General features: G+C 36.8%; 24 protein-coding genes, 1 non-coding gene and 1 pseudogene across 37 annotated transcripts in view; 7 read left to right on the plus strand and 19 right to left on the minus strand.

Annotated features, from left to right (window-relative positions):
• Positions 1-4,471: 4,471 nt before the first annotated feature.
• Positions 4,472-5,820, minus strand: LOC110770680 (large ribosomal subunit protein uL13z). The gene is made up of 4 exons (XM_021974881.2): positions 5,437-5,820; positions 5,233-5,349; positions 5,048-5,135; positions 4,472-4,747 (listed from the first exon to the last, which is right to left on the minus strand). The coding sequence occupies exons 1-4, from the start codon at positions 5,706-5,708 to the stop codon at positions 4,604-4,606; spliced, it is 621 nt and encodes a 206-aa protein (XP_021830573.2). The 5' UTR covers positions 5,709-5,820; the 3' UTR covers positions 4,472-4,603.
• Positions 5,821-6,743: 923 nt separating this feature from the next.
• Positions 6,744-8,688, plus strand: LOC110770697 (cytochrome b5). Of its 2 annotated transcripts, XR_002528775.2 has the most exons (4): positions 6,744-7,049; positions 7,769-7,835; positions 7,937-8,267; positions 8,366-8,688. XR_002528775.2 is itself a non-coding variant. In XM_021974901.2 (3 exons), the coding sequence occupies exons 1-3, from the start codon at positions 6,963-6,965 to the stop codon at positions 8,191-8,193; spliced, it is 411 nt and encodes a 136-aa protein (XP_021830593.1). In that variant the 5' UTR covers positions 6,744-6,962; the 3' UTR covers positions 8,194-8,368. The 2 variants fall into 2 exon arrangements, 1 of the variants encoding a protein (XP_021830593.1); XM_021974901.2 differs by having other exon boundaries at positions 7,937-8,368.
• A 2,310-nt stretch (positions 8,689-10,998) lies between these two features.
• Positions 10,999-14,130, minus strand: LOC110770716 (Phototropic-responsive NPH3 family protein). Its single transcript, XM_021974921.2, has 4 exons — positions 13,714-14,130; positions 13,383-13,449; positions 12,034-13,206; positions 10,999-11,759 (listed from the first exon to the last, which is right to left on the minus strand). Exons 1-4 carry the CDS (start codon positions 13,785-13,787, stop codon positions 11,229-11,231), a joined length of 1,845 nt encoding a protein of 614 aa, XP_021830613.1. The 5' UTR covers positions 13,788-14,130; the 3' UTR covers positions 10,999-11,228.
• Positions 14,131-18,338: 4,208 nt separating this feature from the next.
• Positions 18,339-20,662, plus strand: LOC110770679 (BSD domain-containing protein). Its single transcript, XM_021974880.2, has 4 exons — positions 18,339-18,594; positions 18,833-18,936; positions 19,291-19,388; positions 20,353-20,662. Exons 1-4 carry the CDS (start codon positions 18,408-18,410, stop codon positions 20,489-20,491), a joined length of 528 nt encoding a protein of 175 aa, XP_021830572.2. The 5' UTR covers positions 18,339-18,407; the 3' UTR covers positions 20,492-20,662.
• Positions 20,663-21,746: 1,084 nt separating this feature from the next.
• On the minus strand, positions 21,747-25,208 carry LOC110770711 (cyclin-dependent kinase inhibitor 3). Its single transcript, XM_021974916.2, has 3 exons — positions 24,470-25,208; positions 22,434-22,637; positions 21,747-22,299 (listed from the first exon to the last, which is right to left on the minus strand). The coding sequence occupies exons 1-3, from the start codon at positions 24,991-24,993 to the stop codon at positions 22,230-22,232; spliced, it is 798 nt and encodes a 265-aa protein (XP_021830608.1). The 5' UTR covers positions 24,994-25,208; the 3' UTR covers positions 21,747-22,229.
• A 5,248-nt stretch (positions 25,209-30,456) lies between these two features.
• On the minus strand, positions 30,457-34,764 carry PRT1 (proteolysis 1). The gene is made up of 7 exons (XM_021974878.2): positions 34,400-34,764; positions 34,260-34,288; positions 33,923-34,102; positions 32,523-32,801; positions 32,213-32,416; positions 31,489-31,574; positions 30,457-30,983 (listed from the first exon to the last, which is right to left on the minus strand). Exons 1-7 carry the CDS (start codon positions 34,471-34,473, stop codon positions 30,633-30,635), a joined length of 1,203 nt encoding a protein of 400 aa, XP_021830570.2. The 5' UTR covers positions 34,474-34,764; the 3' UTR covers positions 30,457-30,632.
• Positions 34,765-36,046: 1,282 nt separating this feature from the next.
• On the minus strand, positions 36,047-42,510 carry LOC110770704 (transcriptional corepressor LEUNIG_HOMOLOG). 3 transcript variants are annotated; one of them, XM_021974907.2, is made up of 19 exons: positions 42,377-42,510; positions 42,192-42,261; positions 41,693-41,781; positions 41,440-41,537; positions 41,084-41,193; positions 40,697-40,989; positions 40,516-40,591; positions 40,275-40,386; positions 40,119-40,168; positions 39,769-40,029; positions 39,172-39,243; positions 38,704-38,925; positions 38,166-38,307; positions 37,966-38,075; positions 37,584-37,733; positions 37,227-37,379; positions 37,007-37,123; positions 36,683-36,880; positions 36,047-36,590 (listed from the first exon to the last, which is right to left on the minus strand). In XM_021974907.2, the coding sequence occupies exons 3-19, from the start codon at positions 41,722-41,724 to the stop codon at positions 36,447-36,449; spliced, it is 2,340 nt and encodes a 779-aa protein (XP_021830599.1). In that variant the 5' UTR covers positions 41,725-41,781; positions 42,192-42,261; positions 42,377-42,510; the 3' UTR covers positions 36,047-36,446. The 3 variants fall into 3 exon arrangements, with proteins under 3 accessions (XP_021830599.1, XP_021830600.1, XP_088102058.1); XM_021974908.2 differs by lacking the exon at positions 39,172-39,243 and having other exon boundaries at positions 42,192-42,509; XM_088245932.1 differs by lacking the exons at positions 41,693-41,781; positions 42,192-42,261; positions 42,377-42,510 and having other exon boundaries at positions 41,084-41,207.
• Positions 42,511-43,651: 1,141 nt separating this feature from the next.
• LOC110770691 (PPPDE putative thiol peptidase family protein) lies at positions 43,652-46,172 on the plus strand. 3 transcript variants are annotated; one of them, XM_021974895.2, is made up of 5 exons: positions 43,652-43,756; positions 44,462-44,537; positions 44,640-44,737; positions 44,866-45,182; positions 45,468-46,172. In XM_021974895.2, the coding sequence occupies exons 2-5, from the start codon at positions 44,529-44,531 to the stop codon at positions 45,857-45,859; spliced, it is 816 nt and encodes a 271-aa protein (XP_021830587.1). In that variant the 5' UTR covers positions 43,652-43,756; positions 44,462-44,528; the 3' UTR covers positions 45,860-46,172. The 3 variants fall into 3 exon arrangements, with proteins under 3 accessions (XP_021830587.1, XP_088101775.1, XP_021830588.1); XM_088245649.1 differs by having other exon boundaries at positions 43,717-43,756; positions 44,448-44,537; XM_021974896.2 differs by lacking the exon at positions 43,652-43,756 and adding an exon at positions 43,787-43,848.
• Positions 45,468-49,414, minus strand: LOC110770690 (EamA-like transporter family). Its single transcript, XM_021974894.2, has 4 exons — positions 49,253-49,414; positions 48,272-48,962; positions 47,747-48,170; positions 45,468-46,927 (listed from the first exon to the last, which is right to left on the minus strand). Exons 2-4 carry the CDS (start codon positions 48,812-48,814, stop codon positions 46,611-46,613), a joined length of 1,284 nt encoding a protein of 427 aa, XP_021830586.1. The 5' UTR covers positions 48,815-48,962; positions 49,253-49,414; the 3' UTR covers positions 45,468-46,610.
• Positions 49,415-52,022: 2,608 nt separating this feature from the next.
• LOC110770689 (Protein kinase superfamily protein) lies at positions 52,023-54,348 on the minus strand. Its single transcript, XM_021974893.2, has 5 exons — positions 53,927-54,348; positions 53,468-53,724; positions 53,177-53,366; positions 52,575-52,966; positions 52,023-52,476 (listed from the first exon to the last, which is right to left on the minus strand). The coding sequence occupies exons 1-5, from the start codon at positions 54,063-54,065 to the stop codon at positions 52,099-52,101; spliced, it is 1,356 nt and encodes a 451-aa protein (XP_021830585.2). The 5' UTR covers positions 54,066-54,348; the 3' UTR covers positions 52,023-52,098.
• A 494-nt stretch (positions 54,349-54,842) lies between these two features.
• On the minus strand, positions 54,843-55,822 carry LOC148292660 (basic blue protein pseudogene; annotated as a pseudogene).
• Positions 55,823-55,869: 47 nt separating this feature from the next.
• Positions 55,870-62,535, minus strand: EMB1974 (NHL domain-containing protein). Of its 2 annotated transcripts, none has more exons than XM_021974872.2 (17): positions 62,399-62,535; positions 62,101-62,221; positions 61,594-61,682; positions 61,257-61,416; positions 60,944-61,082; positions 60,696-60,789; positions 59,784-59,921; positions 59,511-59,611; positions 58,812-58,925; positions 58,481-58,707; positions 58,139-58,197; positions 57,865-58,050; positions 57,639-57,762; positions 57,434-57,489; positions 56,844-56,989; positions 56,543-56,713; positions 55,870-56,426 (listed from the first exon to the last, which is right to left on the minus strand). In XM_021974872.2, exons 1-17 carry the CDS (start codon positions 62,457-62,459, stop codon positions 56,121-56,123), a joined length of 2,292 nt encoding a protein of 763 aa, XP_021830564.2. In that variant the 5' UTR covers positions 62,460-62,535; the 3' UTR covers positions 55,870-56,120. The 2 variants fall into 2 exon arrangements, with proteins under 2 accessions (XP_021830564.2, XP_021830565.1); XM_021974873.2 differs by having other exon boundaries at positions 61,594-61,692; positions 62,399-62,533.
• A 6,394-nt stretch (positions 62,536-68,929) lies between these two features.
• Positions 68,930-69,937, minus strand: CLE41 (CLAVATA3/ESR-RELATED 41). The gene has a single exon (XM_021974882.2). The coding sequence runs from the start codon at positions 69,767-69,769 to the stop codon at positions 69,350-69,352; it is 420 nt and encodes a 139-aa protein (XP_021830574.1). The 5' UTR covers positions 69,770-69,937; the 3' UTR covers positions 68,930-69,349.
• A 5,243-nt stretch (positions 69,938-75,180) lies between these two features.
• On the minus strand, positions 75,181-79,913 carry LOC110770672 (phosphoglycolate phosphatase). 3 transcript variants are annotated; one of them, XM_088245019.1, is made up of 10 exons: positions 79,678-79,913; positions 79,441-79,530; positions 79,146-79,347; positions 78,404-78,730; positions 77,903-78,125; positions 77,321-77,464; positions 77,105-77,229; positions 76,253-76,457; positions 75,665-75,918; positions 75,181-75,538 (listed from the first exon to the last, which is right to left on the minus strand). In XM_088245019.1, exons 3-10 carry the CDS (start codon positions 79,253-79,255, stop codon positions 75,370-75,372), a joined length of 1,557 nt encoding a protein of 518 aa, XP_088101145.1. In that variant the 5' UTR covers positions 79,256-79,347; positions 79,441-79,530; positions 79,678-79,913; the 3' UTR covers positions 75,181-75,369. The 3 variants fall into 3 exon arrangements, with proteins under 3 accessions (XP_088101145.1, XP_021830563.1, XP_021830562.1); XM_021974871.2 differs by lacking the exon at positions 79,441-79,530 and having other exon boundaries at positions 78,404-78,727; XM_021974870.2 differs by lacking the exon at positions 79,441-79,530.
• A 3,045-nt stretch (positions 79,914-82,958) lies between these two features.
• TRNAM-CAU (transfer RNA methionine (anticodon CAU)) lies at positions 82,959-83,043 on the plus strand. The gene is given in 2 exon segments: positions 82,959-82,996; positions 83,008-83,043. It is a non-coding gene; the product is annotated as a tRNA-Met (tRNA).
• Positions 83,044-83,204: 161 nt separating this feature from the next.
• On the plus strand, positions 83,205-86,922 carry NSN1 (GTP-binding family protein). Its single transcript, XM_021974899.2, has 9 exons — positions 83,205-83,365; positions 83,489-83,730; positions 84,146-84,254; positions 84,383-84,556; positions 84,668-84,885; positions 85,039-85,303; positions 85,517-85,696; positions 85,815-86,026; positions 86,394-86,922. Exons 1-9 carry the CDS (start codon positions 83,347-83,349, stop codon positions 86,730-86,732), a joined length of 1,758 nt encoding a protein of 585 aa, XP_021830591.1. The 5' UTR covers positions 83,205-83,346; the 3' UTR covers positions 86,733-86,922.
• A 616-nt stretch (positions 86,923-87,538) lies between these two features.
• LOC110770668 (uncharacterized protein At4g13200, chloroplastic) lies at positions 87,539-89,358 on the minus strand. The gene is made up of 3 exons (XM_021974864.2): positions 89,071-89,358; positions 88,403-88,557; positions 87,539-87,919 (listed from the first exon to the last, which is right to left on the minus strand). Exons 1-3 carry the CDS (start codon positions 89,291-89,293, stop codon positions 87,644-87,646), a joined length of 654 nt encoding a protein of 217 aa, XP_021830556.2. The 5' UTR covers positions 89,294-89,358; the 3' UTR covers positions 87,539-87,643.
• A 1,645-nt stretch (positions 89,359-91,003) lies between these two features.
• On the plus strand, positions 91,004-93,870 carry LOC110770667 (putative vesicle-associated membrane protein 726). Its single transcript, XM_021974863.2, has 5 exons — positions 91,004-91,370; positions 92,600-92,741; positions 92,837-92,957; positions 93,046-93,108; positions 93,429-93,870. Exons 1-5 carry the CDS (start codon positions 91,181-91,183, stop codon positions 93,570-93,572), a joined length of 660 nt encoding a protein of 219 aa, XP_021830555.1. The 5' UTR covers positions 91,004-91,180; the 3' UTR covers positions 93,573-93,870.
• Positions 93,871-93,935: 65 nt separating this feature from the next.
• Positions 93,936-95,797, minus strand: PANC (pantoate-beta-alanine ligase). Its single transcript, XM_021974862.2, has 4 exons — positions 94,983-95,797; positions 94,620-94,733; positions 94,355-94,486; positions 93,936-94,190 (listed from the first exon to the last, which is right to left on the minus strand). The coding sequence occupies exons 1-4, from the start codon at positions 95,589-95,591 to the stop codon at positions 94,074-94,076; spliced, it is 972 nt and encodes a 323-aa protein (XP_021830554.2). The 5' UTR covers positions 95,592-95,797; the 3' UTR covers positions 93,936-94,073.
• A 335-nt stretch (positions 95,798-96,132) lies between these two features.
• On the minus strand, positions 96,133-99,250 carry ATSDI1 (Tetratricopeptide repeat (TPR)-like superfamily protein). Its single transcript, XM_021974876.2, has 3 exons — positions 99,000-99,250; positions 96,966-97,334; positions 96,133-96,884 (listed from the first exon to the last, which is right to left on the minus strand). The coding sequence occupies exons 1-3, from the start codon at positions 99,111-99,113 to the stop codon at positions 96,483-96,485; spliced, it is 885 nt and encodes a 294-aa protein (XP_021830568.1). The 5' UTR covers positions 99,114-99,250; the 3' UTR covers positions 96,133-96,482.
• A 3,214-nt stretch (positions 99,251-102,464) lies between these two features.
• Positions 102,465-106,419, minus strand: LOC110770684 (Alba DNA/RNA-binding protein). Of its 2 annotated transcripts, XM_088245439.1 has the most exons (9): positions 106,129-106,419; positions 104,579-104,659; positions 104,388-104,476; positions 104,197-104,271; positions 103,930-104,033; positions 103,696-103,839; positions 103,507-103,569; positions 103,199-103,243; positions 102,465-103,156 (listed from the first exon to the last, which is right to left on the minus strand). In XM_088245439.1, exons 1-9 carry the CDS (start codon positions 106,249-106,251, stop codon positions 102,783-102,785), a joined length of 1,098 nt encoding a protein of 365 aa, XP_088101565.1. In that variant the 5' UTR covers positions 106,252-106,419; the 3' UTR covers positions 102,465-102,782. The 2 variants fall into 2 exon arrangements, with proteins under 2 accessions (XP_088101565.1, XP_021830576.2); XM_021974884.2 differs by having other exon boundaries at positions 102,465-103,243.
• Positions 106,420-107,655: 1,236 nt separating this feature from the next.
• Positions 107,656-110,365, minus strand: LOC110770683 (Galactose oxidase/kelch repeat superfamily protein). Its single transcript, XM_021974883.2, has 2 exons — positions 109,077-110,365; positions 107,656-108,026 (listed from the first exon to the last, which is right to left on the minus strand). The coding sequence occupies exon 1, from the start codon at positions 110,251-110,253 to the stop codon at positions 109,099-109,101; it is 1,155 nt and encodes a 384-aa protein (XP_021830575.1). The 5' UTR covers positions 110,254-110,365; the 3' UTR covers positions 107,656-108,026; positions 109,077-109,098.
• A 3,455-nt stretch (positions 110,366-113,820) lies between these two features.
• Positions 113,821-115,781, minus strand: LOC110770705 (uncharacterized). 2 transcript variants are annotated; one of them, XM_021974910.2, is made up of 5 exons: positions 115,549-115,781; positions 115,372-115,456; positions 114,789-115,276; positions 114,187-114,445; positions 113,821-114,064 (listed from the first exon to the last, which is right to left on the minus strand). In XM_021974910.2, exons 1-5 carry the CDS (start codon positions 115,552-115,554, stop codon positions 114,045-114,047), a joined length of 858 nt encoding a protein of 285 aa, XP_021830602.1. In that variant the 5' UTR covers positions 115,555-115,781; the 3' UTR covers positions 113,821-114,044. The 2 variants fall into 2 exon arrangements, with proteins under 2 accessions (XP_021830602.1, XP_021830601.1); XM_021974909.2 differs by having other exon boundaries at positions 115,372-115,459.
• A 1,687-nt stretch (positions 115,782-117,468) lies between these two features.
• On the minus strand, positions 117,469-121,062 carry LOC110770688 (cellulose synthase, putative (DUF1644)). Of its 3 annotated transcripts, none has more exons than XM_021974891.2 (4): positions 120,906-121,062; positions 119,844-120,091; positions 118,053-119,252; positions 117,469-117,951 (listed from the first exon to the last, which is right to left on the minus strand). In XM_021974891.2, exon 3 carries the CDS (start codon positions 119,240-119,242, stop codon positions 118,070-118,072), a length of 1,173 nt encoding a protein of 390 aa, XP_021830583.2. In that variant the 5' UTR covers positions 119,243-119,252; positions 119,844-120,091; positions 120,906-121,062; the 3' UTR covers positions 117,469-117,951; positions 118,053-118,069. The 3 variants fall into 3 exon arrangements, with proteins under 3 accessions (XP_021830583.2, XP_088101809.1, XP_088101808.1); XM_088245683.1 differs by having other exon boundaries at positions 120,784-121,024; XM_088245682.1 differs by having other exon boundaries at positions 118,053-120,091.
• Positions 121,063-123,393: 2,331 nt separating this feature from the next.
• Positions 123,394-126,006, plus strand: SAD1 (Small nuclear ribonucleoprotein family protein). The gene is made up of 4 exons (XM_021974875.2): positions 123,394-123,554; positions 123,647-123,770; positions 125,402-125,474; positions 125,729-126,006. Exons 1-4 carry the CDS (start codon positions 123,521-123,523, stop codon positions 125,759-125,761), a joined length of 264 nt encoding a protein of 87 aa, XP_021830567.1. The 5' UTR covers positions 123,394-123,520; the 3' UTR covers positions 125,762-126,006.
• An 8,370-nt stretch (positions 126,007-134,376) lies between these two features.
• LOC110770712 (uncharacterized) overlaps positions 134,377-134,515 on the minus strand; it is a 920-nt gene continuing 781 nt past the window's right edge. The window contains exon 4 of the mRNA XM_021974917.2: positions 134,377-134,515. This exon is cut by the window's right edge and continues 60 nt beyond it. Within this exon, the coding sequence (XP_021830609.1) occupies positions 134,441-134,515 (75 nt within the window). The 3' untranslated portion in view covers positions 134,377-134,440.

Below are 134,515 nucleotides of genomic sequence, written 5' to 3' on the forward strand. Positions count from 1 at the left end.
ATTATATCTTTTTTGCCCACTCAACTCCAACCAACTCAAATGTTTCCACCCCTTAACAAAAACAATAGCCCACCCCAGCCCACTCAAACTTTCTCATTTAACAAAAACAATAAAAGCAATATCAACTCAAATGCTCCAGCCCAGCCGACATTCTCCACTCCAACCCAATAGGCCATGCCCACTTGTATTATACTTCAAAAAAACAAAAAGAGCAAAGCAAACCCAATTGATTTCAATTGACGGTCCCCACTTCTTCTCCCTTGAGCAAATTGGTTGGCTACATAAAGGATTATGCATATTTGAGGGTAAGGCTCATTATGTCCCCCTGATTAGGTGTATTTTTTTTATTTTTATGCATAAAATTCACTCATACCGTCGAGTTTTTAAGGTAAGTTTCGCCTACTTGGCTTTTGAATCCTGGATCCGCCATTGATTAACACTATCTTGATCATCAAAACTCGACAACAATTTTACCTTCAAATGTTTATGCACGTAAGTTTTCAATATCAACACATCCAAAAGGCCATTATACAACGTAAGAAGATATTCATATTCCTCCTAATACATTCCATGTTATGTTAGGCAATCATATCCGAGCTCCTAACATGATTTATAATAGCAATTGTGGGTTAGCCTATTAGGGTAGTTGGTCAAGGCAGTGTACCCATCCTCTTGCACCCGAGTTCGATCTCCCTTCTAGTACATTATTAGAGAAGTTTAGAATATCGCTTCTTTAAAAAATTGATTTATAAGATGTTAAACTGAAACCAGAGAAAATTAATTAAACTGAGTATAGCCGCCCAACTATACTATTTTAAAAACAAATTAGAAAAAACCAAGTATAGTCGCGCGGCTATATCTATATATATAAAGCAAAAGGTAGAGAATGGTAAAACATTCTGTTCACCCGTTTCTGTTTGTTTCCTATGATGGTAGGGTAAAGTTCCCCATTAATTCGAAGACCATGGTTTGGTCAGCGAATTAACTTTCTTTATGTGTCGAGCGTGCCACTGCTAGCAATTTTTGATTCTAACAGATTTGGGAATAAGAATAGCTTGCGCCCCAAGCTATTGACTTTGATCAAACGATTGTGAATTTGGGTGAGGAATATTTCCCAAGTAAGTTCTTTTCTATGCCCTAGACTGGTAGGGACTTCATACTTTTTCTCAACATAAAACTGGTAGTTCTGGCCAGAATAAATGATAACGATTGAACTGATTTCAGACAGAACTCCTTTTTACAAGACTCAAAAAGGGAAAACTGACTATACAAAGATAAGAAGAGGACTGTGTTTCCATTTCTGTCTGGGTAGTTGCCTTTGTTCTGGGCTGGACTGGGTGTGCGTGTGCTGGACTGGACTTCAAACAACTTCAACTGATGGGTTTTGGCTGCAAATCGATACCAAAGCTTGAGTTTGGCAGAGCTTCAATCTATTTCAAGCCCTGGAAGGCTTTTGGATGGGCAGAACTGGGATTTCTCCAGTCTGAAAGGGGCAGAAGTGGCTGGACTTGAGCTGGGGGTGTGCTGTAGTACCTGTGCTGTTTAGTCAGGGCTCTTCATAAATTTGTTGAGTTTTTCATATTTGAAAATACTCAAACTCTGCTAGTCTTGGCTTTTGCTGAACCAAATTTATAACGAGAGAAATCTCGTTATTGTTGACTTATGAACTGGGATTCAACTCAGAAGTAGTGGTCTAATTGCCTCCGCTGGGAGAAAACAAGATGATTCTGCAAGCTTGTTGGAAAGCTTTTGGAGTACTTCAGACTCTGAGTCTGCTGGAACTTTATTTTGGGATTCTGCGATCAAGTGACCATTTGAGTGTTTGTCCTTTGACTGAATTTTGGGTTGTATTTTGTTGGTTGTTGGGGTCGTTGTTTTTTGCTCTCATCCCTTGTATTTATATGAAATGTTCTTTGAGAGTGGGCGGCAAGTAATCAAAAGATCTTTTTAATTTTTAATTAAACCAAACAGGGGTTCCATCCATTTCCTGGCAAGAAAACACTCAATGATTAGTTTTCTGAGATGACTGCTTCTGCATTTTTGATGGGGTGCCATGCTTGTTCTTCCATTTTACCTGCTTCTGCAAGAATCTGGAATTTTGAGATAGCTAGTTCTCAGCTTTCGAACAGCTCCCTGTTTCCCGCTTATCTCTCTTTTCATAAAAGCAGAGTCTGTTTATCCTTGAAAATGGCGTTCCTAAAAAATATCCAGATTATCTTTAGATAAACTAAGCGGAATTTGATCTCCTGGCAGCAACGCCACTTCTGAGTTGTTCTTCTTTTTGCCTGCTCCTGTTCAAACTTTATCTCGAGCCGATTTCATTGACTTTTCTAAGTCAGGGTCACGTGGGTATGTTTCTTTTTAATCCAAACCGTCAAGCCCATTTCTTCTTTCGGCTGTTTTGGCTTCTATTGCGGCCCAGTTTTCCTAACGTCTTTTGGGCCACGTGATATTGACCTGTTTGCTTTGCTTAATGGACTGGACGTGCTGATGGGCTGAAATCGCTTCAAGCGGCCCAGGAAGTGATGTGGGCTTTTTGCTTTTGGTTTTGGCGTGTCAAATTTGGGCCCAAACACATTCAAAATACCAAAAAATGCCCTTAGTTAATGCAAACATTAAGAATTGAAATTATTAATTAAATAAGGATTATTTTTTTTAAAAAAAAAGCCTCTCGCAGGTGCGAAAGCCCGTGCGGAAAGGCTAGTATCTATATATATAAAGCAAAAGGCAGAGAATGGTGAAACATTCAAAATACCAGAAAATACCCTTGGTTAATGCAAACATTAAGAATTGAAATTATTAATTAAATGAGAATAATATGGTAAATTCACACTTTTTCATATTTAAAAAAATTAAAATTAAAAGAAAAATTGGATAATGGATCCTATTTTTATGGAAAACAACTACCCATTATCTTCTTTAATTCTAAAATAAAATTTAAATTTTTTTATTAAAAAAAAACCTCTCGCAAACGCGGAAGTGCGTGCGGAGAGGCTAGTATATTTTAAAGCAAAAGGTAGAGAATTATGAAACATTCAAAATACCAGAAAATGCCATTGGTTAATTCAAACATAAGCATTGAAATTATTAATTAAATTAGGATAATATGGTAAATTCACATTTTTTTCATATTAAAAAAAATAAAAATAAAAACAAAATCAGATAATAGGTCCTACTTTTATGGAACATAACTACCCATGTTATATTTTTTTCATTATAAAAATAAAATTAAAAAGAAAAAAGAAAACCAATTGGCACATGCGTGGGCTAGTATATATAAAATGACCCTCCTTGCGATTATGTGCCTACGTGTCAAAATAAGTATAGCCGCCAAGCTATACTATTTTTTTAAAATTAAAAAAAAGACGACCTCTTTACAACTTAAAAGTTCGGCCACTATACAATAGTTTAATATATATATTATTTTTATTCAATAATATATGAGAATTATTTGTATAATACGTGAATTTTATGTGTTTTATTCAAAATTTTGTTAAAAATACGTATTATACATTTGCTTTTTAAAAAGCATGAATTTTATAGAGTTTAAAATGTGTACATAACACAGATGTATTATTGAGAAATACGTACATACGTGTATAATAGAGTATTAAACATGAAAGTGCTAAATTCTTTATACGGATAATAACTCTGGAAAAGTAAAAAATGAAAAAGGGACAATAGAGACTCACGTAATGGTCTAATAGTAATGGATAATACTCTAAACTACTCTTATCGATAAACGAAAATTGGGGAAAAAAACTTAAAAGAAAAAAAGGATCCCAATATATATATAAAGAGTGTAGCTGCGTGGCTATACTAGTTTGTATAAATAAAAATAGAAAAAATCGAGTATAGCCTGGCTATACTATTTTTTTTTAAAATTAGAAAAAACCAAGTATAGCCGCGCGGCTATACTATATATACACATTTTCCTATATACTCTAACCCGAAAAATGAATACTAAAACCTAAAATTGAATGAATACTAAACCTAAAATTGAAATGATTATCAAACGGGCTCTAAACTAATCTACTTCTTATTAAGGTTTCTATTAGGGTAAAACCGCTCACATACCTATGTCCTTTTTTTTTTGCCAAGTATATTCATTTCAGATAGAGTAATTCCAAATTTAGGAATTTATTTAACATTGCAAAATTAAATTATTTGTGTAAAATTTTAATTCATGTATGTATATTGGATATTTCTTTTTTAAGAACAAATGCATTTCAAATGATTTCTTGATTATAGTCATTTCAAATTCATCCAAATGTACTTGTTATCAAATCCAAATTCTTCCTTTCAAATTTTCTCCATCCAAATGGAGCCACACACAAAATTTTGTATGGTGTGAAACTAAATTGGGAATTGCAGGACCAGAGCGAGGAATGCAAAAACGATGAAGGATAATTTTATCTTCCCATACTACAAAAACAAAATTGATTTTCATACTCATAGGACTCAAAAGCTCAAAAAAAGTAAACAATTTTCCCATTGAAAACTATCAGAATTAAGGATCCAAAAACGAGAACCCTGACAAGAAATTTCACTAAGATGTACTCCTCCAAAAAAAGAATGTATGACACTTCGCAGTCCCTAGATTTTAATAGGTAACCGAAGCCAGGATTTCGAGCTGGGAACCAAGCTTCTCCTCTGCAGATTTTTCAGCCTTCAACCTAAGTTTGGTTAGCTGCTTCTTCCTCTCATATGCCAACTGAGCCCTTTCTTTTCTCTTCTCTTCTAGAGCCTGTGAACAAGAAATAAAAAAGTGTGTTCAGAATACAATGCGTAGCATTTTACCAACAAATGTCATTTTGCTTAATGGTAAATCCAAGAACATTATGTCATAGAAATATAGGGGTCTTTACAAAGCAAATCAATTGTCAAGCTTGAGTTTAAGAATACATGGAGCAATGCATGAATAAATACATCAAGATCATAAAACCCAATAAGTTAATTTGACTAAAAACTTGAAATGAAAGAGATTTTGACTAACAAATTACGAGAATTATAGAAGCATAAAAAATTTAGTTGAGCTTCATCTTACCTTGATGGTGTCAAAATGGTTCCATCCAACCTCAGACGAAAGCTGACCCAACAAGCAGTACTTGTGGCCCTTCTGAAGCCTCAAGACCCTGATTTCAAATTTCATCCAAAACCCATTTCAGAGAGACAAATCAACAAACACTTGGAAGACAAAAACAAAACTTCCCACCCCAAAACCACACTCACTTGAGAGCGTCAGGAACAACCATCCTCTTCGTCTTGTCATACGGCGGAGGGATGCCCTCGTAAGCCTTCAACCGCGCCAGAGCCTCAGCTCCACGCTTTGTCTTGTGCGGGATCATCCTGCAAAACCCAAAGCAATCGCCATTAAAACGGTGAGCGAGCAAAGAAACAGAGAGAGAAGCGTGCATTGTGTAATTATTGAATTACCCTCGGACAGTGCGCCAGAATATTTTGGCGGGAGAACGGAAGTGGATGGGGCCGTGAGAGGGCTGGGTGTTCATGCGCTTTCGCCGGAACCTCATGTACTTCATCTTCTGCCTGACGGGGCCTCCCGATATGGCGATCTCGTCGCAGCGTACGACGGCTATTCGCTGGCCGTTCAGGAGGTCCTTGGCTACGACCGACGCCAGACGACCGAGCATGTGGTGTCGTCCGTCGACCACCACTCGCTTCGCGCAGATCCCTGAGCCGGACACCATTTTCGCTCGCTCGCTCTCTCTCTCTCTCCGTGCCACTCCGACGACACAGTCTCTATATATAATAGGAGATTCAGAGCTAGGGTTTCCGGGAGCGGCGATGTGTGAGCCCGGACCCTGCATCCGAGTTTGGGCCAGGTATCGGGGATGCCCGATTGTTTTTAAATGGGCTCGTATTGGGCTTTGTATCTTCGAGTTGAAGATTTTAAAGGCCCAATTTCCCATCTGAACGTTCTTTTATGTGTCACCTACCAAAGTCAAATCTTTTTCTCAATACCATTGAATTGAGGTTATTGAATTTGATGGTAGAGCTAACCATATTTCCTCACAATAATTTATTTGGAGTAGTTTGGATATGAAAAGGGAATGTTTACTTATAAATTAATCAAAATATATATATCTCTCTCTGTTTTAACAAACATCTGGTAATATGTGTGTTTCAATTGTGTATAATTGATGTTCCTTGTTTATTAAAATAGAAGGACGATAGTCGAATTCTTGTTCATGAGTGTGAGGGCAAATATTTTACCAATATAACTATAAAACCATCCCTCACACATTATATTTGATTAAATTACTGAAGAAAACAAAATAAAATCATTATTTAGATATTCAATTGTTAATCATTTGTACTGTAAATTTATATATTATTGAGAATCATCTACTAACAAATGGGCATTTGAATTCAAGTAAATTGCATTTTTGTGTCTTGTGAGTACCCTTTTGATATGTACCTGTTGGTTAGGCTAGTTGATTAAGGAAGTGTGCCCGTCTCTTTACACCCAAGTTCAATTTGCCTTTTCCTATATTAGAGTAGTTGCTCATTTCATTCTCTAATTTTGGCCGTTGGATTGTATTCATTGAATGTGTTGGTAGTCTTTTAGATGCAATTCAATAGGCGAAATAAAAAATATATAACTAATCCTTAACTTAAATACTTACCGAAGAATGCACCTCGATTTGATATGATCTTATTTGTTAATACGGTGTAATAGGAATTTCCACAAAGCAATTACGCCATAATTAGAAAACCACCAAACACATGGGAATTCTGTGGTTGGTGACGACTCTGCCCTCTCACCCTTACTTACCCCATATTTACAAGCAATTAAATTTGTGTGCAGCGCCTCACCAACCCACCACTCTCCCTACTTTTCCGATTCAAATCAAATCCTCGAAGTCTCTGTGAATCCAAGCTGCACAAGCTTTGATCAGTTTCAAAGTCTTTGAAGAGAGAAACAGACCATCCTCTTAACAATGGCCGGAGGCAGCAAGGTCTACACTTTAGCTGAGGTCTCTGCTCACAGTGACCGCAAAGACTGCTGGCTCCTTATTGATGGCAAGGTCTGTTATACTTTCTATGCTCCAATTCTCAGTTTAATTTGGTCATGTCATCATATCCAATCATGTGTTGTGTATAAATTGCTTCATTTTCTGTGATTAAACATGTGATTGGTGTCATGCAAGGTTAAGGTTAATTGGGATTGCGCTGATTGGATCTGGGTAGATTATAAATTGTTTGATTGTGGATTTTACTGCAATCCTATTGGTTTATAATTTGATTGCATGTAATGGTTGTGAGATGAGTTTTGCTTGTTTATCCTTGTACATATTCAGCAAGTTGTGATTACTGTTGTCAAATTTCATTAGATAATTAGATCGGGAAGATATGGGATGGGACCTAACAATGTATACTTGAGATTGCTTTAGAAACAGAGGGGAAAAAAAAGTATGGGTGTTTGATCGGATTGGTATGAATCAGATTGGTATGAATCAGTTGATGATACATGTCATGGAACTTATAGAAGCTTCAGCAGCTGGTTTTGATTGAATTTCTTGGTTGAAAAGGTGATAGCTTGTGCTTATACTACACATTGGTGTCTTTCTAATATAGGTGATAGTTCGTGAGGTTGTAAAGAAAGTTCCTATATCTAATATACCTCTTAGGTTATGGTTGTAAAGATAGTTTATGTAAATCATGTGTCACTTTGTGTTTACTGACCAATCCTTTGGACTAGGCAGAATAATTGTAAATTGTAATGTGAGAAAATGTATTGGAACAGGTATATGATGTAACGAAGTTCTTGGAGGACCATCCTGGCGGTGATGAGGTCTTATTGGCAGCCACAGGTTTGAAACAATGGCAATCTCTTTCAAACACAAAATATTTGCGGAAACCTGTTGATGCCCCTGATGTGATTTATGGTCCTAATATGATCCATGATTTGCAGGAAAGGATGCAAGTAATGATTTTGAGGATGTTGGGCACAGCTCCACTGCTAGAGCAATGATGGATGAATTTTATGTTGGAGACATTGATTCAGCATCCATCCCCGCAAAGAGGGTGTACACTCCTCCCAAGCAGCCTTACTACAACCAGGACAAGACAACCGATTTCATCATCAAAATCCTCCAGTTCCTCGTTCCCCTGCTAATTTTGGGTTTGGCTTTTGGTGTCCGCTTCTATACCAAAACTTCAACAGCATAAACGTTGAAGCCAAAAGAGAAGTGAGAAATCTTCCCAATAAATTTATGTTAGCGTTGAAATTGGAAGACCCTTTGGTAATTTTTGTGTTTGGAACTGTTCATGATCATGGGATGTTAGGATATTTGAGTTGTTTCTGGTTTTGAGTTTATGTCTACTTCTTTCTGGTTTGCAGTTAGCATCCGTATACTTTGGTGATCTCAAAAACTTGGACTTCATGAGCTGATCTGCTTTACGTTGTATGGTCCCTTGGCTTAGGGTTCAGCTTGTAAGATCACCACTCTTTTTCACCATTTTTATTTTCATTTGTCACTGAGAATCCGTGGTATGGGCTTAGGTTCCATACCTTGGAGCAGTTGCAATGTGCCCATGTTGTTGGTGGTATAAGTACAACAACAATAATGTGGCCTCGGGTCCAAACTCATTTTTACGACATGTCGTTGGGCTGATAGGATGGCTTGATTCAGAGCTTGCTATTTACACAGGATTTTATCACTACACCCAAACTTGTTTTGCCCTCACGTATTTCTACTTTTTTGTTTTTTTTAAAAAAGGGATTAATATCGGGAGGGGATTCGAACAAAAAATCTCAGTGCAAGAGTAACTGCTCTTAACTATTTGAGCTAAGCCTCATGCCACGCATTTGTACTTTTATCATAACAAAAAAATTGATTAAAAAGAAAAGAAATCATGGTATCCCATGGTCGACCATGGCCTCCATCTCCAAAACGGAGGCTAGTGTTGGCATCCATCTTGATAACAACAAGCCAACCATGACTTCTCCCTCTCTTTTTCTTAAACAATGGGTGAGTTTCAAATTGAAAATAGAGCAAATTTTTGGTGCTTGAGTGTCATGATCAAACTCTTGGATGCATATAGAAACCCTCTTAGGTTTATTAATGATTTATCCATTTTTGGATGATTTCTATTGGGTTTAGGGGCAAATTTTGGATAATCCATTGATAAAATAAGCAGCAGAAGCCAGCACGAAAAACAAGAAAAAGGACAGACAACTTTGATCAAATGGAACTGTGGGAGATGAGAATTGCTCATGAACTTCACAAAAATATTTAAACTAAAATAATAGAGATTACGATGTGCGTGAATCACATTTTCCTCAGTGTCAACGGCCGGGGGAGATCCCAAGGCCTTCCGTTGGCTCATTACAGCTAATATTTTTGTTAATTAATTATGTTTTATGTAACACAGGTGATCCCAATGTTGCCACACACTCTCAAATTCGTCCAATCCAATGCCATTGAGGCTGCTTTACTTATTAAGCACCACACATGCTTAGATATTTTTTTTTAGCACAACAATGTTAGATTCGCCAACTATTTATCCCAATTTGTGTAACTAATGTGACAATTTCTTATTTGACATGGATAAATCTAAAATAGATCTAGACATGAACAAATGAAACACTACCTCATCAATTGAGATCTAAAAAGTTAGTATAATAAGTCGACGCCTCTAGAACTACTCTTTCGAGCACCACCATATAGACGGCCGCATTGTCATATTGCAGACTCAATGAGTATATTGAGTGCCAACATATAGTGTTGTTATTAGATAAGAGCCTACCACCAAGCAAAATACAGTGTGGCAAAACAAACAAAAAATCTACTAAATTGTGATTACAGAGTCTATTTGGACAAAGGAATTCACATTCTTCCAGCCGATCTTTCATGCCATCCAAAGATACTTCATAAGTTTTGCCACCAAACTTTATCATCTAGTGAGTTGAGGAGAGGCCTATAAGAAGAAAACTTGAGCAGCCTGGTAGCTTCTCTTGCTTGAGTTTTTCTCTTAGCCCTGTTTGCTAAGAGAGCATTGAAATCAAATAGTGCCAATGGGAAGCATAACAAGGGAGGAAGGTGTGCTCAAGTTGGTGCGTTCGGGGAGGCGTGTGGAGGTTCACAAGGAACCAATAACAGCTCAAGAGGTGATGAGAAAGTACCCCAGGCACTCCATAACTAGGCCAGACATCTTTGAGTTCCCATGGATTGTGGTTAAGGCTGAAGCAGTTTTGACTCCTGGAAAAGTGTTTTTTATAGTTCCTAACCGCACGATTTATCAGCTGCTTAAAGCCCGAGAGCACGGTGACCAATCTTCTTCTTCTTCTTCCTCACAGCAGAGACAATCTGCTAAAGATCATGGTCACCATCCAGCATCAGAACAACTAACTTCCCCACCAAAGGCATATGCTGGCGTGACACCGAAGCATCAACGGCAGAGACGAAGGCTTAAGCATCAGTTCTTTTCTTGTGCTACTGTATCTGTAAGCCCTAGTGATGAAGAAGTTGACCCGGACAAAGGGCTCCAAACAGATTCCCAGGTTGGAGCTTGGCCAGGGTTGTCTTCTACAAACAAGAAAACTCACGGAAAATCTAAACAGAAGCCACAGATAAATTCAAAAATTAAAACTAGACATGGTAGAGCATATGACTACAGCAAGAAGAATAACATTTCTGCCAAACTTGCTGGTCTTGAGATTACAGATAGTAAACAGGTCACCTTGTTGAAATCTTGTTTAAGAAAACCCGATAGTGCTCGTAAGTCTCTTCGTCTTAAGGTAGCTTTTACCTTGCCAAACAAGGACGAGGAGCGAGTCGAGTGACAGAGCAAGATCACTCATTCTCGGATGCAATATCCAGACTACTCAAGTAGATTTACTCTGACTCTTTAAACTGTGTTTTTGTATGTTGACTGTGCACCAATGTTTTGTTACCTTACTAGATCAGATATATAAATTATACTTTGTTTTGTTTGTTCTAAATATCCAGTATAGAGTCTATAAACTTCATGTCAATCAGAAACCAATATAATGATTTAAAGTTTAAACAAATGTCAAAACTGTACTCACCCAAATTACAATCAAGAAGCTTTCCCTGCTATTGCTAACTCAAAGCACCAAATCTTATTTACAAGGTGGCCAAAAGAGGCATATTGAAGTAAAAAATGTCATAACAATTGAGCATGGCTTGCACTTACTCAACAAAGCATAAAAGTTTAGTTTCCCTGGTAATGTGAATTACCTAATCTGTGCTTGCACACGTTCTCTCAATCACTTTAGAATCAGTTCTATACGACTGCCTCGATGGAGAAGTGGATGCCCTTGAAGAACTATGTCCAAAGAAGCTCAGCTTCCCAATTTTCTTAGAGAAAGAACTCATAAATTTACGAGAATTGGACTTCTCCATGTCCCTCTTCATACAGACATGTTCTCTCTCAAGATCATTTAGTCTCATCCGTAACCGAGCTAGCTCAAGTTTTAGCTCACGGTTTTCTCTCCTCAATGATGCATAGTTGTCTCGTGGAGACATTGCTGCACTGAGTGCACCACTGCTGATCCGCCATGACTGGTGCATTGGCTTGGGTTCATCTTCACCTGAGCAGCCCAAGGAATTTCTGAGCCTTATTTGCTCAAAATAAAGCACTTGTACTATAGACTGCAGAGGGAGGCGCTCATTCTGTGCAGCGTGTGCACCAGCTTCTTGTGAGAGCTTTTGGAAATCAATCATTTTGCACAGCTTCTTCTTGTCTGTATCTGATAAGCCTTGATGGGCCTGTCACAAGCCAATGTTATGACAAGGGAACTAAAATTGTCTTCTTAATGAACTGAGTTATAAACTAGAAAAACAAGAAAATCAAGATTGTTTTTTTCTTGGAAATTGTTCAGATTTTACTTTTCATGTTCATTCTAGCAAGAGAGTGGTCAGGCAAGTGTTTGTTTTTCCCGAAGGGAACCAACAATTATCTACTCTATGCAACAGAAAATGTCTTCATTAACAAGTAAATTAGATTCACACCATTCCAACAGAAAAGATAAGAAAGACATACTTTTAAGTAAATATCAATGGCTCGATATAACCCATCATGAACCGTTCGTGCATGCTCAGGTAAAGCATCAGCAATGACTAGGAATTTAGCAAGCTTGAGGTTTGCATCAGGGGCTATTTCGGCAAGGTAATTGTCCAACAACTTTGAAACTTTAAACAAAGCGGTTTGGGACGGCGAATGAGGACTGTCCGATTCAAAGACAGAGCCATCTTCCATATCTTCTTCACTGTCATCTTGCTGAGAAAAGTTAACTAAAATCCTATGCACTGTATCCACATCAAATAAAGTATCACCTGCGTGCTTGAAAGAAGGGATCAGAAGATCATCAAGAGTGGCAATATCCAACTGGGAGCCAATCCTCCTCTCCAGATCAAGTCTGCAAGCAATTGTGCAATCAAGCATTACAGCACTTCGCAAAAGCCCGAATAGGAAAGTAATCGGAACAACAAGTTTCTCAACGGGCAGAAGGCTGACAATTGTCTCAACCACAAGTTTTTCGTGTCCAGTTGAAACTGGAATTACATCAACTTTTGTCTGGCCAGATGGGTTCCATAAGCTGGACTTCTTTGTCAACTCCTTCTGGGCATAGTTCACAAGAGATGCACCGATACTCTCAGGGCGAACTCCACGACACTTCATGGCTGTTATGACTCGTTGGTACAAGTCGACTCGAAGAACAGAAAGATCTTCTATCCACCAGTCCCCATCACACTTGGCTTGCCTGTTCATGTGAAGCCTCCCTGAGCTGCTATACTCCAACCGCGAGAAGCTTGAAGCAATTTGCTCTACACAAGCCTTTGAGGCTATTGCATCGATGCAGCGGCTAACTATCTTCAGCTCATCAGCCAGAGGGAGTAAACTCTCACATTGCAGCAAAACTTCAACACACATTTCAAGGTTCTTGCAGACAATGCATTCAAGATATTCTTCAGCACGTGAACCAAGATTGTCTTTTGAGAACTCTTCAGTCATTTCAAGGTAATCAGAAGCACAGCAAAGCTGAGCAACATTTCCAGAAGTGATTTCAAAGTTGATACCATAACAGAACTTTGCTGCCAACTCAAATGACTCAGCACCTCCTGGTAGATTAAGAAGCTCCACTCTTGAGATATCAGAATCCCTATGTTCAGCGACTAACTTTCGGATTCGTCCACTTCGAGAAACAAGAGGAAACTGCATTAAAAAACAACATTGTCAAAACTCCATCAAGACAGTCAAAATACAAGTCATGTATAGCATGCTTTGATCACTGCATTAAAAGTTTGTAGAGAGAGTCAGAGAGATCTGTTGGAAGAGCCATTTTTGAAGAATCGAAAAGTAAATGTAAATAGAACAACACAAATAGTTACCTTGTGTAGTGAGAAAGCCCCTCCATTCACCTGTATTGTAATATCACTGGGAACATCCCGGAAAATCCTACAAAATATAAACAGCCACACACTCATACAACAAACCATTGCAGCTATTTGAAAACAAAAAAGTTCTCTTTATAGAATACATATTAACAAAACAATCACCAAAGCTTCCACCTTTTATTTTTCGATAATTAACACAACAAAGCACAAAAAAGATATCAAACACAAAAGTATCACTCAGGCAATACAGTTAGAACAAGATTACAAGTATTCAAGTGAATTACAACATCAAAACAAATCAAAAAACAAAAAGAAACAAACAAACCATTCATTGTTTCGCTGCTGCCGCGAATTCTTAGGCAAGGAGAGCTGCTGTTGCTGCTTGTCACTGCGGTCCATGGAGAGAAAGAAGGCAACCCAAGAGAGAAAATTAATGGAATGTCAAGGCAAAGAAAAAAAAATGGTATTAGTGGGGTTGAGGGAGAGAACTGGGAAGAGAGACGGGAACCCAGTTGGAGATGTTGCTGTTGGTGAACTTCTTTGGCCATTTTTTTTTCTTTTGTCAAACAGGTGGTGTTCAAACACAGATTGCAATTGTCCAAAGCAATGGGCCTCTTTGGTGGGTCATGCTTTTCTGCTTTTTTTTTGGGTTTTAGTAGCACACTCAAAATCTTGCATAATCTCTTCCTGTTTTTGTTGATCTCTGTTGGATTTAATTTGTTTTTTAAATTAAAGGTGGTGCTGTTTTTCTCTGGTATAAATATTGTAGTGCAGCAAGGGAAAGAGGAGCACAGAAAGCAGGGGTTTGTAACTTTGTTCACAAATAAAGTCAAAACCTCTCATCACGAACAGGCAAAAAAGCGGGAAAGAAAAAAAGTAGCTTAGTTTGACAACTTTGACATATTTTACTTTACTTTTTGTCCCCTGTAAAAGTCTGTAAAAACGATAATAAAAAAAAGTGAAAGATTCCTCCTCCTCTGCCAATAGCGGTAAAATGGTGAATTATAGAAAGATGAGTTATGGACTTAAAAATCATATATTTCAATACTAAATCATGCAAAAACACTTAAATTTACTAAATACATGTGACTTACAAATATTTGCATATACTTAGAAGTTTATACCCTTTTACTACTTATAATTTTGTTACAATTAACCACTATGTTATGAATATTTTCTTCTCTATAGCATTGTTCTTTTCTTATCTAAGAGAAAATTATCCTCACTTCAATAATAAAAACTCATGCATAAGGTTGATCTCACTCTGATCGTGAAATCCCGTGTGAATCAGCAAAAACTACCTTGAAAGACTAAATATATGCACAAGTTTAATTTCATCGTTTTGTTTTGTTAGACAAACACAACCAGATTAAAAAAGCATTTAGGTCTAATTTGATGGCTCGACTTGAATTGTTAACAAAGAGAAACTAAAACAAGCAAAACGAGCAAAACGGTGGAAAGTAAAATGAAGCATTCACCTTTTGGAAAAAATTTTGCACCGTCCCCACGTGAGGAAGAGCAAACAAAGAAAAGGTCAAAAAGAGAAAAGGAACAAACAATGATCAAAATATGGATAGGGAGAGAGTGAGGAGTGGTGTGGCCACTTTTGATAATTCTATGATTTATGATAATTACCCACCACCTGCGGTGGGCCAAATATGTTAGGGGTTTTTTAATGTAAGGCAGGTGGCTTCCGACCCCATATTATTGCCTTTGGTATGATATATATATCCTTTGATTTGATATCATATCTTCCACTACCACCACCATTCCTTTGTTGTAGATAGATGCGAACAAAAATAAAAATAAAAACTTTGGTTTTAGTCAAAGTCATTAAACCACGCGTGACATGCATTGTTTGTCACAAGCATAAACAAGCTGCATGACCATGGAGAGCAGGATCCTAAAGTTAAGGATTGGTGGTCGATTTTTTATGAGTGGCATTCTAAGGTTTGAATGCCTTTTTTTGACGTAGAAACAAAATCTTATGTTGTGTCAAACGACAACTCGTATTTTCTTAATTTAGTATCAACTCTGAAAATATCGAGTTCGATTCAAGATTATGCTTTGTTAGTATTAAAATTGAGCTAAGCTGTTTTACTTGATTTAGTTTAGTCTGTTTAAAATGTTGAGGCGGTACTTCGATTCTGACCCTATATATATACACACACGTAGATGCTTATGTTTTGCAGAAGTATTCCCTCAATAATTTGTGCCATACTGGGATACAGTCCATGGATTAAAAGGGTGAAGAATATTGAGGACTGAAGGCGTGCATCTGTTGTTGTGATGGTGAGGAAAAGACAGTCGCATCATTAGTACTTTTGCACGCGAAGTGTTTTTTACCAAGTAATTAGTGATATGCGACATAAACATATAATAAAGGCATCCTCCTATATTAATCAGCTAGTTACAATTTTCGTGTTCTAATTATGCATAATGCATCATCTCACTATATAATACTTTAAATTCGCACTCATTCTATCTATACATGTGAGCGTGACAGTTACTACTGGAGGAGAACGAGTTTCTCACATACACACTACCAATGTGTTATAAGGGTTTGAATTTAAAATCACTGGTTTGTAAGTTAATATCATTTGTACTAAGTTATACCAGTGACACCATGAGGTCAATGGGATCAAATGACCCCATGACAGTAATGGAAATGGACTTCAAAGTCGTCGTTTGCTGGTGGTGCGACCCCTTGAAGTTGCCCACCAACTGCTCGACGGAAGTTCAAAGAAGGATAAGGGTTTTTGTTGGGATCTAATGGACCAAAATCTTTTAGAATTCAGCCTCTTTGTGAGGCCATCATTGAGGATCTGTGCTGGGTGAGGAAAAGGGAGGGGCTGCGGTCTAGGGATGTTTGGGGAAGAGTGGATTTGGGTGGGGTGGGTTGTTTTTCTTTTTCTTTTTAGTTTATTTATTTATTTAATTTATTTAGTAATTGTTAACTCTGAGAACCCTATCTATGTACAATTTATCGAATAGCTATCAAACCTTTTTTTTTTCCATGAATTATGAATGAAGTACTATTTTTGTATTTTTCAGTGTTATTTATTTATTTTTTTTAAATCGTAACCTTTACACTGTGATCCCGTGAGTGAACAATCCTTGATTCGCCACTGAACTAGACCCCTTCGATGTCCTTCTTTTTCTTTTATAAAAAACAAAGCTTATAAAAATAACCATAAATAGTGTTGTGAACGAAAGTTAGCAAAAGTCTCTTCTCTTAAATAAAAGTATAGATACTTATAAAGGACATGCACATTTCACTGAATTGGACACCACTGAGACATGACACTAACCTCTTTGAATTATTGATCTTTTGTTTGATCATAAAAAAAATAATTCAAATGTTGCATCCCAAGTTCTATCAATTTTCGATGCTTCCCATCTCTCAGTTATTGGGGACCACGTTTTTTTAACTAGTCGTGTACCTTGGGCTGGTTGAGACTTGGACGATAGAGTTCATCTTGAGCTTGAGTCTCAACAATTTTCAATCGATCCCGATCGACATCAAGATAAGTTTAGATTGGGAGTTCATACCAACCTTTCAATTCAAATCTCAATTTGATTGACCTAATAATCACAACTCGTTGTTCATTGTTTGAGTAGATCAATCCAAACTCAACCCCGAAATCAATCATAACTCATCATCACCATAATTTAAAGGAAAATTATGAAAAGTAGCCAAATTTCGTTTACCTTTTAAAGCTTATTTGTTTACATTGTTAGAATTTTATCGACCCGTCAGAGTTCGAGCACTTGTTGAATGGTTATTGTTTGTGCAAATAATCTCGCGGGAGAATATTCGCTTCTAGATCCTTCAACCTTCGATCTTCCTTCTCTCTCTTCCTCGATTTCTGTAAAAAAGACTGGAGTAAATAGACCACACCCGGGGGGTGTTGGCCAAAGGCCCTCCGATGCCTAAGTTAGTTCGAGTGTTTGTAGGAAAACAATAGCTAAGCAAAGGGTACGGAGTTGTATGGTGTAAACCGGGTGGCCGGAGCCGTGTGGAGAAAATATGGAGAGTGGAGAGTGGAGAGGGAGAGAGAGCTTCGGGTATTTTCTCGGGTTTTGGAGCTAGGTTTTGAAGTACCTTGAATGATGATTGAAGTCATCTATTTATAGGAGCCTCGGGGCTAGGGTTTCGTAGCCTCGGGGCTAGGGTTTCGTAGAGATTGAGTCGGACTTTGATAATATTTGAATTATCTCGTTAATTATAAGATAATATCCTATAATTAGGATATTATCCCTTTGATAAGATAATAACCAAATTATTAATATTATCTCATTAATTATAAGATAATATCCCTTTATCATGATAATATCCCAATTAATGATATTATCTTTATTAATTATGAGATAATACCATATAATTAAGATATTATCCTGATTAATCAATTATCCCAATAAATGGTTTAATTAATTAATTTAAGGGATAATCTTCTTTTCCACGTGGCGTGCTCTGATTGGAGACGAAAATATTTGCTCCCACAGTTATATTTAGAAATAATTAAAGAAAATTGACGAAATGGAACTTACATTTGTCACATCAACACGAAAAATAAGGTTCATATTCGCCACGTCAGAATTTAACATACCTACTAACGGTTTGTGTAATAGAGCATCTCATTTGTTGAGTTTTCGTAAGTTTGAGTATCAGATTGTAGGGTCTTCAAAGTTCATGTATGACTTTGTAACGACTCGAGGTTTTATGTAGTTGATCCAAAAAATATACATGATAGGGTTTATTTTGAAAAGGGCCTAAAATGCAAAGAAGAAGCCCATCCTTGTTTATCTCTATTTTAAGAGCCCGTTAATAGTCTCATCCAATTCAAGCCCATATCAACGTCATATGTAATCGGGCCGTTGACCCATTTGCCCATTGGCTAGCCCGCAGCAAGTTGTAACTTGTTACGATAAGGCAGAAAGCAGCAGATCAGACGAACCGCAACAACAGTACTAACTCAGTTGTTCGTCTCTCTGTTTTCACCATGCACTCCGTCGCCAATGGATTTGTCTTCGTGGTTCCGACGCAGCCTCTTAAGGAAGAGTGAAAAGACCAAAAACCCAGATCCCTCTGAGCAAACCCTCCTGCCCCGAAGTGAAGAAGAAGAGCAACTGGGAGTCACAGAGGAACTGATCGACCATGTCAAGTCTTTCACTTTAGACACTTTCAAGAATTTCCCTCTCCCAGGTATGTGAAAGGGAAGAGCTTTATGAATTTTTTGCTTGTTTCGGTTAAATTTGATATTGGGTTTTTTTGGGTTCATTTGGTTTTGGGTAAATAATAAAAATCTTAAGCTGGGTTTCTCTGCATACATTTGAATCTGTTCATCAGTGTGCATATATGGACAGTGGACTGTAATGGGTTGGGTTCTTTCTTTTCTTGTTGATGGAATTAAATGTTGTGCATTTAATTGGTTACTGTGCAGATGATGAGGGCGCTGACAATTCTCCTACAACTTCGAGCAACACTCAAAAAGATCTCTCTGAATGGCAGGAAAAACATGCCACTCTTGTGCTCTCAAAAGTGAAGGTTGAATTCTAGCTTCTTGTATTTGATATCAAATTCATAGTTCTAAAGTTGGTTTAACATGTAACTTTGTATATCAACAATTACCCTTTTAGAATCCTGCCCCCTGGCCTTAGAGGAATTTTCTCTAGCAACTAGCAATTTGAAATTACTTTCTAATTGGTTGGTGCCTTTGATTGTGTTAAGTTTTTAGTACGTAAAGGACTGGTTTTAGTCTCAGGAGCTCAGGAAATTGAATTAGACACTAAAAATGGGATTTTCCAGGCACCACAGCTAGATTGCTTATAAGTTATATAACTTGGAGCTGCATCATACAACCCTTTGCGAGCATAATTGCGGATCTTTCTTGTTTTTCAGGAACTTTCCCATCTGAGATATAAACTATGCCCGGGATACTTGAAGGAGCATCAATTTTGGAGAATATACTTTCTGCTTGTAAAGAAACAAGTGGCTGTGTAAGTATTTTATACGTTTCGGATTTTCACGTATTTTGCATCAGTGTTATTTAATAAGAGCACGGTTCTGAATGATTGATTAGTTGTTGAGAGGATTTAGGAGTATTCTTCTAAATGGTTTACTGTCACATAGTATTCTGTATGAGCGACAGGGCAGGAGGCTAGGTGATGAAATTCTACCTGATTTTTACACGAGTGTTTGGTCACCTACAGATTGCTCCTGATGGATCTCTAGCTCTTTTCCTCTTCCTATCATAAGGCCAGAAAAGAGTGATTAGAAAATTAATCAAGCATATATTATCAACTAATCTCAACACTATTGAAAACTCTACATCCAGTTGGCATTGGCTTAGTCAATCACATAGGCTGTGCACCTCCACCATTTGAATCTTCTAAAGAAAAGCAAACTAAGTTGGCGTATCGAAATTTGCTTTGTTGGGAATCAGATAGCACCAAGCTCATGATTTAGTCTGACATCCTAAGGCTTATAATGGATCTTGACTATCTTGGAAGTTTTTTGTTGACAACAGGATGATGTGTATGTAAAGGGTAATTTAAAAAGCATAATATGTTCCTGTCTTCTTTTTGAAAGATAGAGAACATCAATTTACGGATGCAAGCTAGAAATAGAGATGCATAAGAGTCCATGACTACATTTCTCCGGACATGTGTCGTTCTTCTTTTGAACAAGTTCCTCTAGATTATGTTTAGTGTCTGCATATTGGTCAACATGATAATGAGTTATCCCAACAAACATTCATGACTGAGTTTGTACCTTAACAAAAAATTCATTCAAGAATTAACGTGATAAGAAGACTGCTTTGGAATAATGAAAGTTGCTTTCTCGTACAACTATCTTTGGTTTGGACTTTTTTCTTTTCTTTTAATTATCGTTGTTAGCAACTTGGTTATCATTTTAAATTGCACACACTCATTAAACGTGGTTTCCTGATTTGATTATCAGATACGAGCTGCGTGCCATACAACTAGCGAGGCTGAAAGAAATGGCAGTGGAGAATGAGAAGTCTACAAATTCCATTGCATATGAAGTTGAAATGTCAGAGGCAAAGCAGGGAGCAAGCTTAGCCCTTCCAACTCCATAGCTTTATGCATTTCTTTTTAGGAGTAGGAATGTATTGGGTAGTCGACTGACTGATCCACTGAACAGAACGTATTGGAAAAATGTAGAATCGTTTATGCATTCTTTTTCTTTTTCTTTTTTTAATTGTGCAGACGAAATAGTAGTTTCTTAACGGCTTTCTTATTAGAGCTTCTCCAGTAAGGATTTTATGTTGAGATTGGTTAAAGATTTCTAATCTCAGTCATCCATTAGTAATGGGTTACATAATTCACATACATGTGATCCAATGGCTGAGTTTAGAAACTAGTCATCAACATAGTTTTATGTACTACATGCAAAATCATCACTGTCTTTGTTTGACTTTCCAATGGTTGATTCCTTTAAGAATTGTGGAGACCTTCTGAAGATGCGTCAGAGAGGCAATGTTCTTTTTGGATCTGATGAGGATATGTAATGTTTGAAATGGCATTGGGTCGGATTTGATATTATTCAACTATCTATAGATCTTTCGGGAGCTTCTATAAATTGCCCATAATAGCTTTGTAATTGATCAAATGGCTATTAAGGAGTCCCGTATTATAATTCTTGAGTTCACCTTTTTCTCTTTTACTACTTGGCTACCCTTACAAGTGGATTTCAAGTTTTTACTATACTGCCAAATTCACTGGCAAATGGCAACACCACCTTGCTCTCCGAGGCATATATTCTTTCAAGTACAAAACAAAGTGGTGCAAAATCGAAAAACCACGCATCCATTTGGACTCAATAGCAACAGCCAAAAACCTCACAAAATCACAAAATCTTCTACTTGTGATGAATTCACTGCAGAATCGTACCATGTCCCCATGTGAACTTAAAAGGAAAGAAATAAAACTCAACCCCCCACAACTGTCTCTATAGTATAAACATTCATGGCTTCATGCATGCTCAGTTCAGTAAATGCCCACTTGATTGACATACTGTTTAGCTGGGGCAGCTTTGGCACCACAAATTTAGAAGGGAGAAAATCGTTGATTCAACAAACTGAATGCCAAGGGATGTACGATTTGTTTTCTGTAGATTAGAGAAAGAAGAGAACCAATAAAAAATTCTTGGTTTGAATTTAACCAACCAATCCAACTGGCTCCATGGATCACTCCACACAAGAAGTTAAAGTAAGCAAAAGCAGAAAGCAATCTTACATATCTAACAAGGAAACAACCGAATCAGAAAGCTATGTCACATAAGATTCATTCACATACTTGGATGGAAACATCAACATCAAGGGCCATACCAAAGAGTGCAAGGTTATGATCAATTTAATTTAGTCATCAATAGAATGCGAGAAGGAAATGAGTTACATTTATTTCCAAAGAGCACATGCGCTCTTTTGAGTCATCCCTACCTAAATATAGACAAAGGTTAATTTCAGAGAAGAAAAGGTGAAAATCTAGCAATTAGATATACCCCCCCTTAAAAATGACACCGACATAGTCAGAAGTCACATAATCCATTCATGCGAAAGACCATCCACTCGTTTCCCCAATCTCTTCTCAAACGATCCCTTCATTCTTGATCTACGAATGTGGTTTTATACTCTAGGGGCTACTTTCATAGCTCTGTTATTAATCATCAAATGACGGTCATATCAGTTCCCTTGACATGGGCTTAAAAGGTTATTTAGGATGCTGCACCCGTTCATTCCCGGTGCTTCCTTCTAATGCTCAACAAGAAAACAACTGAGAGACTTGGTATCAGAACCTGAATGATATAGACTCTGCTTAGGGAATCACTTGCTCCCATTCATATCTTCCGGGAAGGGGTAAATCACTGGTGATGTCAAAGTTGTATCTGAGAAAATCCAACAAACAAATAAGAGGATTTCATGGTATTCGTGGGTGCATGTAGCCCTAATCTATCTGCACTACAGAATAAAACATAAACCAAAATCAGATAAAGTTAGTGCTGCAGTTTAAGTAACATACTTCTCAAGGAAAATTCTCTGTTGCTCCTGCTCATGTTTGGCAAAGAACTCCTCCATCTCAAGTGTCGTTGGGATATTTCTTTGCATATCATTTCCAACCCTCCGGTGAGTTGCAACAGAACTTGTCCGCCTTGTGGTGGAACCGGGGGTTCCAATAGCGTTTGACTCCCTTATGAAGCTGCATGGTGTGCTTTCTCTGGTGCTCCTGTATAGAAACATGACAAAAATCAATAATAACTCTGCAGCATTGCATCTAAACATTATTCACACATACAAAACACCCTTCATGTAAAATCTTATGCCAGCATTAGACTACACTCCCGACAAAACTATTATTACCCCACCCTCCTCCATCCTTCAGAAAGTATATTTCTTTTGTGTCCTTGATAAAAATATTATTCGCACACTTATAAGCATGACAACTTAAATAGTATCAAAAAGAGAAGAAAAAAAATAAGTGCATTGAATAAAACAAGCTCCATTTTGGCAGCGTATGCAATACAGAAAAAGCACGAGATCTGCAACTCTTTGTCATCTACTACTAACCCCAAAACTGAGTGTAAATCACTGAAACTAGGCCCCGTGAAAATGATATGTTATTGCTAACACAAATGAAGCGGAAGAGCTATTGATGTCAGTACTGCAAAAGATAATTTTATTTTTTCCTTACTTCATCATTATGGGCACGCCTGCTTTTCAGATATGCTATTTTGCAAATTAAACGAGAAATAACCCAGCCGGAGAAAATGGATTTTTACCCCGAATACCAACCAATAATTTTTCCCTCTTCTCGTACTAGTACTAACAGATGCAAACAATGTTTCTAGTTAATTACCAGGTTGATAAGCAACTTTGCAGGAGATCATTGAGGGCCTAAACTAAATTGACAATGGCCTCTAACGACGACCAAATTTCGACTTTGATACTAACTCTACATAGATAATGCACAAATATTAAACAGCAATGAATATGGAAAAGTAGCATTTTTTGTTTTTTTTTGTTTAAATTTTTTATGAGCAAAAGTTTAGGGGGAGGGGATGCTACCCCATCCCAAGGCTATGCATACCAAGGCTTCTTTGAGGACTTACAAAGGGGGTCTTAGCCTCTTTTTTTATTTTTACAAATTACCCACCAAAAAAGATTGTCGGCAGAGGGACTCTAACCTAGGCCTTATAGTGAAGAGAACGATTCTTACTAGCTCAACCAACCCTCATTGGCTATTTTTTGAATTATTCTTTAAAATGGAGCTTGATAGTAACTCTACATAGATAATGCACAAATATTAATTTGCAATTAATATGGAAAAGTAGCCTTTTTGAATAATTCATTGAAGCACCTCACGTGTCACAAACATCACTAGCCTTTTTATGATAGCATTAATGCATCAAATGAAGGTGAAAACACAGAAGTCAATCAAATAGTAGGACACCCCAATGGCCGAGTTCAATTTATATATGTTTGTGGTGGTCTAGTACCTCGAAAAACACACAGAAAACACAAAAATCAGATGACAATGTAAATATCCCATCTTCTTATGTTCTTGCAGTAGCATAGTAGTCTAGCTTAAAAAGAGAAGGGAAATGACAACACATAAAACAACCACTGAAAAATACAAACCACGAAAAGCAAATGACTGTGACTGTGTGACCCAAAAGCCAAAGCAAAAAACGTTTCAAGGGTACACCACAAGGTGTCAAAAACACAACCCGTTTCATGAGAGGGAAGAGGTCAAGGGAAATTCACATTTTCATGTATGAAAAGAAGCCCATATCTTTTCTTTCGTGTTTTTTTTCTTGAAATTTATTATAAAAATAGAACCCAACAATAAAAGTAAACGCAAAAAGTAACCAAAAATTATTATATTGACACAAACTTTTCTTTTCAATTTCGAGAAATGCTGACACAGTTAACCCCACCATCACTAACAATTGCAGAAAATCATATTTCATAAACAAGAGGCAAAAGGAGACAGTGAAAACTACAGAGCCATTCTTCAAAAATGAAAAAACAAACCTCACACAAAGAAGCAAAATTTACCTGTCTCTGGCTTCAAACTCCAAGTTGTTTTCCCCAAACGACGCCTCTACGCCCACATCGCTACCATACTCTGCTTCATTTCCAAAATTACCAAAACACCCTTCCCCCTCCTCCTCCTTTCTCTCAACGAACTCAGCCCAGCCAGAGTCCAACGACGAGCCCACACTCAACCTCGAATTGGGCCTCGAATCCATGGCCCTTCTTCGGCTTTCTCCACAACACCCTCTGGGCTTCTCCAAGGGCTCAGCTTCGCTCTGGCTCTGCATCTTGGCGATGTCGTTTCGCAATGGGGGTTTCTCGAGACGGCGGCTCCTGAGCTGGAGATAGAACAAGGAGGAGGTATCTGGGTCGGGTTCCACAGAGGGCGATTGGTTCTGGTTCTCTTGCTTCTGTTGTTGCTGGAGTTTTTGGAGGGCTAGGGTTTTGGCTCTGGTTCGAACGCCGAGAGAGGACTGCGGGGAAACGGAGACCTCCATCACGGCGACGTCACCTGAGATTTTAGATTTCTTCATGTACTTCCCCATCTCTCTCGGCCTAGGGCCTCTATCTCTCAGTCAAATTTCTTTCTTCCTCTGTTTTTGTTGTTGTTGTTGGGTTTTAAGGTTGGATTGAATGAGAGCGACTGTGAAAGCGGTGACGAAAGAGAAGCGTAGGAGAGAGAGAGAGAGAGAGAGAGAAGGTTTTGGGGGGAGAAGACTGAAATGAGAGGGAAAGAGGGTAGAAAAGTTAGGGTTGGGGTTTAGGGAACAGTGGTACTTTATATCTTCATTCTCGTCGTATTTTCATTATTTACCCCTTCCCTCTTAAATTATTTTTTGTGGACCCATTTCTATTTTCTCTATTTTCTTTTTTATCTTTTATAAATAAATAAAAATGAATTTTTTTATAAAAAGTTTATTAATTAAAAACAAAAATATTATCTTAATAAAATTTCATATAAAGATTTTAGCTTTTTCACTAACAAAAAAACCCTAAAAAACCCAGTTGTTATGGATTTGCATGCAATTTTATTAATTTCATATAGAAATTATGGGTTTTAAAGGGGATATTAAATCTTTTTGTTTTTGTTTTATTTTTTGAGGATCTTTCATATTGAGAGGGTCGATGAAACATAAAAAAATTCAATTGAATATTAAAAAAAAAAATAACAAACAAACAAGGAGGTAATAAGGGTGAGTATTTGAAACCTATATTTTCCTCTCTTTTTTCTCTATTCTATATATTTTCATAAGCTGAAGTTCAATTAATGTTTAATCCAACTAAAATTTCCTTATATTCGATAAGAAAAATAAATGTTACTAATTCAAGGAGACAACTTATTCAAGTGAAAACTAATTCAAAGTCTTCCACTTTGAATTGGACGAAGTTGTACAAAGTCTTTAAAGTCTCTCAAGTCTTCAATTATGGAAGTAGTAAAGGAATTTTCTCCTGCTTAATTAATGGAGATGGGAGTTTAGGATTACATCAATATGCTTTGTTGACTATAAAACTCCAAGCCATTCGCAAATTACATTAACCAGTAATTTGTTAGGATTCAATATCCTATGTTCGAAAACTAGTCTATATCGAAATGGTTTATAAACTACGTGACTCGTTTATTTTTCATAACTCGAGTTTATAAGAGCAAGATCTACTCATGAACTCGTAGCAATTTGGTATCAGCCAAGGCTACGTGAGAGTGTGAGCACCATCCTTGCAAGCAAGTTTTGTAAGTTAAAAAACAAAAACCAAAATTTGTGAAAGCAATATGGAAATTAATTAGACACCAAAACCAAGACATACAAAGTCAAACAGATGGCGGTGAAAAAAATTATATGCCATACAGCATTTTGGCATTTAAGACTATGACTTCTTGCATTGCATTAATCAAGTAAACAGTAATTAGTTGAAAGTTTAACATCCCACTAAGCAAGAGTATTTTTGTATTATTTCATTTTAAAATGGGATAACTCAATGAAAAAGGTTTTTGATCAATGGTTTAAGGTTCGAATCTCTATGACACTTTGTTAATGCATGTGAGAAAATATCGCTTGTGTCAAAATACTCTTATAAATATCCAATTAAGAAACTGAAATAAAAAAAATTTCAATCCTTTTCGTTGTTCATACAAATTTCGAAGAAGAGCCGATGTTTAGAAAGAAGGGTAGGTAAAGGTTGGTGATGTGGACTAATAATTTATGCCTACCTATCTACTTGATTTAAATTCCAATTTAGATAAATATATATATATTTTTCTTAAGCATGTCAAAACTTTGTTTTGGGGGTTAGTCAAATTTCAATCTGAGATTAAGGCAGATTTGATGTGTGAATTTGAAAGAAGTTGGCTTGTTTCCCCAACCTAAAACAAAATCATTACCATTAAATAAAAAAAACAAAACAAAAAACAAAATCATTACAAACTTTCACTTCTGAGAGTTTCTTGAAATGCTCAAAAAAGTATTTAACATGATGATGTTGATTTGGCATTGGCTTTATGCCTTTGATTTAGATTAATATATTAAACTTTTCCCCCGAATTTATGGCTTTTCAGTTTTTAGTACAAAAAATTGTGTGTTTAAGCGCAAACACCAATACCATCAACCTGAATTTAATTCCTTAAAATTGTAGTACCGGCATCGTAATGGAATCTTTTTATTTCCCGCCAAAACGCTGTCATCTTATTGGTGCAATCAGAATGCAGCTACCCGTCCACCTCACAATCAAATGCCAATTTATTTTTTTGACTTACTTTTTTTAAAAAAAAATTTTAAAAAATTTAAGAAGAGAAGCTAATGCAGAATCAAATTATTGAAAGACCCCACCCGCCAACACTTTCATATTGAACACACTTCTTACTTTTATCCACACAAATTTTGGTAGTTATTTGCTTACAAATAAATGATTGTCGATCGTTAATATATGCGAATTCTTTACATAGCAATGATATATAGTCGTTTACATATATATTAGAGCTACGGAAGCAAAGCTCTTGAAATTTGAACTAAGATAACAAAACAAAATGTGGAAAGAGTTGGAGGGTAAAATATGAAAGGTTGTAAATTTTATTTGTATTTTTTTCAACTTGAAAATCCAACGAATGCCATATTTTTAGGTCATTTCAAAGACCAACAATCTATTAGACAATATTATATGAGATCACCTGTTATGTGACATTCGTGAGTGAATTGTAAATGCATATGAATCCTACAATTGCTCTCACATGCATCAACGATTAGAACTAAGTGATGCGCCAACACCCGTTATCGACCCTAAGCATTCCCCTAAGTAGCACACGTGGAAGCTAATGGAATTTAATTGTTCCCCAAGACCCTTTAAACTAGTATTTGTTCAAACTTCCAAGGGGAATCTCCTAAAAACCCCAAACCAGAATAGTCCATGATGACACAAATTTCACAGCGTCCGTTCCCTCTGATTTTTAACCTTTTTTTTCACCGGGCTCTGTTATTCTTGCCCTAGGGGGGCCAACTGCCGTACAGGTGGCCAACGTGTGGACTGCGCTACCCAATCATCACTCCCTCTCTCACTCACATCTCCAAAACTATTTTCAATCGTTTTTTGACGTCCTCCCGCTTCTCTCTCTCTCTCTCTCTCTCTCTCTTCAGGTGCCCATTTTGCCTTTCATTCATCACGGGTGTAAAATATCGCGTGATATGTAACCCAGAAAAGATAAAATAAAAGATCGCGTGATATCACCTCTTGCGTAAATCGCGGTTTCCGAGGAGGCTGGTGGTGACAGTCGGAGGAGCAATCACGCACTGACACTCAGCAACTACAGTGACCCTCCCAGCCAATCAGCGGGCAAGTGGCCCTTCCTTCTCACGGGTCCCTTGTTTCTATCACTGACACGTAATTTCAACGGGCTCCGTCGGTAGATGTTTTGCCCGACCTGTAGCCACTCATTCAACTTAGAGCAAGTCCAGCGAGGGGCTGAGCCCAAGGCTGGGGGGAAGGCAAAAAAACGAAGCTCCAGCAGTTAGCCTAAGCCCGGGCAACCTGGGGGTCCCACCAACTCGGGCTGGCCCGAAGGCTAATTCAGCCTGAGGTCCAACTCGCGGGTTGGGTGACGTCAGTGCTACAGTGATTGTGCTACAGTGCTCACGCTATCGTGCCGTTAAAGTCCACGTGTCGCGCTCTGATCAGATTTTTTACTCCAATCCAATGGCAACCAATTTTTGTGCAATAAAAAAATGAAAAAAAATTGAATTTTTTTAATAAAAAATTACTGATTTTTTTTTCTTCTATAAATGCCAAAATTTTATCCGATTTAGATATGAAATTTATAATAAATATTGACACATACGAACCCGGAAATCTTATCCGAAAATATTATCCAAATTAATTATTGAGGTAAAAAAATTTGTGAAAAAAATAAAAAAAATGAATAGTAATTGCCCTTAGCTATGGCAACGGGTGAAAACACAAAAAATACTATTTGCAAGGGCAACCACTATTCACGTGAATAGTGGCTGCCCTAACCCCCCCCCCTTGCCATGGCAAGAGGCAAATGGGTGGAGTTGCTCTTATGGGCCTTCTCTTCTAGTGCATTTAAAAAAAAATTATGTTAGTAATTCAAGTGATTAAAAACAGTTATTGTAATGGATGATTAGTTCGGAGTGACTCGACCTCGTTTAGTTTGTGTTAAGTAGTTGTGGTGTTAGTTTGGGGTTCTTAACCCCAGCTCATTAAAAAAAACCTATTATCCTTGAAAACTAAATTTGTTTGAAGAGTCGGCCATGATGTCGTGTGTTCGAATCCCTTCCCCAATAACACAAAATTTTGAAACCAATTACTGTCGTTTTTGTTGGACTACAACTACAAATTTCATCTAGTTGCATAAATTTATATACACTTACAAGAAAAATACACTTTCTAAATGCATACATATGAACGAATGTTGTACAGACCAACCAAAGTTCTAAAACTGTACAATCAATCTTCTTGATATGAACCCTAAACCGAAATTTAGGGGGTGTATTTAATTTAGATTTTAAAAGATTTTAAAGAAGTTTAAAAGTTTAGGTGTATTCAATTACGATTTTATAGAAGTCTATTCAATTCTTGGTGTATTCAATTCAGACTTTTTAAACTCCATTCAAATTTGGATGTATTCAATCACAACTTTAAAAGACTTCATAAAAGTTTGGGTGTATTCAAAAACTCTTTGATTTGCGTTGTTCTATAAACCATATCTATCGTGAGCAGAATTTTGCTTCTGATGCTTTGTCTGCTAGGAGCATTGATTTTAGTCCTGGGACTCATCTCTATGAGACGGTTCTGACTTCCTAAAGGATATTTTGTTGCTACTTAGGTGTTGCTGTGCTAGGCTTTTAGCCTCCCTTGTTATCAAAAAAAAAAAAACATTGATTTTAAAGGAAATACGAAAAGTGGTGGATTTCATTTGATAATTGACTAATTTTAGACCATGACAAATATTTGCTTCCCCCCAGAGATTTTGATAAATATATTATTTTTATTTTTAAGATATGATTTCACCACTTCTACTACCACCATCTTATCATGACTATCACCATATTCGCTGCCACCTCCACCACCACCCACCACCGTCGCCACTACCAGCCCCACCATCACCCCCATCGTCACCACCACCACCGCCAGCACCATCACCATCACTGCACCGCCACCACCCTTACCCCCACCTCCACCACCACCCCCACTATCAGCTCCACCATCACCACTGCCAGCATCACCAACATCACTGCCACTTCCACCTCCACCACCACCACCATCACTATCACCCTAACCTCCTCTACCACCTCACTCCCACCGCCACCACCACTACCACCTCCACCTCCTCCACAACTACCTCCCCCACAAACCACCATTGCCACCGTCATCACCATCACCACCACCGCCATCGCTATAAATTCCATTAAAATCAATAATAAAATTCTAACAAACTCAGTTAAAATCTATACACGAATTCAGTCAAAATCTATGTGGAGTTTGTAGAATTCAATCAAACTCAATTAAATTAAACTCCATCAACTTTATAACTCTTTTAAAATCATTTAAAATTTAAATTGAATACACCCTCCTTAATACTTGGGAAGCATAGCATTTTCAACATACATTACTGTATTCCAAAACTCTACATTTAAATACATAACTACTAAGCTGCGGTTTTGCTGGTTTTAATCATTTCTCAATCTGAGGTTAAAGACTCATCTTGTTCATCTCCACTACTAGTGGAGGGAGCATGGGCAGCTGATCTATTCTCGGCATCTTCCTGAGCATCAGGAGAAATGGTTCCTTCTGAACTAATACTAGCGATAATGAGAGCAAGAGAAATATCATCTAAGTCTCCGATCACTAGCTTTAACTGATTACGAATCGAGTCCTTGCGTACAAGCTTAAACCTGTGTTCCGGTGTATGCTGCTGATTAAATCGACCTGGAAGCTTAGAATTGGTGTTATAACAATGGCTGCAAAGGTCGAATCCTTTTTTCTCGAAACAATCTAAGCAATTGTATCTATCCCCAATGATGGGATACATCTGCAGACAAAAACCAAGATGTTACTGAGCTGCGTAAACTTTATATACGGTGACAATGAGCAGGAAAAAACAGAAGAGAAAGACTGATCTAATCAACCTCCCATTTTACGCAAACGTAAAGCAAATATAAATGAAAATGTCTAAGTACTTCCACGAGAATTGAAATGTTATAAGATCAATTTTTTTTTTCCAAGAAATGTTATAAGATCATTGGATCTTATATTTAGCACAATGTCAAAGTTGCAGTCTGCAGTGAGAATATTATGCCCACTCACACGCTTAACATAACAGAAAATGAATTAATACATATTTTAGTCCAAACAGTTTTAGCATGTATCAACATCTCGTCCAAAAGATTGGTTTAATGTTTAAATATCCACATTGCATCGTCACAAACACATGAACAATAAAGAGAAAAAGATGTTTTGAAAATGTATTGAGCAGACATGTCATGCCACTAAATCGAAGCATAAATGTTCAGGGAAAGGGAGGGTTAGAAATTTACCCCACAAGAATCACAACCAAATCTTATGTGAACTGGGTCAGACCATGATGATAACTTCTTTCTTTGCGTATCAGCTTTTGTTGCACCTGCGAGGATACACCAACAATATGACTGGTAAATGTAAGATATGACGAATTCACACCATAGCACTACAGCAGTATAGCAAATAAGCTCAATCATAAGATATATATCAGCAACATCAAACCCAGGTACAATTTTTGTGTATCATTCTACGGTTCATACTAAGGCGAAAGTGACAAAAGCAATTTAGTTTCTGAGGTATTTTATAATTGCAAGCCTTGATTAAACAAGTTGGAAACCTTTTATGCATTATTGCTTGTTGTGCAGTGAAGGTCAAAAATCTTCCATTAATCATATTTATAGGTTTGTAATTTAGCTTTGTTAGTGAAATAACCATCCAAGAAAAGTAGCAACCTATGTAAATTGATGTAATACTTCCAATCGGGTAGCAAATAAGATTTTGAGAGGTTATTCATAAACTACATGCTATCAGTATTATTGATGCAACTCTAAGCCTAGGATGCCAAAGGAATACTAGGGGCAAAGCTTATAAACTCTTCTTCATCTATTTTCAAATGCTATACTAAATTAAATTTAAATTAAACTGCACAAGTACTACGAATCACGTGTAACCGATGCATGATTCTATATCAAATAAACTTAATCATCAGAATCAAATGGAATTGAGCATTATTGGACTTACAGGCATTTGGGTTCTCATGCTGCGAATCAGCTTGTTTAAGCTGTACAGCAGCTCTTCTAAGTGCATATTCTTTTGGAAATTGCTCCTCCAGAAAGTGTCCAAGCACCAAACAAACTTTTGGAAATCCTGATGGATGAGAACTTTGACAATCGTTACATCTAAGCATCTGTTCATCTGGTTTAACAATGCAACTTTCACAATATACTGTACAGTGATAAAAAAAAATGAATATTAGAATAACTGCACACACCAATTCAGAACAGAGGACTGAAACCTGATAACATATAATAAATTTGAGTGTTAAACGTACCGTGGCCACAGTTAAGAACCACAGGATGAAACAACAGTTGCTTGCATGCGGCACATATCACATCAGCAACTGAAATCCAGTCGCCACTCCTGCTATCCGTGTTTAACACGGAATTCTTTTCTTCATCAGTAACATTCCCAATTCCCTCATAATCTCCACCATGGGTTTGCTTAGGACCAGCTGTGTCATTATTCTGAATATGCAAGTCTTGACTAGCTTGTGAGCTGCATCCATGTGCATTTAACTGCGGCGAGAAGCAGCCACTTCTCTTCTCTTCCTCTGCAAATTCAAAGGTAACAATAAACGCAATCAGAATTTTATGAAAACTGAACAAAGTGAAAGCAAATATGATCGTTAGTTAGAACAATTGAAGCCACGAAGAATAAAACAAGATAATAAGAAGAAGTTTAGGGCATGTTTACGTATCAGTAATGGGTATGGGAGGAAAGGGAATGATTTCCATTCCTGCCTTCCCCTGCATTTACTTGCAATCAGGAATGAAAAAATAAGTGGCCTCCACCTCAAAATCCGTAATCACATCCCCTCAAAATTGGGTATCAGATCACCTAGGGGGGAGTAGTCGATACGATTCCCATTCTTGTTTTCTCTTAATAACTTCCAAAAATACTTTTACTACTTTACCATAATTCCAAAACACCCCAAACCCTAAAAAAAATAAAAACTCATGCCAAGAAGTTCCAAGACGCTCCAACTTCTTTTTCACGTTATCGTTGCAAACACAACCTCTCATAAGCAGCAACAATGCCCTGTGCTATGTAAATCATTCTATCTATCTATCTTCTTCTTCTATCTTCTGTCTTCACATTCATCACAAAACATAGTACGGTCATAGATAAAGATTTTTGTGGAGATTATATATCTCTTTTTTTGGTAGTATGAAGATTATGCAAGTCATTATTATTTGATTGTTTACTAGTTATGTACGTGAAAGATATATATTTATTGGAGTTTATTTTTTCGTTTGAAATTGGCTCTTGACAAATGTGTTATTAACATTATCATTGAACTGGCCTCTTGTTCATCTTGTTCAACATATTGATTCCTCATGTTTACACCGCCTTACTAGTTTGCTACCGGATTAGTTTGGTCTCCTTAGCCAATTTGAGAATTATATATGTGCTGTGGTGAAAATGTACAGGGCATTTTAGTAATCAGATTAATTTGGATTCTGATTCATGAAAATTAGTAAACAATAACAATGGGAATCAACCCCATTCCTTTGCTAATTCCATATGTTTAGTAAACAGCTTAATGGGAATGATTCTTCCCATACCGATTCAGTAGTTCCCCGATTCCTAAATTCTCTGATTCCTTACTTTCTCCATTACTGATACGTAAACATGCCCTTAATGGGGATAAAAAGATGAAGCAGAGCATACCAAGAATTTGCAATTCCCTTCTCTTATAGGCAACAGGGTACTTCTTGAGTAGCAAAAAATGAAGCATTTGACAGATGGTTGGAAAATGATTATACTCATGCCTACAAAGCGGACATTGAGATTGGCCTAGACTGCTCATCGATCTATGCACACACCAGAAACACGAAACGTGACCACAAGCTGCAACCCACAATGAAAATACATAAACAAAAACAATCAAATGAACATTTGATGATAAGATATATGTGAGTTTGCGGTAGCCCTAGACTTGGGTGTTTGTGTGTGTTGTTGGTGACTCATGTTCATGAAATTTAAGCAACCAAGTATGCCGACTTACAGATCACTATAGGCTTGTAAAGAAGATCCCTGCACCGTCCAAAAAACAAAATTGCACAGAAATCAGCATAAGCAAACGCAATTGTATTTACACAGCAAATTGCTCAGAATTCAGAGAGTGTATAGATTTGGGATACTTACAAACAAACGCAGCAGATGAAGGAATCGGAGATTTCCTCCTGTTCAACGCCGAGTGAAATTTGATTGTCGTCCATTGAAAGCTTCTGGTCTATATTTGGTGGATAGCGCTGCGAAACCCTAGAGTTGGTAGAGAGAGACAGAGAGACAGAGAGAAGCAGAGGAGGCAATGAAGGTGTGAAGATTCTACACACAGAGATTTGTTAGCTTCCTCTATTAAACGTCACGTCTAAAATATGGCGGTAACTAATTAGTTCGAAGCCGTGTTTGTTGTTGTGGACGTGCTCCGTGTACCCATAAAACGGTGGCTGTTCTTGTCATATACAACTGGTATTCGGGGGATCGAAGATCAGTTGTTTACAACAATTGTATGCAATGCTATTTAGACATGTGTTAAAAAATGCACGCGCATCGAATGCCTAAATTGTTACAAGAGACCATATACTCATATTTGATTGATACACCGTGTCATAGGGAAGGTGATAGCTTGCAATTATTTTTTAGTAAATATCACAAGGTGTCTCCACACCTGAAGGGTGGGATTAATCCCCACTCGGAATTCGGCTTGCTTCTGACCACAAAGTGCTTCAAACGATTTTTGAACCCCTGCCATTAAGGCACTAGGTAGCTCGCCAGTTGAAGAATCCCCACTCGGAATTCGGCTTGCTCCTGATCACAAAATGCTTCAAACGGTTTTTGAACCCCTGCCATTAAGGCACTAGGTAGCTCGCCAGTTGAAGGTGACAGTTTGCCAACTGCACCACACCTTGTGGTTACAGAGGTTGCAATTTTGAATTGGGCTATATTGTCAAAATTCTTGCATACAACTGTTGTGTATAACTTCATTATTGTAAAAAGCATCTAACGGTAAATTAGGGTTAAATGCGTGAAAGGAGTTGTATGTAACAATAGTGTTCAAGGTTATTTTGCCGTGTTAGGCATGCACGTGCACGGAACTCGATTTATTGATGTTATTTGTCCCCATAGTTTTGTGTAAATTTTAGATAAAGATAAGAAATTAAGATGCACGTGCTGTAGAAAAAGTCTTGAGCACGAGGGAATCCGTGTTAAGAAAAATTTAGACAGAGAAGAAAAGTAATTTGAGATTCTTACGTCTAATCTAAGCTATGATTGGTAACAAGAGATAACGGTCTCATTTCAATCGCGATTCGCAACCCCACCACAAAGACATAACATCACCATCGAAGTTGACATGACACCTATCTACGTCGACGTTGTCTTGTTGCCATGTTTTATTTTTTATTATTTAAAAATTTATTTTTCATTTTGTCTGATCTTGTAGCCTCAGACAGAAAGAAAAAAAAAACAGGATCTTGTAGTCATCCTTGCTTTTGTATTCAACCACATTTGAAGGAACATGCATCATTGGATAATCTTACAAACAGTAAAATAAAAATTCGATCCCCTAAACAAAATGACATTCTAGAGATTAGGATACAGCTTGCCTCAATCAATGTAAGGAGATACTCCTCCTTACGAATCACAATTTGACACATAAGCAAAAATAATTCATAAAAAATACAAAAAGAAATACTTATGCACACGTAACACTACTATTAGCAGAGAAGTGTAGGAAGAAATTATTTTCCTAGAGATTATGGTTTTTAATTTGATAGCCGGGCTCGTTAATTCAGTGAGAGATTTATTACACTTTTTGTTATTAAGTTAATTGTTTGACAATTGCAATGATATTGCAAGATTTTTCCTAATAAAGATAAAATACACATAAAAACAGGCACACAAATCATTAACCATAGAAACTAAACTTAAGAAATTACATTAGACAAAAGACCTAACCCGACGGCAACCAAAAATAAAAGAGTTTTTCTACTAGGATCTTAGATATAATTACTATATGATATTAATACTTTAAGAAGCCCTGCCTATAAAACTATTTACTATAATACTATACTTGAAAACACCTGCATATATATGAACTCGAAACATTTGCCACTGAGTTTCCCCCTTCCAGATTTCTGCACCAAAGCCTTTCAAAGGTTATAAGATGTTACCACCATAGTACTTAAATTCACTTCCATAGCTTGACGGAGCTGTCGTGACTTGCAGATGCAACCATTCCAGTGTCGGGTGACTGCGCAAGAGCTGAGATTATATTCTCGTGTGCCGTAATTGTCATTCTCTTGTTCTCAGTCATGTTCCACAGCTCCAAAGACTAGCTCGCAAGCATAAAAGCAACTATTAGCAATAAATCGGCTTTTTACATGATAAGATGGCTCACTCACACAGAAGAGTTTAAGAATTTACCGAGATTCCTCCAATGACCAAGAGAGTTGAATAACTTGGGTGAAAAACACAAGAATGAAACTGGTTGCCGTTAGAGCCAAGCTCCTGAATACACTCGCTTGAAGCTAACGACCAAATCTTCACCAAGTTCTGACTGACAGATGCGAGATAGTCTCCATTTGCATCCCAACAAATGTAGTTTACCATTTCAGAGTGTCCCTGAGAATGAGGATGATGAGTTAAATCATATAACTAATGAGATCTAATTACTTGTTCCTAAAGCAACAAACCAACATTTCCAATCAGAATATAAATTAGTCAACCCCATATTTGCAGGCATCGTACCTGTAATGAGTGTGTTTGCCTGTCAGTTTCGACATCAAAGATGGAAACTATTTTTTCTGATGCTGCTGCCAGCAGTTGTCCAGTTCTTGGTTGAAATCTCACTTGTGCAGTACCTCCCTATCCAAAACAATACAGACAATTTTTCGGGTGATCAATGTAGTTTTCATACAAATAAAAAAAATGTAAATTTAGAAGAATGAGATCAGAAAGATTTACAAACCTTGGAATTACGAGTACAGGAGAATGGGTTGATATTCCAGTAGCGAATTTCATTGTCATGATCACAGAAACAAAATAAATCCTTCTTAGGGTGGAAGTCAAGGGACATGATAGGTGAGTTGTGCCCTGTATATGCTTGTAAACAATAGTTTGGCTGCCACAAAATATAAATATCAGCAATACTAGTATAATGAAAGTGGATACAAATTAAACAAACTACACATCTCATACAACCTAGCATGTAAAACCAGACATCTAAAGGCTAGAACTACGCTACAGAAATATTAATTTCTGTTAGGTACACCCCTATTGTGTCAGCTGAAGCAGACAATGCATAAAAGAGATCAAAGACAATTACATTGGCTGCATCCCATAATCGCACAGATTTGTCAACTGAAGCTGTTGCCAGCTGGGATGAATTTGGTCTAAAACGAACATCTGTTATGACTAACTTGTGCTCTTCGGGAGTACTCTCTGTCTGCAGGGTATCCATGTTCCAGAGGACAACCTGACATATATAACAAATGCTAATTATTCTCATTCTTTTAAGCTCCAAAATCAATTATACCATTTCCTTGCATGCATAAAAATAATTATATCATCAACTGAACCAGCAGTGTCTAACATTTATGTTAGCTTGACCTCTCCATTCCTTTAAACATGTGCAGGCACTACTTGTTTGAAACAGTGTTTTTGACCTTGATAGAAACTAGGCATGCGTTGTTATACTGTGTATATACCTTTTTGTCATGTCCAGCGCTAGCCAGCAGCTTCCCATCTGAAGAAAAGTGACAGCAAGTAACTTTGCTGTTTCTGGTCCGTATGCAACCAACTTCACCAAATGTAAAACCTGAATAGAAGAATGTGGCCACAGATCAAGTAGAATGAAGAAATTTTTTCCAATTCCCCAGAAGGTACAATGTATATAATATCAAGTTACCTTTAGAACACTCTTTATGGTGCCCTGCAGGACTCTGCTTTAGTGTCCCATATAGATCCCTCCTGTTTTCCCCATCATGTGACAAAAATGATTCCACATTATCTTCTAAAGAACCAACATCTCCAAATCGTTCTAAGTCATCCTGCACTAGGAAACAATGCTCTTAGAAGTAGAATCATTCCACCTATCTTCCTCGTTTCCACATCCATAAAATATCAAAAAAAATTGATACTCAAAACTTATTGATAACAATGATTGCTCAACAATCAAACCAAGCGTTTTGCAAAGTTTACTGATTTCAAAGTTTTTTTTTTGGAAAATCTTGACAAAGTTTATACTTAAAATTGATAGCTCAAGTACTATACCCATATTTGGGAAAGAATCAAATATCACAAGTACGAATATGAAAAGCAGCATAGTTCTTTTCATTAAAAAAAGAAGCAGCAGCATATTAGAAACCAACCCAAATATGTGTACTTTCACATATCCCATAAGTAAACTGTATGCCATTCACAGCCATATTTTAAAGTGAGCATACCAGTAAATTGGAAGACGAAGGAAGGCCTCCTGTTCCTTCTGGACCATACATCATCAAGCTTTTTGGTATGCTGTTAACATGCTGCAGACTACTGGCTGTGTTAATCCCATCACCAGGTGTGTGAGTTGATGCGGGAGAACTAGGTGAAGGGCCAACAGTGTTTCCTGTGCCAGTGCTGTTGGCAGGTCCAGAAGAAGAGTGTTGTTTCCTTTTTCTGTTATTCTGCAGGGAAAAAAGGGCAATAGATGCTGATCAGCTTATCTAAATATCAGGTCCTAATTGAAAAGGAATAAGATGGTAGCAGGAATCATATCATCCTTGTCTATAAATTTGGTTCTGTGAAACAGCTCAAGTTTAGTAATAAGCTCAAACTAAAAATAGCAATAATTTTCCATGCCCAAACTTGAATCCGTAACCAAGGGCTTATGGAAAAAGTACAAAGTTTAGTTCTGCATAACTATGCACAACCTGTTGCAGTTGCTGCTGTTGCAATTGTTCATGTTGTTGGGAGGAAGAGTGTTGCATCTGGGCCATTTTTATCTGTTGAAAACCAACAACGCCTAAGATATTTTGAACCTTGCAAAGGATCAATGTTTTTGAAAACATTAAATATAAAAAAATCACAAGAAACAAAGACTGTCAAACCAGTGAAAATGTCATAAAATACCTAAAAGGCAAATTTTGCAGAAAATGGTGCATGAGCATCAAGGACAATAGATTTAACAGTATCCTAAACTCTAAAACCCTAACACTAAAAACTGGTTCAATATGCTCTTTCCGTCTTTTGGGGCTGTTAAACACAAAGAAAGAAATAGTGATTAGTGTACAATCACCTGATTTATATTTTTAAGCCCCTGAAGTTTCATAGTCTGGGGTAATAACGATATAGAATACATAACTTCTTAATCATTATAGGGAAAATACGTCACATACCAAAACCATAAAGGTAACCGACTAACATAAATAATGTAGGATGGTCAAATAACAAAGTTTCTAATCTCTCTGTGTATGCGTACTTTCAATCCTAATCCTCATGAGATGAATCTATGACATTAGAAAGGTTACCTTTGGTGAACTTGATAGCACTGGAGAGCAGATAGATCCATCATTCCTAGCAGCTTGACCATCTTTTGCATTCAAGCTACCCCTGGGCAAAAATCTACGAGGATCCATATCTCCGTAGTTCGTTGAATTTCCAAGGTTACTTTGTGCCTGAGCCTGTGCCAAGATTTGCTGTTGTTGAGATGCCAAAAGGAACTGATTTTGGGTATGAAGATTTGGCTTCTGTACTTGTACACCCAAGTTTGGTCGTAATTGGTCAATTCCCTGTATTATGGAACAGTTATCACAACAAAGAGTTAAACTCACAATAGAAAGAAGAAACAAATAAGAAGGAAAAACCATAAATAACTTACAGTTAGAGGCCAACCCTTCAAAGGAAGACCTGTAATACCTTGACTCAGTCCTGAAGGACGAAAGGAAGATTTCATTTGTAAAATTTCTAAGCACAATTACCATTATTCCCAACATGCGGGGCCATATCTGAGAAAGATAGGGTCAAGTATTGTCACCTGCACCACCCAAGCCAGATTTTGACTGTAAAATTGCTTGTCCATAAATTGATGAAGGATCCATAGGCAAACTTTTCTGAGTTGCACCCAAGTTAACTTCGCTTTTGATGTCCTACAATCTCCACAAGTCCATACATTATATTGCTTAGTATGCTAGAAAAAAAGAGGCAAAGAAACCAGAATATAATAAAGTTGAAAAAAAGAAACATGCATGAAGAGTAAAGGTAGTCTGAGTAGTTACAGTGGTTAAAGGAGTTCGTCCCTGGATTTGCTGCAAAGCAGCTGGCATGTTCCCAGAATTGCTTTGTACCAACTGGCTGAATCAACAAGAACCAAACAGATGAACGACCCATTCTTTCCAGGCAAATGAAATGAAGGGAAAAATAAAGCTCAAATAAATATGAAAACTGAGGACAATTTACCCTTGTGGATTTGCAGCTGATTTGAGTAGGGCCATTCTATTGGCATCAATAAGCGCAGGGGATGTCTCCGAATCCATCGAGTGAGGGTGCTTCATACGCTCTTCATACATTTTCATGGCTAGCACACTGGCTGAGGGTTGCCCCATTACTCCCTCAGAGTTTATAGCATTTATAGAACCACCCAGAGCAGGATTATTGGGATCCCTACGCTGTAACTGAGCATTGCGCTGCTGCAATAGCTGCAGCTGCTGCATCTGTAGCTGTTGTTGCTCCCTTGCCTTAATTTGCTGTGCCTTAATTTCATGAAAACATATTCAGGGGAAAAAAAAGCCCAAACAGTAATTTTTGTTGTTGAGAAAATATGAAAATCTAAATATATGAAGGAACCTCAATGTAAGCTGCAGCAGCCTCTGAATGCTTCTCATTTGTCCTTGCAATGAATATGTCCCAGAAAACAGACCACCATTCAAAGAGGAATCCTCCTGGTGCATCAATTGCTGCACATTCAAATCTAAAACAGGTTTACTCTCTAGAAAATCTCAAGATAGACATTCACACCAAAATCTATTTTTGAAAAGAAAAAAACATATACTATCAAATCATGCCGTCGCAGTGCAAGCATGTGGGCATAAACCATAAACCATGATATAAAATGACGTTCCGCAAATGCATGCTAAGTTGAATCTTCAAAATCACATAATCAGTAAGCTGATTGAGAATGAATTAGAAACTGACAACATTACCTACTGGATCTGTAGCAACCTTCCCTTCAGTCATAAATGCGTTTGCGGAAGCAATCAATTTTCTTTTCAACAGATAATCATGAATATAAACATCAAGCCTGTAGCAGAAAAGCAAATCAATAACTGGTTAAACATCAAACTGATGATCAATTCACAACAGTAAAAGGAAAGGAACAACACCCAGGAACAAATTATCATATAGAAAATTACAAGCAGATAGAAAATCAAAAAAATTGATTCATGCAACACTTACATCTTATCAGCTTCCCAATTGCTCTGTGCCATGATTTACCTTTATTAAATAACTCCAAACAAATGAACCACGAGCAACCACTGTTTGGCCTGCAATTATTTTATATATCACCACCAACAGCTTCAGTATCCCCTCATCAAGGTAAATTCAACCAAAATAACTAAGAAATGATCATTCATTTGTGTAAAACAAAGAAAAAAAAAAGAGAGGAGAAATCTGTTTGGTTCCCAGAAAACCCGAAAAAGAAAATGGAAATTCAACCGTTGTAGTTTATTATTTCACAATTATTAGCTCAATTATGACTCGAACTTCAAATCATCTGTATGACTCCACAGAATTTTTTTAATTAACCAAAAGAAAAAGAAATCATATAATGCGCAACTTCATGAACTTTTCCCTCCATAATCCTCGAGTTTCTGAGCAACCAAACAGAGCAAAACTCAAAAACCAAAACCACAGAATTCCAACAGTTCTCATCGAAATTCAGCTGAAACCATACCGGTGAAACAACGGATCAGCGCCTACAGTACCATTCCACGAGATCTCCACCTCATAAACCCTAACACAAACTTCATCAACCCAAAAAAGAAAACCACAACAACAAAAATCAGCAAAGATTTAGCTGACGACCATTTTCTCCTTAAAATGAATTGAAATTTCGTGACAGTGACAGTGATCTGAAACCTTAAGTACTTAATTCACTTAAAAGAGTGTGAATTTTTTTCTATGATCTTCCTTTTTTTCCGAGAAAATAAATGGACTCTTTCTTGAGTGTAACTGAAGTAGAAGAAGGGCCTTCGAGCTTTTAACAGTGAAAAAGAAAAAGAAAATAGAGAGAGAATAGCGACCAGAGATATTAACGGAGGATGCTTATTAGGTTCGGAGCCGAAGCTGAGGCTTTGGAGTAACATTTGTGTGAATTTGTTATTGTAGGCATGAGGTTCGGAGTTTGGCTCGTACTTAAAGTGATGACGTTTTGGTGCGTTTCGGCGCGTTCTTTGGCTCGGTTGTGGGGCCCGTGATTGAATATTACGTGTAACGAGTTTCCCGTTAAACGACATAAGAACTATTTGATCAACAATTTGATCAAACAATGTGATTAAGTGGTAGTTGAATCTCAATTTGATCAACAATGCGACGAGAGAGATTCTATGACAACATATGTTTGATTGAAAGTGCTTGATGTTCTTAAGAATGTGGTCAAGTGGTAAGATATTTCAAGTTGTTATATTTTTATGTGAGAGAATATTTTTGTGGACCATTTGATGCTTAAAAGAGTATAATTCAGTGGCAAAATTTGTTACGCTACGATATTGGTTTTGGAATATGAATGACTTTAGATTCTCATATAATATATTCTTCTTCAAATTTGTGGTATACAATGAATATTTCTTAATGACTAATGACGTGACTCATGTGTGAAACGTCAAATGCATATTGTATACAAACAATATAAAAGGGCGAGTATTTGCCACATTGTCTCTCGAGATGTTCGGATAAGATATTATTGTTATGATTATTTTATGGTATATAATGAATCTTTTAGTATGATTGGCGAGTGACAGATTACCATGACAAACCTTATTTCTTGAACATTTGTGCATAGCATTATTACCTTGACAAAAAAGAAAAGACACTATCTTCACCTCAAAATATGGTAGAAGCCCAATAACATCAAACATTAGTTATTGGAAAACTAATATTCGAAGGTTTAATTAAAAATACAAAATAAAAAAGTAACTAATATATAATTTTTCAATCTACGCGAATAAAATATATTATAAAAAAAGGTTGATTTGGTCAATTAGTTAGAGTTAAACGAGAGGTCGCGCCAAAAAGTAAACTAAATATTTTCCAGAGAGCGCGTGGGCTTTGAATGAGAATCCACGTGGCGAGAGGTAAGTGGTTAGTAGGTTCTAGAAAGTCATAGAAGTGAACGGGAATCCAAATTCTCGTCCCAAATGGTTGGGGCAAGCAAGTATTTAAAGGGGACCGAACCAAGTTCCTTAATTTGTTTTGCACAAAGCGGAGAAAAGAGAACTTTCTTCGTGTCTTCGCGCTTAGGTACGCTTTCTCTATCTCTATATCTCTCTCTCTCTCTCTCTCTCTCTCTCTCTCTCTCTCAAAGCACAGCTCGAAACCTAATCGATCAGCCTGTGAGTAGTTCAATTTGATTTGCTCTATCTAATGCACTTCTAATGATAAATTTCTGAACTTTGTCGAGAATTGTAGAAATTTTTTAAACAGAGCTTGTTCTTGCGCCGAAAGTTCGGAAATTTTTTGTGTGGAATTTGGGGTTTTGTGTTTGATCTGTGTGATATTTAATGATAAGGTTAATTGTGTGGTATTTTGGAATTTGAACATTGAAAAGGTCTTCTTTGGAGGTAAAGTTCAGGACTTTTGCCGTTGTTTTCAATGATTTGTAAAGTAATTGATCAAATTCGTACAATGTAGCTGCAATTATTTGGTTGTGTTGTTGAATTCTGTATGGAGCCTATTTGAATGCTGCTTAAATCTTAAAAATTGGTAATTTTATTTTGCATAGTTTAGGATTTTCCATTTTTGGACTTGTAAATTTAAGTTTGCATTAGGATTTGGGGCATGTTTTCATCCGTCTTGGGCTTTGAAGTGCCCGATTTGAGAGTCGAGTAGGAAACGTCTTTGTTTGCTTTAGCTGCCCAGAACTGAATGCGTTGTTTACCCCCTCAAATTTCCCCACTTTTTTTTATATATTTTTGTTGGTTATTCTTACCAGCGTTGTTTGCATAGGTGATCTTGATTAATTCAGTACCCTACATCTTCTTCAACTGAGCATTTTGATATTGAACGGCAAGAGATGGCAGAGGTGTGTATTTTTCTTTTTTATTGTATCGTAATGTTGTTTGTTATTTTCCCCATGTTTATTTCTTTTTGGGTTTGCAATTAATATATTAAAACTTGGTTGCAGGAGGGTCACAAGGTCACTTTGAATGTATATGACCTAAGCCAAGGACTAGCTAGGCAGATGTCCATGGCTTTCTTGGGGAAAGCCATCGAGGGCATATGGTAAGTGTTTTTTGTTCATTGGAATACAAGTGTGGAGTGCGTTGATTTGAGGAAGTACTGTTATTTCCAGTTTCCTTAGCAAGGCATTTGCATTGGTTTCAAGTCTTCATTGTTAATTTTTAATACAGGCACACAGGAGTTGTGGTTTATGGTAATGAGTACTATTTTGGGGGAAGCATACAACATGCTCCTGCTGGATCTACACCATATGGGACACCAATACGCGTGGTAGAATTGGGTGTCACACATGTGCCCAAGGATGTTTTTGAGATGTATTTGCAGGAAATCAGTCCCCGGTATACTGTGGAAACCTATAGTTTACTTAATCACAATTGCAACAACTTTAGCAATGAGGTTGCTCAGTTTTTGGTGAGTGCAACCGTTCCAGACTACATTCTGCAGCTCCCTAATGAAGTTATGGGCAGTCCAATGGGTGCTCTTATTTGTAAGTTATATTTATTTTCTGTCTGTTTTTGCCTATCATTAGTTAACACTTCGTTATATGGATTTCCTCTGTTTGAAGTAGCATTTTTTATATTTTAGTGATACAGATAAGTAAACTTAGAATCTTCCATGTTTGGTGTGTTTGGTTTTGGAATTTAGGATTAAAGAGAGAGAATTCAAGATAATGAGTTTTAATGGAAAGGAAGGTTGTGTGGATTGTTAATATGGAACTGTGGTTCAATAATGCAAGCCTTCTCTGAATGACCCCCCCTACTTTCTTTTGCAGTGCCCATGATGCAGAATTTGGAAGCAACACTGAAAAGTGGTGCTGCTCCTCAAGCTCCACAATTCAGGCCCCCTGTGGTTCAACCAACAACGAATGTCGTGAAACCCTTGAGTAGTAGTTCTAACACCGAGAATGGTGCTAAATCGAAATCTGGAGGGCAGCAGCTCACCAAGTCGGAGGAACGGGGAACATCACAGAGTGCTGTCAAACCTGCCAATGGGGTTGTAGATCCTCTTGGGGATGCTCGAAGTAAGGTGCAAGAGGAAATCTCTGCTGAATTTGCTGCAATCATGGCAAGTGGAACATTCCGTGCAAGCGAGGCTGCAGCACTTGCAACAAGAAGAGTGATGCAGAGATATGGTCATGAAAGTTCAACGGTGTCGCAGAGTTAACAGATATAAGGATGCAAGTCTCTCTATTTGTTTCTGGGTTGGTCATTTGGATTTGGCAATTAATTCTAGGAAGCTGCTGTCCAATTTGCTTCTTAACGGGGACTGGGGACTTATTCTCCCACCATTCGAATTTTAATTTTAATTTATCATAAGATATATTGTTATGAAGGAATTTGCTTGGAGAAGCGATCAACAATGGTACTTGTCAAGGTTGAGTCAGTATGGCTCCTCCGGTGGACAATGCAGTGTCTTTGTAATTTTTAGTGTTATTTTTTGGCTTGACAATTTTAAAATTTCAATGATTACTTGGAGACGGGAAAGTTTTTTATACAAGTGACCAAATGACAAAAAATCTAAATAGAAACCAAGACATGAGTCCTGACCTCACCAACGTGCCCCATCACACAAATTAGAGTAATTTAGAATATCACATTTGGTTAAAATTGAACAAAGAAAATCCAACAGAAACATAACTCTCACGGTTTCTTCTATGATCGAATGATAGGATGAGAAAGACGATCCTAACATGAAAGTAAATAGCATTGCAACTAATGCTTCTTTTTATATCAGGCAATCAGTAATGAAGTAATTAGTAACATGAAAGTAAATAGCACTGCAACTAATGCTTCTTTTTATATCAGGCAATCGGTAATGAAGTAATTAACTAACTTTTATCGTAGTTGCATTTACAAAAATTTCTAATAAGAGGTATAGTACAACATATATTTGCATTCGGAGTAACCTGAGCATGCTATGAAGGGGCAGCTGAATCAGGCCTGCCTGATGAATTGTGAGCTTCACCGCTCAGACCAATATTTTCCCTCTCTAATACATGCATAGATTCTTTTGATTTGTTAAAAGCATCAATGGGAATGTTGATGCCGGCGAATCCAATCATGACAGCCACAGCTCCAAGGTAATCAGCAAGATGAGGAGCATGACCAGTCATTGAGTCCACAATTGCCGCCAACGGAACCTGTATCGTTAGACCGGCTGTTGCTACTGTGGTCGTTGTTAGAAGAACAGCTTTGGCCCATAGATAATCGCTCAGAACATTATCCAACAAACCTAAACACCACATGAAATTCCATATGATTTAGTATAGGTTTTATATGAAGTTAGAAACACAACATCGAACTCCACATGACCTATCTGTATGCCTGTGTGTCTCAAGCCAGCTATGCTCATATCTTGCCTAAAATAATGGACTAAAAATCATGCAAAAGAGAAATCGGTATTGGACCACAATGAAATCGGCCTATCATCAATAGGTTATGGGATTCAGTAACTAAAGGTTTATTTCAAACGAGCTACATGTACAAATAAATGACAAACCAATATAAGAACTCAGAGAATGCTTTTCTTTAGACAATTGCTATAACAGTAGTCAAGCAATAAATGCAAGATCTTATCAGATTGCCTTGCCATAAAATCACCCTATAACTAATATATCAGCTTACTAGTTCTGGATGAAATAAAAGTTTTGCCCCTCAAAGGATACTATAAGCTATTCATTCCACCCCCTCCCTCTTCCGGAAGAAAAAAAAAGCATTAAAATTATTTCTTTGCATGTAGAACTGGGCAGACATAAGTATGTTGGTGTGAAGATCAATAATACTAGAAGCACTTGAGTTTCAATTGTCAAAGTTTACTCATCAAATGATAAGGAAGATGCTGCCATGCAATTTTAGTTGTTAAAAATAAATAAGGTTTAGAGTGAGACTAAATAAAACCCTGGGATATGAGTTGGTATCCAAAATTTTAAGATTGGTGTCTTTAGCATTACTCTAAGAATGCATGCAAAGACAAATAGAAAAAAACAAAGGTATATATCAGAACAGGTAACTCCAAGTTACAAAGCATATAATATAACAGTTAAGTACGAACCTTTGCCAACAATGAGACCAACCTGCTCCCAGGTTAGCATATAAAAGGGCTCCAACTTTGAGAAATGAAGTATAAGGGCAACTGGGAGAAATATAAGAATGTTGCAAAGGCCTAGAAAGCCCAGAAACTGGGCCATACTGGCACGGCCACTTTTTTCATCATCCTCATCCGGTAACTTCTTGCGAATTAGGGTAACATACACAGAATACAAGGCTGCCGAGACAAGAGCAAGTATGTCTCCGAGTAGAGGGTTTGAAGCAATTGTACTTAAAGTAGTTTGCGAGTCACCAAGGCTGACAATTATCGTTCCTCCCATGCAAAGAAGAACACTAATAAACTTCACCAAAGTAAATTTCTCACCCAAGAATGCTAGAGAGACCAAAAAGGTGAAAAGGCTGGATGCACTGCTTAAGATGGTATTCGACTGCACGCAACAAGGAGAACAAATCAATCATACCAAATTGATGAAACAAATGAACCAATTTAAGAAGCAAGGTGTGCCATACAATGTTGAAAAATACTTACTGTAACTGTAGTATACTTCAATGACAAATTGAAAGTGAGCTGTGCAAGAAACCAAACTGGGGAAATCAATAGGCTAACTTTTGCCACTCGAGTTCGCGTCCATCGCCCTTTTTCATCCACTTGCTTATCAGCAGTTTTGTTGACATTGTCTCGAGTTGTTGAAGTCCCAACAAGCTCGTATGATACAACTTTTGGTTCTGTTTCTGTACCAAGATTAACTCCTCCATCTTCCGCATCCATTTTCACAATTGCATCACTCTCCTCAAGAAGAGTGGTTTGCTCTGACTCTCCTAATCTTTGCAAGGGGCTACTCTTCTTACTTTTCCAAAACCACAAACCGCCACACGAATCCTCCAAATACCTTCCAATCTCAACTAAGGGAATGTAGATCACAAACAGTGAATTGCATATGTACGTGATGAGAAATGGGGACACACCGGCATCTACAACAGACTGTACTACAAAACTGGCAGCTATCCAGATAGATGCAACAGCAAATATATATATCAAACCTAAAACCCACTTCCAAACTTCACTTTTCATATCTCTCCACTTAATACCAAATCAAATTAGCTCCCAAATCTTGCTTAAAAAATCAGCTCTTGATTTTCAAAAGCCCAAAGAAGCAAACTTCCTGTGCTTTCAGAGGATTATAACCAATGCCCAAGTCACTATTAAACCCAGATATTACCTGAAACCACAAAAAAGCACAAAAAATGAGGGAAATAAAACTTGTAACACTAATTCGTAGCAAGACACAATGGAAAAGATACCAATACGATATGAATTGAATTTGTTTTACACCCAATAAACCCCGTCTTATGTATGTAAACAAATAGGAAATTACCAATACATGAAAGATTTAATCAAATTAAGCTCAATCAGGATTTGAACCCAAAAAAAAAAAATCAATTTGCATTGCATTGCAAAAGTGTATAAACTGTAACAAATATATCGTATTGAAAAAGATGCAAAACGTACCTGGCATGAGAATCACATAGGATTCAGAAGTTCGTTCTTTTCACAGGGGGAGAGAGAGAGAGAGAGAGAGAGAGAGAGAGAGAGAGGAGTTATCGGATTTGTTGTACTAGAGTTGGATTTTGATCTTGGTTACCGGTCGTGATGTCCACCCGCAGAGACGTACAACGTTGGGCAATCAAAGGAAATTGGTGGCGGGTACATGTCAGCCCAGTTATTTAGGCCCAGCTCCTCAAAAAATTATGGTCTTTTTTCTTTTAATGAAAAGAAAATTATGATCATTAGCCCAAACCCAAACCAGTTTGGACTAAAAAAAGAAAAAGAAAAATAGTTTATAGTCTGGTTTAATATTCTTGGTTTTATTTTTTTATTTTTAATATACTTGTCTTTTTATTTTTTATTTTTTTTTAAATCTTTTGTAATCAGAGTGAAAGAGGGAAAAGACATGGAAGAAAGTAGAGACAGAGATGAAAAATCAGAGAGGCTATGAAGAAACTGTTTTTAGTTTGTATTTTATCAAATACTTGATATGTTCTAAACCCTAAAGCTACGATGGATGCGTTATTTTTGCTTAAAGAAAGCCATGAGAAAAGGAATTTGTTTTAATCCTGGTGTCATAATTATAAGTAATTCATCAGTAATTTTTTTTAGAGAAGTAATTTTTCTTTAATCAAAAGGGTTACATTATGGAATTACGAAATTACGAAATTAATATTTGAACCAGCATTGATATTTGAAATTAATGGAATTACGAAATGATCATACACATGCAGTTTTTCCCTCAGCTATTTACGCAATGAAAAACCCTCCGGTACTTAATTACGAACTCAAGTAATGCTACAAATATCACATTTTATGGCTAAATTTGTATTCGTAAATCCTCTCTCTCATAGATGCCGGATCCATCTACAATCTATGCACGTGAACTTTAATAAATGTATTACAAATGGATTTATGGTGATGGCCAATGTCATTGATAGAGTGTGACATATAGGGTTTGTATAAATCCGGGAAGCAATGACAGATGAAATCATAAGTTAAGAAAATTTCTCACATTTGAAATTATTGTTCCTTCACCTTCTCTGTTGGATATATACGACTCCGTACATTGTTACAATCTGACATTGTCTCATACAGAAATTTTTGTTTTCTGTGGAAACAACACTGTGACATATAAGATGTGTATATATAAAGATATACATGCAACTTAGTTTCAAAATGAAGAAGTACTTGCACATTGTGATGCTCCATTGTGCCTTGAGATGTGAGCATTGATATTTGATGAACTAAATAACTCAACTTAAACAAACAGAGCATATTAGCAAACCAAATCACTCCCCACGTGGAATAAACATCAGCAACATAATCTTTTTTTTCTCAATTGGGAGTGCCTTCAGCATGTGAAATTGTTTGTCATTTTCTATAAGCCAAGCACATGCTTTGAGTTGTTCATTTTCACTAAGACCTGGTACTGCTTGTACTTCAGCATATACCTCTGCTGGATCAAGGTTCTTAGTATCAACACGGACTTCAAATGATAAAGCCATTCTAGTAATCGAATCAGCAATGACATCTTTGACAGCAGCTCTTTTCTTTGTAGGAAGAATATCATAAGAATTTGATGCACGATTTCTTCTCTTTTGACCATTTGTTGATGTTGGTGAAATATCATCAATAACATGAATATCTTCTAAATCTTGTGTATCACCATCCAAATCAACATAATCAACTTCATCAGTAGAATTTGATACACAAGGTATTGCTGAATTAATATCATCAATCAGCTTTAATTCAATATTTTCATGTGCAGACACTTCTCTGGTACCTATGTAATTAGAACTAGAAGCAATCAAGACCCCGATACTTCTTTTTCACTTGCCAAAAGACCAATGACTAGAGAAATTAAAAGGGCTTCGATTAAAAAGTTGCAGACAAAAGTATAGGAATAAACGATTAAGATTATGAGGGTAATAATGACTTGTTTTAGATGAAGCTAACAATTACAGAGCAAGGTGATAACACAAAGTGATAAAGCTAGCAAACAACTACAGAGTGATTAATGACTTTTTTTTAATGAAAAGTTTGGCCTTTTTTATTTATTTAAGTTTTGGCTCCATGGAAAATATGAATTCCCGCACTATGGAAATTGTGAAATGACGTCTATTTTGGTGGAAATTAAACTCGGGAATTTGATGCCTCAATTTCCTTGATTTTTTCCGCGTGTCATTTAATAAATTCCGTGCTTAAGTTGCCAAACGCGAATTGTCAATTTCTTCTCTTAAATTCCCGACTTTTAGCTAAATTCCGAATTATTTTCCCGCATCCAAACGGAGGGTAAAGGGAATTACGCAATGATCATACACATGCAGTTTTTCCCTCAGCTATTTACGCAATGAAAAATCCTTTGGTACTTAATTACGAACTCAAGTAATGCTACAAATATCACATTTTATGGTCAAGTAATGCTACAAATATCACATTTTATGGCTAAATTCGTATTCGTAAATCATATCTCTCTCGTAGATGCCGGATCCATCTACCATCTATGCACGTGAACTTTAATAAATGTGGTACAAATGGATTTATGGTGAGGGCCTATGCCATTGATAGAGTGTGACATATAAGGTTTCTATAAATCCGGGAAGCAATGACAGATGAAATCATAAATTGAGAAAATTTCTCACATTTGAAATTATTGTTCCTTCACCTTCTCTGTTGGATATATACAACTCAGTACATTGTTACAATCTGACATTGGCTCATACAGAAATGATTTGTTCTGTGGAAACAACACTGTGACGTATATGATTTATGATGTGTGTATATATATAGATAAATGCAACTTAGTTTCAAAATGAAGAAGTACTTGCACATCGTGATGCTCCATTGTGCCTTGAGCTTGAGCCCCATTCTATGGCTTCTGCCACAGCGCGTTGGCGTTCAATCACACTTTCTTCCTCCTGAGGCTCCTCGGTGATGCTAGACATGGCTTGATCAGGTGATGGAGAGGGCATGCTTATAGGTGAGGTGGCAGTTTCTGGACCTGTCCCAAGGAAACTAAGAGCACTCACCACATCACTCATCAAGGGACGAACCGATGCTTCCTCATGGAGGCACATTGCTGCAACTGCCACAGCTTGATTCAATGCTCTTATTGGAAAGTCTCCTCTGAGAAGTGGATCAGCTAGTTCCGAGTACTGGTTTGGATCCTTAAATACTGGTTCTGCCTGTTAAAGACCCAAAAAAGAAACTTTTGTAAGAAAAAAAACACAGGTGACACTTTGTGAATCAGAAGAAGAAAATGTGAGGGGAAGTTTAAATTTACCCAAGAAACTAGATTTTGCTCCCTGGTTGTTCTTGTGGTGTCAATGACTCTCCTTCCAGTGATCAACTCTAATAAAACAACTCCAAAACTGTACACATCTGACTTGACAGTGAGTTGGCCTGTTCTTTGGTACTCTGGTGCACAATAACCATATGTACCCATTACTCTTGAAGATACATGTGTCTTGTCTCCAACAGGTCCAAGCTTAGCTAGCCCAAAATCGGACAGTTTTGCATTGAAATCGGCGTCTAGTAAGATGTTTGAAGATTTTAAATCGCGGTAGATAACGGGAGGGTTGGCCTTGTCATGCAAATATTCTAGTCCCTTGGCTGCTCCTAGAGCTATTCTCATTCTTTTGAACCAATCTAATGGCTTCTGGTGTGATGGAATATCTGCAAAATAACATTCAATGCATGAGAAGCCAGACAGCAGTATAGTTTTCAAAACTTGGTCACTTTTTGGGATCTTTCTGTGTTTTAAGTGACACTAGGAAGTTTTGTTTTTTTTCTTATTGGCACTATAAAATGTATAATTTCTTTGCTCTTATCATATAAGGGCACAAGATGGGACGAAAAGAAATTTACAAACACATAGTATAGTACCTAATAAATGGTCTTCCAGAGATCCCAATGACATGTACTCATACACCAGAAGCCTCTGATCGCCATCAGCGCAATATCCGATAAGATTGACTAAATTTTCATGGTGTAAGAGGCTCAACATCAGCACCTCGACAAGGAACTCTCTGTTTCCTTGCAAGCCATTCCTGTCAAGTTGCTTCACAGCTACAACCTGAAGTAATTAAGATGAGCCAAAGGGTCACAACTCAATCCTTCAAGTAAGTTTAACACTGAAAACATTGAAGAATCTACAAGGCCCAAGAGCCACTTTACCTGTCCTGTTTTTTCAAGTTTGCCCTTATAAACTCTTCCAAATCCACCCTCTCCTATCAGACATTCTTGCCTGAAGTTCTTTGTTGCTGTTGCCAATTCGCGGAAGGTGAAAGTTTGTGCAGCAATATTATTATTATTATTGTTTACAGCTTCTTTATTGGCATTCTTAGTGTTTGCTGTTTGTGCTGTTTGTGCTGTTTGTGCTGTTTGTGATGTTTGGTTCTCAGCTGGTGGTGTAGGCCTTGGTTTAGGAACTTCTGCTTATATAAAGACAGATAATTATTTCCCACACAAAAGGCATGGATATGAAATACATGAGGAGACTTAAATTAAATGCAACTATATTAAAAACCAATGTTCTAACAATGCTAGGAAGGCTGCCTTGACAATCATTTTCTTCTTGAAAACAATCACAGTGCTTATAACAAACACATTAAGAAAGGCGAAAATGCGACTTACCAGCTGGAGGCCGAGGCTGTGCTGCAACATTGTGTTCCGTTTGAGAAAGAGTGGTAGGCAATTGTCCTGCACTCCTGCTATCCGATCTTTTATTAGATGCTTTCTTTTCATGGGATGAAAAGCAAGAAAAGCAACTCATCTCATGTACTTTATAAATATCTTAAGACTTCCTTGCAATTATCTCAGTTTTTATGATCCTTGCAATGTTTTCAATCCACAGTTTTCAATATGAACTGCAGATGAAGAGTTGATGACAAAGTTTCCCAAAAACCAGAAAAGCAATTTTCACAAGAGGAGGCTCAACAGAAAGGTGTAATGGAATGGATTGATTTGCAATGCATATGGTGTAGAAGAAAGACAAGGGAGGTTATAAACATTGACAGAAAAACAAGATTTTAGTACAACCAACTTTGAATTTCTAGAATAACAACCTGAAAACTGAAACCAAAATGAAACTAAAAGAATCAACAACTTCCAGGCATGGAGGGAAAAAAAACGTTGTTGTCTTTCCCGGGAAAAAAGGGATAGTGTAGGTCAGCAAGAAACCAAAATGGGTTAATGTCTTTTGGTTTTTCCGCAGAGCATGGAAAGGAAAAAAGAAAAGAGGTTGTTAGTGTCTTAATTTAAAGAGAAAAACGTGGGAACCAAATCTGCTTAATTAATTATTAGTTCCAAAAAAAAATTTGCTTAATTATTTTTGGCGGTTGTAGAGTTTTTGGACATAATGGGATCTTTCTTTTATCTTTCTAGCTGCGGTTAAATATAGATACAAGACTGCCCCAAAGCTACACAATGTCACATTGTTTATTCATACAATACAGTCCAATATTCAGTGAAAAATAAATACTCAAACCATCATACATAGAGATAAGCATCCCTTCCCTCCCCTCCCCTTCAACTTATTTTTCCCACTGGTTTAGGAAGCATTAACTGAAATCTTCACTCCATCATTGCAGTGGCCGGGGACGGTGCAGATGAAATAGTTGAGTCCCTTCGATAATTTGACTCGATCTTTGTCGGTGCTGAATGTCTCAGAGTTTGAAGAAGCGCTGCAACTAGTAAATTCATTGGCATAAACAACTGCAACATTGTGGGAGGATGGATCATAGTTGAAAACTACACAAAAATAAAAATAAGTTGGTCACATAAAACGAATCGAAACAATCTTGCTTATAGAAAAAAAGTATGATGCATGTTCTAGCTAGCATTACCAAGTATATCTCCGGCCTTGAACTTCTTTCCATCTGTCCAGTTTTCAACGTTAAAAGTCCACCCGGAATTGCCACCAACTGTGAATGTAGTAGTTTTTTGAGCAGACACAATGATGAGGAAGAGAAAGAGGAATAAAATAGTGGCAGGTTTTGTCGTTTGAGTTGCACTGCATCTTCATCTTGCTGTTATATGATAAAAAAGAGAGGTGTTGGGAAAAGGGTATTCGAATTTAAAACCTCTGAGATGAAGGTAAGTGTCGCATACAAAGTTTGCTTATATAGAGGAAGTGGCTCACATTCTCGACAATGAAAAGTTGCTGTTTCTTTAAAATAAAAATTCACTTTTCTGTTTCTCTCTGTTTCCTTTTCTTCTGTTTGTACTTTGCAGTGATACTTTTCTAATCAAAGAAAAAGAACAAAGGCCTGCTGGTGGTTGCTTAAACCATGAAAGAGAAAACAACCTTAGGAAAATAAAGCTTGAGAATATGCCGGACTGTTTGGATCGATTGAAAAGTGAAGAAGAAAAAACAATTGGGTTTGTGAAATTGTAAGTCCTCATGGCACTTCTTCATAACCTCATGATGCTTTTTGTATGTAGTTCATATTATAATGAACATCATTCCATCACGGACCTTGTAGGAAGCCAATGAGCGTTTTACAGGACATCAAAATAAGGAGATTCCATTGCTCTAAAGCACAAATGGAATGCCCCAAAATAATAATAATAATAATAACAGGGAAAACTTGCTTCCATTTACTACAAATTTAAGGCATAAATCACCTTCTTAATGGTTAAAACTTGTGAATCTTATAGTATCAATAAATATCCACTTACATTATAAAACGTGGACGAATTATTCATGTGGCCATATACCACATCATGATGTATCATTATCCATAACCATGATGAAGTATACAACATTACAAATCAATAAAAAAAATTACAAAGTTACAAAAGAATATGCAGGTAGCAACTCTGAATATTATGAGCTAAGCGATACATTGACCTCAACCTTGGAGTCTCTTAGGATAATATCTTTTGCATTTTCAGCCTTTTCATGATCAAGGCAATCCAATTTTATCCTCACATGTAGAGGTTTCATAAATATGAGATCTCTCAAATCACTGTGTGATTTTAATAAGAATTGGATGCATGAATCTCTTCCTATCTTTCCACTTTTCTCTGGGTGTAAAATATCTGCTATCCTTGCTGCATATATCTCCTGATTATCCTCTAATAATTCTTTCTTTCTTCTAAGTTTTAAATACAGTGCCGCATAAACAATAACCTGCACAATGCCAAGAATGAAGATGTAAGGGCAAAATTGGAACCATGGCCAGAGATTCTGTTGCTTTCAAACGACCCAAAACAAAACAAGTAAAGATATAAACTGAAGGTGCACACCTCACTTGTCCCAGGACTAGTGTTGACAACACAATCGATGCAAACTTTTCCATTTTGAAATCCTACTTCCGAAGTTGTGCTGTTATCTTCCACATTCAACTCTGATTCAGGTGGTGATATCAAAGAGGCAAGATTATCCAATTCATCATACCATTGTTGAGCAACACCAACCTGCGAACTCCAAAGAACTGAAATCTTAAGCTACTAAAAGCATGGAGTATAATATTTTGTACTGTAGGATAATGGAACTTAATCTGGCAAAAAAATGAATAAAAGAAAATAAGCTCTGCCAGATAGGAACCTTCTCTGAAGACCCTCGTACATCCTCTATGCCGGACACTTCGGTAGCGGATCCTCTTGCCTGGTGCCATATACAACCTTCTTGTAACTGTTCTACAAGCTCAGTATCCACAGGGATATCTACATTTAACTGTATGCTAACTCTACCTGTTACACAGACAATAAAACTCTAGGATCAAAAAAGCATTAACTTTTTAAGTTGCATAGATTACCAAAACAGCTTACTCTACATGAGAACTAATGTTGGGAAAGGAATTAGCAACGACTGGCAGACAATTGTTTATCTGCATGTTTGGCAAAATCTTTTTTTTTTCTCTCTGGGTCCAGCATGTTGACTTGATGCCAATAATAAGATGCGAGGAAGCTAAGACAAACTACTAGCACAACATTCCACCAAATTGAAATTTTCTCTAACATCTTCAGGAAACATCGCTCTGTTGCTTAACTTTGAAATAATCATAAATCATGGCAAGGCGAAGCATAGTTGGAAATATCAAGAAAATATAGGCAGACCCAATTCAAATATCACACCAAAGAGTGAAATACAATGTCAAGGAATACCAGAAGCATATTTAAGAGTAAGAAAAATACCTGGTAACAAACTAAAACATTGAAAATGATCAATCTCTCCCTGATGTCCACCAGCACTATTAAATCAGCCAAAAATATGAAGAAAAACATGGAGTTCGTGAGAAAACAATTCAGCAATTCATTGTCACATAATCAGAACCTGGAAAGTATAAAAGAAAATTGGAATTATAAGGAAACTAGCATATTGTTGTCTTTGTAAACATACACAGCATAAACTTTCTCCAAAGAGGAAGACAACCAATAAGGTATTCCAAGGATGCCAAAATTTGAAAACTTGAAGGTTGAACATACTCCAGATTCTTCACTTAGTTTCAAAATCCTCTGTCCAACTTCAAAATTACATGCATTGAAATGAGTAATTGAGTATTATAGACAAAGTACAAAACAAACTCACTTGAAGAGAGAAAAAAATAATCCAGTAAAAATGGTACCCATGTCACAAAGGATTACGTGATTCTGCAAGGTGGTCAACGAAGATAATAGACCAGCATATGGAAGCCTCTCTGGTGAACAGACAGCATTCATCTGCTGTTGCAACCAATCATGTGGCATATGTTTTAACAGGGTTACTTTTTCCATGATCTGCGGTCCACAGACCGCCAAAATCTCCGGGAACCCTTTTAAATTCTGATGTTAGACTCAATGAAATGTAATATAAACAAAGTGGCAAAAGAGTTTATTATTTTATTTTTAAAACAAACAAACCTTTGACTACTTCTTTTATGTCTCCTGAAGCCAAATTTAGAATCCATAGAGTTTCAAAGCTGCAAATTAGATCAATTAATCACATCAATGCCTATATAAAGTTGAAATAAGGCATGGCTTCATTCACCACTCATACTTTGGGTTTCACATGGTAAATTAATTTCAAAATAATCTATCTCTAAGGTACTACTAATAAGCACTAAAAGTTCATTCCTGATAACATGATGAAAGAAAAAATAAGTGAAACACATTTCACTCAAATGGAATACCACTTAAAAGTTAAAGACAAGTGACCACGGATTATTGGTTAGGAAACAATAGCACTTGAAGGGTTTGTTTTACCTTCGGTTTATAATGAAGAGACTATCGTCAATGGATTTGATCAGATGCCAAGGAAACATTAGTGATTGTAAATCAAATTCTTCAGACCTTGTATCAGCATTACTTCTCAAACCTAGACTGAGCATGATCCAAGTCCAAAATTGATTACTCTTCTTATTAGTATCGCCCACTGGATAGAGGGTTTCTAAAACCCGCCTCCCCATATCAGCTTTCCTGATGGCATGATTCTTAGTAGATAGAGACCCACACACGTAAAATGGTAAGTTACAAAACTATGCAAAATAGCCCCAGCATCATAATCAAATATCACAACTTACAAGTCAATGCATACCTCTGAATCAACAAAATATAGGCAATCCTCATCAGCAATATAAAATGAGGCTGCAGGGCGTGCCAACTTGGCAGATTCAAAATTTCCATCCTCGAAACCTGGGGTGGAACCGATCTGACACACAAACAACGGAAGTCCAAACTTGAGCTTGAAATTATTTCTTTAATTTATCTTTCAAAAAGTTCAAGCAAACAGACTATAGGAAGACAGAATACTAGGATTCAATTTAAAATCTACATGGGAACACACTGTCTTAGAAGAACTTGGCAAGGCCAATTCTGTGAAAACCGAAGATGATTCCCTAAGAAGTCCTTTCAATGTGGACAAGCAAAACTACTTTTCTTTTTCTATTGAGAGCTTAGAAACTTATAGTCATGCCTGATTTAAGCACTTCAGTAAATAATGAACATAAATTATGGTTAAGGACTAAAGTGGTAATCAGTATCTAAAAAAGCTAAGTTGTCTTCTTGATGTGTTAATTCAGAATTGATATACATAAAGCACACAAATCAGATATAGAAAATCCTGATAAACATATTTGGACTACAAAATCATCAAATCAGGACTGGATTAGAATGTTGAATGGCCAATAACTGAGTTACTCAAATCTTTTGATCCAGGTAACGTATAACTTGATGCTTAATTATGGAAATTGACAAGAGCAGTCCACATATGATTTAAATAAACTTTCATACATACACAGTCCAGAATCTTTCCGTTTCCATCAAATACAATAATCCGATGATGATTGCTGTCAGAAAGGAAGAGGCGGTTCCCATTTTCATCTGCAGAGATACAGCCTGTAATGGAAAAGAATAAAAGAAACGCTTAAAGATTAGGTTCTTAGCAACTTTAGAAACACTTTCTTTATTATTATATCCTCTAGAAAGGAAGTTACAAAACTCCTATAATGCTCTACAGAGCAGATGAAATTATAATGCAGCAAGTCGGTGATGCATAGGGAGCATATACCTGGGAAGTATAATAGTAAATTCCTCAAAGAACAGAAATATGGCTCCTTGATGATCTCAGATTGCTTCAACCAAGTGATTTTCAAGTTATTGAGTGACTTGATATTCCCATCATCTGGCACATACAACTCCTCAACAGCTGCACAAGGGCATTAACATGTATCGTGGAATAAGTATATGTATTTAAATGTGTACATGCATTTAAATATATGCATATGCCCCACATTAAAACTCATTGAACTCTATATATTCAGTCAACTGACATACTGAAAAACAATTAACAACAATAGAGGGGTAAGGGAAGCTTAACAGGCGAATAGTTTATCATGTTACTAGAGATCATGACCTTTCTCCCACCAAGTGTAACCAAGAAGTAGCAAAAAGGGGGGAGGCAGAACCAACAGAGATATAAGACAACTACTGAAGTTTATGAAAAGAGCAAAGAGTAGTAATTTAGGCAGATTTAAAATCTAACACCATCAAATACCAACCAAAGTATGATGCTTTATCATAAAATAGAGAAGGGAGTTATAAGCATAACTACTAAATTAAACTTTAGGACATCTACCGCCAAAAAAATCAGCATGCTATATAGACACTTAAGCAAACCGTAAGAGGAAGTCTGACTATACAGATCCCTTTGTCTCACAGCCACAGTTTCTGTTGTACATTGTTTCTTCAATATTATTCTTTTTTCTTCTTGCGGAGGGCCAGAGGGAGGAGGGTGGGGTGTTTGATAATATTAAGTCATCAACACTTGATTGTTCAAAATCTCATGATAATATTAAGTCATCAACACTTAGTTGTTGAAAATGCCATGATAATATTAAGTCATCAACACTTATCAGATGAAGAAACGTATTCTTATCTCGAACAAACTTTTAACAAATATATAGAGGGATAACATGTGTACCTTTTTTAAGAACTTCGAGGTCCATGTCCTTCTCATGGTAAACCACTGGACTCATAAAATCTTTAAACAAGATGTAGCATGCCCCATTCTCCATCTATATTATCACATCAACTATTAATAATTGTGAGAAAGAAATTAGATCCAATAATTTCTACCACAGTTTTTTAGGACTTCTAACAGGTCAATTACTGTTCAAAAATTACGGATATACTAGTTTTCACCAGCCAAACCAAGGATCTTTACCTCACCTCAGTGAAGTTCTTGTTCGAAAATAAAATGGGAAATGTGATGTATTCCTTCAGTATAAATTGGATTAGGTGGCTTTGATCAGCTGCTGAGCGAATTAAACTGTCTGACATAAAACCCATAATGTGGAGCTGAGGAAACCTAATATAGAGCACACACAAAGAAGAGAGAGAGCTTCAGAATGACTACCCACCCAACCATAATCATCCAATTCTAAGTAGAAAAACAAACATATGACAGATTGCAACATATTCTATCTACCTCATCTAGTTCTAAGTGGAAAGAAACAAATATACGTCATTTTCTTTCTTATACCTCTGTTGAATTGACTTCACTTTTTCTAACATGATAGCAGCTTCACAACTGGTTGTTAAAGAAGTTTCAAGAAAACGCCCAGTAAGAACCAAGAAAGTTCCATCTCTTTTAGAGAAATCTTTGCCTCCCTTGGACCTATTCAACCAACAATGGCAAGGACCTGTACATTAATATAGAAAGTAAATAAGGGGCAAAGCACAATGGGAATACAAAATATAAACGGAGCCAATTAAACAACAACTGGAATTTGCAAAAATTTCTCATTACAAAGAAACCAACAATAATAACCATCGTCCTAGCAAATAAAAAGAAACATCCAAGAAAGTAATTTGAGTACCTTCAAGCTCATCTAATGTGGATTTAATGAAGGACGAAAGATCAAGTTCTTGGGCAGACTCGTAGGATACTTGTGATGTGGTTGAGAGCCTGAAAGAGACTGTCAATCAGAAGGCAAAGCTCCGATTACAAAAAACAACATAAACCCGCAGTTACAAAACAAAAATTTGAACTGAGCCAATTAACAATAGGACCCAGATAGATATCACTAAACAAAATGGACAAGCGCCTAGACCAATCAAGATGAGTGTATCACAAGGTGATAAGCTCCAATTGTATAAAACAACATGAACCCGCAATTACAAACAAAAATTTGAACTGAGCCAAGCAACAATTGGACCCAGATAGATATCACTAAAACAAAATGAACAACCACTTGGAACAATCAAGATGAATATATCACAAAACGGCAGGTGAAATTCTATGAAAAGATATGCCCTTCCATGGCATGTATACAAATTGGAACAAAATTTTTAAAAACAAAACAAACAAAGTTGGATATAATTACCGCTGAGCACGGCACCCACTCGGTAGAATCCTTGTACCAATTCTTTCCCAAGCATTTGAGTGAGGAATTTTAGACAAAGATGATAACTTGGTAGCTGGTCTACATTGTAGATGATGATCACCTGAGCAAAGATACAAGCTTTAAGTCTCAGATTGACATTTTCTAAACTTCTACTTCTAATAGCAACACATTGCGAAGCTACACTCTGCTGCTTCCAGGTTAAAATAATTTTCTTTCGCACCAAAATGGAATTGAAATGCATTTGAGATCATAACAACTTCAAGTTTAGTGAGCTCACCGGAGTGAAGTCGCGGCAAAAATCGTGAGATTTCTCTCAGACGCCGATATCTCAGAGCCATTTTTCTAACAGAAACATGTGATTCTCTGGTTCTCAGCGTCGCAATTTTGGTGAAACGCCAACGGCCCCACCGCCGGGGTTTCAATCTTGGGCTTAGGGTTTAGCCTTGGAAGGAAGGGTTTTAGGCATTGGAATGGGCCGCTTGTGCCTGTTTCATATTAGGCCTAGAGATTTGTTTAAGTTTCCACATTGGGCCAGGCCCAAAAAAGAAATAGTATAGCCGCTCGATTTCTTTTAAGTTTTTGAAAAGAAATAGTCTAGCCGAACGGCTATACTCGGTTTTTCCTAATTTATTCAAAAGAAATCGTATAGCCGTTCGGCTATACTCTGTTTTTCCTTTTTTTTTTTTTTTTATAAAAAGAAATGGTATAGCCGACCGGCCATACTCTGTTTTTCCTAATTTTTTAAAAAGAAATAGTATAGCACGTATTTTTCAAGTATAATACACACACTTTTTACAAACTTTTCAATAAGACACACAAAATTCACGTATTATACACATAATTCTCACATATTATTGAATACAAATAATATATATTTTAAATTTAAATATATTGTATCAAAATATTATATAGTGGCCAAACTTTTAAGTTGTAATTTGCCAAATAAAACACGTACGTATTTCATTCGTAATACCAAATTAATATCTATAAAGTATAAACTAATGCAATTAGGAGGGTCTTTTCTTCGTAATTTTTTTTAAAAAGAAATAGTATAGCCGGGCGGCTATACTCTTTTCCCTAATTTTTTAAAGCAAACAGTATAACCGGCTGGCTATACACTGTTTTTTAATTTATAGAAAAGAAATAGTATAGCCGGACGGCTATACTCAGTTTTTTTCATTTTTTTTTAATATAAAACGTATAGCCGATCGGCTATACTCAGTTTTTCCTAATTTGTTGAAAAGAAATAGTATAACCGCGCGGCTATACTCTGTTTCTCCTAATTTTTTTTTAAAGAAATCGTATAGCCGACCGGCCATACTCCCTTTTTCCGAATTTTTTTTAAAAATAAATTGCCGCAGTAATTGCTTCGTATTTTATTTCTATTTTATTTGAAAATAAAAAATATAGCCATGGGGCTATACTTGGTTTTACCTTCTTTTTTTTAAGAAATAGTATAGCCGCCCTCTGTTTTTCCTATTTTCTTTTTAAAAAGAAATAGTATAGCCAGTCGGCTAGACTTGGTTTTCCCTAATTTTTTGAAAGGGTTATTCGTAGCAATGGTTCCTCAACTATACCCGTAGTTACACTTTGGTCCACCAATTCAATTATTAGTTGCAGTGGTCACTCAACTAGGTGCTATGTTGCACCAGTAGTCCTTCCGTCAAGTTTGTGACTTTTTTCGTTAAAAATGAGGGTAAATTCGGAAATTCATCCACAACCCTCCCTTTCCTCAACAATCCTCCCCTTCCTCCCAGTGGTCCTCCTAGATGCTTCCCTGGTCCTCCAGTTGATCCTCCACTTGGAAGGAGCTTGAATGGTGGCTATAGGTCTCCACCTCGTGGCTGGGCTAGAGATGGCCCTAGAGATTTTGGCGCTGGGATGCCACCTCCAAGGCATGAAGGCAGGTTTCCTGACCATCAAATGCGAAGAGATCGATTGGATTACTCAGACAACCATAGAGGAAGAACCAAGTTCGATCGGTTGGATTCTTCACCACCAAAAGATTATAACCGGCCTATGTACATGGATCGAGGACGAGATGATCGTCGCGGCATGGGGCAAGGCCGAATTGGCTCAACCCACACCTTCCTCCTCCACTCACGCTTGAAGAAGATGGGCCATGGATCGAACTTTCGCAGCTTTGATTTTCTCTTCTTTTCTCTCTAACCAAACGGACGAGAAGTGGTGAAACGCTACCTTGGCTTGCGAGCGTTTGTTTTGGTGCGAAGCGAGAGTCGTCGAGAGAGTGAGAATTGGGTCTGGAAGTGCCAAAGGCTTTTACTGCACAGATCGAGTTGGGTTTATTTCTGTGTTCTTAATCTTTTAGGTGAAAGTTCTGTTTTTGCATTTTGGTTATGGGAATGAAGGGTGATTTTCAATTTGGGCATGATTCAAATTCGTTGAATCTTCTCTCTGAGGTTTTTGTTATCGTCAAAAATTGGAAGAAAGATGATGTTAAGAAGGCCATGGCCATGGCTCTGAGAAATTGTTGCTGCAACCCACTTCGTGGATATGGATTTGATGGGTGTTTGATTCCTTAGAAGGCCATGGTCAAGCAAAACAAAAGGGTTTTTTCATCATCATAATCTTCTTCTTCTTCTTCCTTGGATACGTTGGCTGAAGTTGCAACCCAACAATTGATGGAGTTGGGGGATGGGAATGGACTCACAATCGAGTGGGTTTTTGATGAAAAAGCTGTTCTTGCAGAGTTCTTTAGTTTCTGTGCTAAAAAGAAAAGGTGATATGCAGGTGATATGCTAAAAAGAAAAGCTGTTCCGAATTTACCCTCATTTTTGACAGAAAATTTAACAGAGTTTGACGGAGGGACTACTGGTGCAACGTAGCACCTAGTTGAGTGACCCCTGCAACTAATAATTGAATTGGTGGACCAAAGTGTAACTACGGGTATAGTTGAGGGACCATTGCTGCGAATAACGCTTTTTGAAAAGAAGTAGTATCGCCGTCTGGCTATACTAGGTTTTTCCTAATTTTTTTAAAAGAAATAGTATAGCCGCTCGGCTAGATTCGGTTTTTCCTAATTTTTTGAACATAAATAGTATAGCACTTATTTCTTACGAACTTTTCGATAATACACACAAAATTCACATATTATACACATAATTCTCACATATTATTGAATACAAATAAAATATATTAAAAACTTTAAATAAATTATTTAATTGAAATATTATATAGTGGCCGAACTTTTAAGTTGTATTTGGCCAAAATTTTGCCGAATAAAACACGTATATCAAACTAATATATATATATATATGAAGCAAAAGGCAGAGAATGGTAAAACATCCAAAATACTAGAAAATGCCCTTAGTTAATGTAAACATTAAGAATCGAAATTATTAATTAAATGAGGTTAATATGGTAAATTCACACTTTTCATGTTAAAATTAAATTAAATTAAATGAAAAATCAGATAATGAATCCTATTTTTATGGAACACAACTACCCATTATCTTTTTTAATTCTAAAATAAATTTAAAACTAATGCACGTGCAGAGGGGCTAGTATCTATAAAGTATAAACTAATGCAACTAGAAGGGTCTTTTTTCTTAATTTTTTTAAAAAGTAAATAATGTAGCCATGCGGCCATACGCGGATTTTTTTCCTAATTTTTTAAAAGGAAATAGTATAGCCAGGCGTTTATACTCTTTCTTCCCTAATTTTTTAAAAGAAATAGTATAACCTTAGATCGAGAGAAATGGGAAGGAAAAAAAATTGGCAGGGTTAGGTTTTTGTTTTCTGAGTTGTGATTTTTTTCTCCCCTTGTTTTCTTTTATAGACGTCCATTAATGACACTCGTTTATGATGTTTTCCCGCGTTCCTCGAGCTCTACACCCGTAATTTCTCGCTTTCTGAATGAGACGAGTCTCCATAATTTCTACCTAATTTGCGGGTGCCTCTTGGGGTTTGTGCGAGACATGTCTCTGTAATTTCTGCTCCAGGCTTGAGGAAAAAAGAGAAACCCGCACGTAATATCCGGGCTAGGGGTGGCAATTTTTGATACGACTCGTTACACCACTCAAAACCCGCAAGGAAAAAACACAACCCAAACCCGCACGATTAATAATTGAGTAATTTTCTAGTCAACCCGTTATGATCCGTTTATTAAATGGATGGGTTTCGGGTCAACACGCCAACCCGCTAAAATACATGTTAAACCTTCTTATTAAACGGGTCATGTCAAGCTGTGTAATACCTGTCAACCATGTAAAAAATTAAAGGAAATGGAGTCTTCAACACAAACACAAGGGGTGTCAAACCACTGCCACTTTCATTCCCTTCTAACACCTTATCCACCATGCTACAAACAACTTTGTGATTATATACTACACCATTTGATATTTATAATGTTTCTACAAGCTGTTTTTTAAAGAAGTAGAATTTTTAAAGTATGATTTTTTTTAATAATAATTTTTTTATTAATACTCGCACAAACTCCACGCGGCCCTCACAAATCTTAAGTGACAGCTCCAAGATAATGATGGAGACAAATCCTCGCAAATCCGGTAATATCTCAGAAATTATGGGTGACAGTTGTCATGGAAATTCGTGACAACTTTGTTGAACGCGTTCGTTCAGAACAGTCATGTCATACGAGAACAACAATTTCAAACAAAGTTTTATGAGTATAGTAGTAAGAGATGTGATAGTATTCTTCATGTAAAGTGCTGTTTGAAAAGTGAAGCAATTACCAAGACCACTCCAACTCAGCATGCAATTCTCTACGACAAATAATGTGTGCAGTAACATAATTTAGTAGCACTTGAGAGAATGAGGTTGATCAAAGGCAAATATTCTCACGAAAAAAGAATAAGAAAAAAATTGAACTCTCAAATTGATTTACTGTGAAATTTCTATCTTTTTAATATATGCTTTGGATATGTTGACTATAAAGTATAAACTAATGGAAGTAGGCCACAAATTTCAATATTGCTAGGGCACCCTTCATTTTGGGCTTAGGGTTTAGCGTTGGAAGGAATGGTTTTAGGCATTGGATTGGGCCGCTTGTGCCTTTTTCATCTTGGGCCTAGAGATTTATTTAAGTTTCCTTATTGGGCCAGGCCCAAAGATTATTATGAAATCTTCCCTTTTATCACCCAAAAAAAAAAAGGTATTCTTCTTTTGCAAGATAATGAAGAAGTTTGGATAGTAAATGTAGGTTAAGCCAGTTGGTAAAGGCAATGTGCCCACCTGCTCCATTGCACTTGAATTTAAACCTTCTTTCTGTATATTAGAATAGTTTAGAATATCGCCTTTGTAAAAAATAATAATAATAAGTCACGATAAATTATATTTAAAATAAATAAATTAAAAGTGTTCCCAATTCCCACCTTTTTATCGTGAAACGGTTAAGCATGCAATTATTTAACTATGTGACAGGTCACTTTTTTCTGTCTTTGACTGAGATTAAAGCGAAAGTTACTATTTATTTACCTTTTTCAAGAAAGAAACTGGGTGAAGAAAAATTTATTTTAAAGTTCAAACGGCTTGCATAAACTTGATGTATGCTGGAAATTTGAAACATCCTTGTCATGCATTTTCTAAGCTCTGTCTCTTCCATGAAAACAATGGCCAATCATTCTTAAATGATTTTTGTGTCAGTTTTTAGCTTAGAACTGCAGCTGCTTTATTGGTTTTATTTTTTATTTTCAATTTAGAATTGGCCTTTTCTTTATTGATTGGAAATCTATGTCAGCAAATGCGTATAGAGTCTCAGGTGTGTAATTTTGAGAAAGCATAAATTCAAATCTGCCTTTTCTCATCTGGCTTGCCTTAGGCTTTTATTTTCATGAGTCAATTGGCCAAGCATGCATGCGTTTAGGTCATTTTGATCTGGGAAGATAGAATTTTATGATGATAATGAAGTTCATCACAGAAATTGACCTTTTGGGTTTTGTTTGTGGTGATGTAATGCATTTTGGGTTGCCATATTTTTTTTGTGTGAATGCTGCAAGAGTTGTAATTTGCCTCCACACAGATGTGAAAATGAAATGACAATGCAGAACTAGATGCTGCAAAAAGTGATTTTGAAAAAAATAATAAAGAAATAGAAATTATAAAGTTGTAGCCTCAGTGCAATATTACTATGAATAAAACAGGTGTTATGACCTCTCACTTTCAGTCCACAAAACTGTATAGATTGCATTTGAGATTTTGCTTAACAAAAATACATTATATATATATTGGGAAATAATTTTGTATATAGATTTTCAAAAAGCACCATGATAAAGCCCATGATTGGGAGCAGTAGCTTATCCAGCAGTAATAGGCAATGATACTGTTATCATCATCAAAATCATTTATGACTTTAATTTGTTGTTTGCTTGGTTGGAATCAATCAGCTTTCTCGGATTTTGTGTTTGAGAAGACAAAAGCCAAAGACCAAAAAGCTATTTGATCAAATAATTTCATTTTTCAGCCAAAACAAAAGGTCCTGCCTCTCCCTTGCTTCCGCCACTGTGTTTCAGATCTGACACCCATTTCAGTATTGCTTTGCAACCAAATTTTTCTGCCGGCCTTAGATTTCCCTTGTTATTATCTGCCCACTTTTCTTTTCTTTTTATCTTTCTCAGCTTTGATTTTGAAACCCCAGCTGCCTAAGCCAGTACAATTTAAAGAAGCACCATCCCATGCAACATTCAACCCACATATACTACTTTTCTATTTTCTGATTAATTATGTAAATATATGCATTTCTTTCTTGAAATTGAACTTGTAATATGTAAGTTCATCAGAAAGTTCACAGAGTTGTTGTGGACCATTATTATACTACATGAACAAAAACCAATCACAAACACACACAGAGCATTTTTATTAAAAATATATAATTATATAATTAGAAGAAACAAATTAACAATAATCCCATTTATAATCCATGAGATCTCTATACCAACCCAAAACCATACCATGCTCCATCATCATCTATATTACATAAACATATATGAAATATTAATAATTTTAAAGTGTCTCTTGCTATACATTTCTAGCCCCAAAAACAAAAAATGAAAAAAGAAAAAGAAAAAAGAAGAAGGTAAATGCTAATTAATAGGATGACGATAACAACAATTAAAGACAACAAACCTCTTATCACTGAGGACAAAGCAGTTTTAAGGAGAACTCAAACAATAACCACAAAGATGACAAACCATAATAACTATTGCCGTTACGACCCATATCATCTCTGCCTCTCTCCATCTCTGCTAGCTTGCTAGTTTGATATGGGGTTTGGTCCGCTAGGAACTTCATGAGCTTCAGCTCCGAACTCTCTTCTAGCCCTCGCAGTCGAAGAAGTCGAAGAAGTAGCAGAAGTGCGTGAGTTTTGGGTGTTCTTTGGGTGTAAATTTGTGGTGGACATGGCAGGTTTTGAGGGCTCCAAGAGAAGCCTTTTGGAGGAGGAGGAGGAGGCCATTGATGAAGGGCTTGTGGTTGTGGGGTTTGATATGGGACTAACAAGAAGAAGAAAGATGAAAAATACAAGGGAAAGAAAGAGAAGCAAGCTAGGGTTTAATTTGGTGTGGAATTCAGAGACGGATGGTGATGAAGATGATGGTGATGTTTTAGGTGCAGCTGCCATGCAATTTGGAAGAAGAAACCACCCCCCAAGAGCCCACAAGGGTTCAATATCCATGAACCAGCACCAAGGCTATAGCTAAGAAGGGAGGAGAGATAGTGAGAGAGAGAGACAGAGACAGAGACAGAGAAAGTTATGATTATCAAAGAGAGAGAGAGAGGGACAAGGAGAGAAAGAGGAAGAGAAGCTTCAGCAAAAGGGAATAATGTAAAGTAGGTTTTGAAATCCCACATATACATTTGTATATATGAGAGAGTAACCAAAGTGAAAGGGGGACTGAGGCACGTCTTGGAATTGGGTTAGTGAATTTACCAAAACACCCTTCTTCAATTTGATGAACCAAGGACAGTTTAGTCAAATATCGAAAGGAAAAAGGCAATGCACCACAGAGAAAGAGAAGAGAGAGGAGAGAGAGGAGGGGGAGGTGGTGTCTTTTTCTTCTTTGGCCGGTTCCTCAAGAAATCTTTCTTTGACTTGGTGAACCCTAAGAAAGGAAAAATATACGGATTTTGTTCTTTGCATAATTTTTTTCTTTTCACAGGAAGAATTCATTCACTCCTTTCCTTTCTTGCGTGACTTGCACACTCGAATATTTCTTTGCACACGATCACCGTATATGAAGCAAAATTATGGTGTGGAAACAGATTAGGAAAAAAAGCAAAGCATCGTATTCTCTATCATATACTGGTACTGCTTCTTTCATGAGTCATATATACACATATACATATGTATATTATATGTATTATATATTATTATTATTATATCATCATGGAGAGAGAGAGAGAGAGAGAGAGAGAGAGAGAGAGAGAGAGAGAGAGAGAGAGAGAGAGAGAGAGAGAGAGAGAGAGAGAGAGAGAGAGGCCAAAGGGGCATGTATGTCTCCCATGATGGGTGATGCATGGGTCCCCACTACCTCGGTTACATGGTCAAGAGAGGGATGGTACGTTAAGGTTATGTTGGTAATATACTATTTCTCTACATACATATAACCATGTGTATAATATATGTATGTACATAATACATATCATGTACATATATCTGGCTTTTGAATATTGCTTCCATGGCCGTACTGCTCCATGAAATTAGAAGCAACCAGATTTTAGCCACAGAAAAAAAAAAACTTATTTCTTGAAACTTTCTTGGTGTTGAAGAGAGATTTGAGGGATTTGATTGAGTAATTCGTGAGATGGGTTGATTCGTTTGACTAATTTAGCTAGCTATTTTGTTTCCAACTATGGTGGAGTAGTTACTTTTAAATTTGATTAGGGTTTTTCTTTTTGTTGTGATCCAGTAAGACACAATGATGAATGGGAAGATCTTCTTCTTCTTCTCTTCTCCTGTGCATGTAGATTTTTGTATTTTCTTTTTTTTTCTTCTTCTTTCTTTTCAAGTAACCATGTATGTATGCATGTTAACGGAAATCAAGGAGGGTAAAGAAGCTTAGCCAGCCCATCTAACAGAAATGACAAAAGCGACTTTTCAAAAAAATCATAATGTGGCACCAACAAAGGGTTGATTGAACCCTGTCGATAAAAACCTTCCACCCACCCACCTTTATCAATTCAAAGGTCAAGTTTCATCACCGCTGGTTCCTATATATTTCTTAAACAAAACCAGCACATATAATTGCTTCATAATTTAGAGAAAGAATATAACCCTTTTCCTTGTTTGGCAAGAAGAACAATAAGATATATATAACACATTAAATTCTCCGAGAAAAAGCACTTCTAATTTCATTTGGGGCAAAGTCTACGTTCAAAACAAACATCAACAGCCCATTTGATGTGAATGGTTCCATGACATCGGGGACCAAAACCCAGAAGTCAATAGGGTGGACCTTAAAAATTTTATTATTTTAGTGTTCAGGTGATGTAAGTTAACAACAATAAATCTGCGAAAAAAATATAAAATTGATTTTCAATATCTCTCAAACGGACAGAGACAAAGACAAGACAGCCTCTCTATAATCTATATATAATAATATAGTGTATCTTTTCTTTAGGTTAGGTCGTTTCACTGTAAGGGTATATAGCACAAATCCAACACTCACACTATTGTTGCTCGAAATGTCAACAAATTTAGGTAAGCTCTCAACCCTAATCTAATATCCTTTTGTGGGTTGTCTTTATCTTTATCATAGGTTTTTGTCAAAGGTAAAATACATGTGTGAAAATCTCATTTGTTGTGAGCATGCGCTCTTCCTCAATTTTGAGGAGCCAAGTCATGTTCTAAAAAATAAACCGACCAATCCCAGGAATTATGGATATGCTTAATCACAATTTGTTCTTCCTTTATAGTAGCAAAGTCATACCTATTGTCGAGAAAAGAGTTTTGTATTAAGCTCTACATATAACTTACAAATATTTATATATCTATAATCGTGCGTGTGTGTGAATGACTGATGTATTTTATGGATGTGACCAAAGAAATCACATGCTAAAGCAATGTTAGAATATGTGTTTATAGTCTGCACGATTTGAATACTTTCCACAGCCTTTGTGTATCTGATACTTATTTAATTTCCTCCGCTAATTAAAAACAGTCAAATAAATTCCCATTTTCTACTGGTGGGAAGGGAATGTCCAAGATAACCACTCTTTGGTGTAAAGCATCACACTTTAAAGAGCATATATTAATTTCTTTTTATTCTTTTCCCACTTACATTATGAACATTAATTCTGTGTGGAATATATGAATTTACTCAGGATATTATTAAGTCACATTTGTCTTAGCTTGTTACTTATTTAATGAGCTGTATTCCACTATATAAAACCCATTGTAAGGTCATCTATTTAGTCAGATTAGCAAAGGGTTGCGTCTAATGTCAGAAAACAGAACCCTACCCCCACCATGTCTCTCGAGCTTTTCATCACTTCTTTTGTCTGCTCAGTTTTGGGCCACTTGACTGGTTGTATCGAAGTTTGATTGTTTAATATAATAAAATAATTATGCAATGAAAACCAAGATGAAATAATTGACCCCGATTTGTCTTCTCCAATTTCAAGTCAATCACCAAACTTATCTACATGGAAATCAAGGCAAGTGAACTTTTGTTATAATTTTTTGCGAACCCTAGTCTGCATTTTGGAGCTTACATTTGAGAAGCTTGGCTGAAACAAAAATATATATAATTGCTGGTGTGGTTTTTTGGTGCATTTTCAAGTATTTTTAAAGTTTGGTCATCAGGTCGAATAAGGTTACGACAATGGTTATGGCCCTCTCCCTTCCCCCCGCTTAGCACCCAGAATCGAAACCCACTAGAGTTTTCTTTCCTCCCAATGGAAACAAAAGAAGTTTGGTCATCAGTTAAACAAACAGTGTTTGGTCAATTCAACTTTGAGGGCAGAAGCTATTAAATAACACTTTCTGCTTCCCAAACAGTTCCCAAGTGTAGAATTAATAGATGCAATATTTGACAATTCTAGGCATGGGGCTACCCCTTTTCTATATATAACTTTAGTTAAAAAAAGTAATAGATTATGTGTGGCACTGGCTGATTGTTTACTTTGTATTTTTCTGTGCTGAGTGGCTAGCTAGCTAAATTGCTGCCTTTTGATTCAGTTTCCTTCCAGCCTTATATATATGATGATGCCTTTAACTTTTGGATTCACAGTCAAACAATTATAGTCAAATCTCATAGCAAAGAAGATTGGTCAGATCTGGAAGAAGAAGAAGAAGAAGAAAATGTGATATGGTGGCCGTTATTGCAATGCACGTCTCCATGCAGATTTAATTATAATTAAATTCAGTATCTGAGTATTATACTTATTTTGTCTTGTTGATTGATGGGTAATCTTTTTATATCTTTAATGTAAATAAAAAATAAAAAATACTTAAAGGTGTTTGAAAAATCTCTCTTTGCTTAGCTCTAGTGGTGAAGCAATTTATCAATTAAACAAAGAATTAAATGCCATTAAAAAAACAAAGAATTAAATAAGAAAAAAAATGGAAAAGTAGATATAAGAAGCCAAAAGTTCTAATGCTGAAGTTGGGGGAGTGCTTTTCTTGTTCCCCTCTTGGTTTTTTTGTTTTTTCTTTTTCTTTTGCCTATACAAATTTGAGAATTTTTGGTCCTCTTCTTTATTATTGATGAACATCAAATGGGTACAGTTCCAAATTGCCCGACTAGTCTCATGTAAGGTTCTTTTCACCAGGCAACTACGCATTTCAAGTAGCCAAAAGCAGTGTGGTCCACAAAACACACAATAATAATAACCAACGTTTTCTTCTTATAATTGTCCAATCATAGCTCATAAAAAGGCATTGCTCTATTCCATTTCTATGATTAAGAAATATTGCACAAATTCATGAGGTTTTCTAATTTCGTACTGTTTTTCTTGGATGGTGATGCTTCCTCCACCCTTTCATCATGCTTTTTTTTCTCATCCTCCTTTGTTGTGTTGTGTTCTTATTTTCTCTGCCTATCTTGTCAACCTGGGTTTTCTCAATGAATGTGGCCAGATTATGTATATTTGGTCCGACAAGAAAAATGCTACTGTAAGCCGCGCATGGGTGCATCACAGTATCTCAGCCTTTGATATGTCCGAGTCCCACAATATTAGCTTTTGATGTAAGGGTCGCATTGAAATATCGCCATACGCCCACGCATGACTGACGGTATTACAGCTCAAGCCAACAATTGCATGGCTGTGTGACGGATTGAGTTGTTCCATTGATGTGGGTAAGCCTTATTTGGCCATAACTAGCCAATTTTCTCAATAATGTTCTTCGTCATAATTAGGTCAGTTAAAAGTTAAAGGCTCAAAGTGGGAGACCCTGCTTTATAGAAAGGTGTGGACACAATGAATTGATTAGTGTATAATAAGAAGTTTCTTAGCCCAAAAAAGAATACGGTGTAAAGATGGTAGGGCACAAAGATTATCTTCTCAAACGAAACTTTTGCTTTTGTGATCTTCTGAAAAGTAATGTCATTTATGTGCCAGTCATTTTCTCACATTCATGTTCCCACCATTTTCTTCATGAACATCAAGGGATATAAATCACACGCAGAGTTTGGACATAAATCTTTTATGACATATATGGATATCTGCATTCACCAAACAGCTGCAGTGACCAAGGCAACAACTTTATTTGGAACACACATTTCTTTCACCAAAATGTATAGGCAAAAAGTATGGGCTAACTTATCTAGTAAAAGCTGACAGAACTTCATTAGCTAAACAGAGAGTAAACTCAACCAAAAACTGGTGACTGCATCCTGTTTGTTTCCTATGATGGTGGGGAGAAATTTCACGAGATACTGAGATCGAAAAGTGGTAGCTCTCAATTATATTGTCGTTTGCTTGTAGATCGAAAGAGAACTTCTAACGGACTTATGAGATCCACACAAACACAGAGAGAGATTTATACATAAAAGATGTACTGACAGCCCAAAAGCAGTTCTACATTCATGCAAGGCTAGCATCTGTAATATAGTTTGCACAATGTGGAACAGAGTGGTACCAAGATTTATGCTAAATTCAAATTCATTGCGTTGCTCAGAATGTTAACCAATGGGTAAAGGGGGTGCCTCAACTGGCCCAAAACAAAAATGAACATTTCAAGCTGACAGATTGTAATTTACATTCTTCTAAAACCAACTCTGCCATATAAAAAAAGGCAAACTGAAATAAAGAATGAAAACAAATACCCGTCTATCACTTCCAACGTAGAGACTGCCTAATTCCAGTATAGATGAGTCCTAATGACCTCCCAATCAAGCTAACTAGAAAAAACGAGAGAGCCTTGCTGACTTTGTCAATAACTGCTCTAATCAACGGCATGCTAATATCAGATAACTCGAGGAATAGGCTGAAGTAATACCTCCTGCAACAGACATAACAAAACAACTCATCCATATTCAATTATGTCAAGATTAAATCAGGCAACAAGGTGATGGCCAAAGTTATTTGGAAAGATGAGAAAAATGTGAGGGGTAGGGAAAGAGCATACCACCCTGTTAGGGCCCTTAATTCCTTTGTTCGTTTTACAGGCATAGAGAACTGGCCTATCACAACCTGATGTAATCTTGACAGCGCAGTGCCAGATTTTTTCTGGGTAAGCCATTTCCACCAATTATAATTTTCAGACCAGCTATTGTCTAATTCCTCAATGGGTTGGCTCTGAAATGTCCACAAGTCAAATCGATCCTCATACATTGATGCAATTGCTTCCATATTTTGATACAACCATTGGTACAAAGCCACCTGATAAAAAGGGCATATCTTGTGAAAAATTTGGTGTTTTTTCTTCCAAAAGTCCAAACATCAAATTGAACTATAATACAATATATCAAACCAACTACATACAACCACATCCACACCACAAAGGCATTCAAGAAGTCTAGACACAAATTGACCATATGACATTTAGACAAAAATATGATGCCTTGAAATTGCATACAAACTCAACAGTCCATCTCTGCCTATTAAAAATTGGGTGAGCAGGTGGAAGTGAGAGAGTGTAAATCAAAATGGGAAAAAAATTAAGAAAAACATCAAAGCAATATGCTGGTATGCTTAAGAAATTGTCAACTTGTACCTCATTTCGTAATCTTTGAAGTGCTCGTGTTGACAAAGTACACAATGTCAAAGACAGGCTATCCAATTCATCTGAGAAATTGCTGTCAACAGAAATAAGCTCCAAATATATGCTTACTATCCCATCTGCTAAACTTATCACCAGATCTTCCAGTATGGAAACTCCGTGCTTCATAAACAGGTTACCGTCATAACAGCAACCATCCCTGTTGAGACAAGTAAGATACAATAGTGTCCCAAAAAAAAAAAAAAATTTGCAAACAAATTACAAAATAAATGTATGAGAAATCTGTGAGGCTAATGTAGAATGTGAAAGAAAATGTACTTAACAAGCTTAATTTATTATGAAACTACATGATATACATCACAAATATGCGAAAATCATTAACCCTTCATCACCAATAAGTACCATCATGGTAATCATAGCACATGATGAAATTAATTATAGTATAGTTGACCCCTAATTATGGTAATATCTAAGTTTAACAACGATTTTACCTCATTCCATTACTAAAGTTGGAAAATAATCGACCTTCATTACTAACAAGTTTCAACTCCCAGTGAGTCTATCCTTTTGATGGGAATTGCTTACAGGAATGTGTTTCTTGAAACCATATTATGTACCATGTACTTCAAATCCCAAACTTCTGTATTCAAATAAGCTAAAACTAGTAAATTGTAAGTGCTTGTTTCCATTGACGCTAAGAAAATAACATTTTGAAAAGCTGAAGAACCTATTTTGCAGAAGAATTATGAGCTACCAAGACAAGAATTTAAGCATGCTAAAGCCTGATGATTAGTTGACCACTTCTCAAGAAACAGAGCCAAGATAATAGACAATCATACTGATTACCTGAGAGAACCAAAACTAAGGAAGCACATTAGTTCTGCATAAAGGTCTTCCTTTCCTGCATTCCTGATGTTCTGTAATACAATGTTGTCTCCTTTTAACTTTCCATCCATAAGCAAAGCAAGTGCCTGACCAGAATGCATAGCAGAATAAGAGAATTTATCTAACTGTGTAAGTTGCAGAAAAAATATAGAAGGAAACCTTTACTATCCAAAATACCTTGTTAGGCTTGCTGTTTAAAAGATCAAGCTCTGTTTCTAACCAGCTCGTGCATACAGGCTGACAAGACTTTCGTATAACATCAGAAAAATCCGCCAAGCAGTCATCCAAGTTAGAAATTCCAGATTTTGAGATATTAATCACCTATAAAACAAATTTGAGAGAATTACTATCAGAACTTTGAAATATAGTTCATTCAACTCAAATAACTATTTAATTCTAATCTGTTTGTGATCAGCATCCAATGGGGACATGTATGAAAATAGCTCCTTTATGAAAGCATTTCTTGTAAAAATATAAAGAAAATTTCTTCATAGAAGTATCTGATTGACTTAGATCAAATGCAAATAAAATATATAATGGAATCTAGCATAACCTCTTATCAATCAATTATTATAAAGGAAAGATTTATTATCCATCTTGCAAGTACAATGAGGAGATAGAAAAGATGATACTTTTTCCTAATTGCCACTTTCAAAACTGAAACAGTGTTTGTTCAATTAAGTGAATGCTTTAACTCTCTTAGAAAAGACAGGGGAAAAACAAAATATAGCAAATCAGGACAAAGGAGGCAGTGCTGACCTCTTCCTCAATTCGCAGAAACGATGCCCAGAGCAATCTTAATCTTGGACCATCAGCAACAGCATTCAAACTTAAAGGTCGCTTTGCAGTGTATCCTTCATGTTGAAGGACCCTGTTTCCCATATTATTCCCAAGTTCAAAAGCCTGGAGTGAATCCAAAAGTTTCCTTTTAACTGCATCCAAGGCATAACCTGAATTTTCTGGGTCATCGTTCTTTGTTCCACTGCAATTAGAGAAAATACATCTCAACTAATTAAAGTGAACGAAAAAAAAAAACCAGAAGCATTGCACACTTATTTTTAAACAAGAAAAACCATCCATTTAGAAGAAATAGACTTAATGCCAATAGCTTTGGGCTTGATGACACTTCCTCCTTTGAGAATTAGGTTGGAGTGTGAGTTCTAGGGTTAAATCCCCAAGAGCACTTGCGTAACTTTCCCATAAATAATTTTAAATGGACAGAGACTGAAACCTTCAAAACTTTGACATGCTTACCCTTACCTACCAGAAGCGGTTGAGGTTGCAGGATCCACATTGTCATTGGAGATCTCCTTTCGAAAAGTGGGACTAGAGTTGTGACAGGGAATTACTCCAGCCACATATGTGAGAAATACACTTGCCGTCAGAAGCACTTGATCAACAACAGGTAACCAGTCAGAGGCTATTGCACCATCAGGGCCTACCAAAGACCTCAAGCAAGTACATTTCAAGGAAGCTTCCTCAGGAAAAGGATTAACTTTCATATTTGAGAAGCCAGGAGCAGTGAGCTCACACATTTTCCGCATTGGAAATAGAACAGTCTTGCCTCTTCCATACGAATACTTCCTACTTTAGCAATATAGTTTTAGGGTGAGAATCATTACATGAAACATGACCATTAAGTGCTAAGTCACAATTGACCTTGACGCAATTTGTATACTTTTCTGGTAGACGTTAGGAAATGTTAACAGAAATCATCAGCCCCAAAATAGTTGCAGGCTAAATCTAAGTTACTCAACAATCAATACAAGGTAAGGTGCAAAGTCAGAATCCCCATTCCCAGCTAAACTGTAGTGTCGACTCACTAGCAAGACATAACTTTCATACAATTTATGTTTATAAAGTAGTATGAGATTATCTTGATGATCAAGATCAGTGTTAGCCTCATACTCTGTTCTTGCTTGGCACACTAACCTTATCTTCAAAGTAACACAATAAAAATTACAATACTATAAAACATAACTAGTAAACGCAACTACTATACCTTTGCACTATCTTGAAACGTGAATTCCGGGTTGTGAAGCCTTTCTCTCTGATGAAACTTCTCTGTACGTGCACTTTGATACATAATGGTGAAGCCAGATATTCTGCCATTAGCAACAAATTTCTCGCCCCTCAATCAGCGCATTGTAACAATCAACAACCCAATGAGTAAATTTGAAAACTTCCAGCTACCACATCAAATTCTGCAGATAACATTAACACATAATCACTTTTCAATCTCCCAAAGAAAATTCAAAATCAATAATGCAGTAACTAATAAATCAGCTAGCAATTACCAGCAAATTCAACAGTAATATAAGCATCTACAGGACAGTGAGGGGAAAAAAACGAAAAATAAAATGCGCGCCAACGTAGTTCTTCCATCTCTGGTTGTTTTCAGGTAACAAAATAGAGAAAATCAATCTCAACTGCTACACAACCTCCCAAGTCCGAATCTTTATATACATACATATCATATAATGGAAAATGAGAATCAATTTGAGTGCATAGAAATACAACAAACGAATCCACACCTCAAACTTTGCAGAGTCTAGAGCAATGCGAGAATTAGGGTTAGGGTTTGGGAATCTGAGAGTTGAGCAATGGGGAAATATGAGAAAGGAAGATGATGTCAAATACAGACGAGAGGAGCAATGGTCATTGGATATAATACTAAGTTATTAACGGCTCAAATTCTGAGGGAACTGACCAAAACAAAACAAATGTAAACTCCATCGCTGATTGGTCAATGCTTCTATGCCTTACACTTTCCTTTCTTTTCTTCCTTTGACTTATTAAATTGAATAACAGTAAGGAATGCTCGAAACAGACAGGTGTGAGTGTAGGGATGGCAACGGGCCGTTATGGGTCGGATATAACAATACCATGCCCGTTCCCACTCCCCATTCCTGCCCCTTCCTCGTACCTGTTGGGGAATGGTATTCCGAATCCGACCCAAATCCTAGGTTTTTAAAAAAAATTAAAAAACATATATACTCTTTACATACAAAATATATTACGAAAGAAAATAAAAACAAAACTTGTAGTGCTTTTACTTTGTTGTAAATGGTATTCCCACGCGAGGAGAGTCTTGACGACTAGGCTTAGGTAGAGGTGGGCTCGGTTTGGTTTGGTTTGGTTCGGTTTTGAGGTCAAACCGTGCGCCGAATCATGAACTCCAGTGTGGAGAAAATTCAAACCGTGCGCCGAACCAATGAGGTGGGAAACCGATCATCTTGGTTAACCGGTTAGTTCGATTTGGTTTGGTTTGGTTTGGTGAAAACCTGGTTGAAAACATGTAAACTCTAAATTCATTAAAACTCAAACATTCATTCAAAACTTGCTTGAAATTCATTCACCATTCACATCACAACATATTCAAATTCATTCATTCAATCAATCCTTTCAATTCAAACTAAAACATATGCATCATTCATCATTCACATCCATCCAAAGTTTCAAAGTAAACCATATGCATCATTCACCATTTACAAATTACATCCGTCATTCCAAGGGCGGAATTAGGAATTTTTCAACGGGTAGGCTATCTAAAGTTATTAACTTAAAATTTAATGATAATTTTTTTTGGCACTTACAATTTCTATAGTCTTTCTAGAAATAAAAGTAAACATTAAATCATATAAACAATGCTAGTTCATAGTTCCATAGACTAATTTTCAATAAGTTTTAACATAAATTAAATAGGGTTTAACACCATAGTGGATTGAACATCTAAAGCTTTTTACCTAGATTGACCTTAGGTTCATTCATGCATTCATATCATACATGAAAAATTGTTTTATGTAAAAATATTGACTAAGTATGAAAAATGGGTTTTCGGAATAATCATTTTCTCAATATAATGTTTGGCGACTTTTATTCCCCACACATCAAATAAGAAAACTTGATTTTATGGGATTTTAGTATGAAGTATATATTGACTAAATGAGCCATCATAATCGTATTTTGCACTAATTAGGATTTTTCATAATTTGATTTGGTTGGAATTTGATTTTCTAGTATTTTTATTTGAATCCAAATGAGGGGTACTTCCTTATTTACATTGTAAACTTAAGTAAATGGAGTAATATAAAAATAAATAAAAGTAAAATGACAAAGACATTTACTTAAATGTTGAAAATGGAAATAAGGTAATCTGTACACTGCCACTAACTAGGCTAATATTGAAAATAAGTTAAATATATAGGTTTTATATTATTTTTTTTCTTAAAAAACCACACTAGGCTACAGAACATAAAATCATAATCCAATAGAAATCAACCACGTGTATTGTAATTATTTAATTACATATAATTTAACATAACCGGTTCAGTCTGATTCATCGACGATTTTTGAAATTGGGGACCGGGCGCCGAACCATGAAGGCCAGTTCGGTCCGATTCATGCACTGTTGGCCAAAAAAAAAAAAAAAAAAACCACACCAAACCAAACTGACCGGTTTGGCCAGTTTTCGGTCCCATATGCCTAGCTCTAGGCTTAGGGTTTCTCTAGTTTTCTTTACTCATTATCTGCGCCGTCTCTCTCAGTCTTCTTTGATTACCTCTTTGGGTTATTCTTGGTGAATTGGGTATGACGTTTTTTTTTGCTCTTTTTTTTTTTATCGAACTTTTGTTTTTTTTGTTTTTGCTCTATTGTTCTCTATGGGGTGGCTGCATTGGCTTCCTTTCTGGGTTCTCAAGGAGCCAGTCGCTGGTGAGGGGTCTCCATCTTAATGTTATGGAGATGGCCACCGCCACTTCTGCTCAAGGGGATCAGAAGCGTGCGAAAACTGGTGTTGGCCATCTGATTGTTAGGGGCATGGATTTTTCTGGTAAGCATAGTTACCAGCATAGTTTTTGTATCGAGGATTTTGTTGACAAGGCGGAGGAGACCAACCTCGAGGGGTCTCCAAGATCTCCCTAATAATTCTCCTATGGAACGTTCATGGGCTTGGCAACCGATGAATGCTCCCACTATGAAGATCTTTCTTTGAAATTTTCTTCAGGCTAAGAGGCCAATTTTGGTCTCCCTTGCTTGTTAGCTGGGGTTCTGCATCAAGAAAATTTGAGGTGGCGGTTGGTGTTTGGTTGGATCTGTTATGATGCCCACAATACGTTTTTGACTTTGTACGAAAAACTATGATGCTTTTTCTATATCATAGGAGGACGTCTTTGATAGTATCTATGTAGTGATGGGATGTTGTTTTAAGGGTTTTGTGGTTGGATTTTAGGTTGGTTTGTTTCGTATAAGTTGTTTGACTCTTCTGTTTAGTCAATATCATATGTGGTACTCTTTTCTACCCCGAGATTTTGTTTCTCTATGAAGGTTTTAACGAGGCCGTTGTTAACATGCTAGTTCTTACCGTGTAATGTTCCTTTCGGTTTAATGAAATACCATTTTTTCTATAAAAAAGAAAAAGAAAAAGTAAAGCATACAAAGTAGTGTAAGTGGACAACAAATGAGTGGGAACATACAATTTCCAAAAAAGAGAGTGTAAGTGAACAAAAGAGGAGTGAGAAAATAAGCTCCCTAGATTAATTTAGAATAATTTAAACTATCGCTTGTATTAAAATAAAATAAAAACTCATAACAATTGATTTGAACTCAATTCCAATTTAGTACAAAACTAAACTACCAAATAAGACTCATAGATACTTTAAATCAACTATGTGTTGTAATTTTACCATATTCGAATTACTAAAAAAATGACTAAATCCTACGTTTTAAAACACAAAAAAACAAATGGTTAGGTATAGAGGCTAGTCATCGCTTGTGATTTGTATAATAAGGCTACATGAACAGAACAAGCAACAACGGGGTGGTGGCGCAGTTGGCTAGCGCGTAGGTCTCATAGCTTCTGAGTTATCCTGAGGTCGAGAGTTCGAGCCTCTCTCACCCCACAATATTTTTTGTTTTTTTTATAAAAGCCTCAAGGCTTAGGTTGGGCCAGGCCTAACTTCCCAATATCACCACCACCAATATAATTTTCAAATTTCAGCTGTTTAGACCCATTAAGGAAATCTTTTGGGTCGGGCCAACCCGCAGCAACCCAAGTAGATAAACCCTAAACCGCAGCAGAGGTCGTCTTCTTTCACTTCTCCGCAAAACCCTAAATTTCAAGTGCCTCCTCTTTCTCCTCTCTCAATAGCTATTCTCACTCCAGAAACTCCTGTAGCTGGGGTTCAATTCAAGAATAGCCGAAGATGGTGAAGAAGAGCAAAAGTAAGCGAAACTTTCATATCCATAATCTTAGTTTGACTGTAAAGTTCTTGTTTTTCATTACTCTTTTTTTTCTTTCTCAATTTCATTTTGGGAATTAATTGGAATTTGATTAATGGTTGGCAGAGAGTAAGAGTAAGAGAGTGACATTGAAGAAGAAGTACAAGGTCATAAGGAAGGTGAAGGAGCACCACAAGAAGAAGGCCAAGGAGGCCAAAAAGCTCGGCTTCAAGAACAAGAAGGTAGAGAAAGACCCAGGTATCCCTAATGACTGGCCCTTCAAGGAGCAGGAGCTTAAGGCCTTAGAAACTCGTCGTGCGCGTCATATCGAAGAAGTGGAGCAAAAGAAAGCTGCCCGCAAAGAGAGGGTATGGCTTCAGTTTACTTATCAAGCATTTGGTTTTCTTTCTGTGATTTATTTATTTTTAATTTTTTTTCTATGAATTGGACGTTGTGCAGTTTCTGAGTAGTTTTTATACGGATTACAAATATGCGCATTTAAGCTTGATAATATTACTAGCATATTGATGCATTGGTTACTGAGAATAAGTGAGTCTGCATTTTGAGCTTGTGTGCCCATAAGTTGCAAACTCTTCATGATAATTTAGAAAAAAGTACGTTTTTTATGCAAATGAAGTGCGATGTTCAATTCCTAATGTATGTTTTGTTGGTACTATATGTTTGTTTTATTTCCTCCTTCATCTTTTAGGTGCAACCACTTCATGCTTTTATACACACTCAAAGTTATTTCTATCGGTAAAGAAACTCTTTATTTTAATTCAGGCCCAGAAGAGGAAGCTGGGGATCTTAGAGGATGAAGATCTCCCCAATTCAGATGAAGTGGCAGAGGAAAGGGGCACCGATGATTCCACTGGATTTGGCAATAATCGGGGTATGCTGTAACTTGATGTTTTTGGGAAGATGTGTTATTTGATGCCTGGTGGTTGAGCTTGAATTTATCACTGCCTTTTCTATGTATTTCCTTCAAATGTTCTTAAAAATATTTTCCCTCTTGTACAGATAGCTCAGATAGGGCTTTCTACAAGGAGTTGGTTAAAGTTATTGAAGCATCAGACGTCATTTTGGAGGTCCTTGATGCTCGAGATCCCCTGGGTACCCGATGTACTGATATGGAAAAAATGGTGATGAAGTCGGGACCTAATAAGCATCTCGTGCTACTTCTAAACAAAATTGGTAATACATTGCGTGCTCTCCAGCATCTTAAAACATTGATTTTGTATGGTCATTTGCTTTCTTGTATCTACACGTCAGCCTTTATTGATTGTAATGATTCTTGAATCTCAGATCTCGTTCCGCGAGAAGCTGCTGAGAAGTGGCTCAGTTATCTGAGGGAAGAGTTACCAGCTGTTGCCTTCAAGTGTAACACCCAAGAGCAAAGGTCAAACTTAGGGTGGAAATCCTCCTCAAAGAAATCAAAACCAAGCAACCTTTTGCAGACGAGCGACTGCCTCGGAGCTGAAACTCTTCTTAAATTGTTGAAGAACTATTCAAGAAGCCATGAGGTATGTGTATTTGGAAGGATTTCCATAGATATATATGTGTGTGTCTATATCTTTCTTTCTACAATTAAGGTTTTCATTGATGGAATATGAGTACAAGTTTGAATAATCCATTACATTATTCCTGTTGTAAATGTGAGCCTTCATATCTGGCAGATCAAGAAATCAATTACAGTGGGTGTTATTGGCCTACCTAATGTTGGCAAGAGTAGTCTCATTAATAGTTTGAAGAGAAGCCGTGTTGTCAATGTTGGTTCTACTCCAGGATTAACAAGATCGATGCAAGAAGTTCAGTTGGATAATAATGTCAAATTGTTGGACTGCCCTGGTGTTGTAATGCTTAGATCTAAGGAAAATGATGCCTCTATAGCTCTTCGAAATTGCAAAAGAATTGAGAAGCTAGAGGACCCAATTGCTCCAGGTACTTGCCCATTCTCCCATTCTTCATTTAAGCCTGTTAAGCTGCTTGAGTGCCTTCTGGTGCATATTGAAACTCTGTAGGTTTCTGCTTTACACATGCATCAAACTGTAGAATGCTTAGTGGATGCAATTGCATATGAAACTTATTTGCCTTGTCATCTTTCTGGAATTTTGTTTCAAACAGGATTTACTCACTTTGCCCTTTGTTGAACAGTAAAGGAAATTTTGAAGCTTTGCCCAGACAGACTGTTGGTAACTCTATACAAGCTCCCAAGCTTTGATTCAGTTGATGACTTTCTGCATAAGGTGGCTACGGTTAGGGGTAAGCTAAAAAAGGGTGGTATTGTAGATATCGGCGCTGCAGCAAGAATTGTTCTGCATGACTGGAATGAGGGTAAGCATTTGCCTTCGTTCATGTAGTTGTCAAGGACAAGAACTCTGGGAAAATTTAATTTGTGAAGAAAGTAAATGCTGACAGAGTTATCTAATGCTAAATGTTCAATGAATTTCAGGTAAAATTCCGTACTACACTATGCCCCCAGTTAGGAATCAAGAGGAACCTTCAGAGGCAAACATTGTTTCTCAGCTTGGCAAGGTGTTTAACATTGATGAAGTATACAATGCAGAATCTTCATTCATTGGAAGCCTCAAGTCTGTTAGTGATTTCCATCCTGTTGAAGTCCCTCCCAGTTGCCCACTCAATTTTGATGAAGATATTGTAGAGGTTTGTGATCCGTGCTGATACCATATCAATTCTTTCTGTTACTCAGATTTTTTGTGAGGAATAGATGCTGCCTAACTTGCAAAATAAATTTACGTTAAACAATGAAAACTGCTATTGAAGCTAGTTTTCTATTGATTACCACTGTTTTCTTTTTTGGGTACAAGTATGTGCAAAAATGGTTGGTAGCCCTCTTCATCTGATATCTTTTGGGAGTCAACGTATGGGCAATTGAACTGTCTGTGCGTGTCCTTCAGAGATATGTTGAATAGTCTTTTATAGAAGGCCAACTGATTTCACATTTGATTTAAAACTTTGCGGAGGATTATCAATTTTGAATGTAAATTGATTTTACATTGTTGTGCACCAGAATGATGCGGGACAAGGACCATCAAGTCAAGGTGATGAAAGTCCTAGAGATATGGTTGATAAAGATGATGACCAGACCATGGCATGTGAAGAAGATGATGCAGGCAAGACCAAGGAAAAGAAAGCTACTAAAACTGTCAGACAAAATGAGAAATTGTATACAGCTGAAGGTATTCTCAATCCTAAGATAAAGAGAGCAGAGAAGAAGAAAAAGAAAAAGGCTAAAGCAGCCTCAGCCTCAGTGGACGCTATGGACGACGACGGAGACTATGACTTTAAAGTGGATTACAAAAACAAGGGATCTGCCATGGATGCTAGTGATGATGAACTGGAGGAATAGCCAGTACCATAAAACAGAACTGTATGAGATCAGAGGCGCTTCAAGATGCATAACAAGTTCAGTCTTGAGCTAGCCAGTTTTTTGTCCTTTTTAAATTTTTTATGTATGATTACTACTGGTCTTTAGATTTTTCGGACGGACAGGATTTACATCTGCCTAATAATAGAAAAGCTTGATAATTATTTGCAAATTTAAGCTGGATTTCAATTATAGCTGCAAATTTGATTTTAAATCAAATGCCAGAGCTGCAACATCCGAGTTAGTTGCCTAAACCAAACTTATGTCATGTATTATGAGTGGGAAGGAACATGGGATATATATATATATTAAATAATTTATTTAAAGAGTATAGCCGCTCGGCTATACTATTTATTTAAAGCGTATAGCCGGTCGGCTCAAATATAATATATGCGGCTATACTATTTATTTAAAGCGTATAGCCGGTCGGCTATACACGTCAAATATATATGTGAATCGTATAGCCGCACGGCTATACTAGTTATCTACAATAATACGGTTTATTTAAAGAGTATATAGTCGTTAAATATAATAATATGTGTATATAGTATAGCCGCCCGGCTATACTAGTTATTTTATTTAAAGAGTTATTATAACCAAGCGGCGATACTCGTTAAATATATGTAAATAGTATAGCCACGCGGCAATACTATTTATTTAAGAATAATAATTCATTTAAATAAGCATAGATAAGTTATTTAAACAGTAAAGCCTTCTTCGCCGTATTACACAGGTTTCTGCGATACCATAAAACAAATCTGACATAAATGAATTTGACAACCCAAGACTAACAGTAACTTATTATGAAATTTATAGGGAGTGTTCTACACTGTAATAAAAACCAACTGTGTTGGCTGGAAGGTGTAAGATATGCTAATTCATGAAGATGGACATCATTCTTCAAGTGGCACCCCAAAAATTGTGTCTTCATCGGCAGGACCAGGTTCATTCGCAGTTGCTGGGGGAGCTGGCTCAGACAATGAGGATTGATTCACAGGAGTGGCATTACTGGTAGTGGTCGTGGTTGTCGAAGTTACTTGAGTAACGCCATTGGTGATTGTGACTGGTGTTATATATTCCGCTGTAGGTGGTTTTGCAAGTCCTTGCACCTCCGCGGCCTCGCGCGCTGCTTTCTCTTTGGCTTTTTTGGCTCTTTCCAGTACATCTTCCTGTGTATAATCAACAAATTAAGCATATGCGTTTCAAGAACTAACAGGCGAAAGGTAACGGTCCATATATAGCGACTACACAGTCCACACTCAATCTAGAGCAACCAATAAGAGAACTATGTAGCCGATGATCCTACACAACACTAATCTGGTGTCTTTGCATAATGATCTATTCTAAACGAAAGTGATTTAGAAATTACATTGTGCGTACACATCAAGTATAGGATGAAAATTATCTAAATTTGATTTCACTTTTAGCTTCAATCCATCAATTCTTGAACATGATCAGAGAAAGAAGGGAGACAACAAATTTGCAAAGCAGAACTGGAATAAAAAAAGAGGCCTTAGCTTATTTAGGCACTAAAAAGCAATTTCCTTTATGGAAAAGGACAAGACCAAAACACATGTTTGACAAACTTATAAAGTTAGAAAACAAATTTAAAGGAAGTCTTCAACAATGATTTCAATCCTGGCAATGCTTACCCGGAACTCTTCTACTTGTTTTTGTTGCTCAGCTTGCAGCCTACCAATTGTGCTCAAAAACTCACCAACACTGGACTCAATACGCTCATTTATGGCTTCTGCTAGAGCTTTCCCCAAGAAGAAGGCATCCAGAACACTCCTGCTATCACCATCACCTGCAACATTAAGTTCCTCAATTGTTTGCGATTGCCAAGCCAAAACTTCAATTTCTCCAGTAAAACTTGACAATTCCAGAAAAGGGTGAAGAAAACTTTTATCTTTTTATCTTCTTAAAACCAAATTAACTGCAAGAGAGAGTCTCTGCAACCCAATTTCACCAAAAAAGTTCCATTTACGCTGATGAAAGTTAACACCTTTAAACAACAGATATTAAAATTTATGGTTTTTCTCTCAAATAAAATCCATTCCGGTATAGAAGAAGAAAATGAAGTCAATTGATGCGTAGGTTAGACTAACCAATCCATAACCAAAAAATTATTATTCATCAATGAAATCGTAACACAAAGTAAACCAAATTAGCACATCACAGAATTAGCAAAACAACCCAAAAATTTGTTCTTTCTTCATTTGAAGAAGAGCCCACCTCATATAATTCAACAAGGCCACCGCAAACACAGAATTCATATATAAAAAGTTAAAGTTTGAGGACACAGAGATAAGAACAATACCAGAGCCAGGTCCGCCAGGTCCGGTGCTACTATTGCACTGCACTCTGCTTCTCTGAGACCCCTTCGTTCCAAAAAAGCCAAAACTTTGGAGCTTGAGATCTGATGAGCATGGCTTGTGACCACTAACAGAGCTGGATGCATAGCAACAGCAGCTGGTTCTGGGTTTAGACAGCAGAAAAGAAACAGCTTGTGGGGAAGCAGAAGCTAAAACCCCACTAATCATTTTCGCCTTTAGATTCTCAGATTCTGTCCCTTTCTCTTTCTTCTCTCACCTTTTTCTTGTCAGCTCTCAATTGCATAAAGATCTTTGGGGTTTGCTCCACGGCAGTACGTCTGGTTTGGGTTCGGGTCGGGTTCGGGTCCACCCGACCACCTGTACTAGTGGGTTGGGTCCAAGTTTATACGAACGAGGTGGGCTAAAACTTTCACAAATATATAACATTATGGTCCATTAAAACTATACATGGGGCGAGGTGAGAATTGTTGCAATTATATGCAACCTTATACCAAACATGACACATGACATTTAATCAGCAAAATTTGCTATTCAAATTCATGTTTTTTGAGCTTCATTTGATATACCACAACCTCTGATGTGATTTGGGAGAAAAAACGGTATTCCGCGTTTATACCTTTTTTTTCTCCATCTTTATTTTGTAGTTTATCACGTAAATACGTGACAAGAGAGAAAAAGAAAGTATAATCTCAACTATGCTATATTATCCATGTGTCTTCAATGAGGGAAGTTTGTTCAACTTGAGTTTTCATATTTTGGGCTTGGTTGCTTATTTCTCTTTATTACAAATTAATGAAATCCTCAAAACAAAAAGTTAATGAATTTATTTTTCTGAAATGGTACTCAACAATGTATACAATAAGGCCAAAGAAAGAAGAAATTAAAATGAAAATGGTAGTATACTACGTACGGAAATTTCAATCCATTGACAATGATATATATATTTTACCTTTATTTATTTCCCTATTTGTAAAAACTGGTAGTTGGATTGGTCACGCAACATTAGATTAGCATAGCTATATAACAAATCACAATATCCTTATTTATTATAATCAAACAAACATAGTAATATTTTTTGTGACGTACGAGAGAATGGACAAACTATATACTCATGTTCATCTGGGTTAGCTAGATTCTTGAGGATCATGTCCTGTATCCACTCTGGCACCAGTACACATATACTATGCACTTGTGAAACAAACAAAACAAGAGCTCCAAAAATTGAGCCACATATCTAGTAATTTTCAATTCAGATTAGACACGGCTATATTTTTCTCGTTAAGATTCGAATTGTGATCGTGAGTATGAGATACGTATTTTATCACTGAAGTTATAAGTCTCGGTGACTATTGTTTTACACATCGAACATAACATATTTCAGTAGGTTTACTTCCGTTTTGTTTTGTAGGGCTACGCAACAACAACAAAGATATGCTGAAATAATGAACAATTGAAGAGGGGACGGGGGTAATCTTAGACATGAATTGACAAATTAGTTGATAGGTCATATGGTTCCATTAAAATGCAGCATGGTTTGGTAGAACATCACTAGGATCTCAACTTACAAATATAACCACTTAATTAGGCAATAAAATAGTTTTTTGGTGGAAAATGATAGGAACAAAATTTAGCAAACAAACATTTTAAAACAAAAATAAATAAATAATAATTAGAGAGAGAAAATAAGAAGAAAAAAAAAAGAATAAAAAAAAAAACCGTGTTGGATGAGGTGAGGTGGATTTGATTTGAATGAGTTTTCTGGTGTTCTAGAGGGGGCCTCTGCGCGTCTCCTTGACTTTTGTAGAAACAGTATTCAAATGTTTCATAAAATTCAAAATAAGACTGCAGTATTCTCTGGCTGCGTGGCATTTTCGTTATTTCTATTGAAGTTGGAGGGCAGCTTAACAACCTACAACAAAGACCCCTCGCTTCTCATCAAAGCAACAACCCCTCTCTCTCTCTCTCTCTCACGATAAAACCACCGTGACTTTGAATCTCTCTCTGCAATAAAAACCCTCAAACCCTCCGCCCTCTCTCTCTCTAAATCGAAATCGAAAGCTTCTCTCCTAGGGTTAGGGTTTGGGGATCGAATCGATGGGGCAGCAATCGTTGATCTACAGCTTCGTGGCGCGTGGCACGGTGATTCTCGCAGAGTACACGGAATTCACTGGAAACTTCACCAGCATAGCTTCGCAGTGCCTCCAGAAACTCCCTGCTACTAACAACAAGTTCACGTACAACTGCGACGGCCACACCTTCAACTACCTCGTCGATAATGGCTTCAGTAATTTATCTTTCTCTATCAGATCTCATCTGATTGATGTTTTAGTTTTTGGTCCGATCCACATCTTGATCGCGTGTTTGGTTTTCCTCTTTTGCTTGATTTGAATTGTTTCGGTAGTTTCTATGTTTAGTCATGCTATTTTTGGAGAATCGTTCGTTTTCAGCTTTCGATTCGTATAGATTTTGGTTCCTTTGGGACCATCCGATAAGATTCGTATTGATTTCCAAGCTCTTATCGGCTTTTGCATTTTTTTCGGGTTTTTTTTTAAAATCATTTAGTAGGCCGTTTGGTTGCTGAGAAATGATTTTTATTTTATTTTAATCAGAAGCTAAGAAAATGTTTAGAATAAACTGAGATAAGTCATAGAATCGAAGTTTGCACAATGAAAAAGAAAAAAAAATATGGTCAAAGTAAACTTCAAAACCTGTTATTTTTAGCTTGAAGTGTTTTGCTTAATTTTATTTTAGTGTTGATTTGGTTTCTGAGATGAGAATAAAATGAATTTAACCATTGAACTTTGTTAAGAATATTAGTTTAACGAGGTAGGTGAATTGAGGGTTTTATTTTCCGGGATTGCAGTTACTAAAAACTATTCTAATCCAAATTATGTTCTTCCTGGATTTCTCGCAAATTTTCCTGAAGCCAAATGAGCATTTTGTTTCACACTTGTTCTGTCTCATCAGGTTCCGTACTGCTTACCACTTGTGAATTCTAATGGGTTGTTGTTTGTTTTCTGATGAATAAAAAAACTCAGCTGAAATGAGTAGGATTAAGGTATTTGATGAGCTCCTACATCACTGTAGTAACCATAAGCTTTAAAAGATGTGAAAGAGATGGTTCATTTCATTCTCAGATCTCAATTAATGTTTTTCATTATTATAGGCATTTTTCTTAAATGAAAAGCAGAAAAATTATGGTCTTTATTGTTAGCATTTATTATGTTATTGTAGTTAGTGACTGGAAGATTAATGTTTCACAATTTATCTGCAACTTTGGTTTTTTCTTTTCCTTCTTTTTTCTCCGTCTCTTTTTGTTATTTGTTATCAAATTAGCAAATGAAGGGTCATTACTATTTCTTTCTTGCTACCAAGTTTGTCAAAGCTTACCAAAACAGAATTAGTGATTTAAAGAAGTTGATCCCGGATTGATCCCATTTTGCTAATCTCGTGGAACTTTGATACTTATACGTGCATAGTAGTGGAACTAACCTCAACCTTTGGATTCTACAGCATACTGTGTAGTTGCAGTTGAGGCTATTGGTCGACAAATTCCTATTGCTTTCCTTGAGCGAATCAAGGAGGATTTTACCGGTAGATATGGTGGAGGAAAAGCTGCAACAGCAGTAGCAAATAGTCTGAACAAGGAATTCGGGTAGCTGCTGTTTTATCTTTTCTCTAATTGAACAAAAGTGCCATTCCTTTGCTTTGAATTATTCTAATGCCACAATTTGGGTTGCTATAATATAGGTCCAAACTGAAGGAGCATATGCAATATTGTGTGGATCACCCTGAGGAGATCAGCAAGCTTGCTAAAGTGAAGGCTCAGGTCTCAGAAGTCAAAGGAGTTATGATGGAAAATATTGAAAAGGTAAGGGCCATGCTATGTCCTTTGTTGATTGTTTGTGATGTTTGGATGACTGGTGTAACATTATTTGACTGATGACGTTTTGTTGCAGGTTCTTGATCGTGGGGAAAAAATAGAGCTTCTGGTGGATAAAACAGAGAACCTTCGCTCACAGGTGAGGACTTCATGTCATTTTGTTTTACCCTGCAATGCTGCAAAAAGAGCAATGCCATCTGACACTAATTGGAATTTATTTGTGCCGGATTGAATTGGCTTGTTTATATCTAAAATTGTAAAATGTGTATGTCAATAGCTAATTACTTGTACTGAAACTGAATCTTAATGGTTGGATGGAGCTTTCCTTTTGATTGGTATCAGTAACCCTTAATTGCTGTAGGCTTCGGTGTAGTTCTCGTAATCTGTGTCTGAATCATGCATTTGGATTTAGTTTGGTTTATTTTCTAATCTGCATCACTGATTGATGTGGTGATACAGGCACAAGATTTCAGGCAGCAAGGAACCCAAATGAGAAGGAAGATGTGGCTGCAGAACATGAAGATCAAGCTCATCGTTTTGGGAATCTTAATTGCTCTGATTCTCATCATTGTTCTATCTGTTTGCAATGGCTTCAAATGCTGATGCGAGAATCTTAATCAGGAACCGGATGGAGCTCATCGTGCTGATTTCTACAAGCCGGTCCACGTACAATTATTTTTGGTTACACATCCTATTTTCTACTATAATTTGTATTGTAAGACAGTTTGTATAGCTTGTATTCGTGAATTCTTTCTATATTAGTCTCTTGGATGTGCGAATCGGTTTTTGGTTCCTTTTGTTCCATGGAACTTCTGTTGTAGCACTGTTGTGCGTGATTTGGCAAACCACTGATTGATTTTAGATTTGTTGTTCAACAAATGGAAAGGGCATCTTCATACTAGTGTTGAATTTGCATCTTATGAATGAGCCTTCTCAACAACCTTGAAAACTCCAATCACCCAAAAAGAAAAGAAAACTGTTGCAATCTTATAGCATTCATTCGAAAGGAAATGTCCCTTGAAAATAATGTATAAAGATGGCTTTTGCCAAAGTACAAAAAAGAGGTGCAACTTTTGGTCATTCTATCTGTTGAGAACACGAGATTCATATGTTTATCTCCATGTTGTCTATCAGTCTGACTTTTCCAAACCAGGCAGCAACACAGAAAACAACAGGACTTCTGATCTCTTTTGCTTGCTCCAAACTTTCTTGGTCTACAATCTGCCAGACAAGAAATTGCAACATTGTGAACTAATCTGCTTCTAGTTTCTGTTAAATTAGGGTTCTTTTGTTGTTGAAAAATTAAGCTGCAAGTAAAGCTATTTTGACCAGTGTAGAGAATATCAATCAGTCTTAATCCGGTTTTGCTGTTGTTACATGCTCACCTCAGCATAATCAAGTCTTCCACCAGATTCATGTATTGCTTGTGCGACTAAGTCTCTCAACTCTTTACAATTAGTTTGGCCCTTTGCTGCAGCTAATCTTGCTCTTGACAATGACTTGCTTATGGATAGCGCCTGTCGATGGATCACAAATAAAGAACAAACTTGTAAATTTTTAAAACAGAAAACTGAAAGTTCTAAAAAGAAACTGGAAGATGAGGAAGATTAACCAGGCATGTAGAGAGAGAGAGAGAGAGAGAGAGAGAACCTTCTCCCTTTCTTCAGGTGAGAGGCGCACATTGCGTGAACTCATTGCAAGCCCATCTTTCTCACGCACTATTTCAGAACCTATCACTCTAATGCCAAAATCAAGATCTCGAACCTGCACAAAATTCAAACACACAAATAATCACCACTGCATCATCTCTCATCAATATTTCTTCTTCTTTCTAAAACTATTGGAGCAATTAAGTTTGATATAATTGACAGTCTAAATTACTCTAATTTATGTGAGGGGGCTCGAACTTGGGTGCAAAGAGACAGACACACTGGCCTAACCTACGTCTGCATTCGGGTTTCTAACTATTAACCAAAACAGGGGAGGGCTGTAAAATTGTACAAGGTAACTTACCATCCGCTGAATAATCCGCCATTGCTGATAATCCTTCTTCCCAAACACAGCAACATCAGGCTCCACTATATTAAACAACTTGCTCACAATCGTAGCAACCCCTCTGAAAAAAACAGGCCTGCTCTGCCCACACATACCCTTCTCCAATCTCTCAACCCTCACCCAAGTCTCATGCCCCAACCCATTTTCCTCCACACAAGAAACCGCCCCATTGCCGCCATTTCCCACACGTGCGTCATCACTCGCACGTGCGGCTTCGTTTGCGTTTGCGTTTGCGTTTTTGCTGGTTCCATAGTCGTAGAGATTGTGAGGGTTGAAAACGACATCAACGCCGCAGGGAACGGCCATGAGCTTCTGTATATCGCCATGGAAATCAGATGGGTAGGTGGAGAGGTCTTCGGAGGGAGAGAACTGACCTGGGTTCACGTAGATCGAGACCACGATGAGGTCGGTGTGGTTGTGGGCTTCTCGGATGAGCGACACGTGGCCATCGTGGAGGTAGCCCATGGTGGGTACCAATCCTACGGTCTTGCCTTGGGATCTCATGGCTCTTGACCACCTCCTCATCTGGTCCTTGTCTCTTATGATCTGTGGCTCTTTGGCTGCCATTGAAGAAAGAAAAAAAAACACTGGGATTTTGGGTTGGAGTGGAGAGAGATTGAGGTTTTGTGATGAATTGAGATGAATGCTTGAAGGAATGGTTTTTGTTGTTATGTTATGTCAGTGTTTGAGAAGGAAAGTGAGGAGAGCTTCGTGTAATTTAAAAGGAAGGCAAATGGCAGTCGGGCAGAAGTGGAGGCTCTCCAATATGTGGCGGGTTAGTTGGGTCGCGCCTTCCGATGCTGACCATAAGAATAAGGGTATTCCTTTTGTTTTTTGTTTTTTGTATAAAATTTATAAAATAATTTTGGAACATGTAGTTTCGGCTAAATTTCACTCTTAAGCTGTAAAATTGTTACTATTTCACCGTGTAGTTTACTAATTGTTGCAATTCAAGTTCAATGAACTTTTTAAAATAAATATTAACGAAATTATGTCGTTGTTTTTGAATTGAATCCCTTAAATAAACTCCAGAAGTCTAATCACCCGACAATTGAAACTAAAATGATCAAACTGCAACTTTGCCCTAACTAGAAGGATTAGAATCATATATTCATGGTATAGGCTGTATTTTTATCCATGCATTTGTTTTTTTTTCATATTGATTTTATTGTTGATGGTAGTAAGAGACAATTTCATTATTCCCAAATAGAACCAATAAATAATTGGTTCCCAATTCACTTTCTTCTTACTAACTTGGTATTGCCCTACACAAATCATTTATGTACAAAAGGGACCTTATTTGAATTTCTTCCTCACACAACACAAATTTTTTGTGTTTTTTTTTCTTTCTTTTTTTGGGGGCCTAAACACACAACCTATTTTAACACACCTAAATATGAACAAAAGAAACACCATAAAGGATTAAATTTTGGAAGAAAAAAAATTCCCCCCCAAATATTAACATGCCACTTGATCTCTAAATTGAGAGATTTCTTCAAATATGGGGAGCCTCTTTGATCTAACTGGGCCCCATTCATTCATCAACTGCTCAAGTCCCTTGACGAAATCATCATCCAGGCCCAATTGATCGAACGACTCAGGTAGAGGATGCATGGACCTCAGCTCCATTAGCAACTCATCGGCTCGTTTCCTTGACCTGCTCTCATCGGAGCCCGGAAGTCTACTTTCCAACACATCTTCAAGGACCAAACGGGCATCTTCGTACCGGCCCTGTTTGATCAGGCAAAGGCCCAAGTTACAGGCCTTGTTCGAGTCCGGGTCGATCATTTGGGCTTTCCGGTACACCACCTCCGCCATCATGAAGTTCCCCTTTTGCATATAGGCCCAGCCCAAATTTCCCTGTGAAGTTTTAATGCATCATGTTACGATGTTGGTTCTTAATATGGTAACATAACATAGATATCTAATAATGTATCGTACCAGTAATCTCGAGGTCTCTTGCGTAACCGAAACTTGGAACTTTTTTCCGTGAGAGCGCGCGGTCTTGGTGGGTCTTCCATTGAAGGCGGCTCCTTGGTATATAAGCCTTAGCTTTCTCTTGAGCAAGTCAATTTGCTCCTCAATTTTGCCACATTTCTTGTACAAGTCAATGAGGACATTGTCAAGTGAGTCTTGGGCCTGTTTAGAGCAGAGGCCTCTGAAAGACTTGACAGCTTCAATGGCTTCTCCAGTTCTGTCGAGTTGCTTCATCACCACAGCCATGTCTTTTAGGGCACTGTCTACTCTGTCTCCTGCATTTATTGCCTTCCAAAACAAAACTATTGCAGTCTCTGGATCCTTTTCAACTAGCTGAAAATTGTTGTACAAAAAAGTCAAAAACTGTGTTAGAGAAAATTCGAAAAGATAGGGCAATACGTGGGTAATAAAATAAAAAAACAGTGAAGAATTGTCCCTCTCTGCATGTTGTTGACAAGCGGGCCAATACTAAACAGAAACACTGCGTCATATATAAACAGTTTTCTTTTTCTTTCTTTTTCCGCAAGGATTTAGATCCAACATCCACGTGGTTCCAGGCCCCCCTCACCCCCCCAGCTTTAATAACACTCTAATTTTCTTTTTCGATTTTTGTTAATTATTGCAAATAAGTGCTGTTTTTTAAATTTATTGGATTGTAAATAACATTTTCGTTATAATGTTGTTATTTACAATATTGTAAAAATATTCAGGAGGAGGGAAAATGAGTGTGCCCTTTTCTCGAAAAAGAATTTTTGTTTTAGTACAAGTGATAGTCTAAACTACAGGGGAGGAGATTCTCCTACACACAAAATTATAATACAATGAGAGTTCAAATTTGAAATCTCTGGTCTGCAAGTCAAGGCGAAAAATCATTTTGATTTATCTATCTCATGTGTTTTTCTTAGTTTTCCCTTGAAGTTAGATATAATCGAATTGTGACTATTCTGTATAAAAGGATTCTCGAGCGGAAAAAAAAGAAAAAAATAATATATGTGTATATATAAAAGAAAGTATTAGAATATGCTTCCCCATTATTGATATTGTTGAAGTTGCCGAAAAGGTTGGCAAAAAGTAAATACTTTTATTTTATAATGATATATCATTCATGCCTATCAACTATGATGTTCAATCATATTCAGGCAATTAAGATCCGTCCACATTTGCAATAAGATGATTTGAATTCTACCAACTTAATAATTTGAAGAAAATAATTGATAAATTAAAGTATTTACTTTTAACTACATTTTTTTTATTTAATTATAACTAAAAAGTTCACGGGTTAAAAAGTCCACATTTGCAATGAGATCTGATTTTCACCTGTGAAACACATTGAGATCTAACTTACCACTCAACCACATATAACATATGATTATAAAAATATTTATAATTGAAAAAAAAATATTATCGAATCACGTTAAAAATAAAAAAGGAGGTCGATTGCATGGTTGGCATAATCACTTGAATTTGGGAAAGAAAGAAAAAAGAAGGTAGGTTTGAAGTTTGAACTTCATGTTCGAGCTCTATGGTTGGTTTCTTCACAACAAAACGATCCCTAAGTCAACCATTCATCAATCCATCTTAATAAGTTCAAGAACTTTCAATCCATAAATAAATAAAAAAAGATTTTGCTAAGCAATAATAATCTCCATAGCTATTGGAAGAAGAAGTAGGTTTAGATAGAAGCTGGCCAAAGCCAATGAGTAATGCCAAAAAGGCTCGCAAAACAAAGAAGCAGAGAGAGAGAGAGAGAGAGAGAGAGAGAGAGGCCAGCCAGCCACGCTTGGAATTACACAAAGAATGCGCGGCCAGCCACAACAAAACCCATCTATCTATGGCATCAAATTAAGCATGCAATCTAAACTCACCATACAAATATATTATATATCATGCAAAAACAATTCATGGGTTTTGTTTAAAATGAACCCAAAATCCCAAAAACCAGAACAAAAAGAAACAGAAAACTGAGGCAAATGGAGAGAGTTGAAAAGTAAGACCAACCTGGGCATGTTTGGCCCTAACATAAGGGCTATCACCAGAAGGAACCTTGTGAATAACATGGTAGAGATCATCTTTCTTCCCCTTTGGGCTGCTCATCTTGGAACTGCCTTCCATTATTCTCTTAATTTCTCTCTCCCTGCCTATCAAATTAATCTCTGTATTTGGCTCTAATAAATTATATATTAAAATAAAATAAAGCAAATAATATAGGAGCTGCTGGGTCTACACTCCCTGCAAAAGGAGAAAGACAGAAAGAGGTCCAATTTATAGAAGCAAAATCAAATTTATAATTTGGGTTTTAGAAGATGAGCATGAACTTTGTGCCAAATTACGGCTTCATTCATCTTTGTAAGCTTGTGCTCACTCAGCTGCCAATCAGCTGCCCCGCAACGTGTCGGCCGGGACACGTGTCGCTCTGTCGTTCAACCTTTCTGGGATTCCCTTGCCCTTCTAGTATTATTGGGATATCCTCTCATGACCTTTTCGTTTCTCCTAACATGGACCCTACGATGTGATGAAAATAATGGGGCCATAGCCATAGGGTTCTTGCCATTTAGTCAGATTTTATTTTCACTCACGCAACCACTTGACAATAATAGATGTGCATATTCAATTTGTATCTTGTTGGTTTTGGATAATCGTTCATGTAACTTTTTAAAAGAAGATCATTAGTAAAATTGAGCCCAACCTATGAGCTATAGATGGGTTTCGTTTACCTAAAATAAACATAAATTCTTGTCTGTCCTATCTCCATTTTTAACTGAATCCGGATAAGATTATGGTAGAAACTTGCTAATAAAAAATATCATTCGCGCGTGACTTTGCATACAATGTGACGGAAACTACAATAAGAAATAACTTAGGTAAAGTATATAAAAGGAGAATAACAAGAGTACCAGGTCAATTGGGATTTATATATTGACCGTGTCATTTTTAATTCAATTTCGAATCTATTTACACAAATGATTTCAAGTTTTAGACATATACTTATCATTTTAATTACTATGCATATCGACAAAGTGAACCATTCATTCTAAAGGGTGCTCTTGATTCTTGTGGCCAAGTTTTATTTTATGGTAACCTTAGATGTCACATGCCACCACTTTAGATGGTCACTTTCTATCGAGAAATGTCATCTCTTTTTTGGACCAAATTCATGTGAGAGAGAGAGAGAGAGAGAGAGAGAGTAGAGGAGTTTTTGGGAGTGATGAACTAAGATATTTTACCTAATCCATTATTAGTGTATATGTACAATTAACTAAGCCAAATACATTTCATTCTACGTCTAGATTAAGAAATAAATAGGTGTTTTAGAACGAAAAAGAAAAAAGAAAAAAGAAAAAAAGAAGATGATTTAGAAGACGTCGGTTTGTAGTTCGTACGGGTGAACCTGACCCTTAAAGCAGTTCGATACAGTTGAGGCATGTATGAACCAGCTTGGATTATTGGGAGCTTGAGATTTCTTACTAGGAGGCAACTAAGAAGCAGCCCGAGGATGTGATCTATATCTTCTGAGCACTAAATTTTGTTGCTACTTTTAATAATTTAAAAAAGATATCCAGAGAAGCACTTTGAAAGTAAGCATGTAATGGCGTCATGAAAGTGGAAGGGAGAGCGAGTTCTGTGGCAAAAGATGAACCTGGACATCCTTCATGGCCTTGTGAGGAAAAGTGCTTCCAAATAAGTTGATGTATATATAGAGACAAATTTTCAATGTTTTGTTTATAGTTCAACCCTGATACATCTACATCAGCACCCCCTTATGGCATTTGATTGCTATGCTTGATTATGTTTTGGAAACTTCCCCTGGGAATAGAAATTAATAGAATTGAACATTTCTTTGCGTCGTGGGTTCCTTCTCATTCAATGCGCGTACCGAGTAAAAGAAACGAAAGATAATATGATTACGTTATTGATCTTAATGTAACATAGTTTCCTTCAATCTTAAATGAATTACTTTTTTTCAATGGCATAACCTTAATCTTCAAGTGTTTATTCTTTTTAATACTTAATTCAGAGCAATGCCATTGAAAAAAGAATATAGAAATTAGGTAAACTAAGGACTAATTATATTGTTGTGTAAGAGCTCAGAAAAGATATTAAAATATGGACACAAAGTATGCACGGCCCTACCTATCTCGAATTTTTCTGCCAATCTTAATGATTATAAATAAAATTGAAATTCGGTGTATATTATGTTACGTAAGTCATACTAGCTAGTACTACGATGTCTTTTCCTATATGTGTCTACAAACACATGATTGTTATAATGGGTTTGTCTCCACTTAACTCAAACCCAATAGGTGGTTTGGTTCATTAAGGGGCAAAACAAAATGGTTAATATTCTTGCTTCTTGTTTAAAGTCTTTGTCTCAGATATCTCATACTTCAAATTACCTCAATTTATGGCTCTATTCTCGTTTATCATGTCATTAGTCTAATCCCATGCCTAAAAATTAACTGTACCTTAAAACTTGTGAGTTAGTTAAAGTGATCATGATGAGTAGAAAAGTGGGTTAGAATTAGTCTTAAAACTTGCGGGTTAGTTTAAGTGATCATGACGAGTAGAAAAGTGGATTAGAATTGGGTTTAAGTGAGTGTTCGATCTGTTTTCAGAATAACCGTCTTTTCTTTAAATTTCTCAATTAACGTTCTTTTAATTCTTCTTTATCCGTTTTTAACATTTTTTTTTATTTAAAAATAAGATAGAAGGATATATGTTTTAAATCTTAAAGGTGAGAAACAACTTTTAAGATGGTTGCAATTTTACAATTGAGTTGCGTTTGAAGAATAAATTCCCACCTGCCATGTGACAAATCAGCACCCAGTCTGCACATGGATGGAGGAAGGAGGAGAATGAAAAGTTTCATCTCGTTCATGGATGGAGCATCATAGTCGACCACCAGCGAGCTTAGCTTTATCCCATAGTTTATCCGTGATAGGGTTCTTTTTACCTATTTGGGAAGCCCCGTTTAAACTTATTTGCAAAGGCAAACAACCACCAATTTACCGAAAGACAGATTTGCTGGCTTCTTAAAACATTGGAAGACCCAAAGTGGATGTTATCAACGTCCATTTTCGCAGGCAAGTTTGGAAAGCGTCTCAACGATTAGGAGTTAGGGACAAACCTTAAACCAGCAAGAAACTAAGTCACCAAAGTTGCTGAGTTTTCTACAAATAGAACTAATTTTCGAATACCACCAGAAACCAATGTGCCATATTTTTACATAATTTTCAAATCCCGATTGACAAACAGGAAGAGACAGCAAATGACGGAAAGAAAAACGAAATTTTGTATGAAATGTTCCAGGATTTGTCTATGTCCTGCCTCCTCCATCCAATCATATCCCTGGTCATGGCCATGTCACTTATTCCGAAGTTAATACCTGGTCACACCACATTCCCCCCCGTATTTTTTGTTCCTAATTGCATTATACATTTGAAGAAAATGGGAGGAGAGTAATGGTTTTTAAAGAAATAAAGATATATTGCAAGGAAGCTCTAGATACAATATTGGCAGAAACAAATGGTGAAAAGAATTACAGCAAATACTAAACCGAGCATTTTCTTCACTTGGCTAAATGCAAAACCCAAAAACAAGCCTGCCCATATCCACAAAATATAATGCACGAGGCAAACATCAAAATAGAAACACTGTTTAACAACGCCAAATATTGTAAGGCCACCGCATTTCACGCTATTGAAACAGTATTCTGATAAACCGCACCCTCACGGGCCAAAGGCATGCATGTAGCTGAAGCAAAAAATATCACCAACTTTAGATTTATGCTTGGTTTGCACCACCCCTCGTGCGCCCGCCCATCTGTCCTCGCCCACGGCCATACCCTCTTCCCCCTCCACCTCTGCCTCTTTCATAACCACCAGTACCTCTTTCATATCCTCCAGCACCTCCTCTTTCATATCCACCAGCACCTCCTCTTTCATATCCACCAGCACCTCTTTCATACCCACCAGAACCTCCTCTTTCATACCCACCAGAACCTCCTCCTCTTTCATATCCACCAGCACCGTTTCCTCTTTCATACCCACCAGCACCGTTTCCTCTTTCATACACACCAGCACCTCCTCCTCTTTCATACCCACCAGCACCTCCTCTTTCATTCCCACCAGCACCTCCTCTTTCATAACCACCAGCACCACCCCTTTCATAACCCCCAGCACCCCTTTCATAGCCACCAGCACCCCTTTCATAGCCACCGGCACCCCTTTCATAGCCACCAGACCCTATATGAATATCAAAGGCTTGAAACAATTAGTCCATAGCAGCATATGCAACAAACACACACATGCACCACAACAAATTCATATCCAAAGTACGCATCTTCAAGGGTAAAGTGTGTATGTCACCAGATCAACCATTATATGGATACTATTCAACAATTGAATGCACACACAAAGACACCAAGCTTAAGAAAAAAGGGGTAAACAAAAACAAAATGATGCACAAGGTATTTTCCTTGTATAGGCAATTAAAGAAGCAAACTTACCACGATTACCCCAACCTCTGCCACGTCCTCCACCTCTTCCCCGGTTTGAATATCCACCATTATCTATCAGAAAAGTGGTGCAAGTCAAGAGCAGCTTTATCTTAATGTAAACTATATGTATAAGCACTTCATAAAACCATGATAAAGAACTAATGCCGTAAAATAATTATGTGATTCCATTTATTGTACCTTGATAGTTTCCATAACCACCTTGATGGTTTCCATATCCACCTTGATAGTTACCATATCCACCTTGATAGTTGCCGTATCCTCCACCCCTGCCCCAATTCCGCCCTCTCCCTCTACCACGTCCACGACCTCGGCCATATGAATCTAAGAACCAAATCAATGAAACATGTTAAAAGTTGAAAAGATGAACCATGCTTAAAAATTAGCTTTTTGATAAGTTGTCATTAGCATCACCTTCATTGACAGCATTGTATGAAGCCCGTGCTTGTTTTGGTTGCTGCTGCTGTTGGTAATTGGGCTGTGACTTTGATTGTTCAGCAACATATGGAGCTTGATACCTATGGAAAGGGAACATGCCAAAAAGATTAAAGTTAGAGGAACCAGAAAAAGAAGGAGAAATACTTTCCATAAGCTCAATATTATGCATATTTAGCAGAAGAATTTTATACTTATCCATAAGAACAAATCTAGGTAGAGTTCTTAAAATATTTCAGAACTTACCCAGGAGAGCTTGTGTTTAGCTCCTTGGTTGATAATGTGATTGAAATCATTGAGACATGACGAGTCGTCTCCACACTGCAACATATATTAATACATGCACGTTGAATCAGCAGAAAAGAAAAATACAATACCCATAAAATATATCTATATATACAAAACTGGACAGTGAAATTTTACGATCAGAAACTTACGATTCAAGACCCTCTTCAATAGGTTCCCATACATCAGTTATGCTTACAGAGCTGATGGCAGTATCTTGATGCAACGAGGGAATCCTTTTCTGTTTAAAGACAGAAATGACTGGTTAGTTGTGCACTGGAGAGAGGGGGAAGAGAGGGGGGGTGGATGGGATATGGAAGGAGATATGTTTCAGGATAACAACCTTTATAATTTCAGCAATGGCCACTGTCTTGCTGATTGCCTGTCCCATTGCTTTCAAGACAATCTCAATTACTTGCTTATCCTAAGGAAAAATGTCATAAACCATAATAAATCAGCTCATAAATTCAGATGGAAGGATGAAGGAACCACCAATACCGCACATGCAAACCATTCAGACAAAATTTCATAAATAAGACACTTGTTCTATAACACTAGGATTTTGGGGTGAAATCTGTGAGGAAAAAAAATTGGAGTAAGAGAGAAAGTTACCCTTAGAATTCCTAGAACATAACAAAAACAAAATAACAACAAACATACAAAGAGACCATAATAAGGAAAACTCAAGCTTAATATATTTCAAGCACAAAGTGGTATGATTTCTTGCCCATCCTCTAAATGAAAAACAATAATAATGATATGAGTAGATTATGGAACATTCTTTATAATTTAACCATTGTTCATATCATGCCAACCTGTTCCAACGAAACAATACCAAACAAGTAATGCCCAAGAATCAGAGATATATACAGAATCCATAGAAAGACTGACACCTGGATCAAATACAGGGGTTAACCAAATATGGACTTTCGTCATAGTAAAGCCTTATTGTGACCGAAAACATTTGACCGGCTTCTTAATGGATGCTGACAAGTACAATAAAAGAAGCAGAATGCTTCCCAACTAGAGAAAAGAAAAGTAATATTCTCACCAAGAGGGCCTTGTGGCATGAGATGTGTTGAAGAGAAAAGGTTAGTATTAACAATAGAGCCCCTACTAACCTTAAGACTAAGTATCCTAAAACATGATGAAGCACAGATATCTTCTGCAACCACAAGTTTAGAACATTGTTATTGCTTCTCAAAGCCCCATTGAACTCACGGGTATAAATTGGTCTATATCTCAAATGACATAACATATCATGCAAACAAGTACACGAGACAACTGCTACAGATTCCCAAAGCTTCGTATACCACTGATTGTTTGGTAAATTGAATTCTTGACACAAACATGGAAACTAAGACCTCCTCATTGAAGTTTACAGTCCAATTTTGATGTAAATACTTGATCATTGGAATTCCTTAAGCACTAACACTGTCCAATTTTACAGTCAAACCCTAACTTCTAGCATCTTTGTGAACCACACGAAGGCACAATTATGAAAGACCTTCGTCGTAAATACAACGAAAACTTAGCCAAGGCCATCAAAGGAAAAACCAACTACAGCTACATTATCCATGTGAATTCCATAACAACAACCAGGAAACCCAAAAAGCAGTTTACAGACACTCATATTATCACCTGAACATGATATGCAATATGAACAACCAGGACCGGTGAAAACAACACACAAAAGAAAATCGGTGAAAATCCCATCAATATCAGAAGCAAAAACGACCCAATAAACCAAACAGAGAAAAGCCATTACCAAAAAAACACATGCAAAAGCGAAACCACCTAGAAACGAAACAAACAATAACAAAAACAAATAATGAATCAAAGCATCAAAATAAAAAACTGGGAATGGAAGATCAAAGAGAGAAGGAGAAAAACCTGAAGCAGAGTGGTAGCGTAGCTGATGTAGTTTCTGATAGCACCTTGGGTAGTGATACGGATCTCGTTGACGTTGATGGGCACCGCGGGCTTCGCCTTCTCGACCCTCTGGAACTTGTCCATGGCTTTTGGGTTTTGGATTTGGGAGAGCGAAGGTGTTGTTGGTATGGAGATGAGAAAACCCTAAAACCCTAGAGGAAGGAGCGCGAGTGAGAGAAGAAGTGAGGAGAGGAGAGAGTGAGAAAATGAAGCGGTTAAAAAAGACGCGAAATTCGCCCAAAACCTAAAACCTCACACACCCAATCAAAACCCGTGCCCTTTTGTGCTCCAACCAACCCAATTGGATTTTCGCTGTTTTTATTATTCGTGACAGAATAAAAATTGACAGAAGTTACAGACCAACGGCCAGGATTGAGTAGCGTACGCGTTCCTGCTCACCATATGGCTCCACGTGTCCTCCAGTTGGGTAGAGGTGTATTTCTTTGGGTTTTTATTTTTATTTTGCTGGTGGCCGAAATGGAAAAAATTAAAAGAATTAGGAAAAAAAACCCTAATAAGGAAATTATGTATGGTATTCGTTACTGGTTACATGAATATTGGACTTTGACTAGTTCATCTATTTGAAATTTTTTTTTTTAAAGAAAATTACTTATGTCATTCTCATCGTTCAAGGCATAGGCTACGTTATTACGAATTTGCCTTTAATGGGTAACTGCTCATAAATACACTTAACATTATTGTCGAAGGAAATTTCAAAACATTGCAGACATTCAATACTTTGGCGACATGACTCATTATCAGATGTTGCATCTATATAAAACATCTCTTATTATATCGGCATGTATTTTCTTTAATCCAACAACTGGTGATGAGTGCACCTAGATGGCATGTACACTCGAATTGGCAAGTATTGTGGTAGATGTGACAATATGGTATAGCTATTTGATATCACGTAGTAAACTCTAGATAGAATATATCCCTATTTTTAAATATAAGCGATAATCTAACCATGAGTTCAAACTTGAGACAATTCGTTTGCAAGTTAAAACTCTTTCTCACTGGTCTAAACATATCCCTTATTATATTGGAATTTGTTTTGTTTGATAAAATCATGGTGTAATCAATTTTTTATTTTATGGGTCATGATGATTTGGTCAAGTGTGAAAGTATAAACGTTTTCACAAAAATTTTGTTCTTTATTGACTTTTGAGAAAGTGATCAATGACTTTAGTTTGCTTAGGGAGTAAGATTATAAAATACGAAAGATTCTCCAATAAGGGTGTGCCTACTATTAATCTCATGGGCTGGCAATAACATGGCGAGCGCAAAGAACGTACTCCGTTACCGTTGAATATTTTTGTTGGGTATAAAAATAATGCAGGCCCAAAATGCCCCAAACAAAACATCACTCATCTCAACAGGCCTGCAATCTTCTATCAAGAAAGGCAAAACAAGCCTGGGTTCACAGAGATATTACTGCCTACAGTGTTGAATATGAACAAAAATTAGTTCTCCGGATAGCATAAATTACCAACTTAAAAGTACAAACTGTTTATTTGAAGCCAAAAATTATCAACTTGCAAAATGTTTACCAAACATCAGATCATTGACATCAAATGATAACACAAACAATAAGAGTACTTATTATACAGATGCTACGAAATTAAGCAGAATAATACAAGGAGTGAGGATGTCTTTAACCGGGACGGACGAGAAGGTAGATAAACATCGACGTTAGTCCTGCCATGATTTAATTTGCTCGTCTGTTGTATACAAGCTTCTTAAACATCGTCTACATAAAGGACAACAAGATGCTAGGTGATATAAAAGGACCACCCTCCAGCATTATCTACAAATTTGAAAAATGATATTTTTTCTTGGCCAAGTAACCCTGCCATCTGCATTGGTGTCAAGCAAGTTGCAGTAAATGAAATGTTAGTACGCATCATTAGCATCCAGTTCTTATATTCAGGGAAGGGACCATGCATTTCTGTTGTTTGTTGTCAATGCACATGCCCTTCCAAATCGGGGAGCACACATGCCATCCATAGAGTAGATATGCAATATATGATTGAAGGCCTCAAATCTCCACAAGGTAATTGGTTTATATGAAATGATCAACCACCGAAATTTACGTACCTTAAGGAGCACAGAAGTGAGGCAAACTAAGAGGTAAAAAGGCAGAAAATGGACTAACTAGTCTTGCCACCTTAATAATACAAGCAGTGACACAAACACACAATAGCACATATGGTAGATAGATAACATGAGAATCTCAGATCATTAAATTTCTCAACTGGACAATCTCAGCTCAATATGTAATGTTCTAAAAATCCATGTAAAAGGGGCTGTGTTTTCTATATGATGAATGTTCATAATTCATGGCCATAAAAATTGCAACCCAATACGCACATTGAGCAGCAGTTTATCCCATGCTTTCCACTCAAAACTACCATTAATATTAATTTATCTGGCCTAAACTAAGTCACATAGAGTTAGGGCCACATGAGGCCCCAAACTTATTGGCTCTTCAGTACGTACATTGCCACAACATTTGTGATTGAGATTTGGGTGTGTTTAGGATTTAGATTCATGAATGAGGGAACACTTTCATAATCTATTGATTACTTGCGAAAATTTTCCGTGAAAGATTTAGCCACTTAGATTTCCTTCTTCTAATAAATCCATCATAAATCTTCAAGGAAACCTAACCTTCACATATGATGCCTACTGATCTACTCTAAATTTGGCACAGAAGCTCTTGTCAATTCAATAAAGAACCATTATAGCTAAGTAAATCCTACAGAACAAATTCAAACCCACCAAGAACAGCCTTACAAACTGCAATTCCAAACTCGAAAAATCTCACACTAATGCCAAGCAGACAGAGTAACACAAACCAAAAAGCTATAAATGAACAAGAAAACAGAACATGAATGAATTCATACCAAGAAATTGAGGAAGCAAATATCAGTCAAACATGGGCTGCACAGGGGCAACATCATCTCCTCCTCCTTCACTCTGAAGAATACTATGAAGCGAAACCGTGGACGAAAAGCTAACAACTTTATGGAACTTATTAACAGGGGAAGGCAATTGGGGCACTTTCCTCCATCTACACTTCCCATCCTCACTGCTAATCTCACAGATACAAGCTGGGTACTTCTTGTGATACTCCTCATTGAACACGTATATCAGATTGCCCAGCCCCACGCATTTCAAGCTTGCAAACTTGTCTTCTTCATCCCCATCGAACAACCCATACAACAAGTCATGAGGCATGATCGCAATCTCGCTGAACTCCATGGTGGCCTCCTCGATCTTCCACAAATTGAAGGAGGACCCAAGAGGGCCGTTGCAGATTCCAGCTAGAACGAGCCGGTCCATGCAGGAAATCAAGAAGGAGAAGACGACCCCGGGTGGGCGGAGAGTCTGGACCTCGCTCCAGAGATGGGTGTGGAGATCAAATGAGGAAATGAAGCAGGAGTAGATGCCGAAGACGTAGAACCGACGCTTGAAGAGGGCCGATGAGAGACTCTGGGACGAGTTGCCGGAGCGGAAATCGGCGGGGAGAGGAGGGCAGAGGAGCCAAGAATCGGAATTGGGATTGTAAATCTCCACAGCCAAACGGTCCTCGATGTCGACCAAATTGCCGATGAAGCGGACGCCGCCGACGACGATGAAGCTTGGCGGAGACGACGAGCCAGAGTCGAAGACGCCGACAAGGGGGTTGATGCGGGAGAAGCGGAGAGGGGAGGTAGAGTGCAAATGGCGCTTGAGGATTGGGGAGAAGGTGAAGAATGGGGCGGTGATGAGGAAGAAGCCATCTACGCCGAGGAAGGAGGAGGACTGGGAAGGGAAGGTGGGGGAGGGGAGGCGGAACCAGCGATTGGAGACTGGGTCGAAGGCGAAGGACTGGTTGAAGTTGGAGGAGGTGTTGTGGATGCCGTAGAGGAAGAACCAGGGGTATTTCTGGGATTGGGTGGAGAGCTGGGAGAAGGTGGAGGAGGAGATGATGGAGTGCCAGAGCTTGCAGACGGTGGAGGCGCGGATGAGGGTTGGGATTGGGAGGTAGGAGAATATGAGCTCTGTGACGTCTGAGCTGAGGTTGCTCATGGCTGTCATTTTGGGATTTGGCTTTGTTGCAGAGAGGGTCAGAAAGAAGGAGAGAGAAGAAGAAGAAGGCAGGTGGTGGGGAGGAACCGACGAAATGGGTAAGGGAGAGAGATAAAAGATGGGAGTGGTTGGAGTTTGACTTTGACACAGTGTATGTGTGAAGTTGTGGGCCCTCCATCGTCGTCGACTACACCCGCGCTACTCACTCAACTATTATTTATTGGCTTAGCATCTCCAACCGATGTGTCAAAAGTGCCACATAGACGTTTAACAGCTAGAAATAACATCTCACATCACTCCAACCGATGTGTCAAAGCTGATATGGAATGAAGGCTAGAGATTGAGATGTTATTTTTGACATCCCAAAAGCAAGATGTCAAATGAATATTTTATTATTTTTTCTTTTCTCTTCTTTTTAATTAAAAATAAATCAACACTAAAATGCAATAAAATAATAATTTAATTTGACATATCAGTTGGAGTGTAAAGCTGTGTAAGATGTCAAATTGCCACATCAGCCATCAAATTTAAATTTGATGTTTGGTATTTGACATCTCCCTTGGAGATGCTCTTATTTATTCTTTCACCCCTTTAAACATAGCCTCAGTCACACTTTATCTTTTTAAATTGAAATTTTCTCACTTAACTCTTTAAATCTCGAAAAATTGCTAAAATTTTCTCACTTTATCACTTCCGACCATTTCCATCCACAAAACAATTAAGTGTGTTGACGTGGCATGGGCATTCTAGTAATTTTAGCTCCTTATTTTCTCTATTCTCTCTCCGTATGTCCCTCTGCCCCTCTTTTCTCTCCTATCCCAAACCCAACCTCCATCGCACCCCACCCTCACCCTCACCCTCACCCCCTCCTCCCTCTTCTATCTTCTCTTTTCTCTTTGCCTCTTTCTTGTCTCTGCCTTTCTCTTCTCTCCCATCCCCTCCCTATGCACAACCCCCAATGCACCTCCATCGCATCCCAACCCCTCCCCTCCCTCTACATTTCTCTTCTCTCACCTCCATCGCACCCCACCCCTCCCTCCTCTTCTTTCTTATATATATACAGAAATTCTCTTATGCGGACATCCGGACATTATTATCGTGCGGACGCAGTGTATTTTGTACTACCCCTCTCTGTTTTCCTGCCTGTTTACAATAGGATCCGCACGATAATAACGTGCGGACATCCGGATAAGAGAATAACTGATATATATATATATATATATATATATCTCTCTCTCTCTCTCTCTTTTTGCCAAGAGAAAAGATGAGTAGTGGCTGTCGAGGATATTTTTTTAAAAAAAATTTAAGTGGTGGTGGTCATTTGGGTGTGTTGAGTAATTCCCTGGAGGGTTAGGTTTGGGTTGGGGGTTGGGTCTGGCGAGGGGAGGGGAGAAAAAAAAGAGGTAAAGAGGAGAAAGAAGTAGAGAGAATAGAGAATAGTGAAGAGGGAGGAGGAGGAGGAGGAGGAGGAGGGGGTGGGGGTGGGGTGTGATGGAGGTTGGGTCAGGGAGGGGAGAGAAGAGAGAGAGAAGATAAGGAGCTAAAATTACTAGAATACACATACCACGTCAACACACTAAACAATTTTGTGGATGGAAATAGACGGAAGTGGTAAAATGAGAAAATTTCAGCAATTTTTAGAGATTTATGGGGTTAAATGAGAAAATTTAAATTTAAAGGGGTAAAGTGAGATCGAGCGTTTGTTTTATGGGGCGAAACAGTAAATAAGCATTGTTTATTTTCGGGAAAAAGTCATTTTTGGTCTTGTTTTATTATTTTAGTTTCAAATCGGATCAATTTGAGGACATGTTACAAAATTTGTTAAAATATCTTCAATTTCATTACAAACTATAAAGAATAATACTAGTCTTACCACAATTTTATACCACATGATGTGAAAGTTGATGTGTACATACCACATTAGCTAATTAATGTGATTAACACTTTTTTAATTTATTAAATTGATTTAATTGATGTGACATATGATATGAACATGTCACATCATGTGGTATGAAAATGTAGGATAAAAATGTGGTAAGTGTAGCATTACTCTTATGTAAAATCTCATATTCAAAACATAATGAAATTGAAAGGATTTTGACAAAATTTTGAATTGCTCATATTTAAAATTACAATGATAAAGTTTATAAAATTGAAACTACGATAACTAAACTGATAAACTGACATACTATGAGGACTCAAAGTGACTTTTGAGCAAAGACCCATTAGTGTAGTGGTTTGGAACAATTGCTCCTTCAAAAAAGGTCATGAGTTCCTATCATCCGTGTAGTGTATGTGAGTTTAACATTTATCGCCTTTCGCAACAGAAAAATTATAAAGATGAAAAATAAGTCAAAGGTTGGAATGCATATAATTAGTAATGTCGGTAGGTAGGTGGCCCTTGATATATATAAGAAAGTTTTATTGTGAGCATGTTAATATGAATGGATGATTATATACTAGCGTAGCGTGTGAGCAATTGTGGAGTGATTTGGTAAAAGAACATTTCTACGCATATGATTATGCAAAACCCAAGTGTATTAGATAAATCCAATCTTCTTTTTTGCTTTTTCTTTTTCTTTTTCTTTTTTGTGCATTTGATAATTTTTTACTAGTATGCTATTTTTAGATAAATAACATATATTTTTGGAAGGAGACAAGACAAACTCTTTTCGACTCTCACTTTCCTGGTTTTCCTTCCTTCTGGGACAAGACAAGGCAATGCTCATTGTGTGACTCCAATTACTTAGTCACCTCCAATTACTTCAGAAAAGGTGATGGGTTATGCTTAATTACTCCAATTACTTTAGGATCCTTTTTTTATTTTGGGTGTGAAGTGAAGTTTGGGAGCTCAAGAATTGTAGTTGAGAATGTTGGGTTGGTTTATACAAAGTGTACATTGCAGTGGGTGAGTGTAGCCATTCTTTGTTGGTCAGCCCATGATGTCGCTTCCATTCCAAGTACAACAATTGTGACTTATCTACTGTAGAATTTCAATGAGTGTTGAATATATACCCAAAGTCTAATCGTTATCTTCATCCTTTTTGAAAAAGACAATCAATTTTATCAAATTCAAACCCGACCCACTCATTCATATAATCCCTTTTTCCTTTCACTTTTTGAAATTTTTTATGACTACACTTTTTTGTTGTTCGTAAAAGCGATAATCTATTTTAAATTATTTTAAATTACGAAAATAAGGATTCGAATTCGAGTGCAAAGTGTGAAGCGTTTTAGTCCACTTGAATAAGCCCATATCTGCTTGATGACTACACTTAAAAAGGCCAAATTGTGAAGTTCAAAATAATAATTGTGTGCTTCATATAGCAACACTGTAAAATAACATATATTCAATAGACCCCTCGAGTGTTGGCCCAAACCCAATGCTAGGAGCCTGAGGCCCATCCTCCTATCCTATGTATTTATTCATTGAACATTAGTCTTTTTTTTTTCTTCTTTTCTTTCTTTCTTGATTTGTTTCAAGAATCAAATGCCAAAACCATAAATTAGTTTTAAGCAGGATGCAAAGAGAATGTGGAGGAAAGAGTTTGCAGATGCAGATATTGAGGCCACACATTGAGAAGGAAAACTATTGGTTAGATTATGAATTTATTGATGTAGGCCACATTCATTAAGAAGGATCATATAAACACTCTTTCCTTGTATTGATTTTGCTTTTCAGCCCTTAATCTTTCACAAAATTTAAAATCTTCAATCCATTACTATGATACAATCACTAAGCAAGAGCAAGCTGTTGATCTATGCAACCCTTGAAGAACAATTCGTAGACTTGATGATCTTCATAGCTCTAGCACCACAACTGTCCAAGCCAAAAAATAATTTCAGGGTTAGTTGAATAGATTTTTAGCAACTTAAACTTCAAGCAAACAGAAAATAAAAGTTGGTTGATTAGGAGAGACTCTAGGAGGAAGCATGTCTTACATTCTGAGTCTGAGGTGATCCAGTTCCCTTTCCTTGGAGCCCGGTCAGGGTCTTGACACTTTGTTGAATTCAAAGCTTGGTTAATGCTCATGATTTGATCATTTTTCAATGAAGATGCTGTTGAAATTGATGTGTAGGCAGAGGAAGTGGTGGAGCAGCTTTCCAAATCCCATCTAAAGCTGATCTTCGGCGAATCGTTGCTAAATTGATCATCATCTGGTACTGCCTTCAGAGTTCCACGGTTTCGAAATTGCATAACCTGAATGGAACAGCATCATTTTAAGCCCACAAGTCAGCAACTAAGAAATTTTAACTTCAGGGTTATGAAACTCCATCTAGAGCTGATATTGCTAAATTCTGTATAATTTAGCCTAACTAGAAAGCATGTAACTTTCTCTGATTTCCCTTTAGAATTGACAACATTCACATTTTACAGTTTTACTTCATATCTGGTTACATTTAATTTCGATCATTGATGGCTAGAAAATATCACAGCAACATATGGTTGCAGCACCATATCAATAGGTCCAGCTAGTACAAAATATCTCTACATGTTAAAAAAAAGACTCATAATGTTAAGGGAAGAAAAAAAAAAATAGTACCTTTCGGGCAATAAATTTTCCTCCCTTCTCTGATTTTGCAGCAGCAGCCCATCTCAATAGCTCCTTCATTCTTGACATGGTTTTGGTTTTGTCTCCCTTAACCCTTTCTTTCTTTTCTGATGTGCCACATTGTTCATTTGTGTTCATCGAGGTTGTTAACGTTGAATCTGTCACTGGTAACACCTTGTTGCCTACATTTGCCGAATCTGCCTTGGTACTAATTCCCAGACCTCTTGCAATATCTTCCTTCTTCATCTTCATGGATTGAATCCAACGCTGCCTAGCCTGCCTTCTATTTATGCCACCAAGTCTCTTTAACTGAAGAGTGCTATAAAAGCAAGCCTTTGCCACATCCTTTCCACGTAGAAAGGCAAGTGGCTTGAACTTCTTACTACCTGATTTTCTCTCTTCAATTCCTTTGAATTTCCGATACACACCAACACCGCCACACTTAAAGACAATTATGTAATTTGGTTTAGCTTCTTGATCTGAAATGAACATAAAAAGTACATAAGTCAAAACATGGTCTTAATATAATGGTTTGGAAAAATTGGATGTGAAAAGTTGAAGTTTGATCTCTTACCATTAGTTGTTGCTTTCTTGTTGGTAGAACCAGAAGTGTCTTCCCTTGTTTGTCCATTTGTAGCTCTAAAGAGCCATTGAAAAATCTGCTGTGTTATAAGTCATCAAGAGAGACATCAGTTTTGATGCAGATGCAAGCTAAGCATTTGTTTGACTAAAAATATTTACACTGTTTTACCTGCATGATTATGCTTGTGTTTAGAGCCTCCTTTATATAGTGGTGTGAATGTGAAGAGTGAGAAGCGGATGACTGTGTTTTGGTCAAATGGACAGCACAGAGAGATCTACCTATGCTGTCTGCATGCTCTGAAGATTCCTGTCTAGCCTTTGAGACCTATGGAAGAAGAAGACAAAGGAAATTGAAGTGAATCTAAGAAAAACAGTGAGACAACTAAGCAGTGAGTGGGGAAGGATTGGCTTGAGATTCTTTGTAACATGGGGAAAATATATATAAGATGATAATGTGGTAGGTAGTAAAGGATTTGAATTAATTAAGAACCAAAATGTGCTTAGACCTGGTGGCATTTCTTTTAGCCATACACTTGTTTGTCTCTGGTTCATCAATCCCATTGGTCCCCTTGTGTACATATATATACATATGGTCCTGCAGATTTACATGGGTGTGAAAAGCAATAATCTGCTAAACTGAGTTGTGGAGCAATGGGATTGTAACTCAAATGGTTAAGAGTTTTTACTCGTGCACCCAAAGTCTTAGGTTTCAATTCCTCCCTCCCTCAATATCGCTTGTATTAAAAAAAAAAAACAAAAGCTGGGTTTTGGAAGTTGAGGGTAAAAATGAAGCTGAAGACATTGTTGGACAAGCATATTGCAGTTTAGGTAAGTTGATCCTGGCAAGCAGGACCAATTATTGCAAGGTTTTATTAACATAATAATATTATGAGCTACAATACAGGCCCTTGCAACTTGACTCCCAAGCAGGAGGACACAAAATTGGATTATATATTCAGATCTATATTAAACATTAAAATGGCATAAAACAAAAAAGAAAGAGGTGGGGGGAGTTGGAAGAGCCATGTTCCCTAACAGATTAGAAAATAGAAATGCAGATTCATAAAAAGTTGTTACAAAGCAAGAAAAATGGTCATCTCTGATTGCCAAGTTTCTTACTATTTTCTGTATTTTGGCCAGTTGGGGCAGATTTAATTATGACAAAATATATATATTGCTACATTTCCAGGCAATTCTCTTTTTGTCTCCACATATATATAATATTGAATTTACAGGTTGGTTGAGCATGTGGAGGAGGAGAGATTTTAGGCCTGGGGATGTCGTCTTAAGTGTTACTGCTTGCAAGCATGAAAAAAGACTTCTTGTGCTCTCACATGGGGATGAGTAGAAATCATATGCAGATATGCTCTGATAACTATATTTTAATTACTCTGTGTAAAACCCAAATTAGAGGCCTAATTTGTCGAGCTTTTGTTTGCGTCTCAGCTTCTCTGCCCTCTCATTTTCATCGGGTTTTGATAGAAATTTGTAGCCCTCCATAATTTGTGGCTGCAACTGCGTATGCAATTCAGACTGATCTTGGCTGTTGAATGAGCCAATGATCAAGGGCTGAGATTGGGGGAACTATACTTGTTATGCAAGTCTTGACACACTGTCACTTGAGATGGAAGCAGCTGGGCCTTTGATGAAGACTCAGATGAAGGAAGGGTGATGTGTCTAATGCTCCTCTTAGCTTTTGATTTTATTCTGGTGCCCCATTTGGTACTACTGGGAAGGAATTAGTTGCTCTCATCAAAACCTGTCGCTGTTTTCTCATTCATTTCTGCTTGGCGCTCTTGGTTGTAATCTCATCCACGTTCTCTCTTGGATGATCTGCTTCTGGTTTCTATGCCGATATATTGTACTTGTGTTCAAAATGACGTCGTCGGCAATGGCCATTCATCATCTCTCATTTTGTAGAATTATCTGGAAAAACAAAATCAAGGACATGCAGCTTTTCCCTTTTTGAGTGCTATCAATATCCGCACTGGGGTGATAAAGTTCCCAAGCGGACAATCTTTACATGAGAATCAAAAGTTGACATTTTCCATACAACACAATGAGAATGCAAACTGGCTCAATTGGAATGTTAGCCAAAGTATCAAACTTCGAGATCTTCACACTTTTATTCAAACTCAAATTTCATTGTTCCATAAACTTTTACACATTTTAACACAAACAATTCACATAAAATAAACACAAACAATCGTAATAGTATTTTATAAACAAACAAAGAGATGAACTGATATCAACTACATAGTTATATGATACACGTGCAGAATGGCAAGAACAATGCATCAACCGTGGATGAGGAGGCTCTCAACTTGTGCCGGCAGCCTCTACCTACTTGAAAGAGAGGACTTGGGCTGCTTGAAGAGAACATAAGCTCATTCCTCCCACCGATAAAGAGAACATGGGCTCGATAGAATCCCCTTCAAATTTGCACCACCATTGTCCCTATGATCATCATGATCCTTTTCAACGCTCTTCCAAGTTCCAACAAGCTGATGAGGTTCTCAAACTGCAGTTCTTAGAGCAGTTGGTCTTGTCTGACGAGCAGTTACTGCAGTAACTGGAACAACAATGGTGCCAAATGGGGTCAACCAAAGGCAATCTGATATACAATCCAACAAAACAGATATCAATTTTCTTTCAAGAAAACATAAATTTTACCAGATAAAAGACCCCTCTCATGGTCGATCTTCATCCGACCTTGACCGTGTCAAACGCCTACGCCTTCTGGGGATTGGAGACAAATCTCTGTGATTTAGTATAGGCAAGTTCTCATCATCATCATCATCATCCTCATCATCTACCTCGTCATCCTGAAGACCCAACAAATTCTCACCCCAAAGAAACCGGCGTTCAGATAAAGCACCTGAACGCCGATGTCTCGTCCAAGCCCTTGATCGAGCCCTTTGTTCCCCAGCACGGTCAACTGAGCCAATCATCTGAAACAAAAACAGAGTAGTCCACCAAGGTCCATTAGCTTCACCTGCACCACTTTCCCCTCCCCCTGGTAGCCTATCTCCATTTTCAATAACATAGTCCCCAACCACAACAGCACCTGGGATGGCTGAATGAATAGCACTGACAACATCACCAAATTCTCTTTGGTGCTCAAGGTGTTGCCAGGCTCGTTCTCTAGATGGATCAATGTCGGAGGGTCGAGTGGTTGGGTGAACTCTCCTGGCATGCCGGCGCAACTCCTGGTAGTTACCAGAAAATGAGCATGATTCACGAGAGCAACTTCGCTTCTTCAGATTAAGATACTTTCTGACATCTTCTACAGCCTCCCATCCAAGAATGGCTCCTCGGCACAAAGGGCATTTCAAGCTCAGTTTTGAATCTGGTGAATTCTCCCCATCCAACTCATCATGCTCAACCCTTTCCTGAAATGACTCGGAATCAGCCACTTCCAGAACACCTTCTGTTTGTGCTTCTAAAGGCCTATTTAGATCTTGAATAATATGTCCTTGTGGCGGTCCAGGTAAATTAACAGATATTAGAGTATTGCTTTCAATCAGATTGTGAGTTTCATTAGCTTCATTTGATTCTGTCCTCAAGGGGATGTTCAGATCAGAAATATTATGAGAATCAGAATGGTTTACAGGTAAAGAACTGGGTAGAGTTGGACTGTTCCTAGTATTTTCCCTCAGCTTTTTAAAACGGTCCAGGCAATTTGAATGCCTGTAACTTGTATCACAAATATAAGATCTGCAACCCTTCTCATGCGAGCTGCAAAGCAGGAGAACTGCATTATGTGGATGGTCCATGCAGATAGGGCATGTAACCGCATCCAGTTCTTTGTAAAGAGCACGAATATCTGAATCAGTTTCTATTCTTCGTTTCACACCAGCCATCTTGCATACACTGTTCGATTTACTCAGCAAGTTGAACTTATCAGGACACAAGAACTATCGTGCATAACTCAATGTTCATCAATTACATAAGAAGGGGGAAAACACTATGGTCATGTTGCAGACAGCAGCAATTTATTCCTCTTATCACATTAGACAATAGAAGCATCTATTGGGTAGAAATGTTTTATGGTACAAACCTTGGTATAATGTTTCACATTATCCCTTCCCCATACACTATAAAATATGTCTTTAGGAATCAAAAGTACTAATACCATTTTGAACAACTGTCAAATTCAGTTTGACAAGGAGGAAAATAAGAAACTACTCAAAGTCTAGATAGCTAACAATGTACAAAAGAAAACCCAACCACGTTTGAAGTTTCTAAGAGAATGTACAAAGTAAGTCTAATACAAAAGAACTGTCAACTCCTATTAACAGTTTATGAAATTAGTACTGCCAAAACTGTGATACCTTTATTCTCAACAAACTTAAGATTATGTGAAATCAGAATAATCATATATCAAGAAGAGCCCGAATAAAAACACATTATTTGAAACAGATAAAAAAATATAATGAATCATTGAACTAGATATACACTTACCAAAATGCAAAGCTCTAAATAAGTTCCCTACTGGAGCTTCTGATCTCTATTGCGTTACCAACTGAAAAATACTGAATCTTTACTTGACTTTAATAGAAATCACAATGCAACCACTCTTACAATGCTCCAAAATGTGAGATAAATAATGCAGCAAATGGACAGCAGTACAGAACTTGAAGTGATAGATTTCTTGATTAAATATATAACGACTACTTCTCAGGCCAACAGATCACCAGTGAGACTGAGACCTGCAGTTATACCACAAGACATAATTGATGTCATGTCCACAAAATCGTAATCCAATCATTGTATTATTCAGCGACGGTTAGATGCAATATCATTAGAAAGAGCATGCTTGTATACATGCCTCAGACCAGATTAATTTTGAACTGACATTTCAAAAACCTTTAAAAGCGCTGCCGAGATAATGAAAACCCCAATATCTTTTTAAACCTTACCCAACATCTTATAATCGTTAACAATAACCCACCTACCCCAACATGATCAGATCATGAAAGAGCTTACACTCACCACCTAAATATCTTACACTGATTCTAACGCTGATCAGATATTCTAAAAGGGCTTACACTCATCCAGCCCTTTCATATACAAAAACATACACAAAATTCCACAAGTTACCAAAAAATCTAAACAAGAAACCCAAATAGTAATCAAATAGACGACAACCCAATGCCATCTTCAAACCTAAAATCCAAAGGAAATTAAGCATAGCTAAACAGAAATTGAGCATTGCACTGGGTAGGGATCAATATGGTCAAAGTACAAATCTTTACCCAATCAAAATCAATTATCTAAACCCACAGATAAACCCCAAATCGCATCCAAACCCTACCCATAACTCTACCACTATTCCGATTCAGATCATCAACGGATTAAGAAAAACAAAACAGGCATTAAATTCAGGTTTTTAGAAAAATACCCAAGAATCCATTAACAACCCAATTCAACAAGGACCAAACCCGATCAAATTCACAACAATAATTAGATCAACATGAACAATTTACTGGAAATTGAACACAATCAAAGTAGGCGAGGATTTACAAGAGAAACAGAAGTGATTGAATTCGTCCTTGAATTTGGTGTGGGGTGAGAGATTGCGTGAAGAAATCGCTGTGTGTGAGATATAAAATAGAAATTTGGGAAATTGTGAAAAAACGTCACATGAATTTCGGTATTTATAATGCGTTTTGGAAAATGGAGGGTAACCACTAACCAGCGGCTCTTGCAACCGCCACGATGGAGCGGTCGAGACTGCCTTTGCCTGTTCATAACACGTGGCGCAAATCAGGTGGTTGTCGGGCCCACGGGCAGGTTCATTCGGTGTTTGCATGCGTTTTGATTTTGCATCCATAATGTCGTTCATTGGACGCTTATTTGTCACCACAATTATATTGTAATCTGTATTAATAAAATTGGTTGTATTGTGTATTTTATTGAGTGCAAGCAACATTGTTTGTGCAAACTATTTTTCTATTATCATATAAGTTTGACTCTAAATCTCCAATTTTCTATCATTTGCTTAATTCATATCACTTATTAGACTTAAAACATTGTTTGACTGGTTTGCTTTCCATTTTAGAGTCCGAATTCCCATTAAAGGATTTTGTGAGTTCATCACAATCAAGGAACTAAATATATCCGTATATATATCGTTTTTTTTGGGCAGCGAAATTTTAGCACATTTCCATATATATATATATATCGTCAATTCCTTGATAATTTCGCCGATATTTTGATAACGATATTTTCGTCCAAATGAACGCTGCAAATGGTCAATATATCGCGATAATATCGATAATATCGCGATATGAACTTTCAAAAATTAAAGAAAACTCACTACACATGCAGGGGTTCAAACCCCTTCCCCATTCTGAGGTCTGTAGCAACTTAACCACCACGCCAGTCCTTGCTTTGTGATAGTAAGCTATGGAATTTATATTTATAATACTTGTGAGCTATTTCTCAAAATAGAAATTAACATAATTACTTTGTTTTATATTGTTGATCAGTAACTTAATTACTTAATATAATTTATTTCTTTTCTATTTAATCCATTTAATGTTATTGATTATTTTATTATTCATTATAAGTACCTACATTACTAAATTCCCCTTCAAATTGTTGCTTAATTACTTAAATCTCTATAATTATTTTCTTTATTTACTATTTAATTCTTCCTTAGATAAATTTATTTATGTTCTTAGTTAATTTTCAATCTTCACTATTATTTTTTAAGCATGGTAAAGTGCCTAATTTTCATGAAAAATCAAGTTGGTTTACATCTTTAATTATTTTTCAATTTTTGATAAATAATAAATATAAGAACGTGTACCATGTCCAGTGAATAATGTGAAATAAGGTTACTCATGTATTTTACCATGCAATTTATAAAGTGTAAAATATTGTACTAAAAAATGATAAATAAATTACTATGGGGTGTTTAATTCTCTTTCATTAATTACTCCAAATTTTCTAAGTCACAGAGTTTGTCAGCTTGCAATATAATCAACTTAAATCACTCAAACCCGCTATGATATGCATTTCCTTCCAATTTTGTGTGTCAAAATAATAGATGATTTGCTAAATAAACTTCTTCTAAAGTTTCATTAAAAATTTCCATGTATTTATCACAATTTTCGTGGTTTTTATTCAATTTTTATCGATATCGAAATTTTCCCGATATTTCCATCGATATTTCCATATTTTTGAACCACTGATATTTCCGAAACTATCGATATTTAAGACCTTGATCACAATGTAATCGCATTATTATCTTTAAAAAATATTTGACACAATCATCTCAAAATTTGAGATACTTTAAAGTAGTGTCAATTTATCGTTTCACCATTCAAGTTACATGTTATCTTTAAAAAAAAATATGGAAATTGGAAAGAAAAAAAAATCATAGGTGCTAAAACATTCGAAGGCTATATACCCTCTAAAAACAAACCTTTTCTCCTAAATACATTTGTCTAATCTAAAATCACCTATAAATGCAACATATAGTCATTAATGTATAAACCCTAAATGCTTTTGGTATCTCTATACTTTCCGTGAGTTATAACCTAATGTAATTTGTCCACATAATTAACATGTGACATGTGATGTGAACCCTTCTTATTATTCAAGTATTCCATTTTAGTACAAATCTTCTTTCACCAAAATGCTCTAAAAACACTTGTCATGATTTGGGCCCTTGCCTGGGACAAGCCACCAATAATTCCTTGGTCCAATGTTGAAAGAATGACAAGAAATATATCAATCACATATTGGATCCTTGAAGAAAATCAAAACTTCCATGACAGAAATCTGAAAAAGTAGTTAAGAGTGTCTATCATGTATCCGAAATCCTAAATTCAATTCCTCCATTTTTAATATCACGTATTAAAAAACACAAATGCCAAACCTCAATTGCGGCCCATTTTAGAAGTACAAAATACAAATTACAAATTACATCATCCATATAACACACCCAATTCAAAGCACATAAAGGTAAATATGAAAAAGCACTTAGGGTATTTTGGCCTTTTGAAATCTGGTACACTTATAAACACACTACCAAGCATCTAGCCCGATTTCCCGACTCACAGTGACGGACTGGGATTGCCGCCAACTCGTTCGCTATCGCAGCCAAAGTTTTCTGCTTCCAAATTCCAATGGCCAACAATCCCTCACAGCTACTCCCATCAGGTTTGCCCCGCTCTGTTTCTTTTTATACTGTGTCGTATTTACTCGAGAAAATTAAGCGGAAAATTTGAGGTGTTTGGGTTGAAAATTCGCAGAGTTGATCGACCGGTGCATAGGGTCGAAGATATGGGTGATAATGAAGGGAGACAAGGAGCTCGTCGGGACTCTGAGGGGATTTGATGTCTACGTCAACATGGTTCTCGAAGACGTCACTGAATAGTACGGCACCCTCCCTTAATTCTATTGCATTCATGTAGCATGAAACCCTAAAATTTGGGATTTTACTCGTTTTTGCTACAAGATTGAATCTTTGAGTTTGTAAATGCTTCAACTATCAGATTGAATAATGGGAAAGTTTAAGTATTGGGTCTTGATGTTCGTACGGGCTCTAGGATTGTCATGCAACTCTCCTTTAATAGTGCATAGTTCTTTCAGGATTGAAGCAGCAGAGGTTTATATGTCGTTAGGGTAGGAATTTTAGTGATAGCGAGTCAATTTTTTAGTGGCTTGGGAAAATTTGTATTGTCTTTGTTATTCTTTCAGTTAATACTGTAATAATGCAGGACAGCCGCTAGAGCTTCCGTTCCCAGTTATATACAATGGGAACTAGGGTTTTTTTATTTTGAAAGGTTAGGATTAGGTTTGGTGGTAGAGCACATTATGAATAACCGATTAGTTTGTATGTTACAATGTCACAGTTGAAACATGGAGTTAGGATTTTCAGTAGGGATCAGTTGAAACATAAATTTATGTTAGATTGATAAAGCTGACAAATTTATAGAAAATACTTGGAGTTGGGATTTTCAATAAGGATCAATTGAAACATGGATTTATATTGGATTGAATTGACAAAGCTGACCCTAAGCTATATAATTCTATTGCATTCATGTAGCATGAAACCCTGAAATTTGGGATTTTACTCGCTTTTGCTACAAGATTGAATCTTTGAGTTTGTAAATGCTTCAACTATCAAATTGAATAATGGGAAAGTTTAAGTATTGGGTCTTGATGTTCGTACGGGCTTTAGGATTGTCATGCAACTCTCCTTTAATAGTGCATAGTTCTTTCAGGATTGAAGCAGCAGAAGTTTATATGTCGTTAGGGTAGGAATTTTAGTGATAGTGAGGCAATTTTTTAGTGGCTTGGGAAAATTTGTATTGTCTTTGTTATTCTTTCAGTTAATACTGTAATAATGCAGGACAGCCGCTAGAGCTTCCATTCCCAGTTATATACAATGGGAACTAGGGTTTTTTTTTTATTTTGAAAGGTTAGGATTAGGTTTGGTGGTAGAGCACATTATGAATAACCGATTAGTTTGTATGTTACAATGTCACAGTTGAAACATGGAGTTAGGATTTTCAGTAGGGATCAGTTGAAACATAAATTTATGTTAGATTGATAAAGCTGACAAATTTATAGAAAATACTTGGAGTTGGGATTTTCAATAAGGATCAATTGAAACATGGATTTATATTGGATTGAATTGATAAAGCTGACAAAGCTATATAATTGTTTTAAGCTATAGTTGTAGGAAATATCTTAATTAAACATGATGTTGATTACAAGTTGTTTTGACAAGGTAGATAGAACCTTCCCCTCTAGCCTCATGTCATCATACCTTTTCTTTGCATCTTGCTTATTTTCATCAGTCTTATCATACTGTAATATATTGGGATCAGAAGAGATGAACTGAACTGGGATATCTCTGGTATACAGAGTGTTTGTATATATAATCAATTTAGACACTTTTAGTTTATATTAGTCATTCATTCTATGACTACATGGTTAGTCCACTTATATTATACCTGCTAATATTGAACATCTTTTCTATTTCTCTCTTTATATCATAGTGAGATTACGCCTGAAGGAAGACGTATAACCAAGCTTGATCAGATTTTGCTCAACGGAAACAACATTGCTATTGTAAGTTAGACATGTTGGTCTTTATTTGCTGCACTTTATTTTCCATTGTAAGACATATCGGTCTTTGTTTGTCAAGTTTTCTACTGCACTTTTTGTGGCCCTTTTTTCTCGCTGTAAGTGCTTTAAACTACTGGTGCAAAGCTTTTGGTGGCTGGTTCTTGGCTTTTGCAATAGAAGCTAGAGCCATCATAAAACAAAGATGAGATATATTCAAATTATTTTAATCAATTTTCCAATATTTGTGCACAATGCAGCTGGTCCCTGGCGGCTCACCTGAACCGGAATGAGAGTGTAATGGAACATCCACACTCTGTTATTGAATATTTGCAATTTATGCGGTTTGTGGGAGATTGTTTCCATTTTTCTCTACTTAGCACTTTTGTTGTTCTTAGGAGGTGACATGGTTGTAGGATATGGTAGAGAAACTTTTACAAAATGACGTGTTATGTTCCTTGTAATTGCAAGTGGTGTTAAATACTAAGTTGAGCTTTATTGTTCAGATTTGCAATGACAATTCATCTAAACTTCTCTCTCTCTCTCTCTCTCTCTCTCCCCCCTTATAATTGACTGATTATTATGTGTCATCGCTGTGGTTTTGAAGCCGAGTGTTGGCGGGTCTTAATTTCAATTGGAAAAATGGCTGCGGAGTTATTTTGGAAACTCCCTGTTCATGAATTACACAATCATCAACCCAGAAAAGTCAAAATCCAAAAGGAGTGCAAATTAGTAGTTTAAGGCCAGAAAAAAAGAGAAAAAAAAACTAGACACACCAAGCGAGTAATTAGAACACCAACTCACATTAAAACTATGGTACAACAGAAAGCCAGAGAAATGGCAAAACATTTGCATGTTTTATGTGTAATCACCTGTACTAGAATTAGAACAGAGGACAACTTTTACACTACAGTACTAGCTGGTGATCACAATCTTCTTTTTCTTCTTGTTAGACTTTGGTGGTGGCTTAGGCTTCTTGTTGGTTTTGAAAAGAGAAGAAACGAATTGGACAAAATCATTAAGAATGATTCTCTTCACTGACCTCCTCTTTGCTGGAATTACACTAGCAGGAGGAGAAGCAGCTGCTTTTGGTTTGAAGCAATATGGCTGCTGCTTCTGCTTCTGTTGATCACTCTTCTTGTTCAGGTTCAAGTTCAAGTTCAAGTCCTTTCCTCCTTTGGAATTAATCTTCATTGCTCTACTCTCTCTGTCTGCTGTCTGTCTGTGATCAGTGAGTGTATGTTTGATTGAGCTTTTTGAATGGTGGAGGGGTTTAAATAAAGAAGGCAATGCAGGTGGGTGGGAGAAAGAGTGGGAAGGAATATATGGAAAGTGTTGAAAGAAAGACTCGGTTTTTTGTGTGTTGTGGCACTTCGGTGCTTCTTGGTAGTGTTTTGGACGTCATTGACGCAAACTCCTAAGAATTAAACGCGTTTGCGGCCTCCCCCACCACCAAAACGCGTTTACGAATGGCATGTCCCCAACACCCTCGTCTCTCCAAGCCTCTAACGTAATAATTTTCTATGTTGTATATGGTACCTCACATCACATCTTAGAAGATATCTTCTTTTTATATACAATGCGAGAGTCAAAATTATGCATTTAATATAATTTATATAGAGAGAAATCAAACTTGAACGTAAACGAATCTAATTTTATTAGTCCCTGAACTCAGACTCGATTTGCATTTGAGTCCCTCAATTTCCAAAATCGTTCCCGTGGTGCTTCAACTTCAGTTTCGTTAGGACAAATGGTTATGCCATCTAGACCTGACAATATTGCACACGATCCGTTAACATGACACGAATTCGCACGAAATTATCAGTATTTGGGTTGAGCTTAATGGGTCGGGTTGAAAACGGGTGAACCCGTTAGCCACCCGTTAAGCTAACGGATTGGGTCGGGTCAATTCGAGAATATTCGCATTCACCCGTTAAGGAGGGTAATTTGGTAGTTTTGCTAAATGTGTTTTTAAAAAAATATCCGTCTCCAACTCCAACACCATTCCTCTTTTTTTTATATTCCTTTTCCATCTTTCCTCTTTCTCTTTCCGTTTACTGTCTCTCACCTCCCACTCTCTCTTTTCTTCTTCTTCTTCTCTCCATCTCTTTTTTATTTTTCCTTTTCTTCTTCCTCATTCCGTCATTCTCCATCTCTCCTTTGTTTTCTTCTCTTCTTATTCGTCTTTTCCTCTCTGTCTTTTTTTTTGGATAAATAATCTAATCTAATCTAATCAACCTTTTTTTTTTTCTCTTCTTGTGACCTCCCACTCTCTTCTTCTTCTTCTTCTTCTTTCCATCTCTTTTTTCTCCTTTCCTTCTTCCTCTTTCCGTCATTCTCCATCTTTTTTTTTTCTTCTTCACTTTTTATCTGCATCTCTCGGTCTCTTCCTCTCTGTCTTCTTTTATATATAAATAATCTAATCTAATCAGCCATTTTTTTCTCTTCTTGTTTTTCTTTATGTAAGTTTTCTGGATGGTCATGAAAGTTTTATGGATGGTGTTTATGAGATGGAAATTGAGAGAAAAATGAGAGAGACAATGGTTGCTGGCTATGTGTTTTTTTTCCTTTTTTTTTTCTGGGTTTATTCTTAACGGGTTAACGGGTCGTGTCGGATATTCGGGAATAGTAACGGGTCGTGTTTGGGTCTAGTATTTGTCACCTGTTAACTTAACGGGTCATGTTCGTGTTAACCCGTTAAGAAAACGGGTTAACCCGTTAACGACCCGAAACCCGCTAAAACGATCCGTTTGACAGCTCTAATGCCATCAATTTTGTTAACTTTTCTGTTAAATGCAGGGGCAAAATGCTATTTTTGTATTAAATTGATTAAAATATGAATTTAAAAAATTAAACAAATTGAAAAATTAAAAATAAACTCTCTCTCTCTCTCTCCCTCTATCTCGATTTCTACTCCCCCCAAACTTGATTTTTTATTTGATTTTCTTTTATTGTTATTTAAAAGATATGATTTTTTATTCATTTTTTTGGTTTAATATAAAAATACCATTTTGCCCTTGCATTTAACTGAAAAAGTTAACAAAATTAATGGCAGGACCATTTGTCCCAACAAAAGTGAAGTTAAAGGATCATGGGAACGATTTTGGAAATTGAAGAACTCAAATGCAAATTGAGTCTAAGTTCAGGGACTAATGAAACGATTAACTCTTAATATAATTTACATAAAGAGAAATCAAACTCGAACATAAAGGAACGAGCATTTTATACATATTTTTGGAAATTGGAATTTTATGTGGTTTAGACTAAACTGATAGATAGTACGACGGAGTGAGATGGTTTCCCCACAACTTCCTTGATGTAGTAGAGTAGACTCCCCTGAACACCCCACCCAGCCTTTTCCAAACCAAACATAAAGCATAAATTGGCCCACGTTGTAAACAATAGAATCTTATCAACTTGTTCGGGTTTGACTGACAGTGATATGTTTGCCGGCCGCTGCTGACTCTCCTCTTCTGAGGTAGAAGCTTTTGAATTTTGGTCTAGTGGTTGGGGCTAGGTCCACCATGTTTGGCCGAATGTTAGCAGGCTCCTCAGTGAGGTCCTGCGTTCGATGCTCCGCATGTGTAAAGAATCCCATGGGGAGAGCTTTAACCTTAACCCCTCCCCGGCTCGGAGTGGTTGCACACTTTGCCACCATTTTTTTACTAAAAAAGGAATTTCATGATCATGTGGACTATAAATAAATAAATAAATGAATTAAACTGGTTTTTTTCATTGAAAAAAATTCGCAATATGGTTTGCCTTTGGCTAGGGGTGGACTATAAATAAAGAAATGACAAAGATGATAGTGACATGGACTAAAACGTCGTCTTCCCCATCATCACATCCCAAAATTTTTAAAAAAAAAACAGGGCAGAAGGAAAAAGCTTCATATCATAATAATCTGTTATCATTGTTTTCTGCTACCAACCAATGCCTAAACAATGCAATAGATGGATCATTTAACGGCTTAATCCTTGTAATTAATTATGAGTGCTGCTAAACGAACCCTAAAATTAACTGAGTACACCCAACGATCTAAGTACATCCTAATGTTTAAATTACAATGTAAAATTAACTAAGTACACCATATTTAACTACCAAAAATACCCATGGTACACCCTCTTTAATTTTTAATCTTTTAAAGTATTTAAAATAAACAAATAAAGTAAAATAATAATAAAATAATATTTTAACAAAACTCTCTCTCTCTCTCTCTCCTGCTTCTTCTTCTTCTTCTTCTTCTTCTTCTTCTTCTTCTTCTTCTATCTCTCTCCTATGCGACCACCACCACCTGGTTTGTGTTATTGATTGTTTAAGTTTTATGCATACAAAAATCAACTGGGATCAATACACTTCTCCTGGATTCTGAGTTGTATGTTAAAAATTAAGTCAATTTGTATGAAGGCATGGGTTCAAAAGCTCAAGCAGTAAAACAAAGATTTTAATTCTTAATTAAATATATTATCTTCAATCTTTCGAGAGAGGTGTGGGTTTTCAATCTAATTTAGGGAGATTTGGTAGTTTGGGAATTTGGGGACAGCATATCTCAACTCGTCTCAGAATGGGGTGGGTCGGGAAGGAGAGAGAGCTTTTTTTCTCTTTTTAAAATTTTATTTTATTTTTTGGTTTTAAATACTTTAAAAGATTAAAATTAAAGAGTTGATCATAGTTATAACAATGGACATGCGTCAAGTCTTAAGGATGGTGTACATATTGGGGTATACAATTCAATATATCCTTTTTGGTCATTTTATATTAGGGTAAATTAGTAATTCAATAAATAGTTTAATAGTATGGTGTACTCAGTTAATTTTAGGGTTCGTTTAGCAGCACTCTTAATTATATATGTTATATGCCAAATTTAACTTCCAATTTCTACACTATGGGAATTAGGCTTCATTAGGGTTCTGATGTCAAGAGGTTAGACTTCATTACGATCAATTGTAAAACATATTGCGAATAATATCGAGTATGACTTAGTTTGTAGGGAGATTATAAGCCACAATATTAGCTATATTATTATTTGTCAAATCAGTGTTTGGTTTAGTTGATATAAAAATGTCCCTTGAGGTCAAAGAAAATACTTGGAATTGGAGATAAAGGTACTGTAGAGAGAGAGAGAGAGAGAGAGAGAGAGAGAGATCATGGTATCAAATATATTTATACTATGAGTACTGAAACACCAACATTACGAAAAAGCCACAAACATCACAAAAAGCCAATGAAAAAGTACTGAAACCCCAAGAATATAAAAAGCAAGGAAAATTACAAAAAAGAAAAAAAAACGTTTGCATGATCGTGCGAGTTAGACCTAAACCAGCAACCAAGGCACCAACTTCATGACGTTGCATCCATTACATGGTTATGGCAGGGTTGGACAGACGAGGCGGCTGTTGATCATCTTCTTCTTCACGTTTGATGCTTTAGCCTTGGTGGAAAAAGTAGCGTTTGAAATGTCAGACCAAAACTGAACTATATCAAGAAGAATCATGGTCTTCACGAGCTTCCTCTGTGCCGGAATTACACTTCTAACTTTTGGCTTGAAACCTAGCTCCTCAGTTTTGTTGTCTTCTTCCCCATCTGGGTTCAACTCCAAACAACCCTTCTCTGCTTCTGAACATTTCTCCATTTCCATGGCCAATATCTCTCTCTATCTATCTCTCCTGTTTCAGTGTGTGTGTGTGTGTTTGATACTTTGGTGAAGAGTGTGAGGCGTTTAAATAACATAGAAAGAGTGGGAGAAAAAGAAACAAAACACAAAACGCGTTTTCTTCTTTTGGTAATCATAGACAACGCGTTCTAAGAAACGTTACATAAAAATTTATTTACATAACAGAGAGAATCTCTAACAAGATCCAAGATCATTAGTACAAATTGGATCAAAATAATACAGCTGGATCCACCTCTATGATATATTTACATGGTATACAAATTTATTATATAGTTTTATTTTTATATGGGCCCACATTGTTTCTAAGTTTTGGACCCCTTCAATAAAATAATCCACACCTCTTTGGGAAATAGAAAGGGCACAAAAGCTTGCACATATCCACCAATAGATTATGTCTAAAATCCAAATAGGGTTGACAAGTCTATGATCATGTTGAAGCCGCGGTGTTCTCGATGTTATTGATTTTGATATTAGTGGCTAGGGATTGGAAACCAAAAAACGTACTTTTTTTGCTTGTTATTTTGCGTGTTAAAAACATTTGATTGAACTTTGACCAAAAAAAAAAAAAAAACATTTGATTGAATATGATTTTCCTTAATTTGCTGCATTTGTGGATAATATAAACATATAAGGTTTGGTTTCCTTTTATCCATTAGAGGTAGCCAAAAGTTTTATGTCGTTTAGTATTTAGTAGAATAATTTGGTGTCAACAAAACACTTGATAGGAGAATATGTTGATGTCATTATTATATTCTTATGTTGGTATTGTTAAAATATTAAATAGGAGACTTGGACATGTTATCAAAAGTCTCCACCTTTACTCATGAGGGCAGAATTTCGAAACCCCCAGACACAAGGGCGGAACTAGGGGGTGGTTGGGGTATGCTCTAGCACAGTGTTTACTCTGAGATTAGGCTTAGTGTAGGCTAAATCCAAACCAATCAAATAATCAGCCCGTCATGGACAAGAAATCAACCGGTTGAGAAGAAAGAAAAGAGGAAGAGGGGAAGAGGAAGGAAAAATAATAGAGAGAGAGAGAGAGAGAGAGAGAGAGAGATGAGGAGGAAAAAGAATAAAAAAGAGAGGGGGAGATATTAAACAAACGGAAAGAAAGAGAGAGGGTGAGATATTCAAACATTACTATCAATTCCTTGTTTCTCCCCTCTTTCTCTTTCTTCTCTCTTTTCTTATTGTTTTCTTCTCTCTTCTTCTTCCGATTTACGAGATTTACAGGTTCACATCCAGATCTGCAAGTGCAACAAAGTTTTAGTGTTTATGCCTTGGTTTAAATTCTTTAGATATGCTATTGCTACTAATTGTGCTTTTGTTTGTATTTCTACTTCCCATAGTTTCAGTTCTAATTCCCACTTGGTTGTCATTGTATTAATTAGCATACCAAAAAAAATTGGTTCTCATTGTTTACATAAATCTTCCATACAAAAAAAATAATTAGCACATCCCCAGAAAAAATCCTGTTTCTGTCATTGCCCAGACACCCAATGAATAAAATAATATCCAAAATCACCTTCCCACATTAAAAATAAATAAATAAATCCCAATTTCCAGACGGCAAAAGAGTTCTCCAATCAAAAGGAAAAGAAGACGACAAAGACTTATAATTCGCCACAAAAGTAAACTCGCACGTGTAAATAAAAATGCAATGGTTCCATCCATCCACAGAAAAATCTCTAAAATAAAATAATGCAAAAGTGACCACAAAATCCACCGCGTTTTTAATTTTATGCACTTTTTTTGGGTAGACCATTCTCCAGGTTTCTATCTGGACTCTGGCCTAGGTTTAGAGGAGTCGAGTCAAAACACAGTTAGGGCCTTGGTGGATTCAACGACATGTCAACCCAATCTCAAAGATAGCCCACATGCACCAAAACGAACTCAACAAAAGTAGATAAAAAGGGGCCCATTTTGAATTTATGGAAAGTTTCCCAAAAATACAAAAATGGAAAGTCCACCCCATCAAATCTTGGATATTACTCATCGGTCATCACTACTAGAAAACCTCAATAAAAGCCACAGATACACCCTGAAAAAGTATTATATTTTGACATATATAAATTGGTCACAGATGGACTGACCAACCAACAATTGGCCACGGCTGGATGTGGCAAAGTATTCCATAGGCCACCGCATTTGTGGTTAATTGTTTTCCAGCCTCGGAGTCACTATGACACATATATTACAAGCTACGGATGCATAGTAATCGTGGCCATTACATACCAATAGTTAATGTTGGTTCGTCGTGATTAAGTAATTATGGCCTTATCAGCTCCTTTTTTCGGTAGTGATGTTTGTTGACTAAGATTGGATTGGATTATAAGGTAGAATTGGATTGCATTTTATTATATTGGATTAAAAATGATAACATCAATTCAATGATGTATTTAGTACTACATAAGATAATCCTACAACATTTGGGTTTAGGATTAGACATAATCCAATCCAATACAATCTCTTCAAATTCAAAACACATCTATATAAAAAGGTGGCTCTCCCCACATATACACTACTAATTCAATCCAACGAATAGTTTACTACCAATTAATTAACTAATATATAGATAATTCCATTAAGTATATCGATCATACATCACTCATTCATCGAGATTCAGTCTTTTTGCATTATAATTAAAGTTATGAGTCAAGTCAATAGCCATGATGCAAACTTTTGTGATATTTGTCACTAACCTATAGTTATTTTCTTATTTGGTTATTTATCCATATGGCATAATTAATCCACATTACATGATTTTGTTTCATATGAAATCTTTTAGATAGCAAATCTTTTGATTCTTTGGAGAATACAAAAAAATTATAAGTGAATTCAAAATCATTAGTAAAATTAGCAAATCCTACTGAAATTACCCTAAATTCTGTAATTACAATATATTAAAATCCCAATTAAATACACCTATGAAGTTTCATTGCAATATGTTGCAAAATTAAGTGATTGAGAACGCAAATGAAAAAGGTGTTGGTTGGATTCGCTAAGTGCTCCTAGGTTTAAGTATTTGTGGTACTCATGTGTGTGAGTTTTTCCCCATCCTCTTCCTCACTTTGGCAAAGAAAAGAAGTTCTCAAATGAAACTTGAAAAGTCAATAATGTCTTTAAATTATTGCCAATTGGTCCTTTTGCAGTTGAGGACATAACTAAAGGAGCACTTTCTATATATTACAACCATAATTGCAGAATGTGCGTTAATGGCTTCATAAATGATGGATTTAATTTAAACACATGATTAAATTTGACCAAAAGTTCTATTTCTATTACTCCGGTAAAAAGATCAACTGAGCATCATCATCCTTGCAAATTCTTCATAGCTAACAAGACCATCACCATCTACATCCGCCTCTCTGAT

This window comes from Prunus avium, chromosome 8, assembly GCF_965620075.1.
Source record: "Prunus avium chromosome 8, drPruAviu1.hap1.1, whole genome shotgun sequence".
Lineage (NCBI taxonomy): Eukaryota > Viridiplantae > Streptophyta > Magnoliopsida > Rosales > Rosaceae > Prunus > Prunus avium.

Coding starts and splice junctions, on each gene's coding strand:
- EMB1974 (XM_021974872.2), bottom strand. CDS start 62,459: ATGGCTCTGAGATATCGGCGTCTGAGAGAAATCTCACGATTTTTGCCG. Junction 58,198..58,480: donor CTCTTCATTATAAACCGAAG/GTAAAACAAACC, acceptor TCTAATTTGCAG/CTTTGAAACTCTATGGATTC. Junction 56,427..56,542: donor CTAGTCCTGGGACAAGTGAG/GTGTGCACCTTC, acceptor GGCATTGTGCAG/GTTATTGTTTATGCGGCACT.
- PANC (XM_021974862.2), bottom strand. CDS start 95,591: ATGGCAGCCAAAGAGCCACAGATCATAAGAGACAAGGACCAGATGAGG. Junction 94,487..94,619: donor CACCTGAAGAAAGGGAGAAG/GTTCTCTCTCTC, acceptor ATCCATCGACAG/GCGCTATCCATAAGCAAGTC. Junction 94,191..94,354: donor GAAGACTTGATTATGCTGAG/GTGAGCATGTAA, acceptor CTTGTCTGGCAG/ATTGTAGACCAAGAAAGTTT.
- PRT1 (XM_021974878.2), bottom strand. CDS start 34,473: ATGGACGACAATCAAATTTCACTCGGCGTTGAACAGGAGGAAATCTCC. Junction 34,103..34,259: donor TTACAAGCCTATAGTGATCT/GTAAGTCGGCAT, acceptor TGTGGGTTGCAG/CTTGTGGTCACGTTTCGTGT. Junction 32,802..33,922: donor AAGGGAATTGCAAATTCTTG/GTATGCTCTGCT, acceptor TTGAATTTGCAG/AGGAAGAGAAGAGAAGTGGC.
- LOC110770691 (XM_021974895.2), top strand. Junction 44,738..44,865: donor AAAGCCATCGAGGGCATATG/GTAAGTGTTTTT, acceptor TTTTTAATACAG/GCACACAGGAGTTGTGGTTT. Junction 45,183..45,467: donor TCCAATGGGTGCTCTTATTT/GTAAGTTATATT, acceptor TTTCTTTTGCAG/TGCCCATGATGCAGAATTTG.
- LOC110770689 (XM_021974893.2), bottom strand. CDS start 54,065: ATGAGTTGCTTTTCTTGCTTTTCATCCCATGAAAAGAAAGCATCTAAT. Junction 53,367..53,467: donor AACTTGAAAAAACAGGACAG/GTAAAGTGGCTC, acceptor TAATTACTTCAG/GTTGTAGCTGTGAAGCAACT. Junction 52,967..53,176: donor TCTGGAAGACCATTTATTAG/GTACTATACTAT, acceptor GTTATTTTGCAG/ATATTCCATCACACCAGAAG.
- LOC110770705 (XM_021974909.2), bottom strand. Junction 114,446..114,788: donor GAAAATTTATTGCCCGAAAG/GTACTATTTTTT, acceptor TGTTCCATTCAG/GTTATGCAATTTCGAAACCG. Junction 114,065..114,186: donor GATCACCTCAGACTCAGAAT/GTAAGACATGCT, acceptor TGGCTTGGACAG/TTGTGGTGCTAGAGCTATGA.
- LOC110770711 (XM_021974916.2), bottom strand. CDS start 24,993: ATGGGGAAGTACATGAAGAAATCTAAAATCTCAGGTGACGTCGCCGTG. Junction 22,638..24,469: donor GAGTTTGAAGCCAGAGACAG/GTAAATTTTGCT, acceptor GTTTCTATACAG/GAGCACCAGAGAAAGCACAC. Junction 22,300..22,433: donor CAGAGAATTTTCCTTGAGAA/GTATGTTACTTA, acceptor GGATTTTCTCAG/ATACAACTTTGACATCACCA.
- SAD1 (XM_021974875.2), top strand. CDS start 123,521: ATGGCCAACAATCCCTCACAGCTACTCCCATCAG. Junction 123,771..125,401: donor CTCGAAGACGTCACTGAATA/GTACGGCACCCT, acceptor TTTATATCATAG/TGAGATTACGCCTGAAGGAA. Junction 125,475..125,728: donor ACGGAAACAACATTGCTATT/GTAAGTTAGACA, acceptor TGCACAATGCAG/CTGGTCCCTGGCGGCTCACC.
- LOC110770697 (XM_021974901.2), top strand. CDS start 6,963: ATGGCCGGAGGCAGCAAGGTCTACACTTTAGCTGAGGTCTCTGCTCAC. Junction 7,050..7,768: donor GGCTCCTTATTGATGGCAAG/GTCTGTTATACT, acceptor GTATTGGAACAG/GTATATGATGTAACGAAGTT. Junction 7,836..7,936: donor GGTCTTATTGGCAGCCACAG/GTTTGAAACAAT, acceptor CATGATTTGCAG/GAAAGGATGCAAGTAATGAT.
- LOC110770704 (XM_021974907.2), bottom strand. CDS start 41,724: ATGGCACAGAGCAATTGGGAAGCTGATAAGAT. Junction 40,387..40,515: donor GACGAACTCCTTTAACCACT/GTAACTACTCAG, acceptor TGGAGATTGTAG/GACATCAAAAGCGAAGTTAA. Junction 40,169..40,274: donor ATCTGGCTTGGGTGGTGCAG/GTGACAATACTT, acceptor TTCGTCCTTCAG/GACTGAGTCAAGGTATTACA.
- LOC110770684 (XM_021974884.2), bottom strand. CDS start 106,251: ATGGACAAGTTCCAGAGGGTCGAGAAGGCGAAGCCCGCGGTGCCCATC. Junction 104,034..104,196: donor CTAAACACAAGCTCTCCTGG/GTAAGTTCTGAA, acceptor CCCTTTCCATAG/GTATCAAGCTCCATATGTTG. Junction 103,244..103,506: donor CAGAGGTTGGGGTAATCGTG/GTAAGTTTGCTT, acceptor ATATTCATATAG/GGTCTGGTGGCTATGAAAGG.
- LOC110770668 (XM_021974864.2), bottom strand. CDS start 89,293: ATGATTAGTGGGGTTTTAGCTTCTGCTTCCCCACAAGCTGTTTCTTTT. Junction 88,558..89,070: donor ACCTGGCGGACCTGGCTCTG/GTATTGTTCTTA, acceptor TTAATGTTGCAG/GTGATGGTGATAGCAGGAGT. Junction 87,920..88,402: donor AACAAGTAGAAGAGTTCCGG/GTAAGCATTGCC, acceptor GATTATACACAG/GAAGATGTACTGGAAAGAGC.
- CLE41 (XM_021974882.2), bottom strand. CDS start 69,769: ATGGATATTGAACCCTTGTGGGCTCTTGGGGGGTGGTTTCTTCTTCCA.
- LOC110770679 (XM_021974880.2), top strand. CDS start 18,408: ATGGATTTGTCTTCGTGGTTCCGACGCAGCCTCTTAAGGAAGAGTGAA. Junction 18,595..18,832: donor CAAGAATTTCCCTCTCCCAG/GTATGTGAAAGG, acceptor GTTACTGTGCAG/ATGATGAGGGCGCTGACAAT. Junction 18,937..19,290: donor TTGTGCTCTCAAAAGTGAAG/GTTGAATTCTAG, acceptor CTTGTTTTTCAG/GAACTTTCCCATCTGAGATA.
- LOC110770716 (XM_021974921.2), bottom strand. CDS start 13,787: ATGGACCGCAGTGACAAGCAGCAACAGCAGCTCTCCTTGCCTAAGAAT. Junction 13,207..13,382: donor GGGCTTTCTCACTACACAAG/GTAACTATTTGT, acceptor TTTTTAATGCAG/TTTCCTCTTGTTTCTCGAAG. Junction 11,760..12,033: donor CCATTGATATTTACTTAAAA/GTATGTCTTTCT, acceptor GGCTTGTGACAG/GCCCATCAAGGCTTATCAGA.
- LOC110770683 (XM_021974883.2), bottom strand. CDS start 110,253: ATGACAGCCATGAGCAACCTCAGCTCAGACGTCACAGAGCTCATATTC.
- LOC110770680 (XM_021974881.2), bottom strand. CDS start 5,708: ATGGTGTCCGGCTCAGGGATCTGCGCGAAGCGAGTGGTGGTCGACGGA. Junction 5,350..5,436: donor TTCTGGCGCACTGTCCGAGG/GTAATTCAATAA, acceptor TGGGTTTTGCAG/GATGATCCCGCACAAGACAA. Junction 4,748..5,047: donor ACCATTTTGACACCATCAAG/GTAAGATGAAGC, acceptor TCTTGTTCACAG/GCTCTAGAAGAGAAGAGAAA.
- LOC110770667 (XM_021974863.2), top strand. CDS start 91,181: ATGGGGCAGCAATCGTTGATCTACAGCTTCGTGGCGCGTGGCACGGTG. Junction 92,742..92,836: donor AGTCTGAACAAGGAATTCGG/GTAGCTGCTGTT, acceptor GCTATAATATAG/GTCCAAACTGAAGGAGCATA. Junction 93,109..93,428: donor CAGAGAACCTTCGCTCACAG/GTGAGGACTTCA, acceptor GTGGTGATACAG/GCACAAGATTTCAGGCAGCA.
- ATSDI1 (XM_021974876.2), bottom strand. CDS start 99,113: ATGGAAGGCAGTTCCAAGATGAGCAGCCCAAAGGGGAAGAAAGATGAT. Junction 97,335..98,999: donor TTAGGGCCAAACATGCCCAG/GTTGGTCTTACT, acceptor AACAATTTTCAG/CTAGTTGAAAAGGATCCAGA. Junction 96,885..96,965: donor AAGAGACCTCGAGATTACTG/GTACGATACATT, acceptor AAAACTTCACAG/GGAAATTTGGGCTGGGCCTA.
- LOC110770690 (XM_021974894.2), bottom strand. CDS start 48,814: ATGAAAAGTGAAGTTTGGAAGTGGGTTTTAGGTTTGATATATATATTT. Junction 48,171..48,271: donor TGAAGTATACTACAGTTACA/GTAAGTATTTTT, acceptor TGTTGCGTGCAG/TCGAATACCATCTTAAGCAG. Junction 46,928..47,746: donor TGGTCTCATTGTTGGCAAAG/GTTCGTACTTAA, acceptor TGTGGTGTTTAG/GTTTGTTGGATAATGTTCTG.
- NSN1 (XM_021974899.2), top strand. Junction 83,731..84,145: donor AAGCTGCCCGCAAAGAGAGG/GTATGGCTTCAG, acceptor ATTTTAATTCAG/GCCCAGAAGAGGAAGCTGGG. Junction 84,886..85,038: donor ACTATTCAAGAAGCCATGAG/GTATGTGTATTT, acceptor CATATCTGGCAG/ATCAAGAAATCAATTACAGT.
- LOC110770672 (XM_021974870.2), bottom strand. CDS start 79,255: ATGGCAGAATATCTGGCTTCACCATTATGTATCAAAGTGCACGTACAG. Junction 77,230..77,320: donor TAAACAGCAAGCCTAACAAG/GTATTTTGGATA, acceptor CATTCTGGTCAG/GCACTTGCTTTGCTTATGGA. Junction 76,458..77,104: donor CTTAGTTTTGGTTCTCTCAG/GTAATCAGTATG, acceptor TTGTCTCAACAG/GGATGGTTGCTGTTATGACG.
- LOC110770688 (XM_021974891.2), bottom strand. CDS start 119,242: ATGGCTGGTGTGAAACGAAGAATAGAAACTGATTCAGATATTCGTGCT.